Genomic DNA, 144,179 nt, shown 5'->3' on the forward strand with positions numbered 1-144,179 from the left:
GTAAGCTCCCCGAGGACAGGCCCCTTTCAGCCTCCTCGGTATGCAGGGGGCGCTTAATAAGTGCACGCCACCTTCCCCCCCACCTCGCATGCTCTGGTAACTCTGGGCTGCTCAAGCGCCCTCAGTTTCCTAGCCTGCAAAGGAGGAGGGCGGCAGGCCCCACGTGGTGGCCGGGCAGGAGTGACCTTGACCGTGTTCACCACGTGCGGCCGTCCGTCCTCGCCGGGCAGGAGGCGGGGGCGGGGGGTCTGGAAGCTGCAGGTGCTCTCGGCTCCGGGCCTCCCCGCCCCCTTCCTTCGCCGCGCCGCGCCCCGCCCTCCCCGCTCCGCTTCGCGCCCGCCGCGCGCGCTGCCCCCTGGGAGTTGTAGTCCGCGCCGGCGCAGGCACGGGCGGAGCGGCGCCGGCCGCCTGCCCTTCCCGGCGTACCCCGCGGCGCCGGCGGCTCCCGGATGTGTGCGCGGCGCCGGAAGAGAAGGCGGTCTCTCTCTCGGCCCGGCCATCTTGTGGGGACGAGCTGAAGCAGGCGCCGTCGGCTCGGCGCGGCCCGCTGCAATCCGTGGAGGAACGCGCCGCCGGGGCCCCATCATGCCCGGCCACCTGCAGGAAGGCTTCGGCTGCGTCGTCACCAACCGGTTCGACCAGCTATTTGACGACGAATCGGACCCCTTCGAGGTGCTGAAGGCGGCCGAGAACAAGAAGAAGGAAGGCGGCGGCGGCGGCGGCGGCGGCGGGGGCGGCGGCGGGCCCGGGCCCAAGAGCGCGGCGCAGGCCGCGGCCCAGGCCGGCGCGGGCGGCGGGGGCGGCGGGGGCGCGCCCGGGAAGCCGCTGCGCAAGGAGTCGCAGAAGGACCGCAAGAACCCGCTGCCGCAGCAGCCCGCGCCGCCCAGCGCCGCCGCCGCCGCCGGCTCGGCCACAGCCGCAGCCAACGCGGCCGACAAGAAGGACGAGGCCCCGCCGCCGCCCGCCGCGCTCAAGAAGGAAGGTGCGTCGGGGAAACTGAGGCCGGGACGGGGGGCGGGGGCCACGTGCAGCGCCGGGGATGGGGGGGAGCCACGTGCGGCACTGGCCCCGGGGAAACCGAGGACGGGCGGGAAAAGGCGGCACGTGGCGAGCTGGGCCCCGGGAAACGGAGGCCGAGGCCGCCCGCCGGGGCCTCCTCGTGGCCGGGCCGTGACAGCCCCGAGCGGCACGGCCGGAGCCTTCCCGGGAGGGAGCGCGGGGGGGCCGGGGCCCGAAGGAGGCTGAGAGTGGTGCGGCGCCGCCCGCCGAGCCCGGTCCGGGTCCGACACAAAGCGGGCGCACGGCTCGGTTCTGTCGGTCTGGGAAAGAGGCGGGCGCTGTAGGGGGCGGAGGGTCGTGCGGGGCGGCGATGCGGGAGCCTGAGAAGGTGCGCGGAGAGTCGCCCATCCGCGCCGGGCCTGGGCATCCCGCACGGGGAGCAGCGCGGTTTAACCCGCAGCCGCCGGCTTCTCCATTGGGTGAATTCTGGACTTGGGGGGCGGGAGGTGGAGGTGTCGCAGACGGTGGTGGAAATTAAAACGTGCATGCTCCGGGGTGGATGATCCGAGGGGCTTTTCGGAACGCGGTCATTCATTGAGATTTGGGGGGCCGGTAGATCCCCACGGAGCGCGTCTGGGGTGTGGGAGCCATTGTTCACGTGGGTGTGTTTGGCTCGATCTGCCCCTTCCGCAGCTCCACCCAGATGCTCCTCCACCTTTGCCTGGGTGCGAGGTTTGACACAGCTTGGCGCTAGCACGTGCGTGGCTAACTTTGAGTCCTTAGAGAGGGGCTCCGCCACGTGCCGGCTACGGATCAGCGTAGCACCCCCATCCCTTCATGATGTCCTGAATAAGGACTGCGGTGAAAGTGGGGTTAAAGTCTGTACCGCGGTGTGATTGGCGGGGTTAGCAGGCTGCCCAGCCTCGCCTTCTTAGAGGGCTGCAGGCTCTTGGCATCGGGAGGCTGGAGTGCCACCATTGACTCGGTGTAGCGCCCAGAGGGATTCACTTTTTGTGTCTGTGAAGTTTCTAAAAGAATAAAAACGTCAGTCAATATTTGGGTGCCTGCTGTGCGCCGGGCACCAAGGATTAAAAAAGGAAAAGAGAGTTCCTGGCCTCACGGAGCTTGCTTACAGGTAGCTGAATCAACAGGTCAGATTGGTTTGTTTTTAATAAAGGACTAAGCGGCAGAAACACATTCTTAGGAAAAGCAGCCCTTTGGAGCTTAGCCTCTAGAAACCTCTAACAGGTAAATTCCCTCACCTGCTTAGCCCCCTGTTGAGGCGATGTCTGTCATGTCATGTGGGCAGCAGCACCGGTGTCTGGGAAGGGCTTGGGTTCCTAGGGCTCCTCCATTTGCCAATCCGGTACTTTGCTGTGTACTTCGAAATTTTTAATTTGGCAGAATGAGGAAATAGAATAAAATTCTGTTAATTCTTTTCAGGAAATGCTGTGAGTGCAAAGCAGCGACTTCTTGGGCTTTTCCTTGAGGGTCAGTCATTGAGCAAAATAGGGCTTACCTGTGTGGTGTGCGTGTGATTTGTGTCTTTGAAGTATAGTTTGCAGGTGCTTACATGGTCTGTCTGAGGTGACTGTCAAAACAGTCCTTCTGCAGAAGAAGAATGTTGTCATTTCTTGATTCTTAAAAAACATAAATTGAAGATCAGTAGAGGTGTAGAAGAGTTAGGTTAAATTACTCCTAAAATGCCACAGCAAATGGTTATTGAGAAGGAGGGCTGTTGGCCTCAGATGGGGTTTAGAGCCTCATTCTAAAGGGTAACCTTGTAAATATCTAGCACATGCTCCCAGGGTTCCTGATACAACCTTTTCTAATCGGCTGTGTTTCCTTTAGGGAACTCGGAGGGAGGAACAAATCGCAACATCTCTTTTTTTAAAAAAATTTCCTAATAGGTTTTTTTTATGTGGCAAAAATAATCTGCTTCTGCATATTATCTATCATTTTAGGGATAAGACGAGTTGGTAGAAGGCCTGACCAGCAACTTCAGGGTGAAGGAAAACCAATTGACAGGAGACCTGAAAGGCGACCACCTCGTGAGCGACGATTTGAAAAATCGATTGAAGAAAAGGGTGAAGGAGGAGAATTTTCAGTTGATAAGTAAGCCTTCGATCTTTTGTCTTCATTGAGATCTTTTCAAGGGTCATACCTTATTGAAGACAAAGTCTAAAGTTTCACATCATTACTAGCTGCAGTGGCCTCAAAGTAGTGATTCCTTAAATTTGTTGCTTCCCCTCATCCTCATTTGAAGGTTTTCTAGTTAAAAACTTTTATTACTGTAGTTAAACTCAGGTTTGTTTGACCCACTGTTAGATTTGGGGGAATCTGATGTGTCACCTCTTAATCCTTAAATTCCTCATAAGGAGATAACTTTGCATAACACTTGAGCCTATATGAATTTTTTTTACCATTCCATACTGCCAGATTTTTAAGTCAAAACAAATATAGCTCCCAGCTTTGGTGTTTTTCACATAGTTTAAGCATAACAAACCTCACTGTCATAGATTACACATTTGTTTTAGTATTAAAATGATCTGAGGATGTCTAAATCCTAATGAAATACCTTCAGATAGGCATGTGTGAAAAGATCGTGAACCCTATATGATCATGTTGGGTATGCCAAGATAACTCTTTATAGTAATTTTGTAAATGTGCCATTCCTTTTTTTCTTGTGTTCCATGAATTGTTTACATTTATAAGTCTCGATTCCGTAAATATTCTTAAAAGATGGCAATTTTTGCTTACATCCTAGGCCTATCATCGACCGGCCGATCCGAGGTCGTGGCGGTCCTGGGGGAAGAGGACGTGGTGGCCGTGGCCGTGGAATGGGCAGAGGAGATGGTTTTGACTCTCGTGGAAAGAGAGAATTTGATAGGCATAGTGGAAGCGATAGATCGTAAGTCTTAAATTTATTTTTTGTGCTGACTTTAATTTAATGTTCATTTTAGTAAAATTTAACTAGTTTCTGTCCTCAGTCACTATAATGTTAACTCAGTTTTGTTAGTTCTTTCTCACATTCACATTTCAGTGGTCTGAAGCACGAGGACAAACGTGGCGGAAGCGGCTCGCACAATTGGGGAACGGTCAAAGACGAGTTGACGTGAGTTGCCTGCTTTCTTAAAAGTAGAGTTTCTGTGCTCTGTGTTGGCTACACAGGGCATTGTGATTGTGCCAGCTTCGGCCCCGAGCCTTGTTCTGGACTGGCTAGAACGAGCAATAGCTTCAAAAGCAGAGGGTCCGGATTCAGATCCTGCCTCTGTCACTGACTTCCTGGGGGATCTTGGGACCAATCACTTACCATCTCTGGGCCTCAATTTCTTCGTCTGTAAAATGAGGGGATTGGGCTAGATGGCCTCGGAGGTGCCTTGAGCTCTAACAGTAGACTCATGATTGCAGTAAGAAGAATGACTGTTGTTTGTCTGTGCCTCTTCTGTGCTGGGCGAGTGCCTGACAAATGCATGTCTCCTTAGAGCCTCACAAAAACCCTGGGAGTCCATTTTATACTTGGAAGCTGAGGCAGACCATGGTCTAGTGACTTGCCTGCTATTACCCTGAGGCCAGATTTGAACTCGTATCTTCCTGACTGTACCACAAGTGATCCTAAAATGGGTGTGTTGTGTTAAGGGATCTCTTTCCGTCCCCATGGGCTGAAAAATTCTATCATTAGTAAGTCGGAATTTACCTCAAGTTGGAATTTTATTCACTATTCAGTTACCCAAGTTTTCATTCCTTTCCCAGTATTCATGAAAAGTGCTGTTCTCTTAGAAAAATTACTCGTGTTATTTGAATAGCATTTTCAGTGACTCGTATTCTGCTGTTTTAGTTAACAACAGTTCTAAGCGGTTCAGGTGTGTTCTGGTGGTGTAGCAGTTGAACTAATGTATCTGAATCTTGATCACAGCCAAGGACCGATGCCTTGATTCATTTCCTGGGAGTTCATCAATGTGTTGGGGTGGGGGGAGATATTTTTATTTGGGTAAAAGGGCCATACAATGGGCAATGTATAAACGAACCAGATGCCTTTCTTGTCTCTCTTTCTCTCCTTAGAGGGGGCCCCCAATACACTCAGAAACAAATGTCTTATAATTGCAGTGACTTGGAGCAAACCACTGTGACCGAGGAGACACCTGAGGGAGAAGAGCATCCAGTGGCTGATACAGAAAATAAGTGAGTTCTGGTGGTTGGCAGCAGAGCCAGCCCTTGTCCTCTTGTTCTCCCCCCATCCCCAAGCCGTTGCGACTCCTGAGCACAGTCAGTGCTTGTGGACTCTTTGAATGGGGGTATTTTTGTCTGATCAGAAACTGCATTTTGATTGAAAGTAGGATAGTGGTGATGAGGAAGAGATGAGGAAACATTGACCAATTAATTTGGGATCTGGCGCGTCTCCCAAGGGAACTTGGCTGCTCTGTTGGGGTAGAAAGCTTCACTTTCAGAGAGTTCAAGAATTGGGAGAAGTTGTGGCAGTGCACGGCACCTGTTAAGGCTTTTGATGGAGCTGCCCTTCCCTTGTGAGGCTCCAAGGGCCCACTCTTTCCAGTTGACATTGAAATAGGTTTTGTACCATTTATGTGTTTGACAAATCCTTGGATTCTTGTATCTGAATAATACAGGTTTCCTTTTAGATCAGCAGAATCTAATTCTTTAGATCAGCAAGATCCTAATTCTGAGAGGCCAGGTGGGTAGCTAGTGTTTTAACACAGTTCTCCCCTAGCCTTCCAGCCTTGCCAAGTGCGTGAACATACATAGTCATTTTTTCCCTGTCTAGGTTTTAAGCCAGAATGAAAGATACATACTAATGTTCATATCCCCTCAGGACAATCTGGTTTGAAAGAGAAAGGCACTTAGATAGCTTACATAGAATTCAGGTAATAAAAGAAGTACATCTGGAAAATCAAGTGAGTTAAAGTCAAGCTAGTACATGAAGCAGGCTGCATAGCCATTTTGTCATGTTTTGGTAAGTTGGATTCATCTGGTTTAGTGCTAAAGTGCCTTTAGTTTTATATTTGCTCCTTTAAGACAGAAACGTGACAGACTGCCGACAGCCCCCACCTGAAATCCTGTCCCAAGTCATCAGTTACGCCAACAGATCGGGATGGTGAACATTTGCTAGAGGAAAATGCCTCAGAAAAGAGAAGGGGTATTAGAAGCAAAAGCGTTAACCAAAGTGATGGGGGGGGGGGATTGGGAACATCTGGTCACAGGACAGTGTGGGGAGCGTTAGCTCCCCCCTTGGGTATCTCTTGCATTCTGTCCCCCTCTTGCCTCACCTACATCTGAAAGCATTTGCACTGTTCTGTACCCGTGGGGCGCACCCCCAGCCCCTCTCCACTCCAGGGCGCTGAGCCTCTTTACAAAGCTTTTCGGGTTGTGCTCTCTGCTTTGCTAGAGTTGAGTCTGTTTCACTCTTCATCTTCCTTTGATTTAAACTCTTAAATCCTTCATAGTTGTCGTGCCTTATGATACATCTCATCCTTAAAGAAATTCGATTAGGGTGTTCAGAGCTGAATTGGGCTAGCCCCCTAACCTGCTGGCATGGGCTTCCTGCAAGGAGCCTTTTCTGATCACCCTGCCTGTTAGTGCCCTCTCCCAAACTGCCTTGGATTTATTTTGTCCATGTTTGTGAATACCTGTTGCCTCCCCGATAAATGGAAGCACTTTGAGAGCAGGGATGGCTCCCGGCCCCGTGTCTTGTCTACTTCATCCAGAGTATAGAAAACTTGTAGGTTAGGTGATCAGAATGAAATGTTGGACAAGGAGTTTCTTAACAGGCCCTACCTCTGTCCAGCGTAGGGAGAGATCACTTGTCTTTTCAGAGAGCCTATGATGATGCTTTAGGGATATGTAGGTTCTTCCGTCAATGCACCTTACAGCTCATATACAACTAGATACTTAGTCTGGCTAAAACAATTCATAACTGCAGCCAGTCTGGTGATGGCCAGCTGCTGATCAACACTGACCTGGCAGTGACATGGTCTCCAGGACTCTCCTTGAAGCCTTTCCACCTGGTACCTGCCAACAGCAGGCTCCTGGTGTCTTCTCCAAGCTCCACACCACCTCCATGCCATGGCAGAGCCTTTTTATCATCCCTTCCTTTTAGACATTCTTTTTAAATTTTAAACTTAAATACAAAATAAGAAAATAGAAACATTTTTAGCTTAAATACAAAATAAGAAAAGGAGAAAAAAGGATCGCCATGTGCACAGCAGAGCATGAGCCAGGATTTTAAAATATAAGACAATAAACTTACATTGCAAGAAAGCCTATATAGTACTACACATTGGGTTCAGAGGTAGGCATTCTTCTTGATTGACCATTCAGTGTCTTAAGAGTCACCTGGGTTTTGTTTTTTTTTGGGGGGTGGGGGTGGGTTGTGAGTGCTAAATTTATTTCAGCAAGTATCTTAGATACATGTTAGGTGCTGGGATTAAAAAGATGTAAAAACAGACCCTGCTTTGTTGTGGTGGTTTTCATGCTTATGTAATTATTAATTTGTTAGATGTGCATTTCTCAAATGCTTTTTGTGCTCTATAGGACATGGGACACCAGAAAACCCAAAACAAGATAGTTAATAATCCCTCTCTCAAGGAACTGAAATCGTCTTAATTTGGCTGTTCGGATGTAGTTGGCTGCCATAGACTTTGACATTGGATTTCTTTTCCTTTGTTCATTTCATCTGACCTCCAAAACTCTAATCTTGATCTTTCTCCTGAACTCTATATGTTTCTAGAACATCTTTTCTTCCTAAACCTGTATTTCCCAATTGGCACATTTTTATCAAAGAATCATGGAATTAGACTCTATTAGAAAGAACCTCAGGCAGATGGGAATTGCTGGCCATGTCACTGACAAGTTGTGGTCAAGCCTCTCCTCAGTGACTTTGAGGAAGGAGGCCTTCCAAGAGGGTGCAAGGACAGACTTTGAGGTGGTTGTCATTGAGTTTTCCTTTACAGGGATCCCAGGTTTATCTCTGCAGTTTCCCCAAGTGTTTTTCCTAGGACATTGACTCCCTCTTCACATCAGCCTTCCAGGTACTCGAAATCAGCTATCCCTTCTATACATCTCTTCATCATCCTTTGTGCCTCCAAACAGTTTTTATTTGGTCCGTAGCCTCTGGTCAGTCAGTAAGCACTGATATGAACTGGGTGCTGAGGATAGAAGTCCCTGCCCCCAATGAGCTTAGTCTCCAAGGCAGGAAGGAGACAAGGACACTGCAGAGGAGGGTAGGATGGTACCCAGCCCTGGGGCATGGCTGAGAGATCCAGAGAAGGGCAGCTGGGTAGCTCCTGGCCGAGGAGTCCTCAAGTGGAGGTTGCGGGGGGGGGGGGGGGGGGGGACGACGGACGGACGACGACTGTGCTTTCCAATCCCAGTGGTCCCTGGGTGGTGTCCTGCATTTGAGGTGTGAGTAGCAAGGCTACTGTGATCCTGGAGAAAGAGGTTCCAGGCAGGGGGTTCAAAGCTGTGCAGCTAAGGGAGCAGTGCCTGGCCTGAGCGCCCACCTTACGGGAGGCCTGGGGGCAGCAGAGGACACTCAGGAAGGTCCTGAAGACTGGAGGGGAAGACCCGGGGGCAGCTGGGTCACCTTCCTGGGCACCAGGCACCTTGTGGAAGCAGAGGCCACAGTGGTGGTGGTGGTGGTGGTGGTGGTGCTGCTGCTGCTGGTTGTCTTTCTCGCATTTGAAACCTGGGTCATGTTTTCACTTCTCTCCCTCAGTTCCCATGTCTGGCCTTACTCAAGGGCCTACCCTCAATGTCTTTTATCCTGAGTTTACTCAGTACATCTCTCAGACCCGATGAATATTTGGCACATAGCAGACAGTCTTCGTCTTGTTTAAGCGGGGAGGATTTCTTCCAATCCTGCCTCTTTGTGCTGCGCTTTCCCCTCCTCCAGGCTGCTGTGTCATCAGAGTTGGGGGCATGGTGGCTGTGTTGGGTGGGGAGGCCCTGTTCCCTCATTTCCTCTGAGGTCTTGGGGCCTAATCCTTGGTTTTACAGCAGACCAAGCTGTTTGCCACAGGGTACAACCTGCCTGGGTCAGGTTAGCCAGCCCCTCACTCTCAATCCAACATGCTCCCTGCTGCACTGCATTGCCTAGTCTGTCCAGAAGCTACTGTATGCTCAGCACAAAGGGTACAGAGACAAGTGAGACTGTCACTGCTTTCAAAGACTTCTCGTTTCCTCGGGAAGATAGATTCATAAGCAAGTAAACAAGGCATATGTACAAGTAATTGAGGATGTGTGGGGTGGGCTTGCCACAGTAATGGGTTTGGGACTCAGAAAAGAATCCAGATAAAATGTCAGGCTTTGAGGAAGTCTGGGTTCCAAGGTGCAGTGGTAGGAGAGTGAGAGTCGCAGGGCCAGGGTGGGCTTATTCTGCAAAGATGTGCACAGGCAGACCACCTTTGCCCTGGTCCGGAGCCGTTTGGCTGCTGTGCCAGGGAAGGGATGGGGGAGGCGGGATGTGGCAGACAGGCCCATCAGGAGTCATTCCCAGGAAGCAGCTGGGGCCAGAGGTGGCAAAGGTGTGCCCTTGCTTAATAGTAGTTAGCGTGGTTTGAGAAGGGGAGGGAGTGTTGGGGTGTGGGTGGGCAGGGGCTTTGAGTGCCCAGGCAGAGCAGGAGCTCCCCTGTGGAGGAACATAAAGCCAAAAGAGGAGTGATTCCCCTTACAGTAGCAAATAGAAAAGTGGGGTCCTTCGTCTCATTTTATTCATTGGTGGCCTCAATGGAGGTGGCCTTTACTCTCTTAACAATCCCGTGAAGTCTGAGGCTCTGAGAGATGAAGTGGCCCGGCCTGCTCAGTGGCAGCAGCTCTTTGGGGGCCTTGTCCTCCTGACAAAGCTCCAGACACATGCCATGTGACCCTAGGCAAGCCACTTTCGCCTCTGTCTACTTTAGTTTCCTCATCCGTGAAATGGGGATTATTACTGCACCTGCATCTTAGGGTTGTTGTAAGGATCATATGAGAAATATCAGCACACAGCACGTGGCCCATTTTGGTTTTCAGTCGTATCTGACTCTTCTGTGACCCCATTTGGGGTTTTCTTGGCGAAGATATTGGAGTATTTGCCATTTTCTTATGCAGTTCATTTTACAGAGGAGAAAACTGAGTCAAAACAGGTTTAAGTGACTTGCCCAGGGTCACGCTACTAGCTAGATTTGAACTCGGGAAGATGAGTCTTCCTGACTCCTGGCCCAGCGTTTTGTGCACCATGGCACCACCTAGCTGCCTGGCCCATAGCTGGTGCTTCTATTCAGTGGGGCCATATCACTTTTTTCTGTAACAACAGTAAAAGTTAATGATAGCTGATACATTAACAGATGAAAGTATCTTTTGTAGTTTTTCTTACTTGAAATACTCTTATGTTATTTTCCATCAGAATCTGAATCAAGTATTGAAAACGGATCAGCCTGAGATTTTTGGTTCAGGGATGATCCCACTCTGCTCGGGCATGGCTTTGCTTGGCAAGGGCTCTTGGAGGAATGTACAGCAGCTGTTTTGAAAGTTAAATCACAGAGAATTTTGTTTTTACCTCCCAGGTCCTTCCTGCCTTGAGAGTTTGTCATTGGGAATCAAGGGCTGCTTTATGTGCCATCTGCTATGGCCTTTGTGCTTTCCCTCCTGAGGCCTCTTGGTTGCTGGGCCAGATAGAAGCAGCCTCTACAGCTAGTCTGTGCTGGTGCCCGAAGGAGAGATGGGTCGTCAGTCTCTTGGTTGGTTTGGTGGTGTGGAGTTACGGAGTTAAAAGCGAGCCATGGTGGAGAAAGAAAGAAAGGACTGTGGATCTTCCGGCGGTTTGCTCACCCCACATGGTTTAGACCCAGGGTTCTCCAAACTGACCACACACCTGAACAAATGTAGAGTTATTTAGAAGTTAGATACTATGTCTTTCTTTGGGATAATGTCCACCTAAGGACGATGTCCATTAAAAAACTCAAAAGGATGAGATAACATTTGAAAATATTTTATGATACAAAAACCCTTTTGCTCTCAACATGCTGCTAATGGTATTCAGAGCAACAGGATCAAATGTGCTGTGTCATTTTTAAAATAGTTGGCTTAATTCAGCAACGCAATGATGCTGTCCGCTTCTGAGTTTAATTCCTTTTTGTATTTGGTTTCTGTCATTGTTGTAGCTGAAAAAAGCTCAGTGCTGCGTTCTAATGGTGGCAGGGTGTCGCAGATGTCAGTGGCCACTTAAATCCTGAGCTCTCCAGAGCCTCATCTGCCCATTGGGTAAAGGCTTCTGCTGAGATTCACCTGGTACATTTCCATCTTACCTGATGTCAGTCATTTTTTTTAAAAAAACCATGTGGCTTTTTGAAATTTTATACTGGTTTCAAAACAACTCACCATCTCCTCCCCCACCCCAGCCCCCAAATTCTCCTCCCTTCCCATTTCGACATGTCAGGGACATAACTACACTCCCGGGTACCCAGGCTCTTGACTCTCAGTGCTGTCCTTGACTCTTCCCTCTTACTCAGCCAAAGGGCTCTCATCTTTTGCCAAATCTTGTAGTGTCTCTCTCATGTCTCCTGCATCACTCAACGACAAATTTTTCTTTCCTCAAGTCTCTCCTCTGCACTCCCATCCAGCCTCCATTCAGCGGCTGAGGCAATTGTCCTAAACTATAGGACTGGCCTCTGCCTCCAGGATCATATAAGAAAGTCCTCAGTTTGGCACATAGAGCTTTTAACAACTCAGCCCTCTCCCTCCACTAGGCTACTTGCTGTCCTTACCCCCAACTCTCCCCAGCCTGGCTTTCTCTCAGTGCCAGGAAGACCCCCTTCTTACCTAGCTTCCTTCAGGACTAAACTCCAGTTCCACTCCTGCTCTTTCACCCTTCAGGGATTAGCACAGTGCCTGGCACTTGGGTCAATATTTAATAAATGATTTTTGCCTTGCCATAGTCTCACCGCTGCAATGGGGGGGGGGGTGTAGCTGAGCTTCCTTTTTCTCATCTTAACAAATTACGAAATAATTATTTAATACTTTATTTTTATGGAGGTACTATCAGTAAATACCTGTGAGGCATAAAATGACTTGTTTATCAGATTCTTTTGTAGAAGAAATTGCTGTACAGGGTCCCAGAAGTCTCAGTGCTGTTCCAAGCTTTATTAGCTTATGCTGCCCTAAAACATTTGGACGCCCTGCATTTACTTGTCTGACTTAGCCTTTTGTGGTGTTTTGTTCGTTGTATTTTTTTTTAAGTGTGTACAAGTGGGGCAAAATAGTGTCCTCTCCTCACTTCTCTTTCTTTTGAATCATTCTTTTCACAGAGAAAATGAAGTGGAGGAGGTAAAGGAGGAGGGCCCGAAAGAAATGACCTTGGATGAGTGGAAGGCTATCCAGAACAAGGACCGGGCAAAAGTAGAATTTAATATCCGCAAACCCAACGAGGGCGCCGATGGGCAGTGGAAGAAGGGATTTGTGCTCCACAAGTCCAAGAGTGAGGAGGTGAGTCGCACCGACCTTCTGGATGCTGGGGTCAAGGTGTATCTGGCATCCTGTGGGATGGATGCTTCCCAGCAGAACACTTGGATTCTGCTGGTGTTTTCAGTGCTTGGGAAATGAATACCTTGGCTGCTTGCATGATCCTTTCCTAAGATGTTATTGTTGAGCTGAGAGAGTGTGAGCGCTTGGGGCTGGCAACGCAGTGGTGGGCTTGGCCAGCCTTCAGAATTCTGTCTGAGAGCCTTGGTTAGACTCTGCTTTTTACAAACTTCTGTCAAGTTGTGCCTGTAGTGTGTGGATGTGGGAGTAAAGCCAGATAGTAATAAAGAGGAGGCTAGAAATGTGGGCACATGTGGAAGCCCTGGGGAAGGTCACACTTGTCCTGGCTTTGGCCTCTTAAGCAGCGTCCTGCTATTGTCCACCTAACTCGAGGATCACAGAACCCGGTGGGGCTCACCTCAGCGTCCTTCTAGACGCTATCTTGACTGGTCCTTTAGGTCCCCACATGAACATGGCTAGGCCTCTGCCTTACTTACAGCATCTGCCTGGAGATGAGACCTTTGGGCAAATGGAGCGCCCGGCTGTTAGCAGTCAATAACTATTAACTGTTTACTTTGTGCTGGCCTCTTTGCTGCTGAGGATGTCTCCTACCTTTATTGACATTTGCACCGATGTCTTGGGGTTGTTGGCCTCCCTCATTCCTGGTCAGCAGCATCTTGGGGGTGGGGGTGGGGGAAGCTGGACAAGGTCTTGTTGAAATTCTCAAATCAGTAGGGTCAGAAACCGATCAGCTGGGTTTTAATTGAAGGATGAGGAGCAGGTGTGGGAACAAAGCATGGTCCTTGTATGCGTTCATCCTGCTAGTTGTGTGCTTGCTGGTTACCAAAAGGTACCAGGTGTTCTGCTGGTGGCGCAGGGAGGCGAGGCCATAGAATGGTGGGCGAGAGCAGCCCTCCATCGTGGTGGGAAACTGGGCATCTGCTCTGTCCTAGCATTGGACGCTAAAAAGATGCATTTTTAAAGATGAGCAAAACTTGGAATTCAAAGAAGCAAGAGTGGGCAGAGGGATCTGAGCCTAGAGCTCATGGAGTCATTGACTATATTGTATGTATCTTGGCTGACCAATGAACCAGACTTCTTGCCAAAGGATGTGCTCAGGGATTGGCCTTCTCTGTCCCCTGTGACTGCTGCTTTCTGCTTTGGGGGGAAGTGGGAAGGGTGAGGTGTGAAAGATGATGAAGAATGACATTTTAAGTATCTGGTGACATCTTCACTGAGATCTTAAGGCCTGCTCCTCCTCTTTTTCTTCCACTGATTTCATCTTTCAGAATTCGGGGAGTTACTCTCTACCCAGCTCTGGATTCCTACTCAGCTTGCATGTAAACGCCAGGTCCAGATGGGGGAGGGGAGAAATCGAAGGAAAGGCGCTTTAATAGTGAGCAACAGAAGCCCCAAAAGATTTAAGACAAGAATTATTTACAGACCTTACTGGGAAGTCATTGCTCATTCCCTGAGTGAGGCCCATTGCTAGTCAGAAAAGTCTTCCTTAATTTCACAGAAGAGATTATTTGAGTCAGGGAGTAATTAAGTGAGCTGCTTGTTATCAAAAATTCCCTGTTTTTTTTTCTTGTTACTATTTTAACTGTGGATGTCCTACCCATAATGAAGATAAGTAGATAAAAATTGGTAGCTTCGTTTTGCACCTGTAATTTACCATTTGGGACTTAACCTTTTCAGGGACACATATGTTAGAGTTAGGTGTAATGAAAATATTCGTAACATTTTAAGAAACACATGCCTTTCACCACCTTCTCGTAGAAAAATCTCCTTAAAAGGTTAAGTACGAGATGCTGTAAAGTTAAAATTTTTCTTCTGGGCTTTATTTCATAAGAACCTATTTGCAGTTCTTCCAGAGATGCTCATTTTATAATCCATGCTGGTGGAAGGAGCAGCGAGGTAGTGGTCAGAATAGGGACTGGGCTTCCATAGCAGCCCACCTCGTACACAAGAGAAAGCAGAGTCTTTAGGAACATTGATGAAGGCTTTCGTTGTAGGATTCCTCCACATGGTTCTGTCCTGGGCTCTTATCAGGTGGTAGGGACCCTTTGTGCTGGCAGCGTCAGGGAAAGTTGCATGTGGCAGATACTGACTCACTTTGATCTGGCCCCAAGTGCAGAAGATGACAGTCTAGCTGCCCAGGGTCAGAAGTGCTGTGACAACTGGATGGGATCCAAATTCTAGTTTGAACTCTGGCCGAGCCAGCACCAGACTACTTTGTGGCCTCAAGTTTGTGCATTTTGTAAAACTTAGGAATAAGAAAGTGGTTGAGCGTGACCCTAAACATGACCCAGAAGCCCTGTTCCTCCTGAGCCCCCATGGTAGCTGTGCCTTTTTGTGTTTGTCTTGGCCTTTTCACTTTAGAAATTTCATGTTCCTTTTTTTTTTTAATTCCATATGTAATCTCATTTATTCCTTTCTCCCCCTTTTCTTGGGTGTGGACCAATACCTCAGACGAAGGGAATGGCAGAGGTGCAGGGGAGCCCTGTGGAGTCAAATGAGGTGCTCATCTTTTCATTTGTTTCTTTTCTAGTTTTAAGATGGTTTCTTATGCAGAGAAGCTGTAGCGTGAGGTTCCCATTCCATTTTCCCCTTGTTGAGGTACTCCGAATTGTGTTACAGATCTCACCAGTTGGGTGGTCATTAAAAGGTTTCCTGGATGCTTGCAGTGTCCGCAGCACTTGGCTGGCATGGTCAGTTGGAATCGCTTCAAAGAAGCAACAGAATACCTTCTAATTGCTTACTTAGCATTTTTAGAGCCCTTTCATGTTTGTGATCTTCTCTGATCCTCATGACTAGCTCTGTTTTACAGATGAGGAAACTGAGGCCCAGCATGGTTAAGTGACTTGAATTGCCACCCGTCACACTCATATTAGTGACATTACTAAGATGAACCCTCTGATCTAGATCCACGTCCACCGCTCTAGAACAAAAGATACTCTAGTCAAACTACCTGGATGCTCCTTGTCCATTCGCTCCATCTGCCCAGGGTTCTGTCTTTGGGCAGTAGCATCTGCCTTGGAGGCTAGGTGGGGGCGGGGGGAGGGGAATCCCTTGAGTTAGACACACCGGTGAGCCTTCCTTCTCTTGTCCTCAGCATCTTGTGGTAACCCCGAATTGGGAAAATTGTGTCTGAGTGTTCTTAGAATCCAGTTGCTTTCTCTTGTCTAGAAGTGTCCATTGTAAAAAGACCGTGGAACTGAGGGTTATACAGTCATTGGGTATCATTGGGAACCAGTATATTTCAAGAGTATCGTTAAACCTCAGTGGATATTGCACAGTGTTTGTTTCTGAACGACTTATTACATTTGGAGATTTCATTCAGTCTGTAAAGTTTGAAGCCTTTAATACTCGGTTACAAAGGATGACATTTGTTTTGGAAGTAGATTTTCCAAAATTTAAGAGCCAACTTAATTTTTCATTACTGTTTGGTCAAATGAGAAAACGTTTCTTAGCCTTTCAGGCTTTTGAGACCGCATAAAGGCCTCCGTCTATGTTACTCTAATCCTAATGTGCTGTGGACATTGTCCAGAATTACAAATTCTTGTGTGCATTTACAGATTTGGGATCATAGACATTTTTATGACTTTAGGCAAACCTAATGGAAATTTTGGGTTGTGTCTGTTACAAAATTTGGGAGCCATTCTTGGCTTTGCCAAAGGACTCGCAAAAATACTTCTTTAAGTAATTCCTATATTATGTTTAAAGTAGGCTTCAATTTATGTATGACTTTCTAGGAATGTGCCTTTTACACAAAAGTACCATTTTCACTTGTATACATGGCCATGTTTAGTTCATGTGAACATGTATATGTGTGTATGTTACATGTTTTAGTAAATTCTGTTTTGATAAACTATAGATGAGACCGAAGCCAAAGATCCTGGGAATATTGTCAAATAAGACTTTGATGTCTCTTCGTTTAGTGACAACTTTTAGATGTCAAAACATAGTCATATGTAAGATGGCATAGGGGTGGTGAACTTAAGGCAGGTGATATTCTTCATTAATTACATTCAGTGCTGAGATCTGTTTTCTATCTGTTGATGTTCTTATTTGAGGATAAATTTTTTAAAAATCCAGGTATGTTGAAACTCTTTTTGAATCATGAATCTACAAAGAAGCCTTTTGTTTTTAAACTTTTAACCTATTTGGAAAAACTGGGTGCATGGTGCCAAGATAGCAGGGGGGAGACTGTCCTTGGGGACATCCTATTCTGTGCTGCACCTCAGATGTGGTTTGCTTGGGGAGCATTTTTTAGGCAGCCTCAGTTCTAAGGCAAGTTGGGAAGGGGAATCTGTTAGACTGGAAAGAGGTTCTGTTCTCACTGTTGTATAAATTTGAATGTTTTTATCTTTCAGGAGAACAAGTACCCATCATGACTCTTAATTACTCAGTGACTTTCTCTTCCATTACAGGCTCACACTGAAGAATCTGTGATGGATCATCACTTCCGTAAGCCCGCCAATGATATCACATCCCAGCTGGAGATCAATTTTGGAGACCTTGGTCGCCCGGGACGTGGCGGCAGAGGTGGGCGAGGCGGGCGTGGACGTGGTGGACGGCCCAACCGCGGAAGCAGAACTGACAAGGTATGGACTCACAGGTGCCACCCAGGTCAAATTCATGTATCAGCAGGCCTCTCTCCGAAAGAAGACCCAGCTTTCGGAAGCCATTTATCCTGGGAGCAGGTCGAGAGGGAGGCCGGCCTGATCCTGAGTATCTCTGCCCGTCATTGTGTGGTCTTGCCTGCTCTGCTCTTAGTCTGGGTCTGCATTCTCGAGCATCTTGGAACGTGGCTGTGTGGGTGCAGTAGGGCTTGATGATTTCTATCATGGGCCCAGAGCAGTTAGAAAACTGCCAGTGATCAAGAGAGAGAATGGATTCCCAACAGCCGATTATTTACTAAAAGAAATATTGGTGCCACAACCTGGCCTTCCTTTTATTGGATGTGTTTGTACTGATTGGAGAGACTTAGAATTGCCCCTTTCCTAGAAAGATAATTGGCTTTGTGCTGTTAAGCACAAACTTGTCTCCACTGGCTATGTTGGGGCTTAGCAGCAGCTGTTACTAGAAGAGAATATGAATGCTAAAGTCTTTGCTGTTAGCTAAGTGCTCTTGGGGATGGGGAGAAGAGAAATACTACCATGCTTATAACTTATAAGGAGTATTACTCCAAATTTAAGTTTGTTTTGTTTAAAGTTCTTATAGTCTGAGAAATACAGTTCACATTTTTATAGTAAGCCAGAACCTGCTTTAGTAATGTTAACACTGCACTCTTAATAACCACTTTTATATGGCTTATAGAAATTGCAAACAAATCATTGACATGTGACCACTTTTTTGTGCCCCAGAGTTTTATACTCTGTGAGTTGTTTGAAATCAGCCATGATGTGTCTGCGAAGAGGGGGTGGTGGAATGGAGATATAGTGGGTCTGGGTGTATGTGCTTTGTGGCTCACTTGAGAGAAGGTCCTGGTTAACTTGTCTTTGTTTCTCTTCCAGTCAAGTGCTTCTGCTCCTGATGTAGATGACCCAGAGGCTTTCCCGGCTCTGGCCTAAACTGGACGTCCTAAGCCAACCCCGGTTCCTTTGTGGACCCTCCTCCACGAGGCTTGCATGCTTAACGATCCTAAACGACTAAGAAATTTTAAAAAAAGACTGTCATTCATACCATTCACACCTAAAGACTGAATTTTATCTGTTTTGAAAATGAACTTCTCTCGCTACACAGAGGCAACAATATGGTAGTCAGTTTTGTATTTAGAGATGTAATGGTAGCAGGGATGTTTTCATAATTTTCAGAGATTATGCATTCTTCATGGATACTTTTTTGTATTGCTGCTTGAAAATATGCGTTTCCAAACTTGAAATATAGGTGTGAACAGTGTGTACCAGTTAAAGCTTTCATTTCATTTGTGTTTTTTAATTAAGGATTAGATGTTTTCCCTCAACTACAAACTGGTTTTAAATATTGGACATTCGTTTTCTTTAGCACCCGCTTTGCAGTTTGTCACATGTGGTCAAAGGGGACATGTACACTTAATTTGGCAAACTTGATGCAGTGTGGAAGAGTAATTTCTGAAGTATTTTAACTTAGTTTGAATCATTTCAGTCTTGGAAGGACTGTTGTGGTAGCTTTCATGTGTGCTAGATGTTTCTATAGAGATGGTATCAGTACTTGAAGAGATTCCAAGCACATTGGTTGAGTCACATCACTCTTGATCCAGCAGTAATGCATGGTTCATTAGGCAAAAGTAAGGCCTATTCACCCTTTCAGCTATCTACACTTTGATGTGAAACTTTTCTCTCTCAATTTAAAAAAAAACTAAAAATTAGAGTCCTTGTTGGTAAGTTGTTTAAACTACTTACTGTTGGTGAGAAATTATCCTGTCATATAAGATAGGTATGTGGGGTGGGGGGAGGTATTCTGTAGGGTGGGGTGGGAAAAGGGCTTGATTTGGTTAATGCAGCATATTGGAACTACTGCAGAATAAGTGGCCATTCGGTATGATTTACGTGTGTCCAAGGTTGATGAGAAAATGTGTATCTTTCCATTATTTGGAAGCTGTGTTCTGAAGAAACCAAAGGGCGCTTGCTAGCTTGGGGAAAGGGAGGGAAGCTTTTAATTTCCTGAAGGAGAAAAGCAGACTGTTTTGAAATAATGGGAACTAAAGCATGCTGCCTGAAATACATACCAAAAACCTCTTACTGTTTTCTGAATTTGCTGTATGACTTCCTTATAGTTGCTGACAGTTGAATGTGTTGGTTCTCTCCCCTCCCCGCATTGAGAACTTCTCCCCTTATGGAAAATTAGGTTAATAATTTATCCTTGTGAACAGGTGCATCACCACTTTCCACAGACCTAACTTGGAGTTAGCAACTAATAAATGGTTTGGGTTTTTTTTTTTTTGGTTTGCCACATTTTTTAGGAAACAGAATTTTTGTTTAATGCTAAGTACTTTAACTCATTTGTAAATTTTTTTTTAACCAAGGTAGTTAGAAAAACAAATAATGCCCTATTTAAAAAAAAAATTACAGGCCAGGCCAAGTATTAGAGAACTTTGAATATGAAAACAGCAAACTCTGGCTTGCTTAACTAAACCTTTTCTACAGAAAAGTTAACTTGTATAAGAGTATTAATACACGTGTATTGATTCTTTAATGCATTCACTTCATTTATCTCTAGAGAGGAGTATATACAGTACAGTAAGGAACTAGGTTTTCCCTTCCACATGATCTTTCTGTGCTGGTGTTAGTAAATCTTGACACTAAGCATGTTCTTTCTGCATTGGTGCTAACAGAACATTCTCCTTCAAGTACCTGATGTCAAGAGGTGTAAATAGAAATCCTCTGGGGATTGTACAAACATAGCCTAGACTGATCAGTGTGGTGGTCACTCCTTAGGAACATGGTCTACTAGCCCAGCGATGTGGTGGCTCTGTTTCTAAAGCACAGATGTCTAAAACTGCTAGTCGTTCAGATAGCATTTTCTCGTCTCCAACTTTATCAGTTACTGTTTTCTTTGTCACCTTAGCCCTTCAGACTTGTAGTATGCAAGCAAATAAAGGCTTGAATCCACGGTTCTGTCCCAGAAGTCACCTCCCTGTTGACAAACCAGACCACAGAGCAATATTTGGATTAATATGTCACATACATAACAATCTTCAAGCCAGCGTGTACTTTAAAGTTGGTCAATCTGTTTCTCTGATAGATGTAAATTTGCCTCTTGGTTCATTTTGTGTCGCGCTGAAACTGTGAACACATCTCTTTGGTGGGTGAAAACTGAAAATAAAGGTTTATTTTCATGCTCTCTTTAAAAAGTCATGAAAACACTTTGAAATAGGAGCCCATTTAGAGTCATGTGTTACTGGTTTTTCACCTATATATATTTCCAAGGCTTTTGGTTTTGTGGGGTCATCTCTCTCTCTCTGCCTGTGTTTAACCTAGGGGAGAAACAGCAATTTTGTTAGCTGAATGATCTGCTTCAGAAAAGCTTCACTTGGTGTTTTGGGGGGAGGGGCGGGGTGGCAATGAACTGTTACATCTCAGCTGCAGGATTTAGATCTTCGGTGAGTAGAATCGTTCAGGTAATTGGATCACTAATTTGTAAGGGTCAGTTTTAAGAACTGAAGCACATGGCACTGGGGTATATTTGAGCATGAAAGTTAATCTTGATTTTTTTTTTTTTAAGGAAAAAGTGGAGGTAAAATAAGTTGCTTATTCAAAGGAATGCTTTTTTCATTTTAAAGGAAGGACAAGTTGTATGACATGGCTATCTACTCTCATAAGCTGCAGATATGCTAATGGAGACGACTTTGACCATCCTGCAGGGGATTGGAATGTTCTCCTTAGGGAGAAAACCTAGGGAGAACTCTAGTAGTTTTGTGCTGGGCTCTGTTGAGAAGCCTTCACAAGACAGCATGTGATTTAGTTACTGCCTGGCCCAGATTATTCCAGCATCTTAGGTCAAAACAGAAGGACTTAATCTCAGAGCACAAGTGAAAAAGGTTTTGAGGGTTATTTTGAGCCTGTGCTTTGAGGGGAAATGAGCCTTTAATGTTCTCTTGCTATTAATGATGGGAATGAGTCTAGTTGAGATATGAAATGTGTGTGTGTATGTGTGATCGAGCACATTGCAAGCTAGTGCTTTGAGAATCTAAATATCAGAGCTGACTTGCATTTTTATGTGAACATTGGCGTTATATGGAACTTCTTAGGTCAGGCAGGGCAAATACATATTTTTAAAAACTGGCACGCTGCTAAGCTGATAACCAATTTTGAACTCATGAAAAAGCTTGCTTAACCTTGGGCTGACTTTAGCCCATAAGAGTAAGTTGAGATTTATTCAACCACTTGTTGACTCAGTAACAACTTTTCAATTTTTGCTGGTTAAGAGTATTAGGAAAAATAAATGTTCCTAGGTACTCTGCTTGGTACAATGATGGTTTTTGTAGTCCAAAAGGTAATGTGGAAATCATTTTAGTCTGAGTAATTGTTAGATGAAGATGCAAATATGGAGTGTGTGTATTAGCGCTCAGCATGTTTTTGTGCCAAGTTAAGCCAAACCCAGTGAATTTCTTTTATGGAAATCATTTAAAGTCAGATGCAAATAGCACAAAAGCAAAAAAAAATTATAAGTAATAATAAAATCATTTGCAAGTGTTCATATAGCAGTGTAGTAAAGACAGAAAGCTCACCCACTTCAGAACCCCGTGCCTAATGAATCCAGATAGATTGGTAGGTAACACCATCTGAAACAATTGGGTCACCTTACTGTAAGCAGTATGTGTGTTAAGTGAATTTCAGTAGCAAAATAGCTTGTGGAACACTTGAATTACAGCACATACTGGTGAGATTGCTTAATTGGCTTGCTCTGATTTTCCCAAGTGCTTTTCTCTAAATGACAAATCTGGGAACAGGAAAATTTTAAAAGGTGACAAAACATTGTCAGACAGGAAAAACTGAAGGAGATTATATTCAGACTGGGAAAATACCCTTTGAATGTTATAATCTTAATAGTACTATAAATCTTGCTTGAGAATTACTACATCTGAAGTCAAACAGGTTTGGAGGAGATAATGGATGAGAAAATCAGTATTATGTAGGAGTTTAGGGGAAAAAAAAGGCAGATGATAGTCTGTTGACCTTCAAAAACCTGAATTAATAAATGAGGATCCTAAGTGTGATTAGGTGCAATCTAGTAGTCTAGACTTAAGCCACAGGAAAGGGGGAGGTGGTGCTTGTAGGGGCCAGGGGATGGCCTTGGTTAGCTCATAAATGAGGGGCAAAATCACGTTGACATTAGCTCAGTAAAGAGGTCCACACTTGGCTTTCTGTTGTAACTTTCGCTTAGGGTGTACAATGACAAGGCAGAAAGAGGCAGAGTTGAAAGGTGGCGAAGTATTTTGCATTAATTTATTGCCTGGGAAGGGATGTGTGTGAGGAAATGGAATCCACCACTCCCTTTCCCAGGATGTTAGAAGAGCAGGGAGATCTTATCCCAGGCCCCTGGTAGCAGTTCTTGGCTGGTACTAAAATTCTGCTTCACCACTTGATCTGATCACTGTTTGTAGCTTCATGTATATATGACGTCTGGTTTTAGGCACAAGTGCATCTTCCTGCCTTTTCCTTTGGTTTCCTTTTGGTTTTTGGTATTGGAAGGACCTTGCTACGTATCCAAAAATAGGCCGGCCTTTCTGCAGACATGATGCTGGTGTTAGGTACAAGGTAATTTAGGAGATTCAGCGTGTGCGCTGAGATACAGACTTGGACAAATGTATTTCTTAGGCCGTCAAGGGAATCATGTTAATGAAGGAAGTGTAAATCTGGAACTAACAGAATTTGTCTGTAATTAAGATTTAATAGTACAAATATAAAGCTCAGTGGAAAATGCCTTACACAGTGGTTTAGTCAGTGCTTTACATGACATGGGACATTTGCTTAGAATCGAACCCCTTTTCTTTGTTCCCACAAATACTTAATTCCTTATTGTAGGTTAGGAAATTGAAAAATACCTACTTGTCTAAAGCCCATAAGGTGACCCATTAATGGGACGCCAACTCTTCTCCATGAACATTTGCTTAATAATCATTTCTGAGGAACGACAGTTTCAGAGGCTATCTGTAGGCCGCCCATTTAGGAAAAATACATCAAGTTTTGTGCCATGACTTAGGGTAGTATTCAACCTGGAGTTAGGAAGACCTGAATCACCAGGATGTCTGGTACTATAATCTGGGGACTCAGACTCGTTACTTTCCTTGTATATCTTGATGATACAGTCAATACTTGGCTTTTCGTGTTTTTTTTCCTTTGAATCATGGCTGCATTTAATTGAATTATTTTAGAGTGGGAAAGTAGATGCTCTTAGGAATGTTCAGAGTTTCACACTGTTCCCTCACTGGTCAGTGGCTTGGGGAGCAGGAAGTCGATTCTTCAAGACTAAACGTCACCAGATGTTCCTTATGTGCTTTTATAATCTTTCCATTTGCCCTTCTCATTCATAGGTGCCATAAGACATTCAGAATGAGGGGAACTATAGGCTTGAAGTCATTTTCTTCTTAGCCCATGAGATCGTGCTCTTTGTAACAATCTCCCCAGGGGGCTCTTTGCCTAGCTAGCTTTGGGTTCATGAAGTTTCTTACTTGCCCTGAGATTATTTTACTATTATTATTGAAAGCAAGCTTAATATTTTGATTGGATGATCCCTTAGGTTTTTCTGGCCTTGTGGGGCCTTTCAGTATTGAAACCTGAGTCAGACCATGTTTATGTAAGAATTCATGGTTATAGGAATTAGTGAGCATACCCAGGGCAAATATATTTAGCAGCAAACCTTGAATGTTCTGATTTTGCAGTTAGCTCGGCTTTCTTTGGAAGCAATTGCTTGCCAAGCACAGCAAAACCAATTACTCTAATGGTTAAATTGTCAGTTGACCGCAGGGCCCAGTTACACACTACAGTTGGTATTAGCCACCCACACAAATGATGGGTGAGCAAGTGCAACCAAACTCCCCCAGTAACCTTAGAGAATGAACTGGATGTGTTTGATACAAGTTTGCCAGTTTAGAATCAAAACGGCATCTCCAGATGGAGAGTTTTCCCAGGTTTTCCTACCGTAGCGTGCTTTAATAACACGATGATGCTGCCGTGTAACAGCCCATGAAGACTGGATTGGCTGTCAGCAACCTGGAGGTGCGTAATACTGACTAGGGTTTTGGTATCTTAGGTAAGTCAATCAGCAAGCTTTCAGTGGGGATCAATATCTTCATGGTTCCAGACTGACGAACGAAGATTTCAGAGTGGCCCCTTTGAAACAGGCAAAAATCTAGCACCCTAGGACCACTTTGCCAATTTACGCACTACCGAAACCAATACGCATCGTCTCCTGGATTCCACCGACGAGTAGTTGTAACTGAAAACGTTTCCTAGTGATCGGAAAAAGAAAACCGCGCACAAGAAAGTGCGTGGCATCTGCTGCTTGCTGAAATTTCCTCCAAGTGCTGCCGGGAACTCCACCTTTTTCAAGCAAGAGCTTCCCTGGCCTCAGCTTTGTCAGAATGATTGTGGTTGGTTACTCAGCCGGAGCTGTGCGACTTGGAAAATGCCTGCAGATGTGTAGAAGGAATAGGGTGCCTGACCGTTCCTGTTTTGAAGAGAGCATCTACTGCCCAAGAATGACTTTTCAATGCTTTTAACTGTACTGGTTGGTTTGTTTTTTTAATACAGTTAAACACGTGTCGTTTGCTACATCAATAGCCATGTTTTTTAAACAAAGCACAACCTTGTTTTATGAAAAGCTGTTCCTCTAGTTGCTTTGAAAGCTATTCTGCCGTATCAGTATCAGGATGGAAGAACTTGGAAGAGATGGAGAGTAGCTTAGAGAAAACACGGCAAACTCATTTTCATGAGCTTTGGGAAAGGCAAAGGAAACCAGTTCTGCCCTGAGTCAGCAACCGAGGCTCACTCAGCTAAGAACTTAGGAGACCTGGGGAAATCACAGCCAAGTTTACCAGGCTCCGAAGAAAGGGGTGGGAGCGAAATGGATTTGTTCCTTTGCTTTGTGATAGAAATCAAATAAAATGGTCCTTTTTCTAAATAAAGCCTTGGAAAGTCCTATTTTCTCCTGAAGAGAATCTGCCCTTCACCCTACAAACTTGGGGTTCCAAACTTTTTTATTTTAAACGGGCATTGGCTGTCTTGTCTCCTGGGACGGGTGGGATGTGACTAGAGTGGGATTTTCTAAACGGGAGCAGGGAAAATGGTGGGTTCAGAGGACCTGTTCTCGGCTCCTTTTTTCATTAGTTTTCATCTAGCTTTGAAGGATTTGCCTTAAAAGTACCTTGATCTAGTGTATTTTAGGCTGCCTTGAGATTAAACAGAACCTATGGACCTGGAGTCAGGAAGACCTGAGTTCAAATCCAGCCGCAGACACTAGCTGTGTGACCCTAGGTGAGTCACCTACCCTATTTGCCTCAATCTCCTCATCTGTAAAATGAGCTGGAAAAGGAAATGGCAAACCACTCCACTATCTTTTGAACATGACTAAGCAAAAAAGTACCTACCAATTCAAGCTTTAGGTTCTTTGTGTAAGCGTCCTGTTCTTCCCTGTGAAGCTAAAAAGATGTGTAAATGGATAAAAGAAGTTTTCGGGTTTTTTCCTCTACTTGGTATAAAATGTTCTTTTCTAAACGATGGCTGTTTTTCATACCTGGGATAGTATTCCCTTAACCAGAAGTACCTGGAGGGAGGAAGTTACAGAGCTTTACAATGTTCTGGTACAGGTGCCATGGTTGGTGTTCACTGGAGATCAGCAGACTGAAGTTTCAGGTGTTTATTCAATTGCCTTTAAAAGCGTGTGTGTGTTGATCTCAAGAATACTTGCTCAGACCTTGCCCCTTCGCAGCTGGCTTCCTGAAGCTGGAACGTCCACAAAATGCTTCCCTGGGCTTCACTAAGCGTTACTGGTTGATGGAGAGCAAGTGAGCAGTTTGTCTACTGGTTTCATTGACTCAAGAGCTATTTGGGTCCAGCAGAAAATGATTTTTAAGGCCTGGACTGCTTCCGATTATTAAATAGTGGCATGGTTTAAAACTTGGAATACGGAGTCGGGGCTGTGTGCATCATGTAACTTATGAGCAAGGAGTGACCTCAGAAATGCTCTATGAATTGATTCTGAATTTTTCTTTTAAATTTCCCTGGCAGGTTGCCTAGCGTAGACTTTGGAATCAGCCTGTTTTACGAGGCTAGCCACTGGCTGTGTTGTGCCCCTACCCAGTTGGAGACAGGGCCATCCATAGCCTCCTTCCATCCTGTGTCCTGGATGGCCAAATTCACCCTATTGTGGTTGAGTATGATAGTCCAGGAAAATCGTGCCTTACCTTGGGGCTGATTTCTGTTTTAGGACTTAACCTCAGCAGTAGGGGCCAGCGGGTGCCTTCCTCAGGCTCCTGGTGGTCATGATGTTTAGCATTCTTGTTAAAGTTCTCTGGTCTTCATTAGGTAAAAATATGAGCTCAACAGTCACACATAGGTGCGAATTTTAAGTACTGAATTACTGTGGCTCACTGGTTTTCACAGAATGACAGTTGAAGTCAAGGTATAGGAACCTTAAGCCAACAATTACAAAAAAGAATTAGGCAAAACATAATATTTATGACATTCCTAGCAGTGCTTCTGTGGGATGCTATGCTATGTTCTTGTATATTTACTGGCATCACAGAATCGGAAGTAGGATAGAAAGGATAAATCAAATTTGGCTCAAATGAAGGATTCTCTCCCTTTTTTAAAATAGATAGGATTCTAATGGACTCTTTAGGCCTTTTCCCACTTTTGCCAGAGCTGCTAATGCATAGTGAAGATAACTAACTGGTTTGTGTTCTTCTGCGTTGATGGGAGTGCTAATGACTGTGGGAAAGAAGCCATAGGGTCAGCCAAGAGGCTGAGTTACCAAATAGCCACCTATTTCTTGAGGTCTCTTCCGTGTGGTCTCATTCCAACGGACTGCTTCCATTAACATGTCTTATGCCTCATGGCGTAGAAGGGATTCTGCTTTTGGGGGCTGTCCCGGCAGATTGTAGAGAGACACAGTACGGTCCGGGGGCACCAGAGTGGCCCGTTGCCAGGAAGCTGGCCCCCACAGTGTGGATTGTTTTGGGGGATTCGCCAAGACAGATGATCGTCTACAAAACCAGGAGGGCACCAATGATCTGTAGTGATGCTGAGGGGGAAACTCAATGGAGAGAAATGCATTAGCCTCTCATCTCCCGGATTAGTGAAAAATTAGGTGCCTCCTCAGTACAAGGAGGTCTTTAATCCCTGTCTACCTCTTAAAGGTGCAGGGCTTGGCTCTGTGCAACGCAGCTTAATACTCTTTGGCAGAGAGTGGCCAGCCCTGCTGGGGTTTGTCTGTCCTTGTAATTGGTACCTTCTAAAAACAAACCTAGAGATGTTCAAAATGGACAGTGCAGGGCTCTGGCTTGTGACTCGTGTCTGAGATGGTGCTTTCTTTACCCCTGAAGTCTTAGCAGAATTATACTCTTCTCCTACACACACACACACACACACACTCTCACCTGGATGGGGGAGTGAGTGGTGGATGCTGGGAAGAACAGAGCTTGGCCACTAAAGGGGGAGGGGAGGGAAGTGGGAGTAAGCAGGCCTTCAGATAGTTCGCATCAGTGCAGACCAAGGGGAGCCTGAGCTGCAGGATGTCTGGAGCTCTGATTTTTTTTTTCCTGACTTGGATCCATGAGTGCCCATCATGGCCAACTGCAAATATGAATTTTAAGGAAGAAGGAATATGGAGAGGGGGAGGAGAAGAATTGGGGCAGGGTAGAGAAAGGGAGGGGGGAAACAGGAAGGAGGAAGGGGGGAAGGAAAAGCAGGTACCGTTGAATTGTCTATTCTGTTTTTCTTAAGGGCTCCGGGAGAAGCTGACAGAGAAGCGGTCCATGCAGCTCTGAGGAGGCGAGGCCACTTACTCCAGGAAATTCATGGTGAAGAATGGTCAGGTAAGGGGTTACAAAGATGCGGCTTGACGTCTGAGCTCACATTTATGTTGTGCCTGAAAGTCTGCAAAGCACATCATGCACAGCCCTTGATCCTTGAGAAAAATCGGGTGAGGGGTGTGCTATTATGATGACCCTTTTATGGATGAGGCAATGGACTGAAGTCTGGTGACACACATTCTCCCTCTTTCCTTTTCACAGGTGACAGAACCCAGAAAAGGAGACCCAGAAAAGGGTAGGGAAGAGGAAATGGGCCCAGGGCCACTGTTAGATGCCTCCCGCCTTCTCCTCATCCTTTGTTGGTCAAGGAATGGCCACCTTTTCACCTTGGTACCCAGCTATCCTCGGTCTGGAAAGCAGCTTTCCTGCAAGGTGGTATTGGGGGGAACCCTGTTGACCAATGGAGACGAGCCCAACGGACATATTTGTAGTAATTAAAATTGGGCGGAACCCAAGAACTGGATGTGAGCTTCAATTCCACTGGGAAATTAGACTTGTTTTAAAAAAATGAAGTTAGCACCGGCCCTGGAGTCAGGAGGACCTGAGTTCAAATCCGGCCTCAGACACTTGACACAAGTACTAGCTGTGTGACCTTGGGCAAGTCACTTAACCCCAATTGCCCTGCCAAAAAAAGCAAAAAAAAAAAAAAAGAAGTAGAGCAAGGCTCAGGGCAGCAACAGGTTCCATGGCCCAGTAACTGTAGAAGGCAGGCAACACAAGCATTATCTCCATTTTACAGATGGGGAAACTGAGGTAACTGGCCTAGTCAGTGGAAATTTAAGCTGGGCCTCTCCTGTCTCCTAGCCCAAGGCCTATCCATTCCCAAACATCTTTCAAAGCCAAATTCATTCTCTTCAAGAATGATACAGAGAATGTTGGAACAGGGAAGAAGATGGCAGCTCTGGAAAGAAACCCTTGAAATGTGTTGTACAGAATCATAGATTTAGGGCTGGAAAGGACTTCAGACGTCCTTTAGTCCAAACATCTAATTGTGCAGATAAGGAAGCTGAGGCACAGAGTAAGTCCCGTGGGCAGTGAGAATCGGAGGGGGAGGATTTGAATCCAGTTCATCTGACTCCAGACCCAGCCCTTTACCAGGGACACCTGGACTGTGGGCATGGTCTCCATCTCATTCACCCAGAGCGCAGCTGAAGATGCTCCCAGAGGCGTAGGGGAAGGAGGCCAGTCCTTGTGAAAGGCTGGGAGGCAGGAGAGTGGAAGTGGGGGCTTCCTGATGCCAGCAGGTATAAGCCGAATGTGGGCAGACCCCTAGAGGCACCCTTCTCTGCAGAGGAAATCTGGATCATTTCCCACCAAGTGAGACCTTAGAGCACCTGTGCAGGCAGCGTTTTAGGCTTGTACCTTCCAAAAGTCTGTGCATGACCAGAGGAAGTCCCTTTTCTTCCAGCCTCAGGTGCTGACCGACTGATTTCACTATGGGTGGGCTTTGTCTAAAGGGCGGCAGGGATTTCCCACCCAGAATTCTGCTTCTCTGACATCTGGATGGTTCTGGTCAGGAGTGGGAGAGGAAATGTGACATAGTGGAGGCTCTAAGAGGATTTTGAAAGCCCCTGGATGGATCATAAGGGGGGGGAACAAGCATCTACTGAATCCCTACTATGTGTCTGGCAGTGGGCTAAGCGCTTTGACCCTCACGACCCCAGGAGGGAGGTACTAGCATGAGGAAACTAAGGCTGAGGGGAACTGACTTGCCCAGGGTCACGCAGCTATTAAAGTGTCCGAGGCAGCATTTGAACTCAGGTCTTCCTGACTCCAGGCCTAGTGCACTAGAAGGTGGAAGAATACCAAAGAAAAATTCTGCCCATTTCACAGCTGTGCTTGGGGACATCGCTGTGCCCAGGAAGGGAAAAGGAATTGTCTTCCGATGCCCTCTGTCCCCAGGCTGGCATTCGTTACTACTTTGGCCTGGCTTCAGTGGACCCTCCCTCCCATTGATATGATGATGATCTTGTCAATATTGTGTTTTCCTAATAGAACAACAAAGGATGAAACTGCCCCTGTTCCTCAGCCCTCTCCCTTCCTGTCACCTCCTGCTATGATCCAAAGTGGGGGGGAGGGGAGGTCTGGTCATCTTGTGGTTTGGCCTTGGTTCACAACGTTGGCTCTGGCCTCCACAAGCACCTACCTCCCCTCTCCCCAGAGCTTGAGGGGAGGGTTCCTGTCTCTCATGACAGGGTCGCTGCGGGCCTTGGATGTACTACGCTCCCTATAGAAAGTCTGGGAGCTTGGGGCTTGGGGTTAGCCACCTTTACAGCCAGCTTGTCGGCAGGGATAAGCCCCGCATCAGCCCGTGTGTTTGTGGCATTTAAAGGCTGCTCTGTAGAGACCGTCTCATTCGAGCGTCACTCACAATCACCTTCTGAGATGGGGTCAGAGAAATCCAATCCATCCAAGGTCATGGACCAGAAAATGTCAAGCGGCATTCAAACCCAGGTCCCCACTGTGGGTAAATAAATCCTAAAGGATCCATTTTTTAAACATTGGGCAAACACAAATCGGGAGAGAAGCCATGACGTGGCAACTGATTTTTTTCCCCCAGTCTTGACCTTGGATCACCCCGCCCCCCCACCGCCCCCAACTGTATATCTTTGTCTTTCATCATTTTAGCTTCTGAATGTCTCTACCTCCCTGCCTCACCTACTAAACAAGATAACAGAGTATTTAGCAAACCTTAAAGTGCAGCATTTATTAAGTACCTACTGTATGCTTGGCCCTGTGCTAATAAGCTTTGGACACAGGAACACAAAGAACCATCCCAAAGATTAAAAACAAAATTGGGGGTAGAAAGCAAAGCCTACCAAGGGCATAGAGCAGGGGTCCTTCTCTTGGGGGCTGTGAACTGGTTTTTAAAAGTATGTTGACAACTATTCAGTGTAACTGCTTTCCGCTGTATTTTATTTTTAAGGACTGGCTTCTGAGAAGGGGCCCTTGGCATAGTGTTGGGGACAGAAGCCGATTCTGGACTTGGGGGATCTGAAATCTCACTCTGCCTTTGACACGACCTTGTGACCTTAGGGGCAAGTTTAACTTTGCTGGGCAAGGGGTTTGGGCTTTACAGCCGCCCATTAAGGTTGAGGTTCCCTCCTTCTCTATGATCCTGTGACCAACTGTGTCTGCCAGCAGGTGTGTGTGTGTGGGGGGGGGGGGGGGTCCAGTTGATCAGACCCACCCCCAGGTTGAAGGAAATTTTACAGTGAAGGTCCCTTCACCTTCTGAACTTGGGGGCATACAGCTGTCTAGATGATTTAAAGAATCAACCCAGGGGCAGCTAGGTGGCACAGTGAGTACAGCACCGGCCCTGGAGTCAGGAAGACCTGAGTTCAAATGCGGCCTCAGACACTTGACACACTTACTAGCTGTGTGACCTTGGGCAAGTCACTTAACCCCAAATGACCTGCCAAAACAAACAAAAATAAAATAAAAAAATCAACCCAAACACAGCAGGTCTTCTCACCGTCTTACAGAAATGAAATTCAAACTGGTCCTCTTGTGCAGTGCACAGCACATAGTAGGCCTTCAGGATCCTAGAGCTGGAAGGCCAACAAATCCAAGCACCTCATTTTACAGATGAGTAAACGAAGGCACAGAAAGGTTCAGAGACCTAACCAGGGTCATGCAGTTAGTAACTAACATAACACTTAAACTCGGATCTTGGGGACCCCACAACACCGCTCTTTATAAGCTGTGAACTGGTGTAGAGAGGTAAGCTGCTTTTGGATTCTCAGGCTGGGTGGGGCTGACGAGATGCAATCTCTGGCCAGAGTCTAAATTGGATGAACACAGTAGGAAGGAGTGGTTTCTGCTCCTGACCAAACTGGTTTTCAAAGCAAAACCCTTGTTTCAAAAATACCTCTGGGAAGGGCAGCAGGTGTGGCATCAGCTGCCTTGGAATAGCTCTGGAAAACCCTGCAGAGTTTTCTGCTCCATGCAGACCTTCTGGGGGTGAGGAGATGGACAAATATTTTAAAACCCCTAAGATTTTCACCAAATGAATGTGGGTAACATTCCTTAACAATTATCCAGCATTTTTTAATCCCTTCTCTGCATGCCCTGAAACATTACCCTTACATCATTTCTCACTGCCTTTCTACAGATTGTGACAAGGATTAAGCAAAGCCATCTTCTTCAGAAAACACAGCATTGTGTCCCCGTAGGCCTCCGCCTCTGAGCTCGGAGGGAGGAGATAGATTTGTTGTCTCTCCTGGGAGTTTTCAGTGTTTTCCCCTCGACGCAGCATTCAGCTTTACCTCCATTTTTCTCATCTTCGGTGTTATACTGATGAGGTATGTCCCCACTCCCTTCACTCTGCAGCAGTGCCCACAAATCTCCCCCCAGTTCTCTGAATTCCTCATATTCCTTGGGGCACAGTACTGTTTTATTGTGTTCCTATAAAATGGTTTGTTCCTTTTTTCTAATCACCCAGTGGATGGACACCCGTGTTATTTCCAGAAGCAAGTAGATTTGGTTGTTCCTCCTACAGCATTGATTAAACCCCTGGAATGTACAAAAATTAACAATGGTATAGTCCCTGCCATCAGAGGCTTACATTCTAGTTATAGAATCGGTATGTGATGCACTCTGAAGGTCAAACATGAGCTGTCTGTCCTTGGTTACTTGAGCTGACTGGGGAAAGCCCCCTGCTTTGGTTTGGGTGCTGCACAATCCTCCTGGGAGGATGGGAGGCACTGCCGCTCTGTTCAAGCTAACCAGGCCATGGGATGGAAAGTATGACGGCAGCATCCAGGAAAGTCCTGTAGCCTATGGCCAGTTAGTGGGTAATGGGCCCAGAGACAATCTTGACTCTGTCCAGGGTCAGCTTCTCCCCATGGATGAAAGGGTGAAAAGAGCTCTTTGGAAAGATGCAGAGAGACAGACTGTCTTCTAGAGGGTCAGCAGCAACGGAAGGCAGGTAATCCAGGTTGGAAGGTAAGTAATCTATATTGGCAGGCAGGTGGCCCGCTGGCATGTCCTTAAGGAGGCTGGCTGGCTCTTTCGCCTTTGGTCCCTCAGATCCCATCACCCTGTACAGATCAGCCACTTGTTCTTTCTCAGCCTGGCATGACCCTGGTGGGGAGGGGTGGCAGGCATCACATTCTGCCCCAACTTTGAAGGATTTGGGAGCTGGAAGCCAGCTTTCTCTACCGGGCTCCTGGAGGTTGTGATCTCTTGGCCAATGAGAGGGATGTGTCTCCAGGAGGGCTGGGGCTGGTTTTTGGAGAACTTCTTTGATTTCAAGAGTTTCAGGTTCTTCAGAACTGGTCCAGTTGTTTGAGAGACTTTCAAAATGGAGCTTCATTTCATCCTGATGGAACGAGGGAAGAATGAGAGACACACACACAAATTACACCGAGGCTTCATCTCTTTAAAAATGCTTTTAACACGACTTCTAAAATATCTCCTTTCCCCACACCTCAACCAACCATCCCTCACAACAAAGAATAAAAAACAAAAGAAGGGAAAAGCCGGTCATCAAAACCCATTAATCACCCAACTCTGACTGTCTATCCAGCATTTTACACTTTCAGTTGTCCATCTCTGCCAGAAAAGGAAGGAGGCCTGGCTCAGAGAGCTTTTTTTTTTTTTTTAACTAAGTTTTCAAAGAATGTTTTTTTAAGGTAAAAGAACTTGGTATTAATCACTGACTTCCCCAGCTCAGGCACAAGGAAAGAATGAGGACTCTCACAGAGCGCCTTGTCCTGGAAAGAACACTGGACCAGAAATCTAGAGGTGGGACTACCATTGTGTTTCTGCCACTTGGCCTCAGTTTCCCCATCAGTAATGTTGGCCAACCAAAAAGGATCTGAGGTCCTTTCTGGCTCTAGAATTCTGATTCCTCAAGGAATTATGGTGGTAGGGTGCCACATCCTGCCCTTCAACTGGATGACTCTTATGGTAGACCAAGAATAACTTACTCAGCAAAACTGAGTATAATCTTATAATCCTTCAAGGGAAAGATTGAAATGAAATAGGGAACTTCCAAGTACACCTGGTAAAAAGTCCAGAGCTGCAGAGAAGCTGAAATGCAAACTCAAGAGATTAGAAAAACATGAAAAGATGAACATGATTGAACAATTGTAAGAGGCTAACAGTGGATAAGCCATTGACACTAATACAGGGAGATGATACATGTGTCCCCTCTGAACCTTATCATCGGGGGGCAAAAACGAAGGTTAGGAGCGACCTTATTACATTTTTGGTTTTTTTTGCTTTTTGGCAGGGCAATTGGAGTTAAGTGACAGTCCTATTATATTTTGATGATCTTAAATGAAGAAAGGAAAGGGAGGAGAAGAGGGGTACACCTGGCGTAGGTGAGGCAGAGGAAGGTTGGCAAAAAATATCTCCCATAATCAGGCAAGCAGAAGCCTACACAAACACTTTCATCTGAGCTAGTCAAAGGAAGGATGAATATCCATACAGACTTGGATACAGATAAACATTTCACTCCACAGGAAACAAAGAAGAAAAGGGGGAGTAAGAAGAAGAAGAGGTTAAGAGAGGAGTTAAGCCTAAGAAAACAAAATAAAAATGTACAAAATATTTATAGTAGCTCTTTTTGTGAAGAGAATTAGAAACTGAGAGGCAACCTATCAATTGGGGAAGGACTGAACAAGCTATGATACAGGAATGTGACTGAATACTATTGGGGTGCGAGAAATGATGACGGCGATGTTTTCAGAGAAACCTAGGAAGACTTGGATGAACTGATGCAGAGTGAGGCGAGCAGACCCAGAACAATTTATGCAGTAACAACGTTACACACTTTGGAAGGCTTAGGAACTCTGATTGCCGGGGTGCCCAACCATGATTTCAGAGGATTGACAGAGATACAGGCTATCCACCTCCTGGCAGAACGGTGAGGAGCTCAGAGTGAAGAACAAGAAATCTATACTTTTGGACATGGCCAAAATGGGAATTTTTTGCTTGACGCTACGTGTTTAAAACAGAAGTCTTCTTTTTCTTTCTCAGTTGGGAGAGAAGAGAGAGAAGGTGTATTTTTCTGATTTAAAAAAATTAAGTTAAATTGCTCAACGTCAGTCGCCTTGACATTTTTTTTTCCTCCTTCAGGAATTTCCAACTGCTTTTGAGCAAAGGCATACTCTGAGTGGGGCTTGTAGGTGTGTTGGTGAGGAGGGAAGGAAGGGGAGATGATTATTTGCATAGGATTTAAAGGTATGCATTTACATTTAGGAACCTTCTTTTCCTTCCAAGTTTCCAATCTGGTGCCTAAGCACCTTTGATCCTGGAAAATACTGAGCCAGGAAATGTTTTAGTAATGTCACTATGGGTGCCTTTCCAAGAGGCTAGAAGCGCCCTGGAGGGTAGACAGCCTGACAATCCCAGCCTGAGGTATTTAGGCAATCTAGCACTTACCTCCATGATGGCATATTTCTTGGCCCATACGCTGTTTGCTGGGTCTGGAATCTCTTGGGGTTGTAGGGCAGAGAAGACAGACAGCAGTCTGCAATAAAAGCAACCAATGAAAAGACCACTTGGGGCCCCCAAGGCCTGGGATTCTTGTTCCACTGAAAGGGCAGGACTGGCTTTAATAAATATGCTGAACAAAACTACAGGCTTTTGTATTAGCAGCCCCAAGGCCAGCACTGGGAGCAGTCTGGCTGAATACCATCAGATGCTGTATCTGTGAAGTTCTGCCCTTTGAGTGTCAACATGTCCAACATGGCAGCTTCCACATGGGACCTGGAAGCCAAGGCCCAGGACAAAGAAACCCTGTCAGTGCCATGACTGCTCTCCGATGGTGCTGGGAGGATGAACTGTCTACTTACTTTGCTCGAATTCGAGGCCTGGATAAAATCCCCAGTGTGATGAGGACCACGGCAACCGGCACCACCAAAACGTTCCAACCAGGAGCCCCTGAAACATTAGCAAACTGGCTTCAGTTGCCTTCAAAGTGCCATCTGTAGACTGGCAAGAGGCTTCACCCTGCCTGCCTCAGTTTCTTCATCTGTAAAATGAGGCTATAACAGCACCTTCCTCCCAGGGCTGGTGTGAGAATCAAATGTAAAGTGATGAGCATGGTGCCTGGTGCACAGTAGGCACTCAATAAACTTGTGTTTCCTTTTTTCCTATGCATCTCATCTATCCTTCTCTGCCCCCAAGACTTGGCTGAGCATGCTGGGAAATGGAACTGACTCCCTCTTTGTTCAGCATACACAACTAAAGCAAGCCCCCAATAATGATTCCAAAGTCCTAAGAGAAAGTATGCAATGTAGCCCTGGGAAGAGCTTGAAGGTAGTGGGGGGCGTAGTGGAGTTAGGAGACCTGGATTCTAATGGTGTCCTGCAATGGTTTGTACCTGGGGTCTGTAAACTTGGCTGGCAGAAAAGGACACTTTATTTTCACCAACCCCCGAAATCTAGCATTTCTTTCAATTAGGAATTACTCAACAAACCACAGTAGCATTAACAGAACCTGTGACTTTGTCAGTATTAGAAATCACAGATACTTTTATGTCCCATCACAGGTGTTAGAGACATATGGACATCACTTGCTTTGAAAGCATGGTACTTATTAGACGAGCCACTAGATCATACGTGCTCACATTTTTCCATTCTACAGACATCTGTCAATCTAACTGGTTTCCTTTACAATCCCCTGTACTTATCTGATGCATTTAAAGACATGATTCTGAGAAGGGGTCCAGACTACAGCTGGTGGAGAGTCTGAGATGCTAAAAAGGCTAAGGACCCCTGCTCTAACATGCTAAGCTGCAGATTAGCTGCTGACCTCATACACAGGAGTATGTAGGAACGAGAGCAGCCTTAAAATCTTCAAGCTGCGTCGTAGGCAAAGTGAATCACCCAGGTAATACAGAGCAGGGATCTGAAGTGCCCGGTCCTTTGACTCAAATCCTAGTGCTCAAAGTGACAAAATGTGAGAGGTGGAAAGGAATCTCTCCTCTGTGTACCTGTTGTCACCCAGCCTCTGCTCAGACATTGCCTTCTACTCTAGGACACGACCAAGTGATGAACACCTCCCCAGCCTTAGCATGGTGCTCTCAACAAATGGGGAACAAACATGGAGCTCGCTCCATGACCAAAGGCAAGTCCCCTAACTTTGCTGCACTTCAGTTTATAATTTATAAACTGCAAACCATCCTGCTTCCGAATCCTATAAAGACATCACCAGGAGTCCCATGAAAATTTATTAAACTGAGTTATATGACAGTTCAGGCTCAATTCAACCCAACAAGTACCTATTAGGAGCCTATTATGTGTCTGGGCATAGGAAATCAATACAAAAACAAGCAGCTCAAGCAGTTGACATTCTCCTGGGGCTATGACATAGACAAAGTAAAAATTATATAAAGTGATTGAGTGGAGAGTGACCATAACAGGATGGGGAGAGAAGGTCTCATGGAGAAAGGGCAACCACAGAGGTGCTTTGAGGGATGCTAGGGATCCTACCAGTGGGGGGGGGGAAGGATTTCAGATGAGGGGGATCGCTCCTGCTTAAGCCCAGGGGCAGGCTTGGGTGTGTCATGGGCAGGAAAAACATGGTGAGTTGGCTAGGGAGTGCCCACAGAGGAAGAATGGGGAATAAGACTGGAAACCTTGGAGCGGGCCAGATTTAAGAAGGTGGCAAAGAAGGATTTTCTTGGTAGAGGCAATAAAAGACTGCTGATGGAGTATTTTTCAATAGAGGATGATGTGCCAGCTCCAACTTGGTTCTCTGAAAGTGACTCTGTAGTTTCTAATGGAAACAATCCTGTCCTCTGACTGCTGCCACTTTCTGCTGGTCAGCCACCTCCTGTACTTAATAGTGCCTGACAACTAGGGGAGAGAGGAGGGAATAAGCATTTACATAACACTTACTAGGTGCCAGGCACCTTGCTAAAGTACCTTTTACAAATATCTCATTTGATCCTTACAACCCTGTAAGGCAGGTACTGTTATCATCCCTGTTTTACAGTTGGGGAAACTGTAAAATTAGCGCAATTGACATTTCTTAAGAATTTCCCAGCCCTTTGGGCTGGGGGACCTTGCCTGGAGCCATCATTCTAGAACGGTTTTAAGTCTGTCAGTTCAGCTCTTAGCCTTCAAATGGCCAAAATATGAGAGAAGCTCAAGGCAGGGATGGGGCTGGTTTGGGGTGAGGGACAAGGTGAGTTTTGGTTCTTGAATAACTAATTCTTGACTCAGCACTTCAGAGTTTACGAATCCCTTTATGTACATTGTCCAAATTCAGCCTCACCAGCATCTGCTAAGGGAGGCAGTATGACAATTATCATGTCCATTTTATAAGTAGGAAAACTGAGACCCAGAGATGCAAGACCCAGACTTGTTCAAAGCCATTTACCTAATAAGTGGCACAACCAGGATTCCAGCCTAGGGATCCTGGCTCCAAAGCCAGTGATCAAAGGACCTGGGTTGAAATCCTGCCTCAGAGGCTTACCCACCTGGGTGATCTTAGTCAGTCAGTAAGCGTTTATTAAGTGCCCAAGTCTACAATCCTCTCCAGCCTCCACTCCTGAGCCTCCAGACCGTATCTACCAAGCCCCAGAAGCCTCCTCTCCCTGAAAGTTCCCTCACCCCTGTGCTTCTCACACTGGAAGTCCTTTCCACCCCTGTGGCCCCTTTGGAATTTTCAAGCCAGCCATGCCTTCATTCCAGGCTCCCCACTCCTTCCTCTCCCACTAGAATATAAGCTCCCTGTGGGCAGGGACTGTCTTTCTGCTTGTATTTGTGTTCCCAGAGGTTAGCTCAGGGTTTAGCACATCTGGAGCACCAACTCAGTGTTTGTGGACTCGAGAAAAGCTGAGGGTCCCTCCCACTCTACGTCCATGATGCTGCTGTAATCCTTTGCCAAGCGATCTCTGCCTGCTTCCCAAATAAGGAGGTAACTGAAGGGATGGCTAACTCTGACACTGTCACCCTAATTAACCTTCTAATAAAAAGCTGGAACAACTTGTTTTGGGCTTGCAACTCATGCAAATAAAGCTACACCACCAGGCAGCGTGGACAGGGCGGCTGGTGCAACCAGAGCCGACTGTATCGCTCAGATTTTACCATGGACACAAATTATGAGGAAATGCTGGGAAAATGACTCATTTGTCAGAAATCTCTGCAGAAAGGGAAGTGAGGAGGTGATAGCTACCCTACCGAGGGATAAATGAAAAGTCTGGAATTTGTGTTATTCACAAGAACAAGAGAGGAAGGAAAAGGAGGAAGGAAAGAAGGAAGGAAGGAAAATAAGGAAGGAAAACAAGGAAGGGAGGAAGGGAAGAAGGGAAGGAAGGAAAGAGGGAGGGAGGAAGGAAAGAGGAAGGGAGGGGAGAGAGTGTTTTGCCTGAGGTCACACATACACAAATACATACATGGGATATGAACCCAGGTCCCCTGACTCGAGAGCCATTGTTCTTTTAATTTCCAAATTACTTTTGTCTTATGTGTCACTTCCCTCGATCACAGTGGGAGCTCCTGGAGAGCAGACACTGTCTCAAACATTCTATGTATCCCCAGGGCTGAGTGTAGTGCTTGGAAACAGCAAGTGCTTAATAAATGCTTTTTTCATGAATTCGTTTGTGAATGCATGGATTGTGATCATCACATGACAGTACTGTCTTTGTTTCCTTGACGTCTGATGACTTCTCTTAGTTTCTTTATCTATACCAGTAACTCCTGCCTTGGAAACTGGCTTCGAGATAACGAATGAAAAGCCCTGTGTAAACATGAAGTCCCTTGCAGGTCAGCTACAGAGATTACTCAAGGTGCATCTGGCCAACACCTCATGAAGCCTCAGTCACTCCTCCTCCTACGGAAGCTCAGGTTCATATTCTGATAATAGCTCACAGCCACAGCACTAAGACGTTTAGAAAGTGCCTTCGTCCCAGCCTGCGAGGCAAGCGGTTGCCGGGATTAACCATTTTTATAGGCATGGAAACCGTGACTCTCAGAGGGTGAGAGACTTGCCCAGCACCACACAAGGTAGGAAGTACCGAAGCAGGATTTGAACCCGGGCCTCTTCTGACTCTGAGTTCTAGGCACGACCTCCGCTGCCCCTCCAGAAAGCCAGTGCTTTCCCCTCCACAGAAGGAACAGCACCTTTCCTCCGCATCTTATTCCTCTTTATCCTGTACAGAGCTTGCTCTGTGTATACTTGTTTGCGTTAGAGTGTAAGCTCCATGAGGGCAGGGGCTGTCTTTGCCTCCTGTCATATAAAAAGTACAGAGTCTGGCGCATCCATAGCAGGTGCTTAACTAATGTTTATTCAACTGAATTATTATAGAAAGAACAGCATCAGGAGACCCAGATTCCCGTCCTAACTCTGCCACTGGAGAGCTGTGTGGTCTTGGGCAAGTCACAAGATCCCTGCACGTCTTGGCTTCCTAGTCAGTCAACATGCATGTATTAAGCACCTACTATGTGTCAGGCACTGTGCTAAGCGCTGGAGAAACAAAGACAGGCAAAAGACAGTCCCTGCCCTCAAGGAGCTCACACTCCACAGTTGGCAAGGGTAAGACAACACGGGCCCACTTGTAAGGGACTGGGGTAGTCAACACTTAATGTCCCTTTTAGGTCAAAAGGAGTCTGAGCCTATTATGAGTTTCACTTTCTACGGAAGAAGAGCAGGATGAGGCAGTGATGACAAGACTGACAACTATGATGCACATTTCCATAGCACTTTAAGGTTGCAATTGGGTTACCTGATATCTCACTGGATGACGGCGTAGAGAGGTAGCTTGGGAGTCAGAGAAACCTGAGTTCAAGGCCTGCCTCCCCCACTGACTGTCTATGACCCAGGGCCGACCCTAGCAGGGGCAGACAGGGCTGATTTGGAGCTATGGAAGGGGTTTTAATCCCAGGAATTCTCCATCCTGATCATCCTGGCACCATCAAGATCAACTTGCTAGTGAGGGAGGGTGGTGTAGTAGGAAGAGCAGGCACCTCAGTTAGCTCTCCAGGCTCTACCACTAACTCAGTGCGGGTCTCAGGGAAGTTGCTTAACTGTGTGAGGCAGGCAGAGAGAGACCTGCCTTGTGAGGGTGAAATGAGAACCATGACACCTTGAGAGGCTCCCCAATGTTGCCCGTCGAGGACAAGGTGGAAAGTCAGAGAGCCCGGCAGGGCAGCAGGAGCCAAGGAGCACAGGGGCCTGTTGGGATGGTGGACAAGTGGGGTCACGTGCAGAGCTTGGGGGAGGACTGCAGAGAAGGCTGGGCCTCCCTCAGGTTCCCATGGAGGAGACCTGCAGGCCTCCCCCCAAGCTTGGATCTTACCTTCCAGGGAAAGCTGCCTCTCGGTCCCTCGGGGGCCCTCTCCTGCTGCTGTGGAGGCCGTCATCCACAACGTGTAAGTGACTCCAGGCCTGAGGCCTCTGATCAGCTTTGAAGTGTTTGCCACCTCATAGGGAATTTCTGAAAGAAGGGATAAGGACAGAGAGAAAAAGAAAGGCTGGAACGTTTACAAGAAAATAATGTGGATTTTCTTTACTTTGCTATGCCCTAACAGAAACCAGGCTCCATTCCCTGCCCAGAGGGGAGCCTTTCTGGCCTTATCTAGTCAGAAATAGGGCAGCAAAGCCTACCCATCTATCTCTCCACACATCCATCCATCTATCCATCCACCCACCCATCCATCCACCCATCCATCCATCTCTCCATCTATCCATCCATCCATCTCTCTATCCATCCATCCATCCATCCATCTCTCCATCCATCCTTCCATCCACCCACCCATCCATCCATTTCTCCATCCATCCACCCATCCACCCATCTCTCCATCCATCCACCCATCTCTCCATCCATCCATCCATCCATCCATCCATCCATCTCCATCCATCCATCCACCCATCCATCCATCTCTCCATCCATCCATCCACCCATCCATCCATCTCTCCATCCACCCACCCACTCATCCATCCACCCACCCATCCATCCACCCATCCACCCATCCATCCATCCATCTCTCCATCCATCCACCCACTCATCCATCCACCTCTCTATCCACCCATCCATCCATCCATCCATCCACCCACTCATCCATCCACCCACCCATCCATCCACCCATCCATCCATCTCTCTATCCATCCATCTCTCTATCCATCCATCCATCCATCCATCTCTCTATCCATCCATCCATCCATCCAATCTACCCATCTCTCTCTCTCTCTCTCTAACCATCAATCTACCTATCTATATCTCTTTCTCTATCTCCATCTTACTGTAGTCCTTCAAAGAGAAAGAATTTTTTTAAAACACAAAGGTCCTACTATTTCCATTGGTGTGAAGCTATTAAACAAACTGGTAGGCACCGTACATGGATCATGCTGGCAGACTCAGTTTCCTTATGCTCTCCCTGTTTCCTGACGCTCTGTACAGCCAAGGCTATTTTCAGAGAAATGCCCCAAAGCTGTTTTTTCCCCTGCAAAGAACCATCAGCTGGTGAGGGCGGGGGGATCGGCGACTCCTCCAATGACCTTCTCAGCGCTCAAGAACAGGGCCGACTCCTTTGGTTTTCAGCGCTGCAACAACAGCCTTGCCCGGGCCCTCGCTCCAGGGCAGAGATGAGTCTGTGCTGTGACCTACTGTGAACGACGGAGCTCAGTGGTTCGATTGTGCCTCTTCCCTGAGAATCTGCCAATTAATGCCAGAGAACACGTGGAGGAGGTGGGCATGACAGCCCACTGAGCAGATGAGAAGACTGAGGCCCAGCCAGCTAATGAGACCCAAAGTCTGTCCTGAGTTCACGAGATCATAAGAGTTAGAGTCCGAAGACACTCTGGCCGCCGTCTAATCCAGCTCCCTGCATTCTACAGACGAGGAAACTGAGGGCCAAGAAGTCAGGGAAGTCGCAGCCCAGCAACAGGATGGAATCCAGGGTCTCCGACTTCCGGTCTGCTCCCTTGCCACTGAGCCACACGGCCTCTTCAGTTCTGATACAGACTTTGGGTTGGAGGACGGTCCCATGTGTTTGTCCAGTAGAAGACAGTTAGCATTTGGAGCATCGGTGCTAATCATAACAATGACACTAATAACTCACACTTTGAGCAATCGCAAGGCACCGTCCTGACACCTGTGAGATGTTTCACAAATGTGGAAACTGAGTCTCCAGGAATAAGCTGAGAGCATTGTATGAATCCAGGCATTGGTGGTGTCATAGTGCACAGAGCACGGAAGACCCGAGTTTAAATCCAGCCTCAGACACGTACTAGCTGTGTGACCTTGGGGAAGTCATTTAACCTCTGCCTTAGTTTCCTCACTTGTGAAGTAGGGATCATGATAACACCTACCTCCCAGGGTTGCTGCGATGATCAAGTGAGATAATATTTGTAAAGTGTTTAGTCCAATGCCTGGCACACAGTTGGTCCTTAATAAATGCCTGCTGACTGACTGACTACCCAGGCAACCTTCTGCATGGGCAAAGAAAATGGCTCACTGGAAGCTTCTTGTCCAATGAAATCATAAATATGGGGGGTATGAGGGGTTGGGGGATGGGAGAAACGTCTGTGGACTGAACCTGTGGTTTCATTGATATGGGGAAGTCCCAGTGAGGAAACTCCCTCTACCAAAGCAGATCTGCAACTGACAGTGGTAGAAGTGTTACCTGGGGTCCTGAGGAGAAGTGACCCACCTAGGGTCACACAGCTCAGGACGTGTTAGAGGTAAGACCCAAACTCAAGTCTTCCCGACTTCAAATCCAGGATTCCTCCCACTGTACAATGTAGATGACGGTGCTTGCGCACAGTCGCTTTTGGACAGGGATTCTTAGCTCAGGGCTTATGAAGATCTTGATAGCTTTTGTTGTTGTTCAGTCACATCCAACTGTCTGTGACCCCATTTGAGGTTTTCTTGGTAAAGACAGTGGAGTGGTTTGCCATTTCCTTCTCCAGCTCATTTTATAGAGGAGGAAACTTGAGGAAAACAGGGTTAAGTGACTTGCCCAGGGTCACACAACTAGTAAAAGTGTCTGAGGCTGAATTTGAACTCAGATCTCCCTGACAGCAGGCCAGGTCCTCTATCCACTGTGCCACCTAGCTGATAGCTTTATTCCGTAGAACTGGTTTCCATACAATGTGTTTTATGCCTTTAAAAACATGATTCTGAGGAGGTGTCCATGAACTTCACTTGACTGCCCAAAAGGTCCAGAAACCACAAAAAAGGGTAAGAACCTGTGGATTAGATTAACTAGCAGGCCATGTAGAAATACATAAAAAAGGAGCTTACGGCCTGCTGGGGAGAGATCGACCTACTGCCTATAAGTGGCAGACCAGCCTCATGCCCAGATTGCTTGACTCCATAGCTAAGACGCCTTCCATTAGCTCACCGAGCTAAGCCGCCTCAATAGAGAAATCCCTGAGCCAACTTTCTCAAGGTCACACTTGTCTAAGCAGTTAATGCCTGAGGAGGAGCTGAGCAGTCCCATCCCAGGAGGAAAGGAAGTTTGATGGTGTGTTAGGTTGAAGATTTAAAAAATGGATCACAGGATCTTGGTTGTGGGGAGCGTGGGCAAGTATGTGTGAGACAGGGGTGGACTTGGAGGTGGTGACCTGAGGAGTGACTCTGTGGTCTGGAAATTAACTGAAGGGAAGACAAAGAAGTCTAGCAAGATATGCCGGTCTGGGACGTGGGTCAGGACTGTAGTGTCAGATTTCGGGAAGGATCCAGGAGGCCTCCTAATAAACTGCTGGGAGAGCAGAGGAAAGCTTTAGAATAGATTAAGGTGGTGGAGAGATGAAAGCTGATTATCAGACAGCCAGAGAGATGCTGGTGTGCTGGTAGGAGATACTTCCTTTCTTCCATTTTATTTTATTTTTCAATTAACAAGCATTTATTTTCTTTCCCTTATGCCCTTTTCAATTTAAAAGAACAAAGGATGGAGGGAACTTCTAACAAATATGCAGTCAAGGAAAACAAATTCCTACCCTGACCATGTACAGAATATGTGTGGGAGACACTTCCAAGTCTGGATAAGACTGGCATTAATGCTATCCGGATCATGGACTTGCAGATTTGAAAGGGAAAGAGACCTCCAACACCACCTAGCCCAACTCTCTCATTTTACAGAAGAAGAAACAGCCTTGTTGTTCAGTCATTTTGGTTATGAAAACCCCACTTGGAGTTTTCTTGACAAAGATCCTGGAGTGGTTTGCCATTTCCTCCTTTAGTTCATTTGACAGATGAGGAAACTGAGGCAAACAGGGTGAAGTGACTTGCCCGGGTATAAGGAATGACAAGCAGGATGATTTCAGAAAAACCTGGAAAGGCTTACATGAACTGATGCAGAGGGAGGTGAGCAGAACCAGGAGAACACTGTACACAGTAACAGCCACATTGTACAATGAAGAATTGTGAATGACTTAGCTATTCTCACCAATACAGTGATGCAAGACAATTCATGGGTTCATGATGAAAAATGCTGTCTGCTTCCAGAGATAGATGGCATCTAAACACAGACTGAAGCATACGCACTCTCTCTCTTTCTTTCTTTCCTCTCTTTCTTTCTCCTTCCTTTCCTTCGTTCTGAGTTTTCTTGCACAAAATGACTAATATGGAATTGGATTTACATGACTGCACGTGTATAACTTATATCTGATCATTTACCATCTCAGGAAGTGAGGAGGGGAGAGAAAGAGGGATAGAATTTGGAACTCAAAACTTAAAAAAAAAACTCATGTTAAAAATTGTTTTTACCCATAATTGGTGAAAAGATATAAATTTTTTTTTTAAAGTGACTTGCCCAGGGTCACAGAAGCTGGTGTCTGGGGCCCCATTTGAACTCAGGTCTTCCTGACTCCTGGACCGATATCCTATCCACTGCACCACCTGGCTGCCCAAGACTAAATGACTTTTCCAATTTCCCAGAGGGGCCCTGCCCCAGGCATGGGTTTTGAACCCAGATCCATTGACTTCAGAGCCAGTGTTTATTATGATACCATAGTGGCCCCCCCAAACGAGACTATTTCATATTGGGTTTGCATGTTTATGGTTCATATGGGTCCTTTACATATGTGAAAATGTACCTTGGCTCAGCAAATATGGCCCAGTCCCTCTCCTAGAGCTGCTCATGACCTTAAATGTCATTTAATATGATAATTCCATGCTCCTTTCTTTACAGAAGTGGAGGCTATAGGCATGGACTTTTTTGTTTTTGTATTTCTAGTTCCTGGAGCACAATAGGAGGAAAGGATCATAGATTTAGGACTGGGAAGGAGAGAGGGACCATGTAGTCTGATCCCCTTGTGAAAACGAGAAACTGAAGCCCAGGAGGTCGTGAAAAGGTCACCAAGGCAGCAGGCATCTGGGCCAGAATTTGAACCCACGTCTTTCTGACTCAATAAACAGTGTTCTTTCCCCCGTACCATAAAAGCACCTACTTCAAACTCTTCCTCCCCACCCCCTGGGAGAAATGTGAGGCCCCTGGTGGGGAAATGCTTTGGCCATGGCCACAACAGCCTTATGGAACCTTCCTTCAGTCCCTTCTGAGAAGGGCTGGGAGGCTTGGGGTGGGTCATGCCTGCCTCTCCCCCTCCAGGCTTTTGGAACATCACCTACCAAAGATGTGAGATGGGGACTGGGAATGCAGCTCCTGCAGGTAGATCTTGTAATGAAGGAGGCAGCCCCTTTGGTCCTGGGCAGGGATTTCGTCCCAGGTAACAAATGCTGTTCCCTTCCCGGCTGTGGCACTACGGACATGGGGGCCAGTCAGCGGTTCTGTGAAAGTATAACAGGAGAGCTTGAGCACCCCTGGAAGCAGACCCCACTCCCCTCCTTCCCAAGGGGCTCAGAGAGTCCGGCACCTTTACTGCTCAGGTCAGCCCAGGTCCTGGCGCAGCTGGCTCCGTCCCCCCACAGGGCGCACAGGCGGATCTGATAACACAGGTGGGGTTTTACGTGTTCTGCTGCAAGGAAAAAAGACTGATCACAACGGACGGCCAGAAAAGCAACGGATGTGGGCGCACCATTCAATACCTTGGCTAGGAGAGTCACCCTCTCTTCTCTCATCCAGCCTGGCAACTCCATCCCCTCCCCTTTGCTCTGGCAGCCCTCCCCTGGTTTACAGCCCAGGTGGCACCCACTTAACCGCCCCAAAGTTCATTTCCCAGACCCCACTGCAGTCAACAGGAGGTGCCCACCTGGACAAATGAGTTACTTCCCGCTCCAACCTCAATTTCCCAAACCACATGAATTCCTCAATGGCCTCCTAGGTCTTCCCAGTCCCACTCTCCCCACTCCCACTGGAGAGAGCGCCAGACTGGAGGCAGCAGGAGCTTAGCTCAAACCCTAACGCGGCCCCATCCTACCTGTGTGACTCCGGGCGATCATTCTCTCGACCCTTCTGAGCCTCGGTTTCCCCATCTCTAAAGTGGGGCTCATAATAGCACCTACCACAAGGGTGGTTGTGAGGATCACCCAGCCCTGCCTGGCTCTTAGTAGGTATTTAATAAATGCTTGTTAATTGACTTTTTGACACTAGACAATGTATCTAAAGCCTTTTGTAAATCTTAAAAGTGTTAAGTAAACTTGGGCTATTTATCATCATCATCATCATCATCTCACCAGCAGCAGCTCAAATCTTTGGTAGTTTTCTAGATCACAGCTCATAGATCTGTCCTGGAAAGGCCCTCAGAGGCCACCTAGTCCAACCCCTCCTTTTACAGATAGCCCTAGGAAGGTGAACAGTGAGCATCAGGTCCCAGGACTCCAGAAGCTCTTTCTTTTGTGCAACAGTACTGTCAACCAAGTAAATAAAATTCAGCATCTTTCCCTAACGCTCGACTCTCCAGTTTGGTGCTCCCCTATCTTTCTAATCTCACTTCATGACATGAGCTTCTGTGAGCTCCACCGTGGAGCCAGTTTGGACCTCTATTTTGTCTGGATAGAAGCAGAACCTTCTCAGCCATCAGAGCCTCTGCTTGGGGTGGGCTCCCCTGCACTGGAGGATTTCAGGCAGAGGCCAATGTCTCACTTTGCTGTGGAAGGGATTCTTCCCATGAACAGGTTGGACGAGCTGCCTCCAGTCCCCTCCAATTCGGAGGTTCTTGGTTTAGGGCTGGAAAGGACCTCATCGGTCATCTCGCCCCTCCCCCCCATTTTAAAGATGGAGAAACTGAGGCCCAGATACGTGAAGAGCAACTTGCCCATGGTCACAGAGGCAGCACCCCTGGTCCTGTGACCCCAGATCTCACTCTGCTCCTTCCACTGTACCAGGCTATCTCTGTTAAATAGTCTCTATCCTTCTCTGCCTAGGAATTTCTATCCATTCTTCCAAGTTCAACTCAAATACCACCTCTTGCAGGAAGCCTTCCCTGATGACCCTCGGACAGGGATAAGACAGGACTGTAGTCCTTTAGGCCTCTTTGCACCGCCCTAATACACTTGTGTAATTTTCTAGAGCAGGGACTCTCCAAGTGTGGCCTGAGGACCCCTTGGGAGCCCCTGAGAAATTTCAGCTGGTCCCACAAGGTCAAAACTACGTTAACAATAAAACAAAGGCATGTTATTTGCCTATTAACGTCTCCCTTTCTCAACTATGTATCTGTGCAACAATGGATTTTCTTCATAGACTTCGACCAAAACATCACAGAACAACTGTAGCAGCAGATAGGAGAATCCAGCTGTTCTCCATCCAGCCAAACATTAGAGAGATTTGCAAAAATACACATAATAGCTATAAGAGAAATTTGCAAAAATACATATAATTTACAAAAACACATATAATGTGTAAAAGCAATGCTACTTTTCTCACTATTTTTTTGTTTTGGAAAATAGAGTTTTTTTTCATTAATTATATTATTTATGTTAATATGTAATGGGTTTGTAATAGTTATTTTATTTATTTATTTAACATTTTTATCATTTTTAACTTCTAATATGGTAACTATTGCTTACTAAGCCCCCCCATAAACAAAAAGTCTCTGGGATCCTCGATGATTCTGAAGAGCATAAAGAGGCTCTGAGAACAAAAGATTTGGGAGTCACTGTTGAAGAACATTGTTATCCACACCTCCCTCGTTCCTATAGTAGAACGGAAATTTCATGAGGGCAGGAACTGCACCTTAATTTTTGTATCTCCCCCAGGGCCTAGGACAGGACACGGAGGAAGAACTTGATGTTTGTTGAATTAAATTTGTTGGAGTAACTTTATATATGTATGTCTATGTGTATGGAGGTATGTCTGTGTGTGTGTGTGTGTGTGTGTGTGTGTGTGTGTGTGTGCAGTACTTATATACACAACCTAATGATAATAGCTCTTGTTTACATACTGCTTTAAGGTTTGCAAATTGTTCAACAGACATAACCAGTCTTGAGCAGAGAAACATCTCACCTCCGAAGCAGCACCCAACATACCTGCCGTGGCAACCTCAACAGCTCAGTGCAGTCAGTTAACAAGCATTATTTTAATTCCAGAAATACAATTAGCTGGTTAGCACAGTGGATAGAGACATAGCCTTGAAGTAAGGAAAATTTGAGTTCAAATCCAGCCTCAGAAACTTACTAGCTATGTGTGTCTGGGCAAGTCCCTTCAATTATCTGACTCAGTTTCCTTACCTGTAAAATGGGGAAAATCATAATACCTTCCCTAGGGTGTTGTGATCAAATGAGATACAATTTGTAAAGTGTTTTGTAAACCTTAAAGTGCTATATAAATGCTAGCTGTTATTATGTGCTAGGCACTGTGACAAGTACTGGAGAGATACAGAGAGGCAAAACCAGTCCCCCGATCTCAAGGAGCTCACATTTCAATAAGGGAGATAACGTGCAAACAACTCTGAACATACAAGATACACACAGGGAAATGGAGGTACTCTTGGAAGGTACCACCATCAAAGGGACTGAGAATGGTCTCCTGCAGAAGATGGGAATTCGTGAGGGAAGGAGCGAGATGGAAGGAGCGAGAGCATTCCAGGCTTGGGCAGAGCCAGCACACAAGCACAGTGTGTTGTGGATGTGGGGCAGCAAGGAAGCCAGAGGGGCAGGGCGTGTTGGGAAGAGGGCAAAGTGTAGGAATTCTGCAAAGACAGGAAATGACCAAATTATGAAGAGCTCTTGATGCCAAACAGAGGATGTTGGACCCTGGAGGACAACGGTAACTGCTGGCATTTACTGACGAGGCAAAATGATGTGGTCAGACCTGGGATTTAGGATGATCTCTTTGGCAGCTCAGAGGAGGTTGTTTTGGAGTGGGGAGAGACTTGAGGCAGAGCCACCAATTAAGAGGCTACTGCGATGATCTAATAATCGGATGAGGGCCCTGTCTGGGGTGGTAGCTGAACAGCTGGCAAATTGGTCGGAATGACCACTTTCTCTTTGGATGGAACACCCAGGCTTTAAATAGTAAGTTACCAGAGGGGTATGTGTGTGTGTGTGTGTGTGTGTATGTGTTTGCACCTGAGCACGTGTGAAAGTGTGAGAAAAAGAGGGAGAAGGAAAAGAGGATAGAGAGAGAGAAAAGAACAGGGGAAGAGGAAAAGATAGGGAAAAAAGAGAGAGAAGAGAAAGGAGAGAGAGGAGAGAGGGGGGAGGAGGAAGAGGAAGAGAAGGAAAGAAGGAGAGAGGGGGGAAAAAGAAAGAAAGAGGTAGAAATGTGGCTTCAGAAGACAACCCAATGTTAGCCAAGAAATCCCAATAAAGGGGCAGCAGGTGTCCAGAGTCAGCACTGCTGATATTGGGAGCAACCATGAAAAGACTGCCCTTCCAAAAAAATTATCCTAGGTGGGTAATCCTAGGTGTCTTTGTTGGAGTACTGACCCCCCAGCGACTGTACCAAGTTTACCTGGGCCAAGTGAAATAAGGGAAGAGTCATCGTTAACTCCAAACAACATAGACAACCCCTCTCCCACCCCAAGCTGATTCAGAAACTCGTAGGGCAAGAGCAGTCACTTTTGTGCTGCCCTCCCATAGGTGAGCTCCCGAGCCACCTTCTGCTTTGAGGCGTTCACGTGGGAAGGAAGCAGGGCACCACCTGAGGCCTTGGGCGTTCCATCCAGGTCACGAACCAACACACCAATGACCAGTGAGGTTTGCCAATCTTAATTACAGGTTTGAGGGAGACCCCACCCACCCTGGCCAGTCTGAAGGAGTCTGGTGAGATATCTGAAGGGAGGGTGTGACTTTGTGTGTACTCCTCCTTGTGTGGTGGCCCCAGTCTCCTCATTCGTAAACAAGGGAATTTGTGCCTGATGGTCTCTGAGGTCCTTCCCACCTCTAAATCTGTGACCTTATGATGCTGTGATTTCATCTGTGTAAGGACCTCTAGGTGTGGAGGCTGTCTACAGAGAAATAACTCCTCTGCTTGTGGTCACAGTGGCCCCCAGCAATCCTCTAGGACTCCAGAGGTTAAGTAATCATACCAGCTGACGTTTGCATGACTCTTCTAAGTTTTCAAAGTGCTTCTCCCCTGCAAGGCAGACATTGTTATCCCCATTCCACATAGGAAGGAACTAAGACACAGAGAGTAGCTTGCCACAGCTAGTAAGTGTCTCAGGCAGAATTCGAACTCAGGTGCAGCACTATCTGCCACCTACTTTTCCCTCTTACTAGAATCATTGCTAGCTCTTTCTTGGCTTGGGCCTGTGATGTGATTTCTTCAGCGTAATAAGACAGCTGCCTCTACCAAGGCTGAGTAGCACCTGCTTGGCGACTCAGAGTCTTGGAGAGATGCCTGGAAGAAGATTGGTGTGGAAGAAAAAAAGAAAGAAAAGATGGGAGTTGTCATCATTTCTTCTAGAAAGCATCTCTCAATCACTGAAAGCAATACACGAAATTCTCCAAAGGGCATCCGCCTTCCTGCTCGATGCTGGGCTCGGCCAAGTGTCCATCATCAGGATCTATCCAAAAGGTGTGCTGATCGATCAACTCAATGCACAGAGCAGCCAACTCTCTATCACAGGCAGAACGAGGGCATTCTTCACCCAACTGTTTCCCCACATGGGTTGACAGGCTGAATGCTTCTGAGTGTCTGTGGGTCTTATTTACAAACAACGTTCCAGGGCTTGATACGAGGGAGCCACAGGATTTGCAAACAGGCATCTGAGGGACCTTACCATATGTTGGAACTTCCATTTGGGCTTTTTGTAGGATTGGTGTTCATTCATTTCAGTTGTGTCTGACTCTGCATGACCCCACTTGGAGTTTTCTTGGCAGAGATACTGGAGTAATTTGTCATTTCCTTCTCTAGCTCATTTTACCGATGAGGACCCTGAAGCAAGCAGGGTTAAGTGACTTGCCCAGGGTTACACAACTAGTAAGTGTCTGAGATTGGATCTGAACTCAGGAAGATGAGTCTTCCTGCCTCCAGGCCTGACATTCTATTCATGGAGCTCCCTAGCTGCCCACCTATACTCTACTGTAATTATTTGGTATATAGGCAATACAATATATATGTTCATAATACATATATATATATATATACATACATATGTATTATACTGCCTGTGTTTATACATATTTTTTTCAGTATAATCTATATCCAACCAACACAACTTCTATAACTATATTCAGGGCTATATAACAAATGTTCTAGAGTGGGGCTGACAGGTTCCTTACCTGCTATCACGGCCATCGTGTTGACAGTGGGAAGCCGGTTCCAATTGATGGGGGAGGACACACTGCTGCCTGTGTTGAGTTCCCTCCATTCCACCAAATATTCCTTGACTGAGGTGGCGGCTTCACGAGGAGGCTCCCAAGTCACCCTGATGCCACCTGTCCCCTGAGGTTTAGCCGAGATGTTTTGAGGAGCTTTATAAAGGAAAAAGCACAGAGAGACGGAGGTGATTGGTAAGAGTAACTCATTCCAGCCAAGCCAGGTGAGAATTCCCAGTCAGAATTGCAGAATCTCTGAATCTTCAGGGCCCTGTCTGTCTAGGCCAGAGGTGAAGTTTGGGTTCAGTCAAAGGGCTGCGCTTGGGGACCTGGAGGGCCACATGCGGCCTTGAGGCTGCAGGTTCCCCACCCCTGGTCTACGCTGACCTATACGTGACAAGGAAATCCTGCCATTCCATACCAGGCAAGGTGGTGTCTGGCTCATTTAAAGGCTTCCAAGGAGGGAGAGCCCCCTCCTCCCAAGGCTGCCGATGCCATGCTGGGACACCTAAATCCTCACGAGAAGGTGTTTCCTGACACTGAGCCTAAACCTGCTTCTTTGCCACTGTGGCTACTTGCCCCAGAAGAAATCCTGCCACTTCCCCATCTCCCTAATGCCTCTAACATTACTGACCACCCTCACCTCTCCTCCATCACCTATCAGTCCTCACATTTTCCAGCTCCTTCTTCTCTGGGCCTCTTAATGAAGGGCCTTCTGAACTCTGGGCCACGCCCTTTGCAACATAGAGCCCATCCACAGTACATACCCAACTTCCATTGCAACGTCTGGCAGAAATACACCCCACACCCCAAGACCTCAGTCTCTCCTCTCCTCTTTTCTGAAAAGGAGGCTTTTGTTTTTAGAGCACCTCCATCCCCCTTCCAAAGAGCCATTCCTCATAATTCTTGGCTTCTTTCATGTCTCAGATAAACTCCCACCTCCTGCCAGCCTTTCCCATCCCCATGATGCTCATCGCTTCCCTGAGACAATCCCCATGTAGTCTGTAGGGTTGGGTTGCACATAGATGTTTATGTGTTTGCTCCCCAATTATGTGGTGAGCTGCCTGAGAACTGCCTTGACTTCCTTGGTGTCCCCAGTCCTTAGCACAGTGCCTGGCACACAGTAGGTACTTAATACACATTTATTGACTAAGAGAGACAAAAAAAGACTGTTTAGCAAAACCAAACAGCACGCTGAAAAAATCCACATTATCATGCAGACCCGTAGTCCTCCACCACCTCTGTGTAAAAGCAGGGAGGTGCCCTCTCATCTCTGGGCACCTTCGTGGGGCCAGGCTTGATCATAATAACTTTACAACATTTAGGTTCAATCTTTTCACTGGGATCCTTTCCATCTACAATGCTGTAGTCGTGATGTACATTTTTTTCATGACTGATTCACTTTGGATCTGTTCATAAAAGATGGCATAGTATGGCGAAAAAAATGTTAGATGTGGAGTTATAAGGCTCTGGGTTCAAATCCTGCCTCACCTGGTAGCTATGTGACTCTATACAAGTCTCTCGACCTCTCTGAGCCTTGGTTTCCTCATCTGTAAAATGAGGGGCTTGGAATTGATGGCCCCCAAGTTCCCGTGAAGCTCTAGATTTAGACCCAATGAATGAGTGATAACAACGATTGGGATGAGTGGGAAAGCGTTCCTCAGGTGCTTTGAGGTCGTTTTTCTTCACGTTCATCGTGTCTTGTCACCCTCTCTTCCGAAGGGCTTCTTGTTGTTCCCTGCGGGGATTACTTCTAGGGTGGAGAGCTCCACATGCCAAGACCAGGCTCCATCTTTCTCCTCCAGAGGACCAGAAGAAAGATGATGAGTCACGGGCAGCCATCGAGGTGAGGAGTCACAGCATCACAGAGGCCCGGGAAGGGCCTTAGGGCCATCTCATACAACTCTGCCATTTCACGGATGAGCAAACTGAGGTCCAGACAGGCAGTAGGCATCAGAGGTGAGATTCGAACCCAGGTCCTGAGCCCTCCGTTGCTGTAACTCTCTACCCAGCCTCTCCCCAGGCTTGGTTCTTCCTCAGCCTCCTCCATCCCATCTCGTTCTCACCAGTCCTGCCAACCCTCCTGCAGAACATTCGCTACACCTGCCCCTTCATCTCAGATCCCACGATCCCGGCTCCAGGCAGGTCTTGCTCAGCTTCTTTCAGACTGCGGCGACGACCCTTCTGGCCCCCTCCCCCATTTCCCATGCCTTGTGTTCCCCGAGGCCACGCGTGGGCGATTCTTTCCAGGCTATTTTTTTTAAATTGTTCTCAAGTTTTTTTTGTTTTAATTTTTATCTTTCTGGAACCTATCTTCCTATCTAGAACCTTTATCTTTCTGGAACCTACGCCTTCTCCCTCCCCACATTCAGTCAGTCCCTACGCCTGGGTTCAAATCCCGCCTCTGACACTTTCCCAGCAAGTGCGTCAACTTCTCGGTTTCCTTACGTGTGAAGCAGGGGCAAGGATGCTTTCCCAGATTAACTCATAGGACCGTTAGGAGCTGTGCTACAGAAGCGAAAGCCATGATGGGCATCACCTGCCTCTGAAACACGGAGGGGGCTGGGATAGTGAATGAGACGCCGGACGCTCGGCGCTGGGAAGACTCGAGTTAGAATCCCGCCTCAGACGTGACTGGTTGTGTGCCTGGATAAGTCACTTAGCCTCAGTTTGCCTCAGTCTCCTCATGTGAAAAGTGGGAATAATGACGGCACCTTCTTCACAGGACTGTTGTGAGGATCAAATGTGTATTCTGAAGGTTTATAAATATTGGCTATTATTAATTTATACGGTTTATACGGTATTTATACAGTGTTAATTTATACAGCATTTATACAGTATTAATTTATACAGTATTTATACAGTGTTAATTTATACAGCATTTATACAGTATTAATTTATACAGCATTTATGCAATATTAAGTTATACATTAATTCATACCTGTGTAGCCTGTCTCCTGACCACACCCCCCAGGTTCTTTTTAGTCTCAACTGTATTTCCCCCTTCTACATGAAGCCTTCCTCGCTCCCTCTTAATTCCAGAGTCTTCCCTCTTTGTCACTGCCATTTATCCGATACATAATTTGTCCGTATATGTTTCTTTACATGTCGTCTCCTCCGTTAGATTGTAAGGCCCCCAGGGGGCAGGGACTGACTTTTGCCCTTTTTTGTATCTCCAAGGCTTGGTACAGTGCCTGGCACAAAGGAGGTACTTAATGTTTACTGAATGAATGAACCTGGAACAGCTTCCCATGGCTGACTGAACTCCTTCATCTGGAATTCAAAATCCAGTCCAGCTAACTCTTCAGCCTTATCTCAAGCACACAGCAAGGGCTTGGTAAATGCTCCCTCCCTCTAGGTCACATGACCTGGGTCTGTCGTTTCATTGACACAGGGCACTCCACAGTCGGGAAATCCTCTTCACTGATACAGGTTAGCACCTCATCTGCAATCTAGAAAGTCCCCAAGGCTCCGAGGCACAGGGTCTTGAAGGGTCACTTGGCTGGTGTGTGCCCAAGGCTGGGCTTGAACGCAGGTTTTCCTAACTCGGAGGCGGCCTAGAGACATTTACGATGCTGGGCTGCTCCAGCCAAACTGAAAGCCATTCCTCGGCTTGGGGCCCACGCCACCACGGAGATCACGGACAGCTCCAAGCCGGACCCTGCCTCCAGGTCTTCCCTCCCTCCTCCCCTGTCATCCCGACCCTTCGTGAGCTCACTCTGCCCCCTCCTAGGTGCTCAGGTCGTATTTGGTGTCAGGTCATGTCTATACATGCAAACCATCCTGGAGTCACAGACTTATAACAGGATGGGGCCCTAAAAGCATCCAGTCCACAGGAAAGTGGGCCTAGGAGGGAGCCACCGATGTGACCAGGACCCCACAGCTAGGGATGGGACTCAGACCCACTCGGGCCACGGCCAGGATTCTGTCCACATGCAGCCGGTTCCATGGAAGATGCACCGGAGGGGGGTTCAGAAAACCTGGGTTCAAATCCTACCTCTCACTTCCTACCTGTTAGGCCTCTCAAAGCCTCTGTTTTCTCATCCATAAAAGGAGGGATTTGGACCAGATGACCTTGGGTCCCTTCTAGCACTTGCTTCCCTTGTGATAGAATGGAAGCTCCCTGAGGGCAGGATTTCTCTTTCTTTCTTTGCCTTCCTTCCTGCCTTGCTTCGTATCCCAAGTACCTAAGACAATCCTGGGCATATAGAAAATGCTTCACAAACGTTTCCTGATCGAGTGATTCCAATTCCAAATGTGTCATCCTTCGGTCCTTATCACGTCTATTACATTGGAAGCTTCTTGAGTTCAGGGATCATGTGTTATATACATGTGTAACATGTTGGTAATTATACGGGATACATTGTGATACAATATACACATCACATCTATATATTATTACAGAATACATGATACAGAGTACATCTATTACAGAATACATTGATAATTATAGATAGCATATTATGATACGTTATATTATACATGTATCTATTATAGAATACATTATATAGATTGTCTATTACATAATATAAATATATAAAGTTTTTATGTAGTGTATCTTACAGTTCACATATCTTACATTTTACTACAAAGAATCATGTGTGTGTGTGTCTGTATGCATTACTGCACACAGGAGATGCTTAATCGGTGTTTGCTGAGTGAATGAACGGGAAGCTCTCCTTAAGCGTCTGCTCACTCCCGAGCTCCAGTCAGAGGTCGGATGCGATGTGTCTCTGCACTGTTCCCACGTCCCTCTGAGTGCCCTTAATCACACCACTGCCTGAGTGATGCAGAGCCCTCTGCCCAGTCCCAACCGCGTGGCTCTCATTTCTGACTCCACAGCCAGGCCATCAGCCCTGCCAGCACTCTCTGCACCAAGGCCCATCCCTTTCCTCCTCTGAGAGTCTAATGGACGTTCCCAGCCTTGTTCGGACGCTCGCCCTGCCTTTCCCCACCCATTCCCCATACATTCACAGACTATAACCAAGCCTTCCACCGTGGGCAGCGTGGACAGAAGAGCCCGGTCCTCATTCCGGCTCTTCCAGTGACCAGCCCTGTGACCTTCAGCAGACCATACCCTTCTCTTCGGGAAACTGCACCCACCATCTCTGTTTCTACTTACATCTGTGTTCCCATAGATTCAGCTTCATAAACTCCTCTGTCACTGAAGTGAATAAAGCACTGAACTTGGAGTCAGGAAGACCTGAGTTCAAATCCTGCCTCAGACACTTACTAGCTGTGTGATCCTGGACGAGTCGCTTAATCTCTGCCTCAGTTTCCTCATCTGTAAAGTGGGGATAAAAGTAGTACCTTGCAATTCCCAAGATTGCTGTGAAGAGCTAACGTCTGTAAAATGCTTTGCCAATCTTAAAGCACTAGATCAATGCTAGCTATTTTATATAGATGTAGACATATGGCTGTAGACACATAGATAGATGTGTGTCTATACTCATATAATAGGACGTAATCCTACATATCCAGGCATTCCTGGGCCTGAGCCCAAGGTGCTGCCTCACCCCGGTCCAAGGGTTTGTTATCCCCATGGGGCATCCCAATGGAACTGGATTATCTTTTCATATAGTGAGGCCTGCATCTGAACAGAATGGGCCGTGAGAGGCTTTGAGTTCAGGGGCATGGAGGGCTCCGGAGCATAATGACCAAGACGTGAGTGCTGGCTTCCCTGGGCACAAACATCCTGCAAGCTAAAGCTGGCCCAAGGTTGGTCCTACCTTTGCGGGGCTGATGGGGGATGAAGGTCCAGGTGGGAGAGGTGCTTCCTTCTGAGTTCACTTCAGAGACAGCCACGGCATAGTCCTTCTGGGGCACAACCACAGCAAAGTGAGTGTGCTGGGTAAAGTCCTTCAGGGGAGGGGGCACGGCCGAGCTGTTCCTGGTCCCCTCCCGGACAGTCACCTGGTACCCAAGGATGTTCCCCCTCGCTTCCGACACACTTGTATTCTACAACGAAACAAAACAAATTCCTATTTACCCTTGGACAGGATCGATCCCAACGCATTTATTAAGCACTCATCTAAAGGCCCCCCAAACCATACTGAAGCAGTCCCTGCTTTCAAGGAGCTTACACTCAATGAGAGGAAGGAACAACACAATACAGACACGACGAATAAGATTTACTTTGATGAGCAAAGACAGTTAGCCTGGCAGCCAGACAGGCCAAGAAAGGCCCCAGGGGCTGAGCTGAGCTCAACAGCATTTGCCCTGTATTTGGATGGATCAATGATCTCACCAGTAGGGTGGAGGTGTTTCATGGCCAGTACAGATTAGAGCCCATCCACAGCTTCTCATCGCGGGCAGTTCTCCCCCCAAATCTCCCTAGAGGTTATACTCAATATGCCAGAGGCTCTTCCCCAAGTCTGTGGTCATTTTATGGGTCTCAGCATTACACACTAGTTGTCTACATGCTGCCCCTCACTCTTGATAAATCAAATAAATCGTGCATCCCTCAGCCCAAACATAACCTGCTCTGCTCCATCCTAGTCCTTGGCTTGAGGATCTGAGACATCCTGTTGGCACTTCTTTTCTGAAGGTTCCTAAGCCCATAGGTTATCCAGGAGGGGAAGACGTCTGCCCCCTAAGAAGCCCCTTCTCCCCTCCCACCCTATCACACTTTCTTGCAGACAAACTTCCTCAGAGCAAGGAGCATTGAATGTTTAGATTTTCAGTCCTACAAGTTGTTAATGTGGCTGTTTACACCCCCTTCTTTCCCTACCCATTTCCCACACATCTACTTCCTGGGTGCCTGCTCTCTACCCCCAGCCCCCAACCACACCCTGACACATCACCTCTCGCTATCAGCCTTGGTCTAACATCAGACATGCTATAGAACACAAGAGGGCTAGCCTTGGCATTAGGAATCCCCACTACCACCACCACCCCTAACAAGCTGTGTGACCCTGGGCAAGACAGTAAACTTTTCTGAGCCAAAGGCATCTTTCTAAGGTTTTAAGTTATGTTTTAGATCCTTGATGCACCGAGATACTGTGAGGTTCAAATGAGGTTACAAAAATAAATACAAATATAAAGTGCTTTGCAAACCTTAACAATGGCAGCTAATATTGATAGACACTTTTCGATGTGCAGTGTGCTTCATATAGATTTTCTTATTCAATCCCCACAACAATCCCATGAGGTAGATTCTTAGTATCTCTTTTACAGATGAGGAAATGAGGCATGAAGTGACTTGCTAGGGATCACACTGCTGGTATCCGATGCAAGATTCAAATTCTATCCATTAGAAATATCAGTGACTTGTATATTATCATTTTAAAAGAAGAAGGTGGTTGCTTGGTCCTTGTTTGGAGAATTAAAGAAAGTGCTGGCCATTTGCCCCGAGGTGAATGGATTGAGGCTGGAGAAAAGCTGGTCAGTACTCTGATCATTCCCATGAGGTTGCTTTCCACCCCCTCCTCATCTATGTGTCTCTGGTAACTCCTTGAGCTGCTGGCCTCCAGCGGCCCTCCAGCCCTGGAGTAAGACATCCACAGAGATTTATAGCAGGACCTTCTTTTTCCATCCTAAAGGGATGTACTTGCTAATCCTGAAACTTGAAAGGAAAAGAAAGCCTCAGTAGACATACATCATCTCAGGTGAATGGAAGCTCTCATTTTTGTGTTTGAATGCCTGGCACCTGTTGTCCTTCATGCTTGAAGGACCAAAATGGCACCACCACATCAGGGTCTACAGTGTGACTGACTGTGGCTGATCAAACCAAAGAGAGCTCAGAAGCCTCTGTCCCAGGTCAGGCACAAATAGTCAATGTGAACATTTGGCGTGCAGATGGCGCTAAATTTGCACATCTCATGTTTCTTTTGAACCCAGTACCTAACATACAGTAGGCACTTAATGAATGCTTGCTGTCTAAACAATCAATCTCCATTCTCCTAACCAACCAAAAACCTCATTGGAAGCAAATCTAACTCAAAAGCAATCAGGGATCGCTGAGGCAAGGACAAAGCTGTTGGGCAACCCAGATTCTCACAAACATTTCCAACGACTGCTGGGTAAGCCTGGGACAGTCAGTGGCCCAATAAAAGAGAACATTGACCTCAAAGATCAATAAGGTTTCCCAGTGGTGGTGATGAACTGGGGCTCAGGCACTTGCAAAATTAATTTCATAGCTTTCCTTGTGAGTAGAATTTCAGAGGGAAAGGGGGGAGGAGACAGACAGTGAAGACAATCAATAGTGTTGAACCCTTGTAAAAGCCAAGTTCAAGCATTGGGATGAAGGTTATTATCTTGCATGCAATCTAACCCTGCCCAAGTCAGAAGACAGGCCAAGCCTGCCCAGCGGGATTCATGAAACCAAGGCCTGTCGCAGGCCAGAAGGAGGACAGGTGTAGAGTTGGCTGGGGACTCGCCCACCTGAAGCTCTCAGAGATGGCATAATTAGTTTGGTTAAAAAAATAAAAAGGCATATGAAAGCAAAGGAGTGTGTTAAATTCATTTTCTTCCATGCTCCTAGCACTGAGGTGAGGCAAAAGAATGCATGCACATGGGTGCCATGTTGCAGGAGCCCAGCTGGCCTTTGCCTAGCCAAGGAGGAAGAAGCCTGGCGTAGCAAGCAGAACCAGGAAAGGCCTCCCTGCCCTCGGATGATCACACTGAAATTTCCATTCTAGGATCCACATCTAAATCAGGCTTTAAGATCATGCCATGTTGGTTCAAGGGACTGGGGATTGTTAGTCTGGATCTGAGACACCTGGGGATAGATGAGAAAAGAAGGCATCACCTGATACCTGAAAAGATGTCCTGTAGAAGAGGGATTTTTATTGTTCAGTCGTGTCCGACTCTTCATCATCCCATTTGTAGTTTTGGTGGCAGAGATACTGGAGTGGTTTGCCACTTCCTTCTCCAACTCATTTTACAGTTGAGGCAACTAGGGCAAATGGGGTTAAGTGGCTTGCCCAGGGTCACACAGCTGGTGTCTGAGGTCACATTTGAACTCAGGTCTCCTGACTCCCGGGACTTGTCTTCAAGTACAGTGGAGTCAATATGGTCCCTGAGAACCATACACCTCTGGGATTCTGTGACTTGAAACAGGCATCAACTATGGAGCCCTGACTCCAGAATCCCTTTCTCCCAAGATGCGGGGACCCGAGCTAAACATAGAAACTCATGTTTATAAAGCACTTTATAGTTGACTATTAAGTTTACACTAATAATAATAGCTCACCAACAACGCACCAGGCACTGTGTGAAATGCTTTATAAATATTATCTCATTTAGATCATCATAACGACTTGGCAAGGAAGGTATTAGAATCCTCATCTTACACTTAAGGAAACTGAGGCAGATAGATTTAAGTGACTTGGCCAAAGTCATGCAACTTACAAGTTGGATTTGCACTCAGGTTTTCCTCACTCCAGGCCCAGCGCTCCATCCACTGAACCAGCTAGCTGCACTCTCCTTGCATGCCTGCTCTAAGGGATGTAATTCAAGTATATTTTCTCTGCTCCTCCCCCATCCCTATTTTGAAGATCTCCTTCTAAACTATTGTGGGCCCAGACCTGTCTGGCCTCCCTGACGCAGGGCAGACGTGGTAACCCGTACAGCTTTGACAAGCAAGAAGTCACCAGCCACAATCCTTCAGGTAAGATGGAGGATCACTGAACCATCTGCCCTACCACTAAATCCTAAAGACACAGGGCTTTGTCATCTGCTCTGTCTGTGTCTTCCAAGTCCCCAAGTCATCACCTTCTGCCTTCCTGATGCACCCCAAGGACCCGAGGGCTTTCTAGCTGTCCTGCAGTTGAGTTCTTTTCCAACATGAGCTCCTTGGGAACAGGGACAGTTACACTTTTCTATCTGTATCTCTGGCATTTGGTACATACAGAGCACTTCATAAATATCATTTTCCCTTTTTCATCCATCCTTCCCTCATCCATCCATCATGAGTAAACGAAGGCTACGAGTCACACAGCTAATTAGTGGCAGGTCACACCAACAGATAGCGACAGAGCTGGACTCAAAACTTCTCGTCTGCAAGTTCTGTGGTCTTAGACCAGACTTAGTCTGAAGTTAAACTATTGCTACCATGATTGGCCCACAGACCATAGGATTCAGCCACCATGGATCTCAGAGGCTGAGTCGAATCCCCTTCTTTAGTAGTTGAGGAAAATAAAGTTCAAAGAAAAGAGACTTGTCCAAGGTCACACAGTCAGGAAGTAGCAGACCAAGGATTGGATTCCAGGTTCTGTACCCATTCCCCAATGTCGCATGTACTGGTACTAATTCATTTTCTCCTTGTAACAGTCTTAGCAGAGAGGATGAGACCATCAGAGTGTTCTAGCATAGAAAAGAGCCTCCAAAATCAGAAACAGGTCTGCGCCTCGTCTTGGTCTGGAGTACAAAGACCTGGGTTTGATTCTAGCTCCATTGTATATTAGCGGTGTAACAGGGCACAGTGTAAGTTCTCTGAACCTCAGGTTTCTCCTATGCTAAATGGAGATTATTAGACTTTCTCTCCTTATCTCCCAGGGCTGTTGGGAAATAGCTGCTTTAGAGTATTCCAAGTGTTACACAAATAGCAGTCATCATCATCATCATCATGGACGACCCCTCCCCCAAAAGAACGAACTCCCACCTATCATGGAATCCAAATAACCCACATTCCCCCACTCATCCTATTGAAGAAAGACCACGATTGGTTTCAATGCTCCCTCTAGTGGATGCAAAAAAAGGGACCCAGGTGATCTGAGAGTTTTGCTTAGCACACTCACTGTTGCCCCCAAACCCAGGTAATGGTTTCACCTTCACTGAGGGAGAGAGGAGAGAAGGGGAAGGGGAGGGAGAGAAGGAGGTGGGGGGAGAAAAAGAAAAGACCTCAGGTTGGGCAGGAAACTTCTTAGGTTGAAAAAAAAAACAAAACAATGCATCAACTGTTACCCCATGAGCTTGTTACACTTTCAAGGCTCTGAGGGAAAGCAGAGGCTGTGAAGTATTCACTGAGTTTTCTTCTCTGTTTTCTTAATACCTCACAGTGGAAATGAAGAGGACCAGGGGGTGGCTGCCTGGTTTCTTCTGATCTTTCCAGGCAGCAGAGGGCAAGAGATGCCTGGAAAAACATAGAGCCGGAGCCCTGAGAGACAAACATCAAGGGACATGCATGTATGCACATATGTCTGGCTTGCCACATGTGATGGTAAGTCAATTTTTCTATTAAAGGGACACTCATATTTTGGTTCAGTTCATACAATCATGAATTCTAGGAAGTTACCTCAAATGTTATGAATTCCTACACAGTCCTCATACTACACATAAGAAAACCAAGGGCAAGGGAAGTGAGATGATTTGGGTCTGAGGTGGGGTTGGAGCCTAGGTTCTCTGAGTCCAAAGCCAAGGTCTTGCCACTGCATCACACTTCTTAGTAAATGGAATACCATGTGCCAGGCACTGTGCCCGGTGCCCTCCCAGAGCCTTCAAAGTTCAGTTTGCCTTTCTTTTTCTTGGGGTATGTGTATGTGGGGGGAGTAGAGTTTCCTAAGGAGGAACTCCCTCCACTAATGCAGATCACCCCATCCTGCGTGTTATGATGTTGAGAAGTCATCTGAGGCACTGAGAAGTGACTTGCCAAGGGTCACACAGCTGGTGTGTACCAATGGCAGGATTTGAATCCAGGTCTTCCCAACTCCAAGGCCACATCTATCTACTATGCCACATCTTCTCTGTGTCTGTTTAAAGAAATAAAAAGGGGAATTGAGAGGGGAAGAATATAGAGCCTGGACTAGGTAGGCGAGAAACAGCAGAAATTTATGTAACACTTTGAAGTTTACAAAGTGCTTTGTACATGTCATCTCAGTGAGTGTCATGATGAGGTAAGTACTATAGGTTTTATCCCTCTTTCACAGATGAGGCAACTGAGGCCCAAAAAATTAAGTGACCTACTCATGATCACACAACTGGTATGTAAGAGGCAGGATTCCACAGTAACCTGAAGGCTCAGAGCCTCCAGGATTGTAGATAGGACTCTGGCTTTCCAGCCTTGCCCAGGAGACACAAACGCCCTGTTCTGTTCTGGCCCCGAAGAGACTGAAGGCTACTTGAGCTCCATTTATACTCATCACAGTCCCTGGCACACAGTAGGCACTTACTATCTATAGAATTACAGGGCAGAGGTAGGCAGGATGACTTCCCTGAATCTTAATTATCAATTTCTCATGCCTGCAACTTTGAGATTTAAAATAAATTTCCTGGCTTTTAAAATGGTTATAGGTTTTTCTGGGAGATCTATGTACTAATAATATTTTGTTTCTGAACCATCTCCCCCAAAAGAAAAAAAATATAATTACTGGCACTTAGTTGGAAGAAGCCAGAACACAATAGAAATATAAAAAGTTGGAGGAATGAAAAAGGCAGAGGTGGGAGGGAGAGAAAATAGAGCTTTGTTCATCAAATTAAAAAAAGAAAGTTAGGGGAATTTGAGCACTTGAGGCATGAGTTACAGCTTTACCTGCCAATGTTGTGCTTTCCCCTTCACTCCTGACCTGCTGGGTCCTTTCCTTTTCACTTTCACGTGACCATTAACCAGTATAGGTTTCTGATGACCCTGGCCTCCATGATTGTGTCTCGCCTTGCTCTGGCTGACCACAAAGCTGTCAGACCATTTCATTGCTTCTCTCATCCTCCTACTAGGAAGTCATCTTCAGAGCCCTCCTTGGAAGTCTGGACTAGAAAGACTCCAAGGTCCCTGGCCTGTCTTTAACTGTCTAGGAATCCAAAATGAAGTCACTTCATGGCCACAGAACCCTGGAGTCCAACTAGACCTGAAGAATCCTCTGTACTGTGGTACTGGAAAAATCAGTTATTGCTAAGGAGAACCCTGCCCCCAGCCCCTAACTAAAACCCCAGTTTGCATAATAAAAAATGCACTCAGACCTTTTTCAGTTTAGCAAACGACCCAGGGACTCCATGACTCCTCCAAGGAATGTCAATAGATAAGATTATCCCACTTAATGATAACCTGTCAGAATCTTCTGATCTGTCAGGACCTTTGTTCCTGTTCCCCGGGACCACCCACCACCCTGTGACCAGGCCTGTAAAATTCCAAGAGATGATTCACCACTGTACCCCATATTTTCTATATAAGCCACTTCTTTACCCGAACTCAGGGCCATTTTGATTTGGGTAGCAAACCCCGAATGGTCGCTGGCTAATAAATTCTCCATTTAAAACTTATACTCTGTGGCATGTCTCACTCGATTCTGGTACAACATTTTGGAGGCCCCAGAGAGATTAGGTGGTATTTCGTGTTACCTCCCCGGAGACACACACAGAATTTCGGACCTCAACAGGGAGCCTCTGCTCCGTTCCACCTTCTCTCACTTCAGAGAGCCGGCACCTGGGGTTTCTTTTCCTAGGACTCTGATGTTGAGTGTGGGTCTCAGAGAACAGGCTTCCTGCTGACCTGTCCCTTTTCAGCCTACAGAGAATTCTGATTTTCAGACCTCTAGAGGTAAGGTTTCTGTTCTGGGCTAGCCATCTGGTCTCTGTTAACATGATAACCCTGCGTGGGGTGTGCAGAGTTGGGGGAGAGCACGGGACTCCTGCTTCTCCTTGTTGGGGTGTGGGAAGATTGGAGGTCGTTATCCTTAAGGAGGAAACCTGGTTTATTTTCTTTCCTCTGAGGGGAATTTGTTTAGTCTTCAATTAACCCACGCTATTGATTCTGTTTCTGTATTGAGGTGTGAGAAGGATTGGAGGCCCTATCTCTGAGGAGGAAATCGTTCCTCTGAGGGGACTCGTTTAGCCTTCGATTCACCCACACTGTATGGTTCTCTGTTCTATACGTTTTGAATTTGTATATGTCCGTGTGTCTGTGTCCAAAAAAATGTGAAATGTCTATATTTTGGTTAAAAAAAAAAAAATCTGAAACGCAGGCAGCCAGAGATTTCACGCTGCAACTAGAAGAAATAAAGACTCCTTTCCTTGTGATCCCTTGTCTGGCCAAACTTGGAATTACAACGGAAATAGGGTTAAAATTTTGGCAAAATTCTGGGTTTTAATTGTTAAAAAGTTTGGAAATTGGTTAGTTGAATTTTGGGAGAAAGGACTCCTGAAATTGTAAATTCATTCCAGGAGCTCACTCTTACTAAAACACCTCCTCCCAATGAATGCCTTCTGGCTAAAACCTCTGTTAAAGTCTTCAGTGGGACTCTCGAATTTGTCTTTGTCCCTGATCACAGTTAGGAGGAAATCTTTTCCCTTAGATTCAAGTGCAAAAAAGGTTTTTAAGGAGTAAGCAAAAGGTGAAGTTGCTTGAATTACAATCATTGAGATCTTTTCACTATTGTTGTCCTGTCTCTGACCGAGCCAGGGCTGCAGTAAAAGTTAGAGCAGTTAAAACAAACTCCTTTCCTCCCAGATCAGATTAGAAGAGAATGCAGGAGAACTGTAGGGAAAACTTAAATCACCCTCCCCACCGGGCAAAAGGAGAAGGACAGAAATTCAAAGACTGACAGTCCTGTGCCCCTGGGTACCTTTGTAGCCCATCCTTTTGGCAAAGTTTAAAAAAAAAGTAAAATTTGGGAAAGAGAGAGAGAGATAGAAACGTGTATAAAGGAATTTAGGGGGGTTGTAGAATAGCAGCTTGAGACCACCTGGCTAGCCAGGAGTCCATGAGCTGCTCTTAGCTGCCATGTGCTTCTGGCCACACCCTTCCTCCACCCTCCACGTTGAAAGACTATGGGAGCTGAAGCTAAAAGAAACTTGTAAAGAAATAGTTAGTGCTTGGAAAGGTAGGCTCCTTTGCCCTCAAGGGGCTGCCAGGCCCCACCTAGGGAGGAGCCCTTAGAAAACTGAAAGGGGTTTTTCCTTTTATCTGAGACAGCAGGCTGAAGGGAAACTGAGAAATATTTTAGCTTGATATAAAGAATGAGTGGGGGAGTTGCAAACTATGTGCTCTTAAGGACCACTCCCTCTTATCTTCCTTAAGAGTCCAAAAGGTTTTTTGGAAGAGAAGTGTCCGTACCCCTTTCCCCCTTCAAAAAAAAATCCTTTTAGGCATTTTGTTAAATACCAGTATGTATAAGATGAAGCTTGGAGAAAGCGGGGTGCAAATAAAGTTTCTCTTTCTTTTATAAGTTCATTCATGGCCAGGCAAATATTCCTAATACTTGGGCCAGAGGTAGTGGGTGCTGAAGAATATACAGCTAAAAATAAAGTGTATTAAAAATATTAATATGTTGATATATGTTAAGCATGTATTTATATATTAATGTATTAATATAGAAATACCAGAAGTAATAGGATCAACAATTCCTACATGTGATAATCTGGAAATGCAATTAATGTCATCTGAAATTTATTGTTTCTGTATTTCTAAAATTATGTTGTATTTCTAAAATTCTCTTAGATTTTTTGAGAAGACCATTATGTGATTTTAATCTGAGTTTGATATATATGAATTGGGTGCTTTTAAAGGATGTGATGAAAATTTGGTAATTTTAAACTGTCATATTTGGTTTAGAAACGTATTAATTCCTATGAAAAGTTTTTAAAGTCCTCGTAAACTTTGTTATTGTGATAAGGTAAATTTAATTGGGTATATAATTATAGAAATTAAGTGTCCTCTACATTACAACACCTTTTGACTAGGGAACTTTGTAATATCTAGGAATTCCGTGCAATATTTGAGAATGGGGACATTTTCCAGCAACTTAGTTAATGAATTCCAGTTTTTAAGGGTTAATTTGCTTTAAGGAAAGAGAGGGAGATGTCTATCATTCTAAAACCTTCTAAATAATTCTCTTCAGAAAGGTTTAGCGAGTATTCCTTTTAACATCAGGATAAAATTTTAAACTGTTTTAAAGAAGGGAAAATACGTTTGAAAAATGTTCTGTAAAATCTTGTAAGGAGGTCTACATTCCTTACTCCTCCCCACCCTTAGTTTAGATAAGAAGAAAGAATTTCACCTTAGCCCACCTGTCAGAAGGGAAGGAAGGGGGAGGGGCAGCAATTACTGGGATTTGAGTTTTACTGAAAATAAGAAGATGGTTGGGGTCAGAAGCCTCCAAACCTGGCTTCTTAAAGTCAACAGAACTGATAAGATTAGACTAAGACTTGAGATGGGTTTGGTTTGGTAGTTTTATTAGTGAAGTCTGCCATCTGATGGAGAAGAACCCACCCTCAGGGGGAGATGAGATGGCAGATCTCTTTAATAAGTGTCCCTTTCCTTTAGAATGAGTTAACACGGAACACAAATCCATCAACCTGTTGAGGTCAGTCATTAACCTCTTTTGTGTGTTTAAGAAGCTGGAATGGGATTCCAGTATATACAGTTATGACAGTAAAAAGCACTAATTTATGAGTTTTTGTCTTATGGTTGAAATGTAAAGGAAGACTGAGTAATGGGTTTGAAAGATCTGCAAAGGTAAATTAAGGTTTGAGGGAAAAATAGGAAAGGCAGATAAGAAAGTTTGGGGACAAATGGGAGTTAGCTAAGCCTCTCCTGTCCCGAAAATGATAGTTTCAGAAAGTTTAAGTCAGGAATGAGTGTGAGGAAGTATTTAGAAGATGGAAAAGTTATGTAGCTTGATATAATTATTAGCTCAATGAAATTTGGGCAGTCTCATGTGAAGGATATTTATTTGCTATTTAAGATTTTATGGGAGTACAATTTAATATTATTTTAACCTCTGATTACAGGAATAGGTCACATGAAGCCAGTAGTAGTATGGCAGGCATTACAAGCTGAGAACTTTATAGGTGGATGTCTGTGCCTGGGAAACAGTTTTGAAGATGACCTTGGACACGGCCCAGGTAGGATCTTCCTGACTCTATTTCCCAATTCTGCTACTTCATTTCTGAAAAGTAAAGTCCCCACATGGTTACTCCTAAGCCCTGCTTTCAGCAGCTGGTGACTATATGATTGGCTATTAGATATGACTCATGCCCGGAATCAAACAGAGCTAAGGAAGTTAAGATATATGACATTGTCCCTCTTTTCTTTCATAGCAAATTTATATTATCAAGAAGTTTTGTAAGCATTATGCTAAATCTGTTAGGTAATAGATGAATATTGAAATATCTCTGAGTTATTATAATAGGATACAGGTATGAATAGCTTACAATTTTAACCTATGTTCATGGCCAAATAAAACATTGAAATAACATAGAGATAACATCCTCCAAAAGGGAGAAATGATTAGACAAAGCAATAAGGCAAAGATGTAACGTGATAAATGTCTAATAAAAGGAAGGGATAGCAATTTTTAAAAAAGGCAATAGGATCAGATTGATTCCCCTAAGAATTATATACAGATGTGTATGATTGGCTCCAAAATTTATCAATTCTGGAAATTCGGGCTGATAAGTGTGTTTTGGTAATAAGATCTTAAATTTGGATGCTAGCACGAGAAAATTGTGTAAGATAAAGGTACAAGTGAAAATATATCTCCTTTGTAAAAGTATCTGTAAGTTATATTAAGTTGGAATTGTCTGAGAATTTCTAGATCTGAACCAGAGAAGCAGAACTCTCTTTTACTATCAAGGGACCAGATAACTACAATCAGGCATCTGGGATTTAAAAGTGCTGCTTTAAATGGACATTGTGAATATGTAACTGTAATTTAAGGTTACTTTGTATACAAAATGTGCAATTAAGTGCTGGCATTAAATCAGAAATATTTTTAGCTTTGTTAAGAATGGTTTGTGGATTATTTTGTAAAAACCATCAAAGAGACATGGCATGGCTAAAAAGTTTATGATGTTATATGTACTGTGCTATGAGGAATTTAATGCTAGTCAACATTGTTAATAATGATTGCATTACTTTGTATGGTTCAAGTTTTCTTGGTTATCTAATGCGTAAATGTAAAACATGTGACATGCAAATTTCCCCCTCTATTGTGCACCATCTAAGTAGTTTGGTCTGTACCTGACTCAATGTAATTGTGCAGTTTTGTGAATTATGGGAAAAACTTTATTGTAATTGTTTGAACTCAGCCCTGTGTGGCTGGGATACTGAACCATGTATTGTGTTTGTTTGAACTCAGCCCTGCGTGGCTAGGACCTACGTTGCACTTTTTTCTCTCAATCATCAAATCGTATGTGTGTCACATCTGGTGCCCCTGCTCCCGAAGTGGACATCTGAGCCTGTAGGAGACCCTGCCCTGCAGTTCCAAAGTGCCTGAGAAGGATAGCATCAGACACAGATGGCTTTCTCACAGGATCCAGAACCTGAGCAAGGACCTGCTTTTTCCCTTTCTGAGTCCTTGTGTTCCCAAGACTGTTTTCCTGAATTTTAATATTGTGTTCCCTCTGCTTGCTTACAATTAGTTTACAATTTCTGCCCATCCCTGGGGATGTCCAAACACAGAAAAGGGAAAAACCTGACTCCACCTAGATAAGGATTTTTAGAACTTCACCCCTGAGGGGTACAGAGGTTTTTCCATACCTTAGTTGGTCTTCAGGCGAAACCTTCAGTTTGCCTTTGACCAAAAGGGGGAAATGTGGAACATTTTATACCATTTGTATCATTTTTAATTTCAACCAGACCCAGAGCCTGAATTAATGAGTAACTGGAAGAAGATCCAGGACCTGGGCTTTTTTGCTCAGACTGTGTAGCCCCTGAACTGAACCCATCAAGGCAGGGAGCAGTTTCAGAAGCTGAGACCTTCGTCCCTGACCCCAAAAGAATTTGGGTCCTATTTGTTTGAGGGAATATGATGAGGGCACAGTCTCTTGGAACCCCCTTGAATCTGGAGTGCAGTCCCCGGGAGGCTCCTTGGGTCTTCCAACTAGGTCTGGCCTTTCCCTGGGGCCATCGGCCTAGCATTATTATTGGGCCAGGATCTCTGCCTGAGCCTTGCCCTTTATTGTTACTATCAAAATGCATGCCTTCCCCAGGCTCACCCCTGCTTAGCGTTTTGGTTGGCCCCCTCATTTTATTGCTACACCCCATCAGGTCGTTCCTCTTTCAAAGGTTTGAATAGCTCCATAAAAAGAAGTGGGGAATGTGGCACTGCAAAAATCAGTTATTGCTAAGGAGAACCCTGCCCCCAGCCCCTAACTAAAACCCCAGTTTGCATAATAAAGAATGCACTCAGACCTTTTTGGATTTAGCAAACATCCCTGGGACTCTGGGACTCCTCCAAGGAATGTCAATAGATAAGATTATACCATTTAATGATAACCTGTCAGAATCTTCTGATCTCTCAGGACCTTTGTTCCTGTTCCCCGGGACCACCCACCACCCTGTGACCAGGCCTGTAAAATTCCAAGAGATGATTCACCACTGTACCCTGTATTTTCTATATAAGCCACTTCTTTACCCGAACTCAGGGCCATTTTGATTTGGGTAGCAAACCCCAAATGGTCGCTGGCTAATAAATTCTCCATTTAAAACTTATACTCTGTGGCGTCTCATTTGCTTCTGGTACAACACTATGATACACACAAGTGGTCAGCTGGCCTTTGCTGGAAAATCTCCTGTGAAAGAAAACTCAAGCCCCCCACATTCCATATTTGACATTTGGACAGCTCTAGAATCTGCCTTTCTGCTCTCCTAAATATATGCTCCTAGATCTAGGAAGTAGAATCCCAGCACCTGAAAGTGGGAGAGACCTGAGAACGAACAAAAACACACACACACACTCATCCAGCCTTGGCTTGAGGACCTCTGTGGAAGAGAAACCCACCACTTCTTAAGAGATCTCCCTTGGCACTTTTAGACAGTTTTAATTGTTAGAAAGTTTCTCCTGACACCAAGCCTAAAATGGCATCTTTCTAACTTCTCACGTGGCTCCCAATTAAAATTTTCCATATGTGACTTAACTAATCATGAGAAAACTACTTCAGTCCCTGGGGCCTCAGTTTCCTTACCTGGAAAATAAGAAGAGTTGGTCTAGGTGGCCTCTGACATCCATTTCACAACTAAAACCATGATCCCAAGTCTCATCCTAATTCCACTGTACAAGCCTTCAAATATCTGAGAACAGCTAACACATTTGGTCAAGTTATCTTTTGTCTGGGTTAAATAGCCCTGGTTGATTCAACTGACGTTCCTTCCATGGCAGGGACCTCAGGCCCATCACCATCATGGCTGCTGTGAGGAGTGAGTTTGGGGCAAGTATTACAAAATATATAACCACATAACTATATATATATATACATACATATGTGTGTACATATATATTCCCAGGTACACACACACAAAACTAGATAATTGCATTAAAAATGTTTGGGGTTTTTTTTTCTTCCATTAACAGGGCTGAACCAAGGATGAGGTTGATATTCTGGCCCTGCACAACTCAGGGCAATAGGTGGAAGATGCAGAGAGGGAGATTCCGGGGCTTTTAGTCAACGTTTAACCACCGGCTGGGGTTGGGGGGCAGGGAGAATGTATGCACATACGCTTTTAAACCTAATCTGCATTATTAACACTTTCTGAAGTCTAGACAATCAACAAAACAATAAATCAAGCCCAGAACTGAGGCTTTCGCCCATTTCTGAGATGTAAATGCTCACAGTGAAAATTTAACACTGGGTGGGGCTGGTTAGAACCGTTCTAGCACACTCCCGGGCAGATTGGTGATTTATGTGAAAGAAATCTACCTAAGGCTGTGCTGTCCAAAAGTGGAATATAGTAACAATTCTTTTTAAATATTTTCTTCACAACCTTTTCACATCTTTTAAGATCTTTTTTTGTTGTTCTGTTTCTGTCTGGCCTTGTGTTTGCGAAAGGGGAGAATTTCCAGGTGCCGACACTCTCTACGCCCAAAAGATTAGCAACTGGTCTTTAGTTTATAGCCTTTGAGAACAGTCTGGGGTACTTACGGTCAGTCAAGAAGCCTTTACTAAGCAGTATTCTATATAACAAAGCACGTGCTGAGCTCTGGGATACAGAGAAAGTGGAAAAACAGGGTCCCAGCCTTCAAGGAGCTCATATTCGAATGGCGAGACCAAGGACAAATAACCACATGCAAGTCTAAGACTGGTTCCCTCTGCCCTACCACGTTCTCCCATACAGTTTAGGATTAGGAAAACAAGGGCCATTTTGGAAAAAAAAATCTCATTTCATTTTGTAATGTTTCTGTAACTTGAAATCTCTTTTGGATTTGACCTTGGCAGGATATTTCCCTTTCTCTCTCTGCACCCCCACCCCCAACTTCATCTTCCCTCTGCTGCCAGTGTGAGTTTCTGGGTGGGGGGGGGGGAGCACTCCCCTCCAGCCTCCATGTAAAGAAGCCACCTGGGCAGCCATTCCTTCACTTTCCAGCTGGCCGCCTTCCTTTGGCCCTTCTTCCACATTTCACCCGATCTCCTCTCCTCTCCCCTGCCCTATCTCCACCCCACCCCCCCCCCCACCTTTTCAGCTTCCCTTTCTGGATTGTCTTCCTTCCCGGATTGGATTGTAAGCACTTTGAGGACAAAGAGACTTTTCATATTTGTATCACCAAGTTTAGCACTGTGTCTGGCATGTAGTAGGTGCTGTTGATCCAGTATGAGAAAAGAAAATATATTTGTGCTATGACCTAACACAACTCATGTCATTTTCTAATTCAAGATGAGTTTCTGTTTAGCGATATTTAATTTTTTTTAACATAATACCAGTTGCATATGTTTTTGTAATGTACTCTGGGTTGGGTTTTTTGACTGTTTAAAGAAAGAAAGTATTTTTTGATCTAAAAATAGCCACTATCAAAGGAGACATAAGAGATCTTGGGGAAACTGTGCTTTCAGAGGAGAAATAGAAACTGCCCTTCATCCAGGAAACCTGGAAAAATGAGTAAGTTACTACCTAGAAATGCTGGTGACTCGGGAGGGATTTTCCCTCCCCTCCCAGCTCCTGGGGCTACGCTGAGTCATTCTGTGCCCCCTCTTAATGTAAACATCCGACAAAAGTGAAACAGCTGAGCCCCGAGCCTTTCCCCAGGCTGAGAAAACCGCCCTCTCTTCTCAGAGGCTGGCTTGCCAGGCTTTAACTGGAAATGCTCACGGGCCAGAGGTCCAGATCCCCAGCGGCAGCCCCTCGAGCGTCCCTGCACATCACAGCCCCAAGGAAGAGAGTACCATGCTCTTGGCTCCTGCAGGCCCCGGGGGCTAGCTCTCGCTAAACTCACTGCCCCCTCAGTGTCTAGTAAGTACAACTGTTTACAGGACTCCTCTAGAGGGTAAGCTCCTTGAGGGCAGAGGCTTGTTTTTGTCTTTATCACCAGCACTTAGCAGGTTCAAGTGCTTAAAAAATGCTTGTTATTGAGTGATGGAGTAGTTCAGACAGAAGGAAAGAGTCTGACCATAGTTATCTTGTCTTGGCTAGATATTGAGCCACTAAAGCTTTCCTGGAGAGCATTGGTTGGAATCCTTGGAAGCACCCACAATCTGAGCCGGAGGATAGCTGACTTCATTACACATCAGTCTCCTCTTCTGTAAAGGGAGGCAGATGCGACTGCCCAATAACAAATTTAATGTCTGTCCTCCGGCCCCTTGTACCCACTACTGCTGATTCTGCCCTCCCGATATCAGGCAACACAAGGCTAATGATCCCTTTTCCATGGCAGCCCTTCAGATGCATAAAGAACCTCAGCAGTCACCTGGCCTGCCCCCACACACACCAAGGAATCCCCACTGTCACACACCTGATGGGAGGGTGGCCAGTTTTGTCCTAAAACCACCAAGGAGAGGGAGCCCACCTGCTCTGAAGACAGCGGCTCTCTTAGCTTTTGGACACCCCCCACTGTTCGGAAGCACTTCCTGACCTCTGAATTAGCCTCCCTGCAGCCTTCCCTTTGGGTCCCCCTCTGAAGCCAAACATCCCTCCTTCATTCACTGGAAGGCAACTATTACGCCTCCCCCAAATCTTCTTTCCTTCTAGCTGAATGAGTCATTTCTTGAAATACTTCCTCAGATGGCAGGAGCTCAAGGCCCTTGGCTTTCCTGGCTGCCCTCTGCCACTACTCTCAAGCTCATCAGCATCCTTCTCGAGCCACAGTGCCCAGAAATGGGCACAAAGCTGCAGAGGATTCTGAGAAGGGCAGGTGGCGATGCTTCATTCCCAGCAGCCCTGATGAGTGCAACCCAGGCTTGCATTAGTGGCCACATCCCACTGCTACACCAGACTAAGCCCCCCCCCCCCCACTCCAATCTTTTTCAGAACAGCTGTTTGTCTATCCAGGCCTCCTCTATTTCTGAAGTTGAATTTTTGTGCCAAAGGGCATGACTTTACATTGATCCCTAACGAATTTCATCTTCTTGGATCCAGCCTCAAGAACAATTTGGATCCAGATTTGCCTGGGGCACCGAGGCACTGCCCTGCCAACTCTTCCCAGCTTTGGTCCTTCTGCATCTTTGTGCAGCAAACCTCACCCAAGTCACTGATATGCCACTTTGCACAGGGGCAAAGATCCCCGGAGCACTCCACTGCAGACCTTCTACCATGCTAGCATGAAGTCATTAAAACTATGGACTCTTTAAATCTGGCTATCTAATCAGTTCGAAAACAACCTGGCTCCATCACTGGCTGATCCATACCCTGCCATGTCCTCCACAAGAAGAGTGTAAACAAGGTTAGCAATAGCTTTGCTAAAATCAGGTAAATTACACCCACGGCAGTCTGGTCTCCCCAAGTCTTCTCTTCTCTGAAACAACCATCCCCAGGTCCTTCACCTCATCATTACATGGCACAAAGCCCAGACTCTTCATCACACCCTGGTTGCCCTCCACAGCATGCTGTCCAGGGTCAATGTCCTTTCAAGTTGTGGTGCCCAGCACTGACCAGAGAATTCCAGCCATGGGAACTGACTGGGGGCAGAGATAGCAGGATGAGCTCACCTTGTCATTCCCGGAAGTTCTGCCTCTCTGAAAACTCCAAGATGGCGGCAGCTTTGTTGGCAGAAAAAGGCTGGCCAAATGGTTTTCTTTTTAGTCTGAATGAATGCACCTTGGCCTAGCAACCCAGTCCATCAGCATTTACTAAGCCCCTACTATGTGCTAGGTGCTGTGCTAAGTACTATGGCAGTAGAAAAACAGTTGGCCTGGGAGCCAGGAAGACTTGGTTCTGGTCCAATTTCTCAGTGCTCCAGGCAAATCTCTAAGATTATACATTGCCAAAAAGGAGACTGAGGTATTTCCTCCTCCAGGAGTCCCATTGAAATGACAGGTCTAACCTCCATCCCTATCTTAAGGAATACAAATGGTTATAGCCATTCTAAGGCCTTGACTGCCAATCCACATGCTATTTCTAGTAAGTCCCTGATGTAGAGGCTGATGCTGGTCCTCAACAACTTTTGTGGGAGAGACAGGATGGGGAGGAGGGAGAGCAGGGAGGAGAAAAAAAGGGATCGTTGAGAGAAGGAGAGGAGAGAGAGAAGGAAGAGAAAGAGAGGAGGGAAAGAAGAGAAGGGAGGGAAGAGAGAAAAACAAGAGCAGATGAGAGGGGAAAGAGAGGAGAGAGGAAGAAGAGGAAAAGGAGGAGCGGAAGAGGAGAACCAGACAAGGTGAAGGTGGGGAGGAGAGAGCTCCTTCTCCACTTGCATCATTTCTGAAAATTGAAGGATGCTGAATATTAACCAAATCCCTACCTCCAAGCCCTCCTCTGATCAAGTTCCCCTTCTGACTTTGTGGATCTGTTTCAATTTAACTGTCATTTACTGGGGAGCTGAATGACTCTGCCGGCTGCTGCTACATCTGCTACTTAGCCCAAGGAAAGGGCAGGTCAGGCCAATGCTGGAAATCCTGGATCAGCAGATCCAGAACCCCACCTCCACCACCCATCTCTGAGGCCCGAGGGCTCACCCCTTGGCCTGTGTTATCTCCCTAACCACCACCGCCACCACCAAGCCTGCCCCGGCCCCAGCCTCTCCACTAGGAACCATAAGAGAATCACAATTCTAGAGCTGGAAAGAAGCTCAGAGGTCAGCTTGTTCAAACCCCTCCTCCCACTCCCACCCCCGCCATCTTATGGATAAGGAAACTGAGGCCCAGGGTGGTTAAGTTAAGGAATAACTTCTATTACCAAGGAGAGCTGGTGGAAAGGCCCGCCCTGGAGTCAGCTCCAAATCTTACCTCTGACACTCCAAATCTGCTTGACCCCCAGCAATTCTCTGAGCCTCAGGCAGTCTCTAAGACTCTATTCTAAGTGGGCTGTGATCTGGTTAGGCCAAGGAAAGCATGTTAGAGGAGAGAGAATTTCAGCAGAGCGTCTCTGCCTCTAAGCTCTCACGATGCCCTGAAAGAATCCGACAGACCTGTGGGCTTCCACCACAACCTCACCTTCCAAAACAGAGAGATATTCTGTAGGCCGCCTTCTAGGTCATCTGTCGTGTACCACACGTCCAACCTTCCAACCGGTTCTGTTTGAACGGAGAAATAAGTTGTTTCATCCGGGTCAGGAAGAGCTTTTAAAGTACCGGAAACAAAGTCATTTTAAATCAATTTATAAAAAAGTGAAAGGTCACACAGCCACAGGCTGTGGTAGACTCATAACCTGGGGGCTGTGACTTTGTCTTTATAAAATATTTTGCTAATTTCATCTCAATATAATTTGGTTTCCTTTGCAATCTTATGTATTTTACTTTATTAGTCTAAAAACACGATTCCACAAAGGCCACAGCAGGCACCCAAAGAGGCCATGGCCAAACAGGTCAGGGGCTCCCAATTTAAAGGCCTCTCCTGAGTTAAACACATCCCATTTCTAGTCAATTCAATTAAATAAAGCATTAATTAAAGACCTACTCTGTGTCAGCCACTGTTCTACAAGTAAGGAGCAGAAATGGTCCTGCAGTAGATAAGCCTAGAGTTAGGAAGACCAGAGTTCAAATCCTGCCTCAGACCCTGGACAAGCCACTTAATCTCCATTTGCCTCAGTTTTGTCAATTGTGATAGCCCCAGCACCTCCTAGGGTTGTTGCAAGGATCAAATGAGAAAATATTTGTAAAGCACTTAGCCTGGCACATAGTAGACATAATAAATGTTAGCTATTACAATCCTTATTATTAAAGAGATACAAAGGGAAAAAGGGAAAAAAAAGTCCCTGCCTGCAAGAGGCTTGTCTCCTACCAAGTTTTACATTCTACACTAGTTAATCATTACCCATCAGTCAAGAGATATTTCCTGAGCACCTTCTACAGCCAAAGTGCTGGGTGCTGGGTGCATAAGCCCAGGTACCTGACCTCAAGAAGTTTACAGCTGAGCAGGACATGGCCATGTGAAATGTGATACCACTTCTTAGTGCTCTCATCCTCCTTCAACTCCTTTCCATTTACTTCAGATCAGAGGATCAATCAACCAGTATTTATTAAGCTCCTACTATGTGGTAGGCTCTGGGGTAGGACTGGCCACCATATGACCAGATGTCCCAGCCATGCTGCCAGCCTCCCTCCCTGCTCACTCTCAGGTCTGGCCCCACCACAGCCTGCCCTCCCCCTCACCCCACTTTCCAATTCCTTTTAGGTGTTATTTTACTTAATCAGCTCTGTAAGTATATGGACCTTCTTGCCTTTGCATCCCAAGGACTTAGCACAGTGCCTGGCACTTGGTAGGTGCTCTATCTCCATCTATCTTTCTGCTCTTCTATTTCTCCATCTTTCTAGCTACTGATCTGTAAAAAAAAGTAAAAATGCACCCCAAAGAGTAAAATACATACAGGGTAATTTGAGAGGGAGGGCATGGCAGTCAGGGGGATCCTGAAAGGCTTCACGCAGAAGAGCCGAGATTTAGAGCTGGAAGGAGACTTAGACGTCCTCAAGCCCAACACCATCATTTTACAGATGAAGAGCAGGCTCAGTCATACGATCAAGGTTACACAGCTAGTAAGTGGCCTAGGCAGGAATCAAACCCAGGTTCTCACACCGAGCTAGAGACACTATCTCCTGCCGGCAGCAGGGAAACTCCTAGAGAGCAAGCGGGGGGCGGGGGGGGGGGGGGGAAGAACGACCTTTCTTTCTCCCTCCCTCCCTCTCCCTTTCTTCCATCCTTTCTCTTCCTTCCTTCCTGTATATCCAAGACTCGGCACAGAGCCTAGCAGATAGTAGACACGTCATAAATGTTGAATCTTGGATTGTCAATCAAAGACTGAAGTGTCAAACGTTTCTATGTCAATGAATTGTGATTTAACTGGCATAGGAACTTCCTTCTGCCAGCCCACGTATAAGTTAGAGCCTTAGAGATTTTTGAGGCTCAAGAGATTGGCCCGTGGCCAGGGTCACTCAGTAAGTGTTGGAGATGGGATTTGAAATTAGGTCTTCCTGATTCTAGGTCCTGTGCTCCATTCACCTTACCACACTGCCTGTCAAATACTGATTTAAAAAATAGCCGATTAAGGAAAACCACAAAACAAATCAGCCTTAAACTGATGAAAACCTTATTTCAGAAAAAAAAGTCACCAAGCAAAACCACAGCATGGTCCTACTGTACTTGGAGGCCAAAAAACCATCCTGGTGTCAGACAAGGAATTTGAGACGTAAGCCAGAAAATTGCATAAATGATATTACATTATCAGAAACTCGGGAATGTAGGCCTAATTAGCTGGAATAACATCAATGAGTCACACCCTCCTAGGCAAATGTGTAAAGGCTTAAGTCAAGAAATAGGACATTGGTCCTTAGGGAAATCATCTGTTTAAACCCCTTGTTATAAGATGTTTTTATGCTCTTCAGTAAGGGGGAAGGAGTGGCTTTAAAACAAGGTATATCCACACACGCACCCGTATACACACACACACACACACATTAATCAATAAGCATTTACTAAATGCCTACTACATACCAGGCACTGCAATGGAATATATTTGAATCTTGCTCTGAATTGTAACATCCTTTTCATTACTACTAGGTATTTAGGATTAATAATAACAATTCTTAGGAAGAACACAATAACAACTCCATTAGACTTGTATTCTGTCTTGCAGTCTTTACAAAAATTATTTCATTTGGTTCTCACAAAAAACATGTGAGATAAATGCTGCAGGTATTATTCCTTTCCCTCAATTTTGCAGATGAGGAACCCAAGTCTGATAGTGATTGAGTGACTTGTCTAAGGTCACACAGCTAGTAGGATTCAAATTCACTTCTATCTGACTTCAAGTCCAGTATCTAAATCACTATTGCCCAGAGTTTGGCAGCTAGTGCCTTCTTCTGACAAGAACTATTAGTACAAACAAGACACTTTTGTTTTTGTTCAGTCATGCCCAACTCTTTGTGACCCCATTTGGCGTTTTCTTGGCAAACATACTGGAGTGGCTGGCCATTTCCTTCTCCAGTTCATTTTACAGATGAAGAAACTGAAGCAAACGGGGTTAAGTGACTTACCCAGGGTCACACATCCAGTATGTATCGGAGGCCACATTTTAACTCAGGAAGATGTGGTTTCCTGACTCCGAGCTCCATACTTTATTTACTGAGGCAAGATTCGAATCCAGGTCTTCCGACTCTAAGTTCAATGCTCACTATTGATCTAATATGGGCATTCTAGGAGATCTTTCTCTTTACATGATAAATTGGGTGGGGGCTAGGAAGCAGTGGATACAGAATAACCCAGACCTTGAGGTCATGGTCAGTCACCACATATCTATATATTTACTGTATCGGGCACTGGGATATGCTCTGATGATACAAAGAAGATGAAAGTAGTCCTTTCCCAAGGCAGCTCCCGTTCTGAGAGAGAGCTCAGACACTTACTAGCCATATGGCTCTGGACAAGTCATTTGCCTTCCCGAGTCTGTTCCCATACACCAATGGGAATTCTCATCCTTGCCCCCCAGGAGGGTTGTGAGGGGAGTGCCTTGTAACCCTCGGAGCTCAGGGCGATGAAACCGGCCGCCCACAGTCAAGCCCGGACTACGAGGGGACCTTGATTGGGGCACAAAGTTGCCCGGGCTGCAGCATAAAGGGCGCTCTAACGGTGTCAAACCACTGCACTCAAGTAAGACTGGAACTAATTCATTGCTATTTGGCACCACAAAAGTCATCTAAACTCCTACCTTATATTTTGGTGGTTTGAAAAGGCAGGAATTACCTGCCCTGAAGCAGTAGGAGATGGAGAGAGAGGAGGCCGTGTTTCTATCAAGTGAGAAGTTTGTAAAGCACTTCATGTTCCTGAGCATCTCCCGCAGCCCCTTCCCCGCCCCCTCCAATCCTCATTAGAATATAAGCTCCTTGAGCGCAAGGATTGTCTTTCAGTTTGTATTTGTATCCTTGGCACTTAGCACAGTGCCTGGCACACCAGAAGCACTTAATAAATGCTTGCTGATTGCTCCGCATTCCCAGTACTTAACACAGTGCCCAGCATATACATAGTCGGCACTTAATAAATGCTTATTGACTAGACAACAATCATGGCAGGCGGCTCCTACCGGCTTACTATCCTCACTTGACAGATGACTTAAGGAAGGCCCTTGCCCAGAGGCAAGTAAATGTCAAAAGTAGAATTCAAACCCAGGTCTTCCTGACTCCAGTTCTTTACCCAAGGAGCTTCAGAACATGAAAAGCACCAGAAAACGTTAAGCCTCCTTCACCTCAGAAAAGGAAAAAAAAAAGTGAGGTGGAAATCAGATATCCTAAGACTACAGAATCTCTCATTTAAAAGACAAAGTAGAATGGGATGGGGGGGGAAGAAAAAAAAAACATTTTAAAAAGAGTGGAAGGGGATTTCTGCATTGCCTGGGACATTGCTTAACTTTAAAATCTACGTTCTCACGACACAGGAGATGCTGTCTGGGGATGGCCAACCTGGTCATGAGCCCTTCCAACCAACTATATCCAAAATCTATTTCTTGCCAGATTTCCCTCGCGTTAAAATCCTTCCAGCAAAGGTTGAGTGACCACTCCGCACGTACGTGGTGGCCTGGAAACTTTGGAAGGAGGTGGGCTCTGTGGCTGCTGATTCAGCTCCAGAGATTTCATGATTTTGAGATATGTAAGAATTTGCCTTTGGGGAGCAGAGTCGCTACTGGAGGGCTTTAAAGAAGTCGACGTTCGATTTCATGTAAGTGTAATGTACAGTAATAGTTACAATAGGATTGAAATTGAATTGAAACCTTACTGAGTTCACAGCAGAAAAAAACCCAACTGAAAACCCCGAGCAGACAAATATGTGCTTAAGGGGTGAAAAGGAAGCTGGGGGGAGGGGGGAGAGAGAAGAAAGAGACAGGAGGGACAGAAGAGAGAAGGGGGAGGGGGATGGGGAGGAGGGGAGAGAGAAATATCACACCTTTGGGGTCTTGCATCAATTAGTGTTTCAGAAAGGAACTGATGACAGAAATAGCGGTAAGTGGTAAGCACCAAGGAGCTAAGAATACAGCCCAGGGTGTTTAAACAACCCACAAGATCAGACTTAGAAAAGGAAGATGAAAACATTGGGCGTCAGCCAAGATGGCTTTGCCAGGGGAGGGGTGTTTCAGGGGAGTAGGCATTTTCTGCATAAATATCAGAAAACCTTCAGAAGGGCAGTCTTCTTCTACACCGCTGCCTCCCCGCCCCACCCCCTACCAAACAAGTCTCTTGTTGAGCATGTTATGGGGATGTGAAAAGTCAAGTCCTGATTTTTAGTATTTTATTTATTATTATAAAATCATTTATTTTTAATTATTTTTTGGCCTGAACTGTTTGCGTGGAAAAGGGGGGAGGAAGGAGGATCACTCCTTGTGTGGAAATTCCCTTCACTTATTCAGACCTGCCAGATCTGTAACTTATCCTCTTACAGAATCCCCAGTTGTGGGATCTTGGGTAAATTCCAGAGAGATTAACCTCCCTGACCCTCAGTTTCTTTATCTGGCGATAAATACTTCCCACCTCACCTCCCCTGTTGTGAGAGTCAGATGAGATAGAATCCATGAAACTGCAAATTACACAGCATTGTACAGCTATTAGTTATCAGAGACAGGATTCAGACTTAGTCTCTCTTGACTCCGAGCCCAGCATACTTTCTCCCTATGGTTATGATGATGACCATCCTCCTTACTAATTAAATAAGGTGGTGCAGTGGGTAAGACTGCTGGGCCTGGAGACGGGGAAAACCCCAGTTCACATCCAGCCTCAGACACTTATTAGCTGTGTGACCCTGGGCAAGTCACTTAGCCCTGTCTGCCTCAGTTTCCTCATCTGTAAAATGAGCTGGAGAAGGAAATGGTCAACTACTGTACGTTTGCCAAGAAAACTCCCAATGGATCGTGAAGAGTCAGACACGCCTGAACAGCAACAACAATTCAAGTCTATCTTGTAGACTGAATTAAAATTTTGGAAAGTATAATGAATAAGAGGTTTGAGGAATTAGTCCAAAAACACGGGAGGGGAAAAAAGAACACAATTAATTTAAAAAGATGACAAGATTAAAATCATTCCTATAATGTACTGAACATGGTGGCCTTTTCCTTTGGCCAAAATCCTGAGTCTGTTCGCTGATGGACAAGAGAGGGAAACAGTGGGAGCAATCTAGTCTAAACGCCTCCACTCCAGCTTTTGATCTGACTGTTCCCCATGACGAAGAACTAATAAAAACAAGCTCATTTGTCAGGAGGGTTTCATGCTTTGGATGTCCAAAATCTTCCATGATTCTACATCCCCTTTGGGGCAGGGTGTCATGAACCATCTTGTTATGGCTCCACTCTCAGAATAATGGTTTTAAATAACTGAAGGAAATGCTCTATTTCAACAAGAGATTAGTAAAAAGCAGCAGTAATTTTTTTCTCAAATTTAGATTAATGAGAATTTGTGTGTGTATGCACACGCGTGTGTGTGTGTAATACCTTCTTTTGGAGTCCGAGTTCTCAGTAATTTGCTCCAGTCACTCCACCTTCCTTTGACTGAATGTAGCTTGGAGGAAATCTGAAATTCATACTCTGTAAATGGTTTCAGGTCGTACAGATTGTATCTTCCTCCAGAATTAGCGATATGAACCTTGAAATACAAACAAAAAGTTCACAGGAGAACAAGGAATGTTAAATAAAGTTAGCCCAATGGTCTTTGAAGCTGCCTTCCTTTTCTGATTCTGTGAGAAGAAATCTTAACGTCAGCCAATCTGGATTTCTGACCACTTTGCTTTGAATTTTCATTTGCATGACCATTCGTTAAGTACCAACTATCTGTCGATTGATGAGCATTTATTAAGTTCCTACTGCATACCAGGCACTGAATTAGGTGCCAGGGGCATGAGTACAAAGAATGGAATGCTCCCTACTTGAGAAACTTTACATGGTGGGCAGAGCACTCTATTAAACCCTGGAAGACAAATAGAGTTTAGACAACTATACCTGCCTGCACCAAGGTTAAGACCTAGTGGAGGGATATGTCAACATATATAAATAACTATGATATAATACATGATTGGTACAAAGTGCTATGTGGAATACACAAGAAGTGGGGCGGACACCTCGAAGGCACCCATCTAGGTCAGTGCAGTGGACAGCTCCAGACCTGAATTCAAATACAGCCTCAGACACTTACCTGTGACCCTGGGCAAGCCACTTAACCTCTCTCTGCCTCAGTTTCTTCATCTATGAAATGGAGATAACACCCCTGCCTCTCAGGGCTGTTTTGAGGATCAAATGAAACAATAACTGCAAAGGCCTTTGCAAACCTTAAAAACATTATTGGCATCACCACCACCACTAAGGGGGTTGGGGAAGAGTCTCCCAGAGGAGGTAGCATGTTGGGAGGAGACCTTCCAGGCATAGGGCATCATGGAAATAAACCTATTGACTCAGAAAAAAGTCTGGTCCATGATTTAAATGCAGACCAGTGGTTCAGTGTGATTCAAGTGGAGTAGGTCTGATGAGGAGTAATATGAGAAAAGTGGAAACAAAGCCAGCTTCAAGCCCCTGCTCATGAGTCTTTCTTCTCACCTTCAATCTGGTTCAGACACTCCTGACTCTCTCTTGCCCTTTTTCCTGTGTCAGTATCTTTTCCTTCCCTCCCCTCTTCATTGATCAGACTTTAGATACTTTCAAACCATGACACATCACGACCCTTCACTGTTTCAGCAAGATAGGGTCAAAGGAGGCTTTTGAAATATCCGGGTTCAGATCCCAATGCTGTCCCTTAGCTAGTCGGCTGACCTTCAGCAGGTCATAATTCATCTCGATAGGTCTCTGATTCCTGATCAGGGGATTCTAAGAGAGGTGTGGAAGGAATGCATTCTAGGCATAGGGGGCAAGCCGGTGCCAAGGCACAGAAAGCCACGGATGAGGAAAGGAAGAAGGTCTGGTTAACTAGACGATAGAGGTAATATGTTATAATGGCCTAAGGGTAGGGTGGATCCACGTTGGACAAGGCTTTCACCGCCTAACAACAGTCTGTATTTGACCCTAAGGGTAGTAGTAGGGAACCACAGCAGTTTGAGTAGGGCAGTGACACGACCAAAGGTATATTTAGGAAAATCCTATGTCTCCATGCCCCCTGAGAGGACATAAGCTTCTTAAGGACAAGGACTGTTTCATCCTTCGTCCGTGTGCCATGAATGGTGCTTGGGGATACAGTAGGTACTTAATAAGGGCCTGATAAATTGAACAGAATTGCCAATTCTCTTTGCTTAAAGACAAATCTGAGGTCTGGGCTGAAGCAACAAATTTCACTTGTTTTCAGAGATATAAACCATTAATTAGGTCACCCTGATGAAGCCTCGGAAAAAATAATAACTTGGGGAAAGCAATGTAAGTCATTTTGATTCAACAGGCACTTATTAAGCGCCTACCATGGGCCAGGCCCTGGGTTAAATGCTTTACAAATATTATCTCCTTTGATATAGGAGTGGATAGAGTGCGGGGCTTGGAGTCTGGAACTAGAAAGACCCAAATTCAAATCCTACCTCTTACACTTACTAGCTAGGCAAGTCCCTTAAGCTTCTGGGCCTCAGTTTCTTCATCTGTAAAAAGGGGATAATAAAAGCATCTCTTTTCCAAGGGTTGTTGTAAAGATAAAATGAGATCAAATTTGTAAAGCCCTTTGCAAACCTTAAAAGAGCTACGTAAATATTACTATTCTATGTGACTGATTATTTCAGTCATTAGGGATATGAAAACAAAAGAGCAGTTAATATCATTGATCGAAGTCTACGCCATCTACTAAGAGACGGAACCACACAGAACTTTCAGGAATGACTCAAATGCATATCCTTTAGGTCAAATCATCTCAGGGCCCCTAATTTTCAGATAGAAAGAGATGAATAGTAATGACAAAGAATTAGGTAGTCATATTGAAAATATCTGATAAAGAAACCTCTTTCCCACCACAAATATTACATACTTGAAGGAAAAGAGAGGCCCCTCTCCCATCCCCTTCTTGAAAGATTACCGTTTTCCAGGTGCTCCCATGGACCGGCCGGAACTGGAGGCGATTCAACACCACTAGCCCTTGGTCCTGCCATTGCAAGGTACAGAAGTTGGCCAACAAACTGGGAAAGTTAACTCTGATGTCACTCGGAGGAAGAGGCTTCACTAGTAACACAAATAGAAAAGGGAATTAGCCAGCAGTTCTAGAGATCACCACCAGGGGTATTTGAAGTGTAACCAACACTATGGAACTTATTTCCCACGAGCACAATTAACTTCATTTGGTGAAGTACCATTTGTGGTGAGAGAGAAGATGATGTGAGTTGCTAAATGATTTCCCCACCCCACGCTCCATAACCCACTCCTGACTTTTACCAATTAGACAATGACTACCATCGGCCCTGGTGGTGATTTCATTTAATCCACAATTTCATGCTTCAGTAGATAAAGAACTTGGATTGTCAAAGGCCTGGGTTCAAGTCTTCCCTCAGACACAAAATGAAGGTCTGAACCTAGTTAAGTCATTGAAATTCTGTTTAGATTCTCTAAGACTCTCAATTTTTTAAAAAAAGCTAATGTTCATAGGCAGAGGGATTTCCACACTGGAAGTTCCCTATACTGGTGAAATCATTGGTCTGGCCTTTTTTTTTTTAAATTTAAAGGCATTAGTTCAATGGAATATAGACCATATGGGGGAAATGACCTGCCAGGCTGGAAAGAACACAGGAGAAACAAAAGAGGAAGAGAAAGAAAGAGGGGATGGTGCCATAGAACAACGAACACAGGACCCTTGGTGGGGGAAGGGCTAGAAATAGAAAGGAGAGGAGGAGAAAGAAGGAAGGTGTAAAGGATGGCATGGGCAGGGGGTCACCAAGGAATACAAGCACATGAAAATAGAACGATTTCCTGAAATCCTCGGGTGCCAAATACAACAACCACCTCTCATACCCCAAGATCCAGGCATTTTATCAATGTCGGCCAACAAACATTTAATAGAACGTAAAGTCCTTGAGGGCAAAGACTAGTTTGGTTCTGTCTTTGTAGCACTGACACCTGGACCAGTGTCTGGTACGAAGTGGATGCTGAATAAAAGCTCCTTGAATCAAATTGATCTGTTAAGTCCCTGGTCATACAGAGGTGAAGACAAAACTGTACTTGCCCTCAAGAAGCTGACATACTACTGGGAGGAAACAACACACAGTTAAGTATAGATGTGTTCATTTGAAGGAGGAGAGAATGTGAGGGAGTTGGGGAGTCATCAAGACTTCCCATGAGCATTTTGCACAAGTGGAGTGTTGCACAAAGTCTGGGGTTCCAAGAGACGAGTCAGGAAGCCTTCTGGGTCCAAGGGAGACAGCCCAGACGAAGCAATCCAAGAAATAGTTACCTTATTAAGCTCCTGCTATGCATGAGGCATGGTGCAAAGGTGGACAAAGTAGCATAAAGCTAGCCTAGCCTCTCAAGAAGCTTCTTCATTCTCTTGGAGCCCTTATCTGGGAGCCACAGGGGAAGACAGCTGAGAACTCCCAGCGGCAAGTGTGGAGCATTAAGTGAACCACAAAGATGGTGGACAAAAGACACCCACCTATGTCCATAAAGGAGAACACCAACGGGAGGGAAGAAGAATTCCCCAGGCTGTTCGAAGCAACAACTTTGGCTGTGTAATTGGCTTCGGGAGAAGCTGAGCTCAGGCTTAGTCCAAGATCCAAGTCATCATGATACGGAGCACATTGTTTCTCCAAATTTAGATTGTTTGGCCCCATCAACCTACAAAGAAGAGACATATTAGTGCCTGTAAGAGGCAGGACCTCAAGGCAGGAGCTGGGAAAAGTGGTTTCTCATCCTTTCTAGGACACTTCCTAGCTGGGTGATCCTGTGTGGCTCGGCCTCCTCATCTGTAAAATAAGGTGGGATGGACGAGGTGATCTCTGAATTCTCTTCCAGTTTTCCATCACTACTACTACCACCACCACTACTACTGCTAACATACTGCTGCTGCTACTACCACCACTACTACTACTACAACTACTGCCACCATACTGCTACTACTACTACCACCACTACCACTGCTACCACCACCACTACTACCACCAGTACCATTCCTACCACTCCTACTTATACTACTACCACTACAATTTATATTTCCATGGCACTTAAAGGTCATAGGATCCTACAGGTCCAGAGCTAGAAAGACTTCAGGGGCAAACTCGTCTAATCCTGTTTTACAAATGGGGAAACTGAGGCCCTTGAATCTAACTTGTCCTATGACAGGTCTAGAGTGGAAAGGGCCCTCAAAGGCTACCTCCTCCTTTTACAGAGGAGGAAATTGAGGCAGAGGTTCAGTGACGTGTCCAGTGTCCTACAGCTAGGAAGCCTCAGAGACAGGATTTAGATCTGTGTCTTCCTGGGTTAAAGTCCAGAGCTTAAGTTTTCAAGTCACTTTTCTCAAAATAAACCTGCGAAGCATTGGTCAGTTTTCCTACCCCGTTTCACAGAGGAGAAAACTGAGACTCGGCTTAAAGGGACAACAAGATAATTTGGGATCAAAAAGAACCTCTGAGACCATGTAAGCCAACTCCCTCATCTACAAATGAATGGACTGAGGTAGCTGAAATGATTTGTCTGGAGGCAGTTAAATGGAATCAGGAAGATCTGAGTTCAAGTCCTGCCTCGGACACTTACTAGCTGTGGGATCTTGGGCAAGTCACTTCACCTCTGCCTCAGTTTACTTATGTATGAAAATGAGAAAAATAATAACAGCTTCTATCTTAGGTATATATCCCAAAGATATCCAAAAAGGGAAAAGGACCTATTTGTGCAAAAATATTCACTCTTTGGGTGGCTAAGAATTATAAATCAAGGGGATGCCCATCACCTGGGGAATGGCGAAACAAGCTGTGGTATATGGTTGTAATAGGATATTATTTATTGTGATGTAAGAAATGACCAGGAGGATGATTTCAGGAAAGCCTGGAAAGATATACATGAACTGATGCAAAGTGAAGTGAACAGAACCAGGAGAACATGATACACTGTAACGGCAATGCTGTTCAAGGAGCGGGGGACCTTGGGAAGGACTTTGCTATGCTCAGCACTAGAATGACCCAAGACGATCCCAAAGGACTGAGGATGAAGCACACTCTCCACCTCCAGAGAAAGAACTGATACTGACTGAAGACAGACTGAAGCAGCTATTTTTCACTTTCTTCTTTGTCTTTTATCTGAGTCTATCTACCTGTACAAAATGACTAATACGGAAATGCTTTACATAATTACACATGTATAATCTGTATCTGATTCCTTGCCTCTAAGGGAAGGGGGAGGGGTAAAAGGGATGGAGAGACAGAACCTGGAGCTCAAAACTTTAAATACAAATGTTAAAAAAAATAAAAGAAAGCTAAAAAAGTAGCACCTACCCCCCAGAGCTGTGAGGATCAAACAAAATAGATGGTTGTAAAATGCTTTGAAACCCTTGAAAAGCAAAACATAAATGCCAGCGATTACTATTGCTGCTGCCGCCACCACAGCAGCCAAGGTCCAAAAAGACTTTCCTTAAGTTGGAAGAGGAGTCGAGAACTCAACGGAACAAGAACATTCAAAAGATTTTGACAAATAGGCAGACATTCACAGAGTACAGATGGAAGACAGCACTGTTTAGAGCAAGAGAAAGCAAAGCAGGGGAGACATCTAAGGAAGAGCCAAGAGACAGAAGTCAAAATGCGTCGTGGTGATGCATCTAGCATTCCGAGCAAGAAGGAAGGCCCAGGATCCAAAATGAAAAGCAAAGTTCTCAAGTCGTGCTGCCATATTGGTTCCCTGGGGCAAAAGATGCTGAATACCAGCCATGGGAGCAAGACAGAATCATTGACTTAGATGAGACCACTCTGAACAAAGGATCTTCTCAGCCATCCCTGCTCCAGAGAAACTTCCAGACTCGTTCTGTTGCCAGAACCTATTCTGAATTTGTGCAAGAGTTTTCAGAGGCTTCCAAATCTGATGACAATTTGGGAACTCTCAACTCCCGAAAAGGATCCTCTTCACCTACCAGGCTGTGGGTCTCCCCATCTTCCCTGGAGTGGTTTTGACATCCCTATAGTTTAGATTTGTTCTCACTTGAGAAAACGTTTAAACCGGTGACTGGATTCCACAAAATGTCTGTGGCTTCTCATCCTAGCTAGGGACAGAGTCCTCAGCAATGTTTATTCACTTTACCTGTGGTGTGACAAAGCCTCGGACTTAGAAGACCTGGATTCAAATCCTCCCTCTGCCACTTAGAAGTCATTTTAACTTCTCTGTGCCTTGCGTTCCCTATTTGATAAATGGGAGTAATGTATATCTGCTTACTTAACAAGGTTCTTGGGAAGAAGGTTATAAAGTGCCATGTAAGTATTTGTTGTTGAAACAATGAGTTTTTTAAAAATAAAAAGAGCCAATTAAAAGTGTATTAGAAGAACAAATGTTCACGTTCTTCTGTGTAGCCAGAATGGACTTTGTTTTCTTTGAATGACTCAGCTTGCCTCGTTGAGCTTCCCTGGACTCGGGGGCTTGCTCTTCCGGGGCAGGAGGCCCACTGACCATGCCAGGGATCGGAGAGCTTCCTGTGTGATGAGTCGTGGGGCTGGCTGAGGGGAGGTGTGTTAACGTGGTCTACGCTAGGGGGAGGGGCCAAGTCAAGAACCAATCGGCCCTGGTCGTTCAGGCCGCGCTTGATGATGTCAAAAACTCTATAAGAGGGGAGAGGACAGCTTGAAGATCCTCCTTTCCTTTTCCGGTTGGAGCCAGAGACGCCTACAGCCGAAGCTGAGCTGCCGGTAGCAGAGCTGACTAGAGGCTAGTGGGTAATCTTCTTACCGTAGAGGGGAAGCATGTATACAATTTTGCCTTATACCATCTCGCTTCTCTGTGGCCTCCTGGTTACCCTTGTAAGGCGGACTTATTGGGCCTGGAAGCTTTTGATGAAAATATCAAAATGGGGATGCTGGTTTGTGGGCTTGTTACTGTGGAGTGTAAATACATGCTTTAGTTCTCCTGCCTTCTGCCTAGAGAATTCCTTATATCCTGTGGTTCTGGACCTTTTAGGCACATATGAGATTCTCTTTGAAATCATAAATTCTGCCTTCCTAATATATTTGGCAACAAGGTGGATGGGATCGCTAGATATAAGATCTCTATTCAGAAGCAGAAGAACTTCAGAGGAAGAGATGAATATCCCAGGGTGGGAGGATCCATTTTATTCCTCCTTAGCAAAGCAATTGGCTAAAAAAGCCGGACCCTGTGAAAACTGGGAACCAAGGCTACAGAGAGGAGATCCTAAGGATTTGGAAAGGTGTTTACAAGAGGTTGGGATTCAGCCAGGGGCATCACTATCTAGGCAAAGCTGGATAGTGTTATCAGCCTACCGGCTAGTATATGAAAGATTGAGATTAAGTGAAAGAGATGGGGGCACTCCTATCCCACAGCAAGAAGGGGAATCTCAGATAGCAGGAGAACAAATTGCTGCTCAAGAACCCACTGACTCAGATGAGAACGTTTCTATTAATGTGGCTAGGAGCAACAGGAGGCCAAATAAGCCAAGAGTGCATCCCAACTCAGCCCAGACCAAGCCTGACTGCCTGCTTTGTCCTTGCCATGGTGGCAGGGGAAGCGAGTGGGGGGAAAATGAGACAATGTTAGGGGCTGAGACAGAAAACGCTACTAGGGTTCAGGACATCCCTCGCACAGAGAATGGGAGATGGTTAAATACTCAGATAAGCGTTTGTCCCGTAGAGAGGAGGAGGACAGAAACCCGAGGTGGCAATTTAGTTACGAGGGAATATCAGGAAGATTTCTCACCACAAGAGGTCACAGATATTTTGAGTAGATTCAGCCAAAGAGTAGGAGAACCATTAATATCTTGGATGGTAAGGCTCAGTGATCAAGGGGCCAGTGGAATATTAGTAGATAAGAGGGACTGTATGAGATTCATAGGTATCAGCCACGATCCTCTAGTTCAGCAAGCTTTTAGGGTACATCATCAGCGAGGAGATGATGCTAGCAGGACTACTCTGTTGGCATTAGCTGCTGCGGGATGCAATAAGAGATGTACTAATGATTCTATGTGGCCCACTGAGCACAGACCCTGGTATTCACTTAAAGATTGTATCATGAGACTAAAGGAGGAGGTAATGAAAACTGCTATTATGACAGGAACTGCAGACAAATATTACAATGATCCCATAGGAATCCCTCACAGGAATTTAATAATTAGGACAGCTCCCCCTGCTTATAAACAACTAATTTTGAATCTGTTACTTGGGGAAGTAGGGACCCATCTTACAGAGGTGATAAATAAGATTTTACAGTTACATGACTTAGGAGACTGGGGAAGGGATAGATCTCCTCGAGAGAGAAGGGTGAATAGCCAGCAAACTTGGTGCCAAAATGGAGTGACAAGAAAAGAAATGTTCACTGCTCTATTGAGAGCAGGGGTAGGCTTTGAAATGATAGATGGCATTCCAACCAATGAATTGTACAGGATGTACCGAGATAAAGGACTCGATAACAGGAGAGATAGGGAAATAAGAACTGCTCCTGCAAATGCTACAGATGTTGAACCTTCATACCCAAGTGAATCACATGCTAGGGAATACTAGGAAACAGGCCAGGCCCCAGCCCAAATTAAGGAAATACATAAGCTGGATTGCAGACCTCACATTAAGTTGACCATATATTGGAAAAATGGGTCAAGTACAGTAACTAGGGCATTAATAGACACTGGGGCCGAGGCCACCCTTATCTATGGGAATCCAGACAAATTCAGCCATGGAACTCCTATTACCATCACAGGACTAGGAGGGACTAAAATATCAGCCAGACAAGTTAAATTGATGATGAAAATTGGACAGTTGCCCAAGAAAGAATATAGTGTGGTTATTGTGCCTATTCCTGAATGCATCATTGGAATAGACCTATTGAAGGGTATGACCTTAAATTTACCTAAAGGGAAATACCAATTTGCTGTGAGGAAAATAGGCATTAATGCAGTCTTAGTGGGGAAAATCAAGATGGATCCAATCACTTTGCCTGAACCTTCTAAATAATTACTTTGAGGCAATATCGTGTGCCAGGTGGGCAAGATGAAATTGCCAACACTATAAGAGAATGTGTTGAGGCAGGAGTGTTAGTCCCTACAACTACTCAATGGAACAACCCTGTCTGGCCAGTCCGAAAGTCAGATGGGACATGGAGGATGACAGTAGATTATAGACAGCTGAACAAAGTGACTCCTCCCTTGTATGCTGCTGTTCCAGACACGGTTACTTTAATAGAGAGAATACAAAAACATGAAGGGACTTGGTATGCAGTTATTGATTTGGCCAATGCCTTCTTTACGATCCCAATAGACCCCAAGCAATGGAACCAGTTTGCTTTTACTTGGCAAGGCTGACAGTATACATTTACACGCCTGCCACAAGGATATATTCATAGCCCAACTATCTGCCACAGGATTGTAGCTGAGCATTTGGATGAATTAAAGCTACCTGGTGTACAGCTTACACATTACATAGATGACATCATGATACAGGGAAAGAATATAAAAGAAGTGGAGGAGAGTTTAGCGTTATTAATTGACCATATGAAAAGCAAAGGATGGGAAATCAACCCCGCAAAGGTTCAGGGGCCAGCTCAAACTGTAAAATTCTTGGGGATACAGTGGAATAGAGAACTGCGAGAAATTCTCCCACAAGCTCGACAAAAAATTCAGGATTTTCCCACCCCTACTAATAAGAAAGAGGCCCAAAAGTTCATAGGGCTATTTGGTTATTGGAGACACCACATCCCACATTTGGGACAGATTTTAAAACCCTTGTATAAAGTCACCAGAAAGAAATATGAATTCGATTGGGGCCTTGAACAAAGTAGAGCTTTTGAGGAAGCAAAGGCTGCTATACAATTAGCTCTGGACTTATGGCCTATGCAAAATGGGCCAGTGGAGTTACAAGTGACTGTACAAGATGACTATGCAAATTGGAGTCTGTGGCAAAAACAACAGAGCCAAAGTGTACCTTTAGGCTTTTGGTCAAGGAAACTGCCCTCATCTGGAGTGCAGTATACACCTTTTGAGAAGCAGCTGTTAGCTGCATATTGGGCTTTAGTAGAAACTGAGCAACTAACCCTGGGTCATGAAGTGATATTAAGGCCTGGAATTCCAATTATGACTTGGGTAATGAGTACCCCAGCTTCTCACAGAATTGGACGTGCACAAGAGGCAAGCATAATCAAATGGAAGTGGTATATTCAGAATAGGTCCAGAGCAGGCAAAAGTGGAGTCTCTGCTTTACATGAATCAGTGGCGAACATCGGCACTGAGAGAAACGAAAAACCCCTTGAATCTAAGCAACAGATGGTGCCATCCTTAGTGAAATGGAATAATGGGTATGATGGACTAAGTGTAGAACAGAAGAAACATGCTTGGTTTACTGATGGGACAGCAAAATATGTAGGACAGAAGAGACATTGGAAAGCAGTAGCCTATAACCCCTGTACTAGGCGAACTCTGGAAAGTTCTGGGATAGGGGGAAGTAGCCAATATGCTGAACTGATGGCAGTACATCAGGCCATCAGAATGGAGAAGGGAGGACAGTGTCATATATTCACTGATTCATGGGCGGTAGCTAATGGATTAGCTACTTGGATGCCTACATGGAGGAATCAGAATTGGGAGATTCATGGCAAACAAGTTTGGGGTAAAGAGTTATGGGAAAATACATGGGACATGTCTTTGGTTACGGATTTGTCAGTTTTTCATGTTGATGCTCACGCGACCCTGACCACGCCAGAGCGTGAGTACAATGCACACGCGGATCGACTAGCAAAGATTGCCACTGAATGTATTGTCCCTACTCCAACTCCAACTGATGACTCAGCCTTAGCAAGATGGGTCCACCAGACTGCCGGCCATTTAGGGGTCCAGGCCACCCACCGATGGGCACAGGATCGAGGCATCAGTATCTCTCATGCGTTGTTAAAACAAATAACAGAGGGGTGTTGTATATGTCAATTAGAAAAAGAACGAACTCTTCCTAGGATAGTAACTGGAGAAATAGCAAGGGAAAAGTTCCAGCCCAAATTTGGCAGATAGATTATATTGGCCCACTACCCCAGGATAAAGGATGTAAATATGTATGTACGTGTGTTGACACCTATTCAGGTGTACTAGTGGCTTGTCCTTATAAGGACGCAACTCAGAAAAACACCTGTAAAACCCTAGATATTGTAAGTTTATACTATGGAACCTCAATGCAGATTCAAAGTGACAATGGGTCACATTTCAAGGGCAAAGAAGTGAAAAGATATTGTGTGTTGAACAATATAGAATGGATATATCGTATTCCATATTACCCGCAAGCATCTGGGCTGATTGAAATGAATGGATTGTTGAAAGAACAGCTGAGAAAATTAAGCTCCAATAATTCACATCGACATTGGAAGGATAATTTGTCTATTGCCTTACGTAATTTGAATAATAGGCCCTTAGGGGGGAGTACACCTCTAGCGAAAATGATGACCCCAAATTTGCAGATTAGAGAACAGCAAACACGTGAGATCCAAAATATTGAATTTTGGACTGTGAGGGAAGATGTCCCCCTACCATGTCCAGGAACACCTGGTTCGGCAGGATATGATTTACATTGTATAGAGAATTTTAGGTTGAATAGGAAAGAGATAAGAAAAACCCCTACTGGAGTATGTATGAGAATCCCCAAGAATCATTTTGGACGGATATTAGCTAAACCAGGATTAGCAGCTCAAGGAGTACATGTATTGGCTGGAGTGATAGATTCGAATTATCAAAAAGAAATTGTTGTGACACTCCAAAATTTGGGTGAAAAACCTGCACAATTTGGTAGGAATGATAGGATAGTTCAAGTGATTATTATCCCCTGTGAAAAAAATACCCTTTGTGAAAACTGACCCTCCTCCCAAAATAACTACTAGAGGGGCAAAAGGGGCTTGCTCCATTGATAGAATAAAGTTGGGAGCTAAGGTATGGGTAAAACGGAAGCCAGACGATATTCCAAAGGATGCAGAAGTCATAGCCCATGGGAAGAACAACACTGTAACAGTTGTCTATTCAGGGGAAGATAATTACCAAATCATGCCCCTGAACCATATATTTTACCATGAATAGGGCTATAATATTAGACTCACAGACCCCACAGGTATGGCTGATGCTGGTAATTGACACAAGCCACTCAGAGGGAAGGTGACTTTGTGTGATTAACAGATGAAAGCTTCTACATCTGGGGAAAGGCTGGGAGGACAATCCTAGTCTATCTAGGATGGGATTCTCCTGGTTTCCCTTGTACATCTGGGGAAAGGCTGGGAGGACAATCCTAGTCTATCTAGGATGGGATCCTCCTGGTTTCCCTTGTACATCTGGGGAAAGGCTAGGAGGACAATCCTGGTCTCCATCTAGGGTGGGATCTTCTTGGCTTAGTTTCCTCATTGTGTTCCATTTAAAAAGAAGCATTTCCCATCTGAGTTTGGCTCTGATATTGGATCTCTGCGTAACTGAAATTTCAACTAAACTGGAGATGATTTTATTTGAAGGATAATAGCCTATACTTGCCTACTCTTTTTGTTCTCTGTTTTAGTTAACCTTGTCGCTAGTCCTGTCTCCTTCAGGTTTAAGCGCCCTGCAGTTTCCGGTGACTGCCTAAGCATGTAGCATTCTTGGAATTCCTGCCAGCTCGCTAAAGAACTGAACTCTGGAATGGGACTCTTTGGGGCAGGGACACCTCTACATCCAATTTCAGCAAGAAGCAGCTATGGAAAATGAGACCTTCATCCATTACCCCAAGATTTTGAGCCCCAATTGTTTGAGGGGGGGGATGATGATAGTGTTCTGTGTACTTATTTTGTGTTATCCTTGCTATATTGTTTTATTGTTATATTATTGATCCTATGTAATGGATACGAAGATCTAGGGGTGGACATTTGAATTATTAATAATTATTTTGGGATGATTGATTGAAGAGATTATCTGGCTGGGATCTAGGGGTGGATCACATTTGAATCGTAAACCAATATTTGGGAATGTCACTGAATGATATGTTTTAGTTTCCTGCATAATTGGATCACAATGTTCTAGGATACATAATTTAATTTGAATTATGATTGGATTGTGCATCCTAGAACATTGTGAGGGGTGGAGTGTAGCCAGAATGGACTTTGTTTTCTTTGAATGACTCAGCTTGCCTCGTTGAGCTTCCCTGGACACAGGGGCTTGCTCTTCCGGGGCAGGAGGCCCAGCGATCATGCCAGGGATCGGAGAGCTTCCTGTGTGATGAGTCGTGGGGCTGGCTGAGGGGAGGTGTGTTAACGTGGTCTACGCTAGGGGGAGGGGCCAAGTCAAGAACCAATCGGCCCTGGTCATTCAGGCTGCGCTTGATGATGTAAAAACTCTATAAGAGGGGAGAGGACAGCTTGAAGATCCTCCTTTCCTTTTCCGGTTGGAGCCAGAGACGCCTACAGCCGAAGCTGAGCTGCCGGTAGCAGAGCTGACTAGAGGCTAGTGGGTAATCTTCTTACTGTAGAGGGGAAGCATGTATACAATTTTGCCTTATACCATCTCGCTTCTCCGTGGCCTCCTGGTTACCCTTGTAAGGTGAACTTATTGAGCCTGGAAGCTTTTGACGAAAATATCAAAATGGGGATGCTGGTTTGTGGGCTTGTTACTGTGGAGTGTAAATACATGTTTTAGTTCTCCTGCCTTCTACCTAGAGAATTCCTTATATCCTGTGGTTCTGGACCTTTTAGGCACATATGAGATTCTCTTTGAAATCATAAATTCTGCCTTCCTAGTATATTCTGTAAGATCTGTCTGTGAATAAGGTATGAACAAATGCATTCAGGTTGGGGTGGGGGGACCTACTACTGCTGCTGCTTCAGTTCCTTGTGAGCAGCGAGAAGCCCTTGCTATACTCGGGACTGGGTCAGTACCCAAGAGAGGAACAGCGCTTCCATTGGAAGCAGATTGGTTGGAAGAGCTGAGGATTCAGAACCTGAAGAAAGTGATTAGGCTGGCTCCGTACTGGGAAAGTGCTTCTACAGCCAGGAGCAGAGAAAAGCCTTTGCCCCTGCTGTGGTGGAGACCACCCAGAGACTTGGCTCCAGTTCCATGATGCTGAGGCAGTGAACGGAGGGCCCTTTGAAGGCATCCAGAAGTGGAAAGAAAACCGGAAGGTCTTCTGAAAGTTTGAGAGAAATGCTTCAGATCCAAGTGGCTTCATTAAGTGTGTTAGAAACCTCCTGAAGGAGGAAAGACGAGCCAAGCTCTCACTTCTGCTGCTGCTACAATGAGGAGGCTGAACCCAGTGGTCTTGGGATTCCCTTCTAGCTCTCTATCTAGGATTCTACAAACTAGATTAAAAACAAGACCAAAAAAAAGAGACAACAAACTCTGCCTCCCTTTCCATCTGGGAGGAGTTGGGTTAAGGGTGCCTGGCCTGAGGATCGGGGACAGACTTTTCTGAGGAGGGGTCTTCAGGAAAAGAACAGAAGAAAGTGACTTTTCATTGTGTTCACAGGCAGCTTAGCACTGGGGATGTAGCACTGGAAGACAGGAGCCCCAGGTTCAAGCCCCAGCCCTGTCCCACATCATTGTGGAACCTCGGCTGTTGTAGGAGTATTAATAGATAACTAAAACTCACTCTCAGAAGCCACTGAGTTCAGCCTCCTCATTTTACATTGGAAGAAACTGAGATCCAAAGAGGTAAAGGCAGTTTGATGAGGTCCCTCAGGCAGTAAGTAACAAAGGCAAAATTTGAACCCAGGTCTTGGGACTCCAGGATCAGTGTTCTTTCCATCATTCCTTGTTTGTTTGTCCTTTGTTTTTGAAGAGGACCAGTGACCATCATGGGCAATGTCTTAATTGGATTTAAGTGAGGCAGCATTCCTTAGGGACTCCCTAAAGCCCCATCTACTGGGTATAAGAGACCTGGTGTAAGGGAGCTCTGGTAGGGGCTGCATCACTCACCGAAGGGTGTGCACGGTGTACAGGTGGGTGTCTCTTCCTTTATCCCAGGTGCAGACCACGTTCCCGAGCTCTCCGAGCTGACTACAGGAGAGGTTTTGGGGCTGCTCTGGAGTGACTTTATGAAAAAAGGAGGCAAAAAATGGAAGGTTAATAAGTACAACATCTGAGTCTTACTGAAAGGGTGGTGTACGTAGATTAATAACAACAACTAACATTCGTATAGCGCTTGCTATACAGTGCCGGCCACTGCTAAGAACTTTCCAATTGTCACCTCATTTCATCCTTTCAAATCCCTTGTCAATATTATCCAGTTAATATTCAATACCATGCAATTATTAAGTGCCTAAAGGCCAGACACATCACATACTTGATATTGAGTGAGGGAGTCGTCCTTAGGCAATGAGGACCGACGTCTGCTCTGTGACCTGTGGTCAGGGGACCCTGAATCTTGATGGAAGGACCCCGGGGGTCACCAAGTCCAATGTGCTTATTTTACAGATAGGAAACCCCTCGAGCTGAGCATGGTTGGAGGTAGAGGCATATGTGTGTAAATTACTTAGTTATTTGGTCCCTACCCTGACCCTAAGAAAACCAGGAAAGCAGCCAGATGCTTGTTAACCCTCTACAGGTGCTTTCTTCCTCATGGTGGTGACAGGTTTGACAGGCATGAAGCTACACTCCAGCTGCAGATGTGCTCTTAGAAGCCCCAAGCTCTGATTCTGAGATCTCCTGCCCCAGATGCAGCATTCCTTCTTCATTCTGTCTCTAGGAAGGGGCCTCCTGGACTAAGCCATCTCGTGGACAGCCTTGTTACCTACTCAATACTTTCTTAACTTTGGGTCTGTGGATTTGTTTTTTATATTTTAGTATAATGGGCAAACCTTGTAATCCTCTGTATTTTATCTCATGCACCTTGAGAAACAATTTTCTGAGAAAGGAACCATAGACTTCACCAGGCAGCCAGAGGGGTCCGTGGTTTAAAAGAAGGCAAAGAACTGATGGGCAGAGATAGAGCCCACGTGTAGGCCGATGCCAGAGGGCAGTCAGGCTGTGTGGGAAGATCCTTCCTCCAAATGGAGAGAGACCGTTGAATAAAGGAGGCACCAGACATAAAATCATCTTGAAAAGCTCTAAATTCTATGGTTCTTAAAACAATTCTGTGGTTCTTAAAAGCTCTTCTGTGGTTACCTAAGGTCCTAATGTATTTTGAGTTTCCCACAGCGGAGATAATGCCAACCAGCCACTAATTCTGAGCCCAGAAAGAGCAAAGGTCACCTGGTTATTACAATTCAAACAGAGGAACAACCTAGTCACAGGAAGGAGGGGAGAAGGGACTGGCAGACGGCTGCCCCCAAGATCTCTGCCTAAGTGTCAGGGTTACTCAGACTTGTGGTGAGAACACTCAGAACCCTACTGCGGCCTGGAACGCCCGTGGAACACTCCGCTTTACTGATGACATCATGGCCAGGAGTCATTCAGAAAGAAAAGCTTACTTGCTCCCTGACCAAGGGAGGGGGATGGCATTATTACATCAAGAGAAGTTAAGCTCCCTGTCAGTCAAACCTTTACTAGGTGCTCCTATGTGGCAGGTGCCATGCTAAGCACTGGGGCTTCAAATAGAGGCAAAAACCAGTCCCTGCCCTCAAGGAGGCCACAGTCTAATGGGAGAAACAACATGTAAACAAATACATGCCAGCATGCTAGAGACAGGATGATTTGGAGATAATTCAGAGGAAAAGCACTAGAATTAAGAGAGGTTGGGAAAAGCTTCTTGTAAAAGATGGGATTTGAGACTTAAAGAAATTCAGTAGTTAGAAGTGAGAAGGGAGGGTGGTCCCAGGTCTGGGGGCGGGGGAAGAGAGAAAGAGAGAGAGAAGGAGAGAGAGAAGGAGTGGGGGGGAAAGAGAGGGAGGGAGGGAGGGGAGAGAGAGAGAGACAGACAGACAGACTCAACAGCCATCTATTACTCTGACTTTTCCTAGAACAACTGTCTCAGTTCAGAGTATCAGCCTGTAACTTCTCTTGAGTGTTTCTAACACTAACACACATACATACACATACATACATACACACACACACACCCCATTGGTCTCTATGGTTACCCCTCCATGCAGGAGCCCATGACTTGCACCAGTGAGCCAGCCCATTAAATTCATCATGAAAAAACACTAATGGAGAATTGGAGATGATTATGTGGATACAGACAAGGATTGAGCAAGAACCCCCGGCTTCCTTTAAGACTCGGATCAAAAAATAGCTTTTATTTTGTGGTGGCAAAGAATTGAAAGCTGAGGGAATGCTCGTCAGGTAGGGAATGGCTGGACACATCATGGTGCAGAAACGTTATTGTGCCACAAGAAATGATGAAGGGGATGCTTTCAGAGGAACCTGGAAGACTTGGATGAACTGATGCAAGGGAAGAGAGCAGAACCATGAAACAGCAGCTTGGCAAAGCTGAATAACTTTTGAAAGACTTAAGGACTCTGGTCAGGCAACGACCAGCAACATCAGAGTTCTGACAATGAGGCATGCTTCTTGATGGAGAGGTAGAAAATGATGAATACACCATGTGTGTTTGGACACAGTCAATGTGGAAATGTGTTTTGGTTGACTATGCACAATTGTTATAAGGGTTTGCTCTTTTTTTCCTTTCACAGGGGGAAGAAGAGAAAATAAATGTTTGTTGGAAAAACCAACTAATTTTTTTAAAAGAAAGGAAAAGGGGAAGCTAGATAGTACAGTGGATAGAGTGCTGGCCCTGGAGTCAGAAGCACCCAAGTTCAAATCCAGCCTTCAACACTTAGTAGTTATGTGACCCTGGGCACACCAAAAAAAAAAAAAAAGTTAAGAACAAGGGAGAGAGAAGAGGAGAAAGAAAAAGAGGAAGAGGAGGAGGAAAGAGGAAGAAAAAGAGGAGGAGGAGGAAAGAGGAAGAAAAAGAGGAGGAGGAGGAAAGAGGAAGAAAAAGAGGAGGAGGAGGAGGAAAGAGGAAGAAAAAGAGGAGGAGGAGGAAAGAGGAAGAAAAAGAGGAGGAGGAGGAAAGAGGAAGAAAAAGAGGAGGAGGAGGAAAGAGGAAGAAAAAGAGGAGGAGGAGGAAAGAGGAAGAAAAAGAGGAGGAGGAGGAAAGAGGAAGAAAAAGAGGAGGAGGAGGAAAGAGGAAGACGGCTCAAACCTCATCTCCTGAAGATGGTCTTTTCCAGTTCCCTTGGCTGTTGCCGCCCTCCTCCAAGGTCACTTTCCAACTGCTCTCTCTGTATCTTGTTTGGCCCTATTTCTGTACATCTCATCTTCTCCATTAGAATTTAAGCTCTGAGGGCAGGGATAGTTTTTGCCCTTTTATTTTATTTAATTTTTGTATCCCCAGTTCTTAGCACAGTTTCTGGGAAATAGTAAGCACTTAATAAATGCTTGTTGATCAATTTGCCACTGGCAGCCAACCTCAAACAGCTGGGAATATTCAAATGACTTCTTGGGTAGCAAAGTAGGGACCAGGAAGAAGGTTGGGATTCTAGAGAAGAGGAAGGCAACGTGGCTTCATAGGTAGGAAAACAGCCTCAGAGTCAGGCAAACTGGGCCCAGGCCCTGCCTCTGATACTGCTGGCCATGTGACCTGAGAAGGGGCTTTCAGTCCACCCCGACTATCTCAGAAGTCGCAGAGGAGCTACTGATTCTCATCAGTTGATGGCGTTTCTTCTGAGAGTTCCTGACACCCATAAAATCTGGTTCTACTCCTCCTGCCCTGCCTCCAAAGCGGCCGAAAACCTAACAGCAAAGGCATATAATGGTAGTCATGGCAGAGCAGTCAGAGAGGCTCATCTTTTCGTAGATTTAGAGATGGAATAGACTGGAGAGGTTATGTTGTGCCATCTCTTGTTTTACAGAGAGACAACTTGTCCCAGCCAGTCAACGAGCATTTACCAAGTGCCTGATGTGCTCTGAGAACCATGCTAGGGACACAAAGCCCTGAAATGCACCAATCAGACCTCGAAGGCTTCAGGACCAGAGGTCAATTATCCTGACTCCACTCACATCCCAGTGACTTCTAAGACCAAGACACCCCGCTCCTCTCCTAGTCATGCTCCCCTATATGTATTGGCTTTTCTTTTGAAAGGGATTCTTAACCTGGGCTCTAAGAATGTTTTCCTATATATCTGTGTAAATGCCAGGCTTGAGATTCTAGCATTCCCAATATTGGGATGCACAAAAAAAAAAAACCTGCAGTTATCTGCTATTTTGATCTTTGTTTATCCCAATTGAAGTGCCAAAAGTCCACGAAAGCATTAAGACGAAAAAAGCCTTCCTACCTCCAGCAGAGATGTCAGCCCCGCACACTTGACTCTCCATATGGCCGCTGCACGAGACCTTGCACACGAACACGGTTGTTCCAAGGGGGAGATTGGAGACTTGAATGCTGAGCAAGTGGCTCTTCAGAGAGTTAATCCGAATGTGATTTTGGTAGAAGGTTAACTTTTGGAAATCGGAAGTGCGTGAGCAGCCTTCTTTGGGTTTCAAAGAACATGAAATATTGACCGTGGATCCCAACAAAATTGTGCGGGCGGGACTCACAGTTACGACTCCCTTCTTGCAAACTTCTGCAATAAAAAACACATGGTGATGCTCAAGGACACTTCCAGGGGCTGGCTTTTTGAAAGATGGCAGATGTGATAATTTACACATCCTGGTGACATCATTCCAGCGAAATCCTAGAAGCACCTTGAGGTATCAATCCCAGTTTATGCCAGTTTCTCCATGAGACACAAAGAAAAATGTATACAAGCAATGGGAATTAGGTTAAATTAGTAGAGTCCTTGAAAACACCAATAACAATAAACAGTGACTTCAGTGGAAAAACATGGTAACAATCCCATTCTATAGCCCTTTTAATTTAAAACAATATTATTTATTTTATACAATATTTCATTTGAGCCCCCCAACAACTCTGTGATCTAGGACTATAGATATTATCATCCCCATTTCCAAGCAAGAAAACAGATCAAGAGAGAGAAACAGCAGAGCAAGTGGTAAAAGTACTTGTCCCAAAGAGTCAGAAGACCTGAGTTCTAAACCTGCTTCTGTCACTTAGTATCGTGAAGCTTTGGGCAAGTCATTTAACCCAAGAAGATTGGAGTGGAGACCACTCCAGACTCTTCCAACTCTGAAGCTATGATCCCACAACTTGCCCATGGATATCCTGATAGTATAAGAGGCAGGATCTAAGCCTGGATCTTCTTGGCTCCAAGGCCAGCTCTCTGCCCATTAGGGAAGGGAAGAAGCATTTGTATAGTGCCTACTATGTGCCTACACTGTGCTAAGTGCCTTTTTTTTTCTTTTTACTATCTCATTTGATCCTTGGGAGGCAGGTGCTATTATTTTCCATATGTTCTAGATGAGAGAACCAAGGAAGATGGAGGTTAAGTGACTTGCCCAGGGTGCTACCACTAATAAGTGTCTGGGACAGGATTGAACTCACACCAAGTCCCTACAATCTATCCACAGCACCATCTAATGTATGCATCTCACTGGTATAGGTTTTCAAAGTCTATGCCAGCATGCAGATCCCGGCATGCTGAAAATGTTAAGTGGAGTGGGCATGTATACCACATGTGTGGTATGGGCATGAGGGACAACCACTGAAAATAAAGATTTGGGGGTGGTTGACTTTGCTGTATTGCAGAGTATGTGTATGTGGGGGAGGCAGAAGTAAGAATAAAAGGCCTGGAAAGGTAGGAAAGGACTACTGGCTCCTGGAGGCAATAAGGAGCCACTAGAATTTATTGAATGGGGTGGGGGGTGACATGATCTGATTTCTGCTTTAGGAAAAGCACTTTGGTGGTTGGAGGATGGACTTGGGGGGGGGGGCGGCATGGCAAGGAGACTTGAGGCAGGCAGCCCCTTTAGTAGCTCTTGCAACAGTCAAGATATGAGGTGAAGGGTCTGCACCAGGAGGGTGGCAAAGTCAGAAGAAAGAAGGGGCAAATGCAAGAGCCACCACAAAGAGAAAAATCAACAGGCCAGGGCAACAAATTGGATATGGGGGTGGATAGGAGAGCGGAAAAAAAGTATTTCTCATTTCTATATTTATTAAATCATTACACTGCCTGCCCTGATGGGTTAGAAAGCCTACCAGCTTACTCAGTTATCCTCATTCACAGTAAGAATGTGATTTTGTTGGCAAGAGTACTTCTCCTTCTGCCCCACCCTTCACTTTGGTAGCCAGTCTTCAGGAGGTGCTATAGCAAAAGAAAATGATTATCCCCAGGTGGCCAACTCTCTAGAGAGCGGTAACTTCTCCCCAGACTCTGGACCCCAAAGTTGGGTCCTCTGACAATAGGTACAGTCTGTCTTTGAGTCCAGTTTTTCCACCTTGGGAGGACAGGTCAGAGCCTTCAAGAATTGGGGTTCCATCTATACTGAGATAAAGAGGCATCAGTGTAGGATTGTACCTCCCTAGGAAGGACAAGCTAGTCCAGCTTCTCTGGATTCCTCCAAGATCCAGCTTCATTCCTACCCTCAATCTTTACCACTCCTCCCCATGAGACTACCTTCCATTTAGAGATAAGACATATGCAGTTATCTGTGTATCAATCATCTCCCCTTAGCTTAGAATGTAAGCTTCTTGAAGGCAGGGATTGTTTGCCTTTCTTTGTATCCCTGGCATATATCAAGCCCTTAATATTAACTCACAATTGCTGTGAGAAATGAGCACTTCTCTCTTTTATTTAATGGTTATATTAAGACCTAGATTTTTCCCCTTTTCTGCTTCCTCATCCAGAAGCCAGAGTAGAAACTCTTTCTTAAAGATTTACCCAGGCCAAGATCTAATCAGATGGTAAAAGAAATTCTAACTTTGGGTTAATGGGTGTATTCCTCCTCATTGTGTTTGCGCAGACAGGTCTGGCAAGTGTTGATTCTTCCTTTTGTCAGATGGGCGATATGGAAATTGATGTCTCTTTGACCAAGATTTGGGTAATCCAAGTCATGTAATCCCAAGACCCTCATTGTAATATTCGTTTTCTCATTAATTGTTAACCAGAGTCAATTGCCACCCTTCAGGAACACCTGCTCTTCCAAGGGCATATAAACTGTGAGCCCACCATCATGACAGATCTTTGGTCTAAGAGAGGCTGCCAGATGACCAACCTTTTATTAATAAATGCTCTAGCCTTATTAATAAAATGATTAAATTACCCAGAAACTATGTCTCTCGGAATTTTTTAATCATCACATTTCATATGGCTTTAAGGTTTGCAAAATATGTATTTACATATATATATATATATACACATATGTATATATAAATATGTACTACATATACATATATGATAGACATAAAATATAATACATATAATTATCTCACTGGATCCTCACAAAAACCCTGTGAGGAAGGGGCTGTTATTATCCCCATTTCACAGATGAACATTGAGGCTGAAAGAGTCAAGTGACAGGCTCAGGGTTATGTAGCTTGTAAGTGTCTGAACCCGATTTGAATTTGACCTCAAGTTCAGAACTCAGCCCACTATTACTTTGGTTGCCTGATGGACACGCATTTGAAGGCTTATAACAAAGAGGAATTAACCTTGTTCTGCTTCACCCCAGAAAACCAACTAGAAGCAGAGGTTGGGAGGTGAGATCAGAATGAAACTTATGAAAAGGGCTGCCTGGGAAGGTGTGAGGTATGCTATGAGAAAGGCCCTTGCGGTTCTCTCCAACAACTCAGATTCTGTGACTTAGTTATTACAAGGTACAGCCCTTAAGAATTCCTCATCTCAGGTGGGTCCCTCTTGTTGGGCATTTTATCACTTCAGTAAAAAGTAGGGCTGTGGCACAACAGAATTAATAAGAGACTTGTCACACACAACCACTGGCAGAGATACACAAAAACTTATCAAGTTAGAGAACTAGAGATTGAATGCAAAGGAACAAGAAAAATGAATTCTACTGAGAAACATATTTAATCGGTAAATCATAATTTAGACCAAGGAGTCTCTGTTTATTTGACACACTATCCTTACCTATTTCTGCCTTCATTAACAGCCATGTGATGAATAAAATGAGGGTCACTGAGTAAACTCCAGCCGCATATGCCATGAAAGGCACACGATTCCTGTAGGTAATTCCAGGTTCTCTTTTCCCCCCTTATGAAGACAAAGCAAGCAAAAAAAAAAAATTAGCAAATTATATTTAGGCCTTCAGAAAAGTAAATATCTGCATATGATTTTAAAAAGATAAGTAGTTGCATTTTATGCAGATCCCCCAAATTCAGCAACTTAAGATAGTTTTAGACAGTCAAAAAAGCCTTTTATTCACCAAATTGTTGAATATTTTTTTTAAAAACTACATTGTGCCTTAGAAGCTCTTAAAGAATCACAGAATCTAAGACAAAAGGGACCTCAGCTGCCACTGAACCCAATCTCAGATTTGTGAAAAAGCTCCCTCCATAACATACAAGAGGAGGGGTCATCCAGCCTTTGCTTGAAGACTTCCAGTGACAGGGAACTCATTCCTTCCTGACATGGTGCTCAGAGAAAGTGGCAAAAGATTTTTGAATTTAGCATATTAAAATACAGAAAGTGAGATCTAGAAAAGACCTTACAAAACACAACTAGAAGGTACACTTAAATAAATACTACGAGAACAAGGTGTCTTAGAACACAGACTGTTATGTAAGGGACTTCTGAAGGCAGCATGTTAGAACATAGACGAGCTAAGAACATAAACTGGGAGAGCTAGATGGGACTCTAGAACCCTGGAAGTACTTTACAACATAGAATGTTTGCTCCACAAGAAACCTTAGAACACTAGAGTTGGAAGAGACCTTAGAACACAGTCTGAGCAACATGGACCACAGCAGCAGGCAAGGGCCGTTAGAACCCAGAATGAAAAACTGTAAGGGACGTTAGACCACAGAATGGGAGAAGAAAGAAGGCGGGTGCCTGAGCTCGGATGGTTCCCTCCTTCCTCCCATGTTGCCTAACACCTTGGCACAACAACTGCTATTTAGCCTCCAGTTTCCTGTGTGCACATCTCATCTCTCCTTAGAGAAGGCAAGACTCTGCCTTGTTCATTATCCTACCACCTCCCATCATCCTCCCTTGACTGAGGGCAGCAAAGTTCGAGTCACCAGCAGGTTATTTGTGTTCTTACAGCACCATAGGCAGAAACTGGCCCATTTGTTGGTAAAATGTAGCCCAAATGGAAAATTACAACAACAAAACATTCAGGACATGTCAAAACTCACTGAAATGGCAATCCCTTTGGAAAACCCAATAAAGAGACAAATACATGAAACAAAACCATGAAAGTTTTTAGGAGAAGCATCCCTAGGTCTACAGATTTAAAGTTGGCAACCAAGTCCAACTCCAGAAGATCTCACAAGGCAGGGAAATGGAGGACCAGAGAGGTCAAGTGACGTGTGATAGATTTGCAGCTGGAAGGTTCTTCATCCACTCTCCTCACTTTATTGGAAACCAAGGCTCAGAGGTAGGAAGTGGAGAGTAATCATTAATGCTAGGATTTGAACCCTGGGCCTCTGCCCCCAAGTTCATTTCCCATTGTCCTGTTCCAAGAAAGGCAAGTTGACTTGCTCAAATTCAAACAGATCAAGAAGCAGCAGCAGAGATGGAATTCGAATCTGGTTCCTTTAACTCCAAATCTAACAGGCAGAAAAAGAAAATAGAATAATTCTCCTGCGCATAGTACTCTGAGATGAGAGACAGCAACGGAATTCCAGGATTGCAGAATTTAGAGCTGGATGGGACCCAAGAGATCAGTCCCCCCATTTTATGGATGTAAAACGAAGTCTCAGAGAAGAAAAGTGGCTTAATCATCACTGATTCTGAACGGTCACGATGGTTTCTTCCAGTATTGGCCTGGAACAGTAGCTCCTTCACAGATAAGTTCACCCACATAACCTATAACATATGGAATCAAGTCACTCTAGAAAGTGATTTTAAATGCAATTCTAAAGTTGTCAATTGTCTCCAGGGGCTCCCCAAAGCCTCCCCTCAAAAAATGTTGAGTATATATTTTCTGCCTTGTGTAGAATTTAAAGAAAACTATGGTTTCTAATTTAATTATTTTAGATCAGAAGTAGAAATGTTAAAATCTGATCAGGACAGGGGAGGTGCTTGGCTGCTCTCTCAAGCCTATCAACTGACATCTTGAAAAAGATTTCCCAATCATTAATAATCAGATAAATACAAATCAAAACAAGCCTGACTGACACTTTTGTCTGGTCAAATTGGCCAAGACAGAAAAATGCATGTTGACAAGGAGAAGGGAAAGCAGGTCTGCTGGTCATTTGCCAGGGGAGCGACCACTTGGCTCAACTTTTTTGGAAAGCAATAAAGAACGACGTAACCAATGGCACATGCTGGAAGACACCTCAGTTTGACCAGACCAGGGCGTGCCTCGGAGTTGTTTTGATTTCTAATTTGAGTTAACAATTGAGAAACTTTTTCAAGCTGTTATTGTAGTTTGTATTTCTCACTTGGGGGAGTTGAGTGACCTGCCCAGGGTCAAACAGCATATATATATACACATACATACACATACATATATATATATACATATATACACATAAACATATACATACACACATACACATATATACATATACACATATATATACATATACACATACACACACACACATATATATATATATATATATACACATATATATATATATCTCAGAGGCAAGACTCGAACCCAGGTCTTCCCAACTGTAAGATAAATCTTCTACCCATGGGGTCTTGGCCTTTCCTAATGCATAGAGGCAAGACTAAATGAATGGAAAGGGCTTTAAGGCATTAAACAAATTTCAGTTATGATTAGGTAATATCTTCTCAGCTTTTTGGCTAAAGTCAAGAGAGGTCACAGCCTCACTGTTGCTACGTCCTATCAAAAGATGTGCGTGTGTGTGTATGTATACGTGTAGATAAATGTATGTATACACAAATATATATGAATTAATAATTTTATATATTTATCAACATTTATACATATTTTGTACATATATACACATACATATATGAACAAATGTATAGTATGTAATAATATATTTTTATTTCTATCAACATATTTATATATTGAACATATTTTACATGAATATGATTGGATTTAGTCATTTATATTTCTGACTTGAGATTAACTTTCAAATAATGAAGTTTAAATGCCACCACAGAGGTGGAAAGACGGATACAACTCTGTAATGATAATGATAGTAGCAACAAGAGCCACATTTATAGAGGGTTTTAAGGTTTGCAAGTTGCTTTACATACGTTAACGCATTTGGTCCACCAAAACGTGCAGTATAAATAACCCACATTCAGGGTAACAGACCATGAGTTTAAAGCAGAAAGGACTCTCCGAGACCATGTAAATCTAGCTCCCTCATTTTATGAATGAGAAAACTGGAGTAGGTACTAGGAGGCTGCCACTTGCTCAAGGTTGCCCGAGATCTGCCTGTAATAAGTAATTTATGAAACAGTTTCCTCCCCAAAGCCCGTGAGGTAGGTAGGGCACGGATCCATACCTCCATCTCACAGATGGGGCTCACCAATGTCAAGCCATCGGCCCAATGGCATGGTCCAGGTCATTAGTGGCGACACTCAAAGTCCTGAATTCTGCTATCTACCCTCCTCCTGCTTCCTCTTGGTCCAACTTTAAAATCCACTTCCTGAAGATACTGGCCTCAGGAGGAAATGAAGGGCTTCACTGCAGAGCAGATGGGAGCAGAGAAACAAGAAGGTTTCTCTTTACTTGCCTCTGACACAGCCTCGGGCCATTACAGACTCACAGCTTCCTCCTGAGGAGTTCAGAGCACTTTGGGACTTCGAGTAAATGGGGCCATTTTCCAATAAAGTGAAACTTTCCAAGAGCTGAAAGCATCCTTCGTGCAACCAGCCTTGAAGAGACAACACCAAAACCATACAGTAGCTGTACAGCCGGGCCAGAAATTCAAAGGGAAGGCTGCACTGTGACTCATCACTCCGACTCAGACACGCTGCAGGCAGGGGCTCCCTGGCTCTGCTGAGAAGAGTCATCTTCCTCACCTGTGCTGGACCTAAAGTTGGCCCACACAGACTGTGCTGAAGGACATCTTCCTGAAAAGTCCTTCTCCTGGAGAGAGCCTAGAAGTGTCCTAAACATTGCTTGTTGCTGCGCTCATCTGGTTCTTAACAGATTAACGCATCGTTTTCTACCGTGATGTGATTTTTGCTGCTTTGACCTTTCTGAGCCTCAGTTCTGTGAAACAGGGACGATGTCACATGTATAGACCCTCACCTCCCTGGGTTGTCTTGAGGAAGGAAAGCGCTTTCGAGACCACTATACAATACTCGAACATTTGATTTTAGGGCTTACTATAAACTAGGCATTGATGATACACAGATAAAAACAGAAACAGCCCCTGCCCTCAAGAAGCTTATATTCTCTCAGGGATGACATATACATAATTACCTATGAGAGACTTGTACGTAGATAATTACATGCAAAGGGAAGACATATACATTAATAATTACAGTCCCTTGGTAAATATTTGTTCATTGATTGACTACTATGGCAGACTGCTCCCCTAAAGCCCATGGTGCCATACAGTAGCAACTCAAGACTTTCCAGGTGCTTTCCTCAAAGAAATAGTGCAGGATTATTGTCCCATTTCACAGACAAGAGAGTGATGTTCAAAGAGCTCAAATGACTAATCCAGAGAAGGGTCTGAGGACAAAATTCAACCCGGCTCTTCCTGACTCCGAGTCTAGAACTCCAGACATTGTGCTGGTGGAATGGTGGGTGACATATTGGCCTTGGAGTCAGGAAGACCCGAGTTCAAATCTGGCCTCAGGCATTTAGTAGCCATGTGACAATGAGCCAGTCTCTCAGCCTCAGTTTCCTCAATGGTAAAATGGTGATAACGATAGCACCTCCCCCGCCAGGTTGTTTTGGGACTCACATGATATAAAAGTATAAGAGGCAATTTGAAAACCTTAAAGACACGTGTCTATGTATGTCCTTCTGTATGTTGTTATGCCATACGGCTTTTCACTAGGAGTTATCCACATTTTCCCAGGTCCTAGCTCCCACTTTTCTATTTCTGTACCCCAGGACTGTGGTTAGCTACATTGCTGAGAAACCTACGTAAATCAAGCCATATTCCCACAAGCTGTGCTCAGAATCCTGGCCGGCTCCCTGGCAGACACATGCCCTCAGGCATTGGCACGGATGGAATCATGTAAATTCATTCCTTCAACAACCAAACAATCCTCCTGCTGGGTCCAGAGCTGGAAGAACCCCAGACACCACAGAAAGAAGGGGGAGCTGCTCAATTCTAACTTTTCTTTGTTCTCTCTGCCAAGGAGAATGGCAGAATGGAGCTGACCAAGGGAGGGGGTACTCCAGACTAGGAAGGTCCTCACTGCCTTTGATGAAGGGAAGACCCCCGGCATAGCCGATGCCTGAACCACTGTCAACTATATTTGAAAGCTCATAGAAAGCAGGAGGGGGAACCACAGATTGGAGAGGAGCACGCATCCTCATTTTCCAAAAAAAGAAACACACAGAATCTTCAAACTATAGCCCAGGGAGCTTGATTTCAGTTTCTAGACAAGATCACAATTGCTAGAATTTAAGCAGCATTTTAAGACTTATAAAACACTCTGCATCCAGTGCTCTCTTCCCCTCCAAGAAGCTGCATCCCATGGCACTCGCCCCTTCTCTAAGCTCGTCATTTATATTGGCTGCAGCTGTGGTTTCATGAGTTGAGGGAACATCAGTAACCACAAAATGTCAAGAGACCTGGGTAACACCTAGCAGCCCAGTGGATTCTCTGTAGGGGTTCTATGGGGTGACAGATAAGAAGCATATCGGGGGTTATGATGTGGATCCTCCCATCCACCTCCCGGGATCCCAGAGCTCTCCTCTCTTCCACTGACCACACTGCTCGCAACCCATTCACTTCTCATCCCCTTGCAATCTTCTGATTCAAAAACTAAACTGAAAGGGCAATGACCAAATTGCCAAATACAATCGTCCTTTCTCAGTCTTTCCTGTCCTGCTCCACCCTCTTCTCCAGTACATTCTCTCCTCCCTGGATTTTTCCTCCTACCTTCCTGATCACTCCTGTCTCATCTGCTGCATCATCATCTATGACCTCCTCTGCGTGGGGGCACACCAGGGCTCTGCCCCGGTACTCTTCTCTCTCTAAACCTTCAGGAATCTCATCGACTCCAAAGGGTTCAATTATCAGTATTTTTGCCTATCTTTGTATCCAAAAGAGAATTCATTTTCTTCCTTCCAAAACCTGCTCCTCCTAACTTTCCTAATCCCAGGAAGGGTGGGGGTTAGGAAGGATCAGACAAAATGCTCTAAGCAAAACCCAAGTGAGGAGAGAGCAACTAGAAGCACCTGGTCTTGTCTCTTCTGATCTCCCCCACCCTTTCTTGTTTTCCATCTGCCTCTACCTTAAAGAGAGGTTAACTTTTTTTTTCCTCTTGGCTGTCAAACGCACCTGACTTCTCACCCCAACTTCTTCATTTTTGCCGTCATGACTCCATAAAGGGGTTTCCATTTCTATCATGCCACCCTATTACCCCTTTGGGTTTTCTGTCCCTTTCTTGCTTCACTTCCCATCCCTTTCCGTATTTCCTCTCTCATTGCCCTTCCTTCTCTTCCCCTTTCCTGGGTCTCTCTCATTTTGCCTTCTCTCCCCTCTTTCTCACTTCCTCTCTCCTCACCTTGTTCTCCTCCTTACTCACTACCCCTTCCTCTCTCTACTTCTCTCCCCTTCTCAGCTCCTCTCTCCCATCTTTCTGCTCAGTTTCCCTTTTTCTTTCCCACTAATTTTTATATGAAGGTATGCTAAACTCTGTCTGGCCACCACCTACAACTGCACAGAAGTTGCCTCATCTCCCTCTATCCCCACTGCTAACAGGTGCCCTGAAACAATTCTACCTGCAGGCTGAATCTCAATCTCAATCAATCTCTCTCTCTGTGTATGTATGTGTGTATATATATATATATGTATATATATATATATATATGTATGTATATATATATATTATATAATCATCTACCTGAACTCATTTTTCCATGATTAACATACTCCCATCCCTGCGATCATGCTGTAGCCTGGTCATACCCCCATGGCATGGACCTTCCCAACCCTCCACTTTAATTCTTGGAAGACAGTGATGCTCCATGTCTTACAGTCATGCACCCACATTGGTAGAAGACTGGCATCTTGACCCAGGAGCATACAGTATTCTCGTCCTTCAGAGACTGGGAGCTATACAGAATCTTAAAGGTCATCAAGTCCAACCCTTCATTTTATGGAAGAGGAAACAGAGGACCAGAGAGGTCATAGGATCAGAGGACTGGAAGACACCTGAGAAAACCCTCATTTAAAAATGAGGAGACAGGCTCAGGGAGGTTAGAATACTTGCCCAAGGTTCCACAATAAGTGGTAGAGGGAGTGTCTGAAACCTGGTCCCTCGATTCTCATCAGTCCTCTAGAGATGATCCACCTAATGTGCTGGAAGCCTTCTTCCAGATCCTTTAACATGATGGTATTCTGAAGTCAGAGACATCATGGATTGTTCTGGGAAGTAACATGTCATGGCTCTGGTTTTCATCTTCTTTTGTTGGTTTTCTTGGAAGGGCTCTTTTTTTGAGTCAATAAACCATTTCAAACTTTCACAGTCTGGCTCCAACTGCTTTATTACACATTACTTCCCTTTATGACTCTAGTCCAGCCAAATGGTCTTATCATTCCTTACACATTCTTCAGTCTCCCACCTCCGCGTCTTTGCACAGGCTGTGTCATTTCCACACACACACACCCCACCCGCCAGGAGTACACAGCTCCTTCATGATAGACTGATGGGAGTTCTTTATACCAATGGGTTCCACCTTAAAGCAGCTATAATACCAACTCAAGCCCCATCCCCCAGCACAGTAAAGCATCCTTAAAAGAAAAAAACAGCTTATTAAAATGAGTTTTCTTTAGAGACTTTTGTGAGGATTCACAATAGCTCTCCAAATAACTGCAAAATGTCCTCTAGGGATTGTGAAAGCAAGGTTCTAATTATGGCTGCTCTTTCATAAGGTGTTTTCATTGAGACCCCCAAGTTCAATTTTAGTCTCACCCACAAACTCCGACTACTGAGGGCTTCATTCTCAATATGCTTAAAATTAAGATGCTTGTCTTAATTATCTTTAAATAGCATTTATTTAGTACTTTGCCAAGGTGTGCAATATATGCTTTAATTGTAAAATTTAATCATAACCCTGTAAAGTAAGTATTGGTTATCTCCAGCCTACAGAAAGGGGGTAGGAGAGATGGAGAGGGCAGAATCTTTAACTTAACCAAAATAAAGAAAAATCTGGTACAGTCCAGGATTAGACTGAAGAGGAGTGACCATGAGAGGCAACACATGGTGGAGCAGAAAGAACACTTACTAACTTTGTTACCTTGGGTAAGTCACTTCCTCTCTCCCGGGGCCTCAGTTTCTTTATCAGTAAAATGGAGGGGAGCGATGCTGGAGTGGGCTTGTTTGGAGACTTTATTGTTAAACATTTAAGAGCACACCATTGCTGCTAAGGTTCCTTTTAGCTCTAGTTCTGTGACCCTGAAGGAAGCTTTTCAGTGAGTCTCAGCCTACTGAGATAGGACCACCTTTTCTCTCTTGAGAAGGTAGCTTTCCCTAGAATTCTGTTTATTGATTGGGGCACTCACTCACCTTCACTCTGAATGAATTTTCTCTTTTCTCATTCACAAGCTCAGCCAACCCCCTCCTGCTTCCCACGGGAGGTGTTCGGTTTCCCTCAGGAGATCCATCTTTGAGCCAAAGCTGGAGGACTGCTTAGGACAGATCCCAGGGGGCATTCCTTTTTGGTAGGACTTGAACTATATCAATCAATCAGCCAACAAGTATTTACTAAGTTCCTACTATGTGACAGGCATACAGATACAATGAAATAATCCCTACCTTCAAGGGGCTCATGTTCTAACGGGGAAGACATCAATTGTTACGTCTGCACTTGGATAACACAAATACCAACTGTATATACAGATACCTATTTACATACACACAAAGTGAATAAATGTTGGGGGAGGGGATCAGGAAAAGCTTCCTGTTGAAGATGGTGTCTAACCTGCATCTCCAAAGAAGAGAAGAACTGAGGCAGAGTTAAGGAGAGGATGGATGCCAGGCATGGGGGACGGCTAGTGCCATGGAGTCCTTCCAGCTTGAAAATTCTGTGATTCAATGATTTTGAATTCAATTTCCCCCATCACATGTGTCACCCTATGGGCTGTTTTGGTTTAACAGTTTTTCTTTGTTAAAAGAAGGTTCAATGCTGATGGGTAAGTGTAGGGAGGCACTTTCAGAAATGACTTATCTCTCAAGAAAAGGCACGACTAAACCTTATTTTTTTTTAAATGAAATCCTTCGATCACATCAGTCCTTTGGAATTCTCAACCTCATCTTATCTGACTCTTTGCCAGTCACACAGTAGGTGTGCTGGTAAATATCTGTGACTTGGAATGAGTTTTGTACACGAGTTGGTGCACCTGGTACAACCAGCTATGGTGGAGGGAGGGTAAAAAGGTACTTAGGATACTTTTAAGTTTAATCCATATTGTTTACATTTCCCCCATCATTTTCTTAAGCCTAGACAATCAACAAAACAATTGACCCAGCCCAGATTTGTAGGGTTTGCTGATTTCTGAGGTAAAAATGTTTATACTGAAAATTGAATGATGAGCTCCCGTTGGGCCAGCACACCCCCACTCTTCCCACAAACCTCCTTCCCCCATTCACCTCCTATCACTTGGAACGAATATGTTCTGCCCACTGAGAGTGCCTTCGATCTTATCCGCCCAACCAAAATCCTACCCATCTTTCCAGGTCCAACTCATGCTCCCTAGCCATTCCAGGACACAGCTATCTTTCACTTCTGACCCTCTACAAGCCTGTGTTTAATGAGAGCACGTTCGTGCGTAATAACAGTTTGAGGTTTCCAAAGCACTTCATACATCATCTCATTTGATCCTGGCAACAACTCTATGAATTGGGAATGAATAGATGGGGGAGGAAGAAACTGAGGCCTAGAGGTTCAGGGACTTGACCAAGGTCACACAACTAGCCAGCATTTGACGCAGGATTTGAATTTGGGTCTTCCCGATTCCAAGTTTAGCACGCTATGCATCATGTCACCTAGCTGCCCATTTCCTGAATCACAGCTGGACAGGAAACAAGAAATCATCTAATGAAATCCCTTCCTCCCACCTATGAGAATACTGTGCTCCAGAGGAATAGAGGGGCTTTGCTCAAGTCACAAGATTTCCCAGGCCAATCTTCTGTCTATAGTATCCCTCTTGCTGATTTGTATAGACTTAATTCTGCAGGTTTGTCTCCCCTCTCATTCCACTCCCAACTAGTCTGAACTCCAAGGGCAAATAGCTCATCTTAAACCAAAGACCCATAGTGCCTAGCACATGTTCGGCTCCTTGTAGGTGTTCAGTGAATCTTCTTAAACTTGCGTTAAAGCTATTCTTGTACTAGGGGAAAACTTCCAAAATCATGGCCACCGTGAGTTACTGCCCACAGGATGTCACTGATGACTTACAAAGCAGGACATTTCCTGGCATTAAAAATATACACATATAAAACTCATTAAGATTCATCCTTTGTTGTACACCAACGTGTGCAGTGCCCAGGACAGCTGCCTCTCCTGCCTCCTCTTAGTCCAGAATCTATCAGATACATAAGTGGAGAGATCAGAAGTTTAGCTAGTTGTATTCCCAAGTCCCCCAAAGGGAAAGGGAACTGGCTGAAAGGAGTTCCTGCCACATGATGTAGTTGAGGGAACTAGAGAGGTTCTCCTGGATGAAGGAAGATTTAGGCAGGGTATGTCCTCGAGCATTTAAAGGGTCATCAGGTGGAAGACTGATCAGTTATTCATTCTGGCCCTTGTTGGAAGAACCAAGAACAAGGGGTGGGAGTTTGAAAAGAGGCAAACTGAAGCTTGGGATCAGGGAAAAAATCCTCCTGGCACTTTGGTGCTCCACAAGTGGAATGGACTGTCTGGAGTGGCGGTGGGTAGTCCCTCATTGGAGGCTAGGTAACCAGCATAAAGTTCAGTGAACTCTAGTGACGGTTCAGGTTGGATGAGATGACCACTGAGGTCTATCTACCTAAGAAATTCTGCTTCTGTAAAAGCTTCATTACATCTTCCTTTGGATCTGAGCACTGTCTTCAGGCCACTAACAGCATGTATGTGGAGGATTTGTAAGCAGTCTTATGAACTGTTGCTAAGTATTGCAAAGAGTAAAACTCTTATAGAGGTGTAGTGGAAGCAGCACTAAACTTGGAGTCCCATGACCTAGGTTGAAATCCCATTCCTGTACTTAATATTCATTCGAAGGCAGTTGGTGGCACTGTGGATAGAACGTTGAATGTCAGGAAGACCCGAATTCAAATTTGACCTTAGATGCTAGCTGGGTGACCCTGGGCAAGTCACTTAACCTGTCTGTCTCAGTTTCCCTATCTGAGAAATGGGGATAATAATAGCACCCACCTCCCAGGGTTGCCGTGAGAATTGAATGAGATAATGTTTGTAAAGCACTTTGCCAACCTTAATGCTCTAAAGACAAGCTATTATGATTGATGCAGCTTTGACCAAATCATTTCCCCTTTTCTGGGCTTGAATTCACTCATCTGTGAAATGAAGAGGCTGGACTGGCTGACCTTCAAGATCCTCTCCAACTCTAGACGGCCAATTTTCTGATCTTGAGAAGTGAATAATTTGTCAGAGACCAAAGCTATTACTGTATGGGAGCCTTGAAACCCCCTCAAAATACCATATAAAAATAACATGACTGTACAAAAGAATAAACACCCCTATTCAGTCTTTCAAAAGAAAGTGTTGGAAATGACAATGTCTTTCTTTTGCCTGAAGGTAATCATGTGATAATTTTCCATGGGTTTAAATAAAGTTGGGGATGAAGGGGAAAGAACCTTAAAGATCTTAGATTTTATTGACTTTTCAGGTTCCTTCTGACAAAGATGGCTGGTGAAAAGCATTGTTTCTTCTATACTGGGGAAATGAGAATCAGATACATTTGCCTCTTACAGGCAAGAGCAGAGATTGCCAGTGGCAAGGCTCCTTAGAGGCAGTGTAGTCTATACACCTTAATTTACAGATGAGGAAAGGAGACCAAGGGAAGTCAAACTACTTGCCCAAAGTCACAGAACTAGTAAGTGCCAAAGTAGAGGTCCTTTCCTCTGTAAAACACTGTCTCTCATGGCCAAAACTCCAGCGTTAGAGATCTTGCTCTGTGCATATAAGACACTAAAGGTGGGTTCCACAAATCCATTCTTGTAGCTAAGCATTTGTGAAGACAGTCCAAAGTGAAATAAACAGCTGGTTTACTTGATGATCTAGTCACATCAGAGGAAACTCGTTTGGTGGGGATTGCTCTAATCAGAGGTTTCTTAACCTGGGGTTAACCAGCACTCAGCACAGTGCCTGGCTTTAAAGAAATGCTAATTGGCTTGCTGACAGATAGATTGGGGTCTCAGAACTTTAAACTTTTTGATAACTATTCCAAAACAATTGGCTTCCTTTTGCAATCCTTTACATTTTGTAATATAAAAACATTCTGAGAAGGAGCTCACGCTTAGGTTTCATCAGATTGTCAAAGGGGTCTAAGCATACAAAAAAATTTAAGACTCCCCCCATCCCCCTCCAAATGAAAAAGAATTGTCCCAACTTTCCACTTCTTATGTAGGTTCCACTTCCTGTTATCAAAAAAGATTTTTAAAGTTCTGAAAGCAAGCCCAAGTTTGTGGGAAACAGGCCCTTAACGGAGTGGGCACCTTCTGGCCACTCTTCACAGCTCACTCCCCTTTCTACAACACACGCCTCCTTCCTTCCTTCCTCTCCTACCCCCACCAATTCCCAGGCTTCTTAGTCCAGTAATGGGGGCGATCCCCGGCAGTACCAAGCCCCATTCTAGTCTTCTGGCCAAACTCACCCCACCACCCCAAAGAATTCTAGCACCACCTGGGACAGGGATAGAAACCTACTAGAAAAATGCAAAACCAATTTCCCCACTGAGCCACCCCCACAACAGGAGAAAGGGCATCTTTTAGGAAAAAAGTTAACACCCCGAATTCCCCTCAACTCTCTTCTTTTTCCTCCAACTTCTAACTCTTTTTTCTATACTCTTTTTTTAAAAAGGCAACCATTTTTTCCCCGTCTTCATCCATGATCTCGACCATACAAACTCCCCCAAATCAACTCAGAGCGGAGAGAAAGACGCCTATTTCAAAAGAGCAGGGGAGCGCCCAGGTTGGCAAGCGAGCCTGAGCCGCGACCCTCCAGGGCTTGTCTGCTCCCCCAGCCCCGCAGGAATCGGGGTCCTTCCATCCCACCCCCCCCCCCTTTCTCGGCGGCGCGGTGGCAGGCACTTACCCCGGGAGGTCCGCGTGCCAAAGTCACGGCTTCTATGAGATCTCCGCGGCTTCCTAGCTCCTCTCCAACCCGGCCTCGGCTACATCAGCCCAGGGGTGGAGGGCGAGAACTTTTTTGGGGGAAGCCCTGGGGGGCCGCTAGTGCTGGGGCAGCCCCAGTCCCCAGACCCAGCCCGTCCCCGCTCCGTGTCCTGCTCAGCCGGAGTTCCCCAGAGCCGGGCTGGGGTAAGCGCTTGGGGCTGCCGGCGGCTGCGGGTAACAAACAGGGACCAGGTGGGTGGGGGTGTGAATGTGACAGCGCTAGGAGCGAGTAAAGACCTAGCGGGTGGGGCCGCCCGGCTGGCCCCTTACCAGGGGCTTCCCTCCCAGCTCAGTGACTCTATCTCCGACTCCCAGACCCGTTACCGAGAACCACCCCCACCCCCCTACCTCCCCACCGAGTACCTGCGTGGGGCACTGGCCTCGGCGCCGCGGGACCACAGCAGAGCTGCAGCACGTAGGCCCTGCCCTCAAGAAACTTATGGTCCAGGGAGCTCTCAGGAAAAAGATGGCTCTGAGTAGCAGCGACCACAGGGAGCAGGCTGGGATGCTCTCCCTCTTCGTCTCTGGCCCACTCGGAGGATCCCTACTCCCTTCAAGGCTCGGCTCAGGCACCCGCCTTTCCAGGTCCCCGAAGCTGTTGGTGCCTCTTCTCCTTCAGAAGTCCGAAGGCATTCTAATCATTTTCCTTCGGTCTTCTCGCAGGTTAAATAAAGTCTACAATCATGTGCCCACGATCTCGTTTGAATCTCAAACAAATCACCGAATCAGCACGCATTTTCCAGGTGCTAGGGATTCCACCCAATAAGGTGAGAACACGTTCAGGTTTCCCACATCTTGAAATAAATAAACTTTAACCCTAAGGTTGGGTGATTTTAAAATTTTGAAACGAAAGTGAGTTCAAATCCCAGCGAGTGGCGTTGGGCAAGTCCCTGGGCCTCAGTTTCTTCATCTATAAAATGCATGTTGGGTTAGATGGCCTCTTAGGTCCCTACCAGCCCTAAGCCTGAGATCTTTTGCTCTCAGACAGTGGCTATTCTATTATCCAAGTTTGAGTCAGAAGGATCCCAGGTGGAATCTGGCCTCAAACACTGGAGCGACCCTAGCCAAGTCCCTCACCTCAGCTCAGCTTCAGTTTTCTCCTCTGTTAAATACAATAGATCAAATAATTGGCACCTGTCTCACAGTGTTATCGTGAGCTCAAAGGAGACACGTAAAGCATTTTGCGAATCTTTAGTGCCATATAAATGCCATCTCATTATTATGATTATCCTAATTAGGGAGGAAGAAACAGAGTCAGAGGTTATGTGGTTTTTCCATCAACTTCTGTTGATTATTTCCAATTTATCCTTGCTTGGACACAGTTGTGTGCATGCTGTCTCCCCCATTAGAGTGAGCTCCTTGGGAACAGGGCTTGGTTTGCTTTTTTCTGTGTGTGTTCATCTATTAGTGTCTGGCACATAATAAAGGCTTATTGACTGCCTTACTAACTACCACCTGCGGTTATTGTGATGATCAAATACGATAATATATCCTTTCGGGAATCTTAAAAGCCCTTTGTAAACCAAGCCCATCGCCTCCACCTAGCAAATATTCAAGCAGGGATTATAAACTCAGGTCTTGCCTGCCTCCAAGTCCCTGCTGGGTAGAACACTGGACTTGAACACAAGGCATCTAAGAGCTGTGTGACCTTGTCACATTCTCTTAACCTCAGTTTCCCCTTCTGTAAAATGGGAACAGTAATAGCACCTCCCCCCCAGGGCTGATGTGAGGAGCCAACGAGATCATGCGAACCTTCATTAAAGCTCTTTGTAAGTGTGGGCTCTGATTAGTGCTGTCCCACTGACACCCATTTGACTTTCCTCTCCCTCGTCCTTCAGAATACCCTTTAGCTAAAACATTACACGTGGGTGATCAGGTGAGACAAGGTAATTCTGTTATCTAAAGGCAAAGCCTCATTAACCCAGCCTTCACTAATTCAGAAATTGAGAACACTCAGAAGGGAAGCTGGGTTGGTTTACTTTTGTTCTTGGCAAAAAAAAAAAAAAAAAAGGTTTGTTAAGCAAATTGAAAGTGTGAGATTGTGAGCACGATAGCAGTATCTTGAAGTGCTGTAGAACTGAGCTGACTCAAGACCTTCCCTCACCACAATGTGTGAGGTAGGTTGGCAGTGGAAATGGCAATGTCCCCATCTTACACCTGGCGTATCAGAGGCTCTCAGTGCCTGAGATCTAGCCATGGGAGACTTGAATTCAGGTGTCTTGGCTCCTCAGCTAACTCACTTCTGTTACACTCAGGGGTGTGCAGGAGCCAGCTGGAACCTGCTTGTGAGAGCCAAATGTTAATATTTCAGTGTGAGCATTTATACCTTAGAAATTGTAAGAGGCTACAAATCAGGGCTTGAGTTAGTTTTATTGCGTGTCTGGATTTAAGAATGTGATGAAGTTACAATAAAGTATTGAACTTACAGTTGTGTTGTTGTATGTTCATATCCTCCCTGCCCCTGGCAAACTGCTTGTTAAACATTTAGCAGAACATTCCTGGTTATGGCACTGAATTAGTAAAAATAATTTAGGAGGCACTGTCATTTTCATTATGTTGCCATGAATAACATTATCTTCCCTTCCTTAGGTCTGTCTATCTTCATTTCTCTGACCTTTTATAGTCATATTCAAATAGTTTCACTATTTGTCTTGGTAGGTGGACTCCTAAATATTTTACACATTCTCTAGTTCATTTAAATGTAATTTAGATTTCTATCTCTTCCTGCTGGGTTTTGCTGGCAATGTATAGATGCTGATAACGCGTGTGTCTTTTAAATACCATTACTTTGCTGACGATATTAACTGTTTTGATTACTTTTTAGTTGATTCTCTAGGGTTATCTCGTAGCCTGTGATATCATCTGCAAAACAGATACTTTTATTTCCTCTTTACCTCTATATCTATTCACTTAATTTCTTTTTTTTTTTTTGCCTTATTGTTATAGCTAGCATTTCTAGCACCATGTCAAATAATAGTGGTGATGATGGACATACAGCATCTAGTTTACCTCCATTACACGTAATGCAGGCACTTGGCTTACTGTATTAAGGAAAGATCCATTTCCTACGATTTCTTCTCTTTTTTAAACAGAAATGGGTGCTGCATTCTGCAAAAAAAAAAATTCATTAATATGATCATGTGGTTTTTATTTTTTATAGATTATTATGTTTATAGTTTTCCTAATACTGGACTAATTTTGTATTCCTAGAAGAAATCCTACCTGGCCCTAGTATACCATCTTTTAGGTGTGTTGGCTTAAACTCTATGCTAATATTTTATTTTAAATTTTTGTATTACTATTCCATCAAAACTGCTAATTCTGAAGTTACTAATGTTCTTAGTTGCTAAATCCAGTGGCCTTTCCTCATCCTTACTCTCATATTCATTTGGAATATTGGTCTATAGATTTCTTTCTCTTTAAGTATCAAAGTCACATTTGTATCATAGAATTTGGATCCTTTCCTTTCCTATTTTTCTAAAATATTGTCATATTGGAATTAAATATTCTTTGAATGTTTGCCATAATTCATTTGTAAGCCCATGTGGGCCTGAGTTTTGTAGAGTTACTTATGGCTTACTCAATCTTTTTTTCTGAGATTAGGTTATTTACATTCTCCATTTCTTCTTTTGTTCATCTAGGTATTTATATTAATATTTAAATATTTACTCATTTAATTTAAATTGTCAATTTTCTTTACATATAATTGGGGAAATAATTAAGAATAATTTCCTTCATTTTTTCTTCACTTGTTTTGAACTCTTTTCAAAATTTTTCATCTTGGCAATTGGATTTTCCTCTTTCTCTTTTTTAATCAGACTGGCTAATTGTTTATCTATTTTTAAAAATTTATTCTGAATTTAAGAAATAAAACAAGCATTTCCTTAAAAAAGTAGACTAGGGAAAAAGGATTGCATATGAAACTGAAAATCTATTATGTACAATTTGCTTTTCCTTTTTAAATATATAATAAAGTTATCATACAAATCTATTATGTACAATTTGCTTTTCCTTTTTAAATATATAATAAAGTTATCATACAACTTTATTTTTCATCTCTTCCTCCACCTCTCTCTAGAGATGGCTAACATTACAGACAAATATGTGTATATATATATATATATATATATATATATGTATTTATATGTATGTGTATGTGTGTGTGCATACAGATACACACACATATGTAAAACCATACTATATACACTTCTATTTATCATTTCTTTCTCTGGATACAAATAGCATCTTCCTTCCTAGGTCCTTTGAAGTTAATTTGGGTAAATATAATAGTCAAAATAACTTGGTCACTCGAAGTTGTTCTTAAAACAATACTGCTGTTACATTCTCTTAGTTCTGCCTGTTTCACTCTTTATTATTTCATGTAAGTCTTTCTATGTTTTTCTAAGATCATTGAGTCCATCATTTCTTATAGCACAGTAGTATTTCATCACAATTATACACCACAATTTATTTAGCTATTCTTTAATTAATGGGCATTCCTGAAATTTCCAGTTCTTTGCCACCACAAAGAGAACTGGTATAAATATTTTAGAACATGTGGGTTCTTTTCTTTTTCCCCTAATCATCTTTGGAAATAGACCTAGTAGTAATATAGCTGGGTCAAAGGGTATGGGCAGTTTTATAACTCTTTGAGCATAATTCCAAATTGCTCTCCAAAATGTCTGGATTAGTTCACAGTTCTGTCAACAGTGAATTAGTGTCCCAGGTTTGTCAATTAAAAAAAAAAACCTTCTCCCTATATTCATCAATTCAACCTACTAATTCTTTTGTTTTGTTTTGAATTTTGTTAGTCTCTTCCTTGATTTTCAGAATCTTTATCCTGGTTTTAGTTAAATATTTTTTAATTGTTGATTTTTAGTTGCATAACCAATTCGTTGATATGCTTTCTCTTTGTCATTGATAAAAATGTTTAGAGACATAAATTTTCCCCCTTCAGATTGCTTTGGCTGCATCCCCAAAGTTTCATATGTTGTCTTCTCGTTTTTTAATGAAATTCTCCATTGTTTCTATGATTTGTTCTTTGAATCACAAATTATTTGGGAATAAGTTATTTAATCTCCATCTATTTTAATCCTTTCTTCAAAGGCCTTTTAATTGAATGTAATTTTTATTGTGTCATGGTAAGTAAAGGATTATTTAATATTTCTGCTTTTCTGCATTTGTTTGTGAAGTTTTAATACCCAAATATAAGATCAGTTTTTGTGTATCATTCATAGCTGGGAAATAAGCATATTCCTTTCTCTTCCCATGCAGTAATCATCAGAGATTTGTCATATCTACCTTATCTAAGATTTATATTCAGCCTCTTAATTTCTTTCTTGCTTAAATTTGTCAAATCTGAGAGGAATACATTGAGATTTCAAAATATTATAGTAATGTGTTTATTTCTTCCTATAAATTGATTAACTTTTCCTTAAAGTATTTATATTCTATGCCATTCAGCGCATATATGCTAAATGTTTATATTGATGAATCGTCTCTCGTACCTTTAAAAATAATGTAGTTTCTTTTAAAGTTTTTGAATAGTTTGTTATTTTTCAAATAATAAGCATTAAAAAATTAATCCATCCCTCTCACTACCCTACAGAATGATTTTAAAAACACCAAAGACCAATTTTAAAAATATATATAACTTCATGTCCAACAAAATAAGTTCCTACATTAGGCATGCCCAGAAATGTAGGTCTTTTTCTGAATTTTTAAGTCCATTACCTGTCCAGAGCTGAGTCATATGTGTCTTTTTTCATTCTTTTGCATTCAATACTAGCTAATAATATTAGTGTTTACTATTGCATCGATAAGAGTTCTAAAGTCTTTTATAGTTGTTTTTTCTCTATGATGTTATTACTGTAAAATTTGCCCTCTGAAAGTTCTTTCTCATTTCCTATGCAGTTGTCCACGTAATCATTTCTTATGGCACTGTAATATTTCTGACTGCTGAAATTGGTCTTAGCACTATGCAATAGGAGGACACGAAAAATATAATTTCCCTGGTTATCTCTTTCAATCAAGTTTATTGTTGCCTTATCAGAGATCATGACTACTACTAGTAGTTATTTTAAGTTCACCTGAAACATAAAATTTCTTCCAGCCCCTCATTTTCAACTCCTTGTGACTCTATTTCAAGTGTCTTCCTTGTGAACAGCATATTGTTGGAATCTGCTTTCTAATCTATTTTGCTATTCTTTTCCATTTTATGGGTGAGTTCATCTCATTCATGTTCACAGTTATGACTGTTAATTGTGTGTTTCCTTCCATTCTATCCTTTAATACTTTCATCTTTTGCAACCAAGGATTATGGACCTCTGTTGTCAGATAACTACACAGCTTTGATTGGAAAAGGGAAAAAGGCATTATAGAATCAGAGGGTTCTTGAGGTTAGGTAGCAAAATTTCTATTTCATAGATGCAACAACTGACACTCAATACAGTGACCTACCTTGGGTTATACATTGTTTGAATCACACTAGAACCCAAATCTGCTGCCTGTTGCTATAGAGCTCTTTTCAATTCCCTAATGCCCCGCTTTTTGAGAAAACAGCTGTAGAGTGGCTTTTGTTGATCCCTGAGAATAATGTTGTGATTGAGGTTTGCATTCTGACTAAGGTATTAGCATCAAATAAATCATAGAGAGAGCCTACAACATATCACAAACATAAAGATACTACAAATATAAATCACTAAACATTACCAAAATAGTAAAAAATATACTCAGAGTCTCATAAAATAGATGTTTGTTGAAGGAAGGAACAATGAATGAATGCTTTCACAATGATTATACAAGGGACCCCAATGTACCATAAACTGGATACAGTGCATAAAAAGACAACTCTATTATGTCATAGATTTTATCTAATGGCAATAGATTGGCAATAACAAACATCAATTAACCATAATTATTCTCTCCTTAGTAGAAAGTTGTCAAGAGCAGGGATGGGAGGGTGGGATGATTTGGAAGGTTCAGATCTTTTTTTTCCTTTAATGTGGTGGTACTGACGACGACGACGACGATGATGATGATGAAGATGATGATGGTGATGGTGATGGTGATGATGATGGTGATGGTGATGATGATGATGATGGTGATGATAAGCTGAAATGATGAATTGAATCGAATCCTTTTGTGCCTTGACTCTAATCTAACTTTCTAGCTTTCTTATATCATACTGTCTTCTATGCCACACAGTGTATCAAAATTGGATTTCTTGCAGTTCTTTACACAAAATATTCCACCTACAGTTTCTGCACCTTTGCACTGGCCGTGTCCCATGATTAGAATCACCCCCTCTGCTTCATTTCAAAGAACCCCTAGTTGCCGAGAGACTTCCTGGAACCCAGGCCACTCTGATCTCCCCTCACCAGAGCACCCTCCCCACCAAAAATGCTTTAAATTTATTTTGTACATATGTAAATATTGTATATATATATATATATATGTATAATATCCACATATGTGTAAACCAATCAATCAGTAAGCACTTCTTAGGTGCCTACTGCACTGTGCTTTGGGATATGAAAATCCCTGCCCTTACCTTCTAATGTGGAAGATACATGTACATATATAGAGGATCAAATGAGATAAAGTTCATAAAGTGCTTTTCACAGGGCTAGGCACATAGTAGGTGCTTAGAAAATCAGTCCCTTCCCTCCCTCCCTCCCTTCTTTCTTCCTTCCTTCTTCCCTCCCTCCTTTTCCTTCCTTCTTTCCCTCCTTTGTCAAACTGAAGCCAATTTAGAGCCAACTCTTCCAGCAGTTTTTAAAATACAAAAAACCCCCACTATAACAAATTATGTGGAAGATTTTTTTCCTGCAGTACTATATAGGGCTTGAGAATCCATGGTCATCTCCATTTCTAAATAAAATCCAGGTAATCTATGGCCACAACATTGCCCTAATCTTCTATTCTAGTAACCTTGTCAAAGAAGGAAATTATGTTTGTCTGCCATGACTCACTCTTTAAGTCAGTCCATCAGAAAGACCTCCACCATATATGGAGTCAGGGGACCTAGATCTGAATCCTGACCTTGTTACTTACCACCAACATATTTGGGGGCACTACATTTTAGGAAAGTCATTGGTATTTATTTTGGAGGACATCGACATATTGTATTTATTTAGGATGCATTTTAAGGTTTTTCTCTACAACGTCTACATGTTGTCCCCTCTGAAATGATGTAAACTCTTCAAGACAAGGACTCTTTTCATTTTTGTCTTTATGTTCCCATCCTCTAGCACAATGCCTGGCATGTAGTAGGCGCTTAATAAATGCTTACTGATAGATCGATTGAATGGCCAGGCATGAAGGTGCATGCCATTGAGCCACAAGTCCTTGGAGTAGGGAGGGAGGTTAGTGGATCACTTGAGTTAAGGAGTTCTGAGTTGCAATAGGGACAGCTGGCAGAGATCAGAAAAGCAGAGCAGGTTAAAGCCTTTGCCAATCAATATTGGGATCGGCTTGTAAGTGGCTGCTACATTTCCAGCCCCGATGACACACAGAGACCCAGGCTTCCCCCAAAAGGAATTATAAAAAAGAATTGTTCCTCAGTTGTGAAATGGTGTATTACTATGGGGTTGTTAAAATGAAAGAAATAGAGGTAAAGTCACTTTGTCGTCTTGAAGTAAAATATAAAGGGGTTGTTCCTTTATTCTCAGCACTTTTATCAAAGCTTCACACTCCACTGGAAAACCATAAAATATCTCCAAGTCATGCAATGGGCCTTGGAACTCCCAGGAGTACCCTTGCAGACATAAAAGCAAACCAGGGCTGTGCCTTCCTTCCCAGAAACAGGGATGAATGGAATGGATAAGCAGGAAGTGAGGGCAAAGGAAAGGTGGCTAGGATGGCCGGGTGGCCTTTGTTCCACATTGAACACAGGGATCTCTGGATTTGAGACAGATGGCTGCAGGTTAAGTGCACATGATTTCATTAGACTCCTGGACTTTGCAGAAGCTCCAGAATGATGTCTATGATCACTCAAGAAGTACTGTCAAAGGAGGAAAACTCAAGTAGATTAAGAATCACTCGATTAACAACAATTTAGTAAGCACCTAGTATGTGCCCCTGGGCCAGGTTCTAGGTATACAAGTACAAAGAATAAAACAATCCCCACTCAAAAGGGACTTATATCCTTATGGGGGAGATATATAAATTATATATGTATGTATAGAAACATAAATAACATATAGATGTATTTAAATGTAATGTATAGGTGTTTATACACATAATGTATATATGTATATAATGTATAGATGTGGCTAAGTATGAATAATTTTTAGGTATATGTATAGATGTGTGTATGTGTATATGTATAGATGCATATAAATATAAATAATATATATGTATACAAATGCTTCAATGACCACTACCACAACCACCACCACCACTACCACCACTAGTAGTCTACCACCACCACCACCACCACTATCATTACTGTAAGAATTTCTACTATTAAAACTTTCTTAGCTCATACAGCCAGTTCCTCAGTGTGTTGATCGTGGACAGATAATGGGCTTGTGGGCCACAAGCTAAGCCCAAAATTGAACAGAAGAAGTAAAGAAACCTAGATTGCCTAGGGGGAATGTCCCAGTGTGTGTGATGAAACAAGGGTCCATTTTTTCACAGGCAAGGTTCTTCCCGTAGGCCAGTCCTGGACTTGTGCATCAAGAGATAGGGTCTCACAAAGAGCCACGAAGAGGCAGAGGATGAGCACGAGCCGACTAAAACGTGTCCCCAACCAAGAATGGGACATAAGAGGCTGTGAAGAACGTCATCAGAGAGATGGACAATTGAAAAGAAAAAGGTGAGTCAGGTAAGAGCAGGCTAACAGATAGAAGGCTGCACCTTCTATTGGTACCCGCACTGTGTCCTCTGCAGTAGCCACTGAGGGTCTCCTTGCCTCAAGTCTCTCCCTACCCTAGTCCATCCTCCATTCAGCGACTGAAGAGATTTTCCTAAAACACAAGTTCAATCACATGGCTCCCCTATTCAATGAACTCCAGTGGCTCCCTATTACCATCAGGATTGAATACAAAACCCTCTGTTTGGCACTCAAGGCCTCTTTTAACCAGCCCCCTCCTACCTTTCCAGTCTTCTTACACCTTACTTCTCACCCACATCCAGTGACACTCTACCTCTGGATTCAGGCATTTTCTCTGGCTGTCCCCCATGCCTGCAATGTTCGGCCTCTGATCCAGTGCTTCCCCTCTGCTAATTATTTCCCATTTACCCTGTACATAGCTTGCTTTGTATATATTTGTTTGCATGTTGCCTCTGCCATTAGAGTGTAAGCTCCTTGAGGGCAGGGGCTGTCTTTTGCCTCTGTTGTATTTCCAGTGCCTTAGCACAATGCCTGGCACACAGTAGGTTCTAAATAAATGTTTGTTGATGGACATTCATTTGGAATATTAGTCTATAGTTTTCTTTCTCTCTGATTTGAGTGTCAAGATCAGATTTATGTCATAGAATGTGGATCCCTTCTTTTCCTATTTTTCCAAAAAGCTTATGTAATATTAGAATTAAATATTCTTTGATCATTTAATATAATTCACTTGTAAATCCATGTGGATTTGGATCCATCTCTCCTGACTGCATTTCTATCTCTGCTTTTGCTACCTCTATACTTTCCCAGCTTGAAGTTGCCAAAGGAAGAAAATAATGAAGGGGGACGGGAATCTATACAAAGACTGAAAATGCTGATTTGCTCTGAAATAACCCCAACCATCTTATCCCTGGGGTAGGAGCACCTCTTCCAAGCCGACTCCTTCACAGATGAGAAAAACAGGGACAAGATTAAGTGAGTTCCCCCAAGTCACACAGGTGGTGAGTGGCAGAGCCAGATTTGATAATTAGCAACCCTGCCTACAGAGCAGGAATCAGCGAGGTGGGAGGGTTCGTGCTTCAAAAAGAATTCTGGTATCCTAAATGTCTCAGAAAATGGTCTGCTCTTTGTCAAAAGCCTGGCATTTCCCACGGGGTTTCTTCATCTACAAACAACATCTGGGCTGTTGGCTGTCAGTTATGGAAATGTTATGGTTCTGAGTTTGAGGAATTTGACAACGTTAGCCCAACGCACGAGATCTAAGCATCTGGCACAGCCCAGATGGAGAGCTTTTGTCTTCAGCTGAGGACGAGGCATCGTGCGATTTGTGCTTGTGCTGACTACTGGGATATTATTTTGGAAAGACTATCTGGAAAAAGCTCTGGCTCTTCTATCCAACAGCCTACGTATTCCCTGGCCATGCCCCCTCCTCTGGCCAGTTATCTTTCTTCCCTGACTCTTCTCTGTGAGCCCTATGAGCAATTTAGAGATTGCTTTATTTTTGCATTTATGCGCCTAGCATCTAACACAATGCCTGGCACATAGTAGGTGCTTAATAAAGGCTTGCTCATTGATCTGCAATCTTCTAACCCAGGTAAGAAAGTTCCGGTTTCCTCGATGATTGGTTCCTCCCACCTGTGATCCTAGGGGTGAGAAAATAATCAAATCTCCTAAACAAAGACCCTTCCCCTTCCTATAAACCTCATGAGGTGCCATGAACCCCAACCTGAACTAGTCGCTCTGACCTCAAGCTGTTTGCAAGAAGCATGGACTTAGGACTCCCAGGAGGATCTTGGTACATGAGTGCACCATGCCCTGGGAGTAGCCTCTTACTAAACCAACATGCCCAAGGGTCCTGATGACATCTTTGGTGTATCTATCCTGTCCAGTCCAACCTTGGAGGCATCATTCCTAGCCCCAGTAGGAAGGTGATTCATGGGCTGTCTCAGTAGAGGAGGGATGGTCAGTAGCTTATCCTAATACACTTATCTTTGTTATCCCTGTCTGCTACTGCCTTGGTTATTGCTGTTGTCATGGAATTCTCTTCCCTTATACAAGGCAAATTAAAGGGACTTTTACTTCTGCACCTCCTTTTTAATCACTGCAATGGACCCTGAAAGCTAGAAAACATATTAATGAGCAGAAAAAGAGAGAACTGAAAATTCATTGAGGCAAATCAACCAATAAGCATTTCTTATCATGTAGTGGAAAGAGCATCAGATTTAAGACCTTATTTAAGTTATTTTTATTATTGTTTATTTATTATTATATTAATCGCATTTATTATTAAATAAATATTATCATAATATATTTATTATTAAGGCTTATTAAGTCTTACTCTGTACGGTACCAGCCACTGTGATAAGCACTGAAGACTCAAAAATAAGCCAGAAAGATAATCCTTGCCCTCAGAGAACTTATATTCTTTCCTTTTAAACATTTATTTTATTTTTGGAGGGGGAAAGGCAGGGCAATTGGGGTCAAGTGACTTTTCCAAGGTCATACAGCTAGCAAATGTACCAAATGTCTGAGGCCGGATTTGAACTCAAGTCCTCCTAACTCCAGGGCTGGTGCTGTACTCACCGTACTACCTAGCTGTCCCAGAGAACTTACATTCTAATCTGGGAAACCAGTATAATAGGAGAAATGGGAGGGAGGATGTGACATGCTGTGCTGGGGGGTTTGGGATGGCAGGAAAGTCAGTGGGAGGCAAGTTCACCTGTCGGAGCTCACACTCCCAGGAACAGAGTTCAAGCTCCAGTGAGAGGGAGATTACTCAGAGGCCTGCTGAGCAATAGTGGATCAGCTGTCAGTGTTGAGTGTCAAGAGGCAGAATCCAATGTTTAGGCAGGAGGGGAATCAGGGTTGGTAGACAGAAGACCTGAGGTCAAATTCTGTCTCTGTTCCTCACCATCTGTGGGTCCTCAGACAAGTCACTTAATTTCTAGGTGTCTTGGTTTCCTCCACTGTAAAATGTGGGGATTGGGCTGCATTCGTACTTTGCACATTTTTTTTGCTCATGCACAATATTGATCTTTGCCCCATAAGTACTGTGACACACTGACATTTCATTCAGCAATACTCAGACTAGGAGCCTTCTACATGTCTGTGCACTTGTGGTCATGAGGTCTGTTCTAGATCTCACATTTTATGATTCCATATAGCCTAAATTCCATAGAATTCATGGCCCTTTTGGAGAACCACTGGACTAGATGGCCTCAGAGGTCCTTTATCAATTTAAATTCTCTGCCCCCAAGCACCACCAGGGATACAAAGTCAAAAGTGAAGTAAGTAGCCCCTACTCTTAAGTAGGTTAGAGTCTTGGGTGAAGAAGCTTGTAATCACAGACATGGAGTCTCTTTAGTGTTGTATCCTGGTGTTTGACACATCCATGGAATCTTAGAATGTCAAGACCTTTTAAAAAAATCAAAACCTCAAGCCCTCCCATCCCAGATCATGCTGATGTCAACCGCATTTGGAGTCATAACTAGGGTAGGGCAAATGGAGTTTTGCAGCAGGGCATCAAATTTCCAAGGGACAGAGATGTCCCAGCATATGCTTTTTCTTCCTTAGGCCAAATCCTAGGTGAACTCTGACCTCTTGTTTCAGGCACAAAATTTGCTAGCTGTAGCTCTGACCTTAGTGCTATTTATTTCCATGGGGAACACTTGACACTCAGTAGAGCTTAGGTTCATTAAAAAAAACAAAACCAAAAAAATGACATGACCAAGCTCTTTTAAGTGTACAAACCTCTGCAAAGAGGCAAAGAGAAAGAGAAAAGACATTTAGAGGAATTGGAAAGAGAATCAGAAGTGGAAACTGTAGCTGAGTTTCTTAGAAGAGGTTCTGTTAAAATACCACTGTGGTTATGCATTTAAATGAGTTAGAGATTTTGCAAGTTAATTGTTTTAGCCAGCTAGAGCTGGCTTTGCACCTTGGGAGAGAAACATGCAAGATCATTATCTGCCCCATGCTGGAGCTACAGGAGAGTCTGGGACCATTACTGCCCTTGCTTTCCAAGAGAAAATAGTCAAAGGACCTACGTGTTAAAAAAAGGCCATTACTTTGAAAGCGTTATTATTCACACTAATGAGTGTTTAGGTAAAGATCTTACAGTCCTTACAAGCAAAATATCAGATAAGCTCATTATGGTATAGAAATAGATTGTAATGTTATCATGCCACAGTAATGATGAAAACAAAGGATTCAGAAAAATTTGGGAAGATTCATTTGAACTGATGCAGAACCAGTAGAACCAGAAAAGCAAGTTATACAATCACCACAGTTATGTAAAGGGAAACAACACTGAAAACTTAAGAACTCTGAGCATTAACCATCATGGTGATAAACTAGAGGCCTTTCAAAATAAGATTGGGAGTAAAGCAAGGCTACCCATCATCATCTTTACTATTCAATATAGTGTCCGAAATGATAGCAAGAAGACAACACTTGAAGGAATAAGCAAAGTCAATCTTACTGCTTTTTGCAGCTAATATGATTGTTTACTTAAAGAACTCTAGGGAGTTAACTGAAGAAAAAAAAAACTAATTGAAACAATTAACAGCCCCCATAAGAAAATATTAATCATTGATATTTCTTTATAGTGCTAATGAAACCCAGCAGGAAGAGAGCAAAAGAGAAATTTCATTTAAATTAATTACAGAAAATATAAAATACCTGGGAGCCTACCAGCCAAGATACGGGAACTACATGTACACAATCACAAAGTATTCTTTATAAAAGCAAAATCATATCTAAATAATTGGGAAATATTAATTGCACATAGGTAATCCAAGCCAATACAATAAAAATGGCCGTATTATCTAAGTTGATTTACTTACTCGTTGCCATACCAATGAAATTACCAAAGGATTACTTTATAGAGCTAAGGAAAAAAAAGGAGGAAGAGGGCCTAAAAAGTACTACATCTCAAACTACATTACAAAACAATAACCATCAAAAATATTTGGCACTGGTTAAGAAATAGAGAGGTTGAGCAGTGGAACAGATTAGCTATAAAATATACAGAAGCAAACAAGCGCAGTAGTTACATATTTAATAAACCCAAAGATCTCAGCTATTGGGGCATGAACTCACTATTCAGTAAAAACTATTAGTAAAACTGGAAAGCAGTTTGGCAGAAACTAGGCATAGGCTAATGTGTCACACCACATATTAAGATAAGCTCTAAATTAGAATACAATTTAAACATAAAAGGTTAAATAAACTAATTGAAGGAGCAAAGAAGACATTAAGTGTCAGATATGTGGATGGAGGAAGAGTTCATGACCAAACAAATCACAGAGAGAAGATAAAGTACGCAATTTTAGTTACATAAAATTTAAAGATTTTTTTGCATAAACAAAACCAATGAAGCTAAAATTGGAAAAGAAACAGGTAGTGAGGGGGGAAATCGTTACAGTTAATGTCTCTAATAAAGCTTTCATTTCTAAGATATCTATGTAACTGATTCAAATTTCTAAGACTAAGACCCATTCCCCAATTGTTAAATGGTCAAAGGCACTTTTCAGGGAAAGGACATCAAACTACTGATAGCTATATGAAAAAAACATTCTAAATCAATAATAATGCAAATTAAAACAACTCTGAGGTACTGTATCATTCCCATGACATTAGCTAAGATGACAAAAAGAGGACAATGACAAGTGCTCGATGGGATTTGGGAAAACAGACAGATTAATGGAGCTGTGCACTGGTCTGGAAAGCAGTTGGGAAGTGTGTCCCCAAAGCTATCAAATTGTGCCTGCTCTTTGACCCAGTCTTTGACATCACTACTAAGTCTACACCCCAACGAAATCACAGAATGAGGAATAGGACCCATGTGTACACAAATACTTATAGCAGCTCTTTTGTGTGGTGGCAAAGAATTAGAGACTGAGGGGGTGCCCGTCGCATGCGACTGAATGCTGTTAAGTTATAAGGAATGCTAAGGGGGTGGTTTCAGAGAAACCTAGGAAGATTTGTATGAACTGATGTAGAGAGAAGTGAGCTGAGTCTTGAAGGAAGCCAGCGAAACCAGGAGGCAGAGATGAAGAGGGAGGTTCAGGTATGAGAGATTGTCATTAAAAACAAATCTATAGAGATGGAGTATCTTGGCCAGGGAACAGTAAGGAGGCCAGTGTCGCTGGATCACAGAGTGGGTTGGGAGCAGGGAGAGAGGGAAAGTATGGTGTGACAAGACTGGTCCAGGGAGAATGGGACCAGCCTTAATTCAAAAGCTTTGAAAGCCAAAGAAAAGATTTTATATTTTATCCTAGAAGTCTTCGGGAACTATGGAAGTTAATTGATTTGAAATGAAGGGGGAGGTGTTATGACAGGATCTGAGTTTAAGGAAGATCAGTTTGACAGGTCAGCAGAGGATGGACTGGAGGTCATCTCTTATCAGAGGTGGCATCTCTAAGTGCAGAATGAGGCTGTTGGTTTGGCTTGGCCATTGCTGTTACCGTTCTTGGGATAAGGGCGGGCTCTGTTATTGGAGAAATTGTGTCGTCAGGAAGTGGCAGCAACGTCTGGGGCCGAGGAAAACAAACTGAATTTCTCCACCATGTGACAGCCCTTCAGATACTTGAAGATGGCTATGATGTCCCTCCTGAGTCTTCTTTTCTCCAGCGTAAACCCCTCCAGTTCATTCAATGAATAATCCTCAATAGTATAAGATGCCTATTTTAACTGGGCACTGGACCTGGAGTCAGGAAGACTCTTGAGTTCAAATCTGGTCCCAGACATTTACTACCTGTATGACCCTGGGCAAGTCACCTAACCTGTTTGCCTCAGTTTCCTCATCTGTAAAATGAGCTGGAGAAGGAAATGGCAACCCCCTCCAGTGTCTTTGCCAAGAAAACCCCAAATGGGGTCATGAAGAGTCAGACACGACTGAAAAGTGACTGAACAATACTGTCATGGATGCTAGATAAATCAGTTTCAAAGCCCTGACCTCAAGGGGCTTATGATGAAAACTGATGGGACAGACCACAAATAAAAGCTGAGAAAACCTCACATAGGAAGCTCTGCTACAAAGAGAGAAGACAAAACCAAAGAATCAAAGCCTTTGTAAATACTAATAGAAGTCACTCACATACATTATTCTTGGAACAAGAGATGTGCTTTCGCTGGCAGGGAGGGCTGAAAACATGATTGGTTCCCCATGAAGTCCAAAGTTCCAGTCCAACTTCAGACACTTAATAACTGCACAACCCTGGACAAGTCACTTACCTCCTCTTTAAGTGGGGATAATGAGGGTACCTCTCTCCTGAGGCTCAGATGTAATATATATGTGTATGTATTTATATGTTTGCAAACCTTAAAACACTATATAAACACTAGCTCTTGCTAGAGTATTATTGATTAATGGATTTTAATTAATTATTAAGCTAATTATTATATTGTACAATCATATTTTGTTATGTAATAGTGAAGATAATCCTCATTAATTATTGATTTTTCTCATGAAAGTTGAAGAGGATCAGTAATTTCCATAACCTTGGCTGGCCTTAAGCACAGAGAGAGCTTTCCAGTGACTTGTACGTAGGCTGAGGAAATCTGAGAGCTTCCGATCTTACTATACTGGGGGGCTAGTGAGCTGGCTGCAATGGGCTTGGCTGATGCAATCCCCCATGTGGAAGAAGCTGGAGAGCCTTCCAGGAGAGGCATGATGACAGGTCATGGAAAGGTGGCCCTGCAAAGATTGGGAGTATGCACGGATATTCTATCACTGCTTTGGGCTCATTAATCATGGATGAAGAAGAGTCTGGCTATGGAGTTGGAACTGAGGTACATTTCGTAAGTTCCGTTTTTGGACAGTTCTTTCTGGCATTGAGAAGGTTCATGAGCTACCTTTCGGTAGGGAAGGAGCTATAGGCCCTCTCATCGGGAGCCTCCATAGAGCCACAAACATGTGGTCCTGATCTGTCACCCTTGTGTCTAGTCCCTCTGCCTTGGGGATGGCTATGACCTTGTGAGGTCAAGAAAGTGAGGCCAGAACATCAACATTATCTGACTTTCTCATTCAGAACTTAACCCTAAATTTAATTAAGAATGGATGTGAAACATGATCACTTCTCAATCACATTTATCAAAAGTAGCAACTTGAGGGCAAAGATTTTAATTTTGTTTCTGTATCCCCATCATCTAACTTATTGCCCAGCACATAGTAGGTGCTTAATGAATGAATGAAAATGCACTTATTATGTGCCGAGCACTTGGGGTATTAATACAAGAGACAATGTAGTCTCTGTTCTTACAGAGCTTATGTTTTAATTAGTCAACTAGCATTTATTAAATGCTTGTGAAATGCCAAGCCCTATGATAAATTAAGGATACGCTAGGTCCTCTCCCTTCTCACTTCTTACTTGTTATTGTTAGAATTTTTCCTAACTATAAAATATCGCTTTGCTAATTTGATTGGTATGCACCACCGAGCTGTCCTGGGATATCATTAGGATAAATCTAATCCCACCTCCACACCCAGCTTTCCATCCTCTGGATGCTGTCCAGCTTCCTTCCTAGAATGTGGTGCCCAGAACCCAACATGGTTCTCTAGAGATGATCTGAGCAGGGCAGAGTATCACAAGATCCTGTGATTGCCTCCCTGGTCCTGGACCCTATGCTTCTCTTCTTCTTTTTTTTTGGGGGGGGGAAGGCAGGGCAATTGGGGTTAAGTGACTTGCCCAAGGTCACACAGCTAGTACATGTGTGAAATGTCCGAGGTCGGATTTGAACCCAGGTCCTCCTGACTCCAGGGCCGGTGCTCCACTCACTGCGCCACCTAGCTGCCCCCTCTATGCTTCTCTTAATGCAGCTTAAATTGGTGCTGGCTTTTTGGCTACGCTATCATATCAACCGATGACTAATACTGAGCTTGCAATCCAACCCCAGATATTTTTCAGAACTCTCATCTAGTCACACTTGCCTTATCTTGCACTTGTGTGTGCTATTTTTAAAAACTTGTATAAATTGTTAAACGTAAGAATTTATCATGCTTGAGTGTGTGTGTGTGTGTGTGTGTGTGTGTGTGTGTGTGTGTGTAGTAAATAAAATAGTTCTCAATGTCTCAGTAAATCAAGCATAGGACAGGTTTATGCCCATTCAGAAAGGGAAGGCTAAGCATAAGAGAAGTGTAGCATGCATTAAAGAATGATTAGAATAGAATTCAATCGCATGTCACTGGGAGAACAATCAGATGAGGGGCTAATATCCTAGGTACATTGGGACATACGCAGTTCTTACAAGGTGGCTAATTAACCAGTTTACATTTCTCTTCCCCAGGGTACTGACTGGTTAGATGACAAATGGGATCTTCTTTCTAGTGGCCTTACTTTCTCGGATGCCATGGTTCCCTGGTTGCCAGGCTGGCTGCTGCCACTACAGCCACTCTGGTAGATGCTACTGCTTTTCACCAGAACTCACAGGTCTTCCAAGACCCTTCAATGCTAAAGAGAGGCAAAGCCAGGGACCCTGGCTTCCTCTCTCTCTCTCTCTGTCTCTGTCTCTCTGTCTCTCTCTATCTCTATCTATCTATCTATCTATCTATCTATCTATCTATCTATCTATCTCTCAGACTTGAACCTAGGTCTTCTTAGGTTTGCATCCAGGTCTTTATGCATATGCAACACTCTGCTATGAAACAACAACCCAGAAAGCAAACAAGATCTCAGGAGCATTAAGAGAGCCAAAGCTTCCAGGAACAAGGAGAGATGGTCCCATGTGTGCTCTTCTAGGGTCAGACCACATCTATACTGGATGCCACAGCTTAAGAAAAGCACTGATCGAGTGGAGAGTGCGCAGAAGGGGGCAAACAAGATGGCAGCAGGCCTTAAGTCCATGTTATCTGAGGACTGGAACTGGGGATGTTTAAAAGAGAAGCTTTGAGGAGGGACATGCCAGTGGTCTTCATGTATTTGAAGGGCTATTGTGTAAAGGAAGCTTTAGACTTGTGCCTGGTCCCAGTGGGAAGAGCAAGGAGCAAGGAAGTGATGCTATGGAGAGGCTGATTTGGGCTTGATATAGGGAAAAAAACTCTCTGAGCAGAGCTATCCCCAAGAGAAAGAGACTCCTCAGGATGTGATGAATTCACCCCTGCTTGAGGTCTTCAAGCAAAAACTGGACAGCTACTTGTCAGGGACATTGTAGGAAAACTTCTGTTCCGTTGTTCCATCTATCTATCTATCTATCTATCTATCTATCTATCTGTCTGTCTCTGTCTACCTGTCTCTCTACCTATCTGTCTGTCTATCTGTCCATCCATCTATCTATCTATCTATCTATCTATCTATCTATCTATCTATCTATCTGTCTATCTACCTGTCTCTCTACCTACCTGTCCATCCATCCATCCATCCATCTATCTATCTATATCTATCTATCTCTCTATCTATCCATTTATCCATTCATTCATCCCCATGTATTAATCAATCAAATTACTAATTTATCTGTCTTTCTGTCTCTTTGTCTGTTTGTTTAGCAGTGCCATAGTGGGCAGAGCACTGAGTCAAGATGACTTGAATTTAAATCTGGGCTCAGACACTTACTAGCCATATGACTCTCCTGGGAGAGTCATGATGCTCAAATGAGATAATATTTCAAGAAGGCTGAATAAGTGCTAGTTAGTAGTATTATTAGGCTAAGGACAGGATTAGATAGAGGCTAACTTCTAGTATTCTTATTAGTTATTATCAGGCTAAGGGCAAGACTAAATCAATGCCAGCTGTTGCTTTATTTATAATTTATTTAGTATCACCGGGTTAAGGGCAGGACTAGATAAATGCTCATTTTTATCCTTATTTATTATTATTTAGCTAAGGGCAGGACTAGATAAGCATAGTTATTACTATTAATTGTTATTCGGCTAAGGGCATTTTGATGACAATGATGATGATGATGGTGATGATGCCAAGGGTAGGATTGGCTAAATGCTGAGGTCCACCTCGGCTCTGAAATTCTGTGATTCTGGAGGGCAGAAATATCTTCTGACTCAGGATCCAGTACTCTGGCCATGTCCTCTGCTGCTGCTCAGCCTCTGCATGAGCTCGGTGAGATAATTAATGTTGCAAGGTCGTTAACATGCGAACACTTCTATCTCCTGCCCTGAAATGCCCAGCTGAGCTCCCCAGGCTGGCAAATTCACAGGATAATTGCCAGCTCTCCACTCCTTCTTAGATGGTACCTGGTGAATTTCCTTACTGGAAATGGTTTTGTTTATCTGAGCCTGAGTTCCATAGTGTTTTGTGGCCAATAGCTAATAGCAGCTATTAGGCAAAGGCCAGCAAATCGCACGGGGAGAGTGCCATGTATTTCTTTCTGGTAATTTCCTTTATTTGTTGGTTCACTGGACCATCAACTCTAAGAGCTGTCAGTTCCTATCTTCCCAGGGATGTAAAATCATAGACTATGCCTACAGCAAGGTAGGCAGTGTAGCACAATGGAATTGGCTTCCACTTCTGGAGTCAGAAATCCTGGGTTCAAATCCTGCCTTTGACACTTGCTACCTGTGTGACTTTGGGTAAGTCACTTCACAATGGACCTCAGTCTCCACACCTATAAAATGAGGTTTGAATTTGATGTCCTCTGAGGCCCCTTCTGGATCTATGATCATATTATGGTTCAAAGAGATTGTATTAGATAGATAGTTGGATAGAGTTCCTAGTGCTTTTATTTTGTTTAGATTTTAATCACATTTCATTAGGGTTAATGACAGTTAATTTACCAAATCTAGAGCCGGACTGATGGTTTCTCTAAAGTGTAAGCCAAGGAAAAGCAGGAGGGGCTCACCTCTACCCTTTCAGGGCTTTGCTTTTTTGAGTCAGTCCTTCTGGCCTTATAAACCACATCCTCCCTCACACCCTTTCCCACCCAGACCTCCCAGTAAACCTGGGGAGAGTAGGGCTTTGGTGTTGTCCAAACACATTTAATAAAGTTGAGATATATCATGACTCATTGTAAGGTGGGGAGTGTACAAGATCCTGGGCTGGCAGGGATCAACAGAAGGCCAGTGTCTCAGGAAGGCCACCCTAAGACCCAGTCTTGTTCAGGGAGTGGCCTTCTCCTTCATTTTATGGAGACCCTGAGAAGGCAAATGAAGTCCAACTCACAGTAAGTGGCAGAGCTCAGATTCACACCCAGGTCTTCTGACTCTAAATCCTGGCACTCTCTTCATGACATCTGTTTATCCCAAGCTCTGGACTATGCATTCTTAAAGAGCCATGGAGTCTGTGAATCCATATGCACATCGAGCTTTGCCATTTTTTTCTTTATTTACTCCAATGAAGTATTCAGCATGATTCAACAATTTAAAGCAAAATGAACTTCTGTAGACTGTCTTGACCATATTCTGTATTACCTTGAAAATATATCATATATTTGAAAATATATGTAGATTTAAGTTGTGATAAAAATAGCAAGTCACTTAAAATCATTGCTTAGTTCATAGTATGAATATGTGAATAAAAAGCATTTATTAAACACTTACTATAAGTTAAACACTGTGCCAAGTCCTTGGGAAATAAATACAAAATTACGACAGGCCCTGCCTTCAAGGAACTTGCGTTCTGCTAGGGGTAGCCAGACATATTGGGGATTGGTGGCTAGGGAAGACTGATCGGCTCTGAGGAGTCTAGGGATGGCGAGTGGAACACTAGGGCTCTCCACTGATGGCAATAGCAGTGCTAATTACATCACCCTTCTTCCAGATGTGTATGTATGTGTTGGGGCTTGGGGGAGGGAGGGTGTTGTATGAACTCACAGAATGATGGAGAATGACTGGGGGGCAGAAATGAGGATTCACAATGGCCGAGGACGTGAGTGGCTCCTCCTGAGCACAGCATTTGACTATCTGGTTTAAAGGGTAGAGTGGGAGCCAGCTGGAAAACAGTAGCCTTTTGTTCTTGGGAATTTTTTCAACCAATTAATATTTTAAGCACAACTGCTCTCGTGTGTGCAAGCC

At 44.4% G+C, this 144,179-nt stretch overlaps 2 protein-coding genes across 6 annotated transcripts; one reads left to right on the forward strand and one right to left on the reverse strand.

The window, feature by feature from the left end:
• Positions 1-490: 490 nt before the first annotated feature.
• On the forward strand, positions 491-18,424 carry SERBP1 (SERPINE1 mRNA binding protein 1). Of its 5 annotated transcripts, XM_036754406.1 has the most exons (9): positions 491-982; positions 2,964-3,114; positions 3,767-3,910; positions 4,019-4,114; positions 5,062-5,181; positions 12,294-12,471; positions 14,980-15,027; positions 16,941-17,114; positions 18,027-18,424. In XM_036754406.1, the coding sequence occupies exons 1-9, from the start codon at positions 586-588 to the stop codon at positions 18,081-18,083; spliced, it is 1,365 nt and encodes a 454-aa protein (XP_036610301.1). In that variant the 5' UTR covers positions 491-585; the 3' UTR covers positions 18,084-18,424. The 5 variants fall into 5 exon arrangements, with proteins under 5 accessions (XP_036610301.1, XP_036610302.1, XP_036610305.1 ...); XM_036754407.1 differs by lacking the exon at positions 14,980-15,027; XM_036754410.1 differs by lacking the exon at positions 14,980-15,027 and having other exon boundaries at positions 5,107-5,181.
• A 14,392-nt stretch (positions 18,425-32,816) lies between these two features.
• IL12RB2 (interleukin 12 receptor subunit beta 2) lies at positions 32,817-107,914 on the reverse strand. The gene is made up of 15 exons (XM_036757806.1): positions 107,839-107,914; positions 104,131-104,418; positions 99,827-99,941; positions 88,391-88,572; positions 86,828-86,970; positions 84,286-84,436; positions 77,817-77,896; positions 58,319-58,547; positions 52,554-52,745; positions 46,805-46,903; positions 46,560-46,718; positions 41,286-41,423; positions 35,833-35,920; positions 35,420-35,507; positions 32,817-33,350 (listed from the first exon to the last, which is right to left on the reverse strand). The coding sequence occupies exons 1-15, from the start codon at positions 107,912-107,914 to the stop codon at positions 32,817-32,819; spliced, it is 2,562 nt and encodes an 853-aa protein (XP_036613701.1).
• Between the last annotated feature and the right edge of the window lie 36,265 nt (positions 107,915-144,179).

The sequence above is a fragment of the Trichosurus vulpecula genome, chromosome 4 (genome assembly GCF_011100635.1).
Source record: "Trichosurus vulpecula isolate mTriVul1 chromosome 4, mTriVul1.pri, whole genome shotgun sequence".
In the NCBI taxonomy this organism is placed as follows: Eukaryota; Metazoa; Chordata; class Mammalia; order Diprotodontia; family Phalangeridae; genus Trichosurus; species Trichosurus vulpecula.

Excerpts from the sequence above, each read along its gene's own strand:
- SERBP1 (XM_036754406.1), top strand. The coding sequence starts at position 586 with ATGCCCGGCCACCTGCAGGAAGGCTTCGGCTGCGTCGTCACCAACCGG. Across the intron at positions 3,115-3,766 it reads GGAGAATTTTCAGTTGATAA|GCCTATCATCGACCGGCCGA; the intron begins GTAAGCCTTCGA and ends CTTACATCCTAG. Across the intron at positions 12,472-14,979 it reads ACAAGTCCAAGAGTGAGGAG|ACGAAGGGAATGGCAGAGGT; the intron begins GTGAGTCGCACC and ends CCAATACCTCAG.
- IL12RB2 (XM_036757806.1), bottom strand. The coding sequence starts at position 107,914 with ATGGCATATGCGGCTGGAGTTTACTCAGTGACCCTCATTTTATTCATC. Across the intron at positions 77,897-84,285 it reads AACTCGGACTCCAAAAGAAG|AACCGGTTGGAAGGTTGGAC; the intron begins GTATTACACACA and ends CCGTTCAAACAG. Across the intron at positions 41,424-46,559 it reads GTCCCCATCTCACATCTTTG|AAATTCCCTATGAGGTGGCA; the intron begins GTAGGTGATGTT and ends CCCTTCTTTCAG.